General features: G+C 33.8%; 2 protein-coding genes across 3 annotated transcripts; both read right to left on the minus strand.

Moving 5' to 3' along the window:
* Nucleotides 1–17,526: 17,526 nt before the first annotated feature.
* On the minus strand, nt 17,527–95,596 carry LOC145694696 (ATP-binding cassette sub-family C member 5-like). Of its 2 annotated transcripts, none has more exons than XM_081771212.1 (28): nt 95,473–95,596; nt 71,855–71,962; nt 49,575–49,698; nt 46,042–46,221; nt 45,235–45,382; nt 43,858–44,013; nt 43,138–43,241; nt 42,428–42,575; nt 40,763–40,880; nt 40,019–40,157; nt 38,682–38,817; nt 37,849–38,003; nt 37,071–37,195; nt 35,543–35,641; nt 34,748–34,925; nt 32,441–32,642; nt 31,649–31,845; nt 29,962–30,277; nt 28,966–29,088; nt 28,551–28,710; nt 27,461–27,647; nt 26,259–26,348; nt 25,558–25,744; nt 24,881–25,040; nt 24,296–24,374; nt 23,610–23,723; nt 21,335–21,499; nt 17,527–20,527 (listed from the first exon to the last, which is right to left on the minus strand). In XM_081771212.1, the coding sequence occupies exons 1-28, from the start codon at nt 95,538–95,540 to the stop codon at nt 20,417–20,419; spliced, it is 4,077 nt and encodes a 1,358-aa protein (XP_081627338.1). In that variant the 5' UTR covers nt 95,541–95,596; the 3' UTR covers nt 17,527–20,416. The 2 variants fall into 2 exon arrangements, with proteins under 2 accessions (XP_081627338.1, XP_081627339.1); XM_081771213.1 differs by lacking the exon at nt 95,473–95,596 and adding an exon at nt 73,347–73,503.
* LOC145694695 (uncharacterized) lies at nt 59,096–61,298 on the minus strand. Its single transcript, XM_081771210.1, has one exon. It carries the CDS (start codon nt 61,038–61,040, stop codon nt 60,168–60,170), a length of 873 nt encoding a protein of 290 aa, XP_081627336.1. The 5' UTR covers nt 61,041–61,298; the 3' UTR covers nt 59,096–60,167.
* Nucleotides 95,597–144,179: the final 48,583 nt, after the last annotated feature.

A 144,179-nucleotide genomic window follows, 5' to 3' on the forward strand; every position in this document is an offset into this window, starting at 1 on the left:
TCCTATTCACCTCACTAGTTGTCTCTGCAAAATCTTGGAAAAAATCCTTGTCCGTCGCATGCACGACCATCTTCAGTCACATAATCTTCTTCCAATACACCAAGCTGGATTTCGACCAAATTGTAGTACTCAAGATCAATTATTCCGTCTCACCACAGCTATTTACAATCAATATAATACATGTTTTCCTTCTTGCCTTGTAACATTTGATTTGGAAAAGGCTTTTGACAAAGTTTGGCACCCTGGCTTACTATATAAACTTCGTAACTATCTCCTGCCAACTTCGTACATCCGCTTCATACACTCCTTCTTAATAGGACGACTAGCTTACATCTCAATCAATGGAACACTATCTCATCCTATCTTGCTGCAATCTGGTGTACCACAAGGCTCATCATTGTCTCCTTTATTATACTTACTGTACGTCGCTGATCTTGTTATTCCTAATAACACCACAATATTTCAGTTTGCTGACGACACTGCTTTTTTCACATCTGGCCGCACCGTACAATCACTTAATAAAACCATGCAAGTAGCCATTGATGCATTTGTCCGATGGTGTCATGTTTGGGGGTTAAATATTAACTCGTCCAAAACACAAACCATAGTTTTGTTACCACGTCGACGCCGTTCACGAGTGCATCGAAACCCGAATTTACTTCGCCTTCAGGTTGATCTTACGCCTATTCCAGTTTCAAGTACTATTACGTATCTCGGTGTCATTTTTGACACTCATCTTACCTGGACTCCACATCTCACCAAACTCATAGGTCAAGCGCAAAATCGACTTAATCTTCTCAAACGATTAGTGAGCACAACCTGGGGATTAAAGGCACATACCGTTCTCAATACATATAAAACCTTCATGCGGAGTACATTAACCTATGGACATACAGCCTGGGCATCTGCGCCCCTAAAATTCTATCAAAAACTTGCTATACTAGAACGACATGCTATACGCCTAGCATACCGCATAAGCCTACCGCATCCAACACGTTTACTTTATGAGATGATAGATTTTCCGCCATTATTAACGCACCTCGAACAACTTCGTATACGTTACATCAGCAAACGTATGGCACAGCCCCATCCTATGATACTTGATATACTCCGCTACGACCGTGACAACGATGCACCACCAACTTTCATTGACACCCCTCTCCAATACTTCATGATATTATATCATTTGCAGATAATGATGACATATTGGACCCAGAAATCTATACAATATACCGACCGCATGAACTTTCATCTCATATCTATCCATCATATGCACAGTAATACCTATTAACAAGGGCCTCCTCCGTCTTCATCAGTTCCTGAATCGCCCCAGGAACAGAAGATAACTTCATTTGTCTAAATTAACATAACCTTGTGATGTGACGTCCAAAGCACTGCATTTCATTCTTCCATTCATTACATTTGTTCATTTCTCTTACTGCAGCCATCAACATTCGTTTCCTCTCATAATTTGTGTTTATGTAATAACTGCCAATATTCACTTCCAGCCATTAACCTATTATTGCTTATGTCGTATATATATATATATATTCTCCTGGAATCATTTCAATCCATGTATGTTTAATATAAATATGATGAATAAAGAAGGTGAGGTGATTTTGAGTTTTACGTCCCGTTCAGCAGCGAGGCTATATGAGACGTGGGCCTACTGATTAATGTGGAATAGGAACCACATGAGCTCCCGCCGGGAATCGAACCCGGGTCTCCCACGCCAAAGGCGCGTACGCTAACCGCTTAGCCACGAAGGAGCTCTAAATGAATAAAGAAATAATAAACCTGACAACCCTTAGACCACCTACATTTCCATGGAGACAATTGATCTACATTACAGCACTTACCCGAAGAAAGGGCACAACCCTTTAAACGGGACGACGAACAAAAAAAATTGGTGTTATAGGCAATATACGAATGCACCGAAGCCATAGATCAGTATAATCCTGACCGCCGTATCTACCACCGAAATCCACATATATATTGCTCATAACCTCCGCACATGTACCCAAAAAACATTTTAACCAATAGCCACCTCTTACACATCCTCGTCAACTTGATTTGCTATTAGTTCCTTACTTCAATCCACATTATTCTATAGCCTGAAATCATTCTCCATGTCATATAATTCAAAAAGTTGAAAATATCTCTGGCCACAGAGAAGGTGTTGCCTTCTACGGCCAACCCATCCATTGGATGGGAATGAAACTCTTGTTAAAAAAATTTTTAAAAAATGGTGTTATAGATGGTGTTACTGCATAAGCCACCAAATAAATAAACTCGTCGTTGCATCTCGAATATGCTTTTATATCACCTCTGCATTACGAGGAAATCACTTGTGTCCTACATGTAAGTCATATGGGTACTGCGTGTAAATAATCTCTGTCCTACATGTGAATCACCTGAGTACTGCGTGTAAATCATCTTTGTCCTACATGTAAATCACCTGGGTACTACGTGCAAATCACCTCTGTCGTACATGTAAATCATCTGGGTACTGCAGGTAAATCACCTGTGTGTTACGTGTAAATCACCGCTGTCCTAAATGTAAATCACCTGTGCACTACATGTAAATCGAATACGTGCTACTTGTAAATCACCTGCGCAGTAGGTGCAAATCACTTGTGCAGGACGTGTAAGTGTGCATTGCACATGTCCTGTGCACGTGAAGATGTTGAATAGGACTTGTGAAGTATATGTGCATCACATGTACAGGTGTGCATTTATACAGATGATGCTCATGTTGCATCCGTGCAATTGTACATGTACTATACGGGTGCTGTACGTGCATTGTGCTGTCTGGGTTCCGTAAGTCTCCCTAATTTGCGAAGGATCTTCCAGGGAGGCAATTGTCGAGGAAATAAAACAGATGACGTTCTATTGGCGCAAGGTCCGGCGAATATGGCCCATGACAGTGTCTCCCAGCCAAGTTGATGAAGAGTTCCAAGCGTTCTTTTACCAAATGTGGGGTGGCATTGTCGTACAGGAATACCACACTCTTGCAATTCACCATCGGTCCTTCTGCCGCAATACACGGTGCACCTTTTGCAGCTGCTGGGAGTAGAAGTCAGTAGTGTGGTCGTAATGCACCATTTGCCGACAATTTTACCATATAGAGATCATAACTTTTCATGGGTGCAGAGGTGGTCTTAAGGTGTGGGGAACAGGATTACGTGGCGACAACCAATGTCTAGTACGCTTGGGAGTGTCAGAAGATTCTTTTTTCGTCACCATGAACAAGTGATCAAATACAGGTATATTCAGGTGCCGAGTGAGCAAAGACAAACAGACTGTCACTCCTTGTTCTTTGTTGGCTGCCGACAATGGCTGGACCACAATGACATCCATCGGAGATGGCATTTTCCAGGAAGACAATGCACAGTGACACCGTGCCAGGACTGTAGTTGCTTGGTTTGAGGTACCTTCCATGGAGCTTGCAGCATATGGATTGGGCCCCTAACTCACCGAATATTAATCCTATAGAACATATGGTATACTGTGAAACGAGCTCTTTGCGCCGTGACTCCTACACTAACATCTGTGGGCTCATGCTGGAATGCCATCAGGAATACATGGTGTCAAATTCTCGTGAATACATATCAGCAACTTGCAGACTATATGCCACGCCGTCCTTCGAGCAAAAGATGTATCAACAAAGTATTAGGTATATGGTCGCAATTCAGTGAGCACTCAATGTATTAGACACAACTGAAGATATAAGTTTTAGGGCCATATGCTAGTCGACCACGTAGGGGTTCCCTAGACGAACCGTACCTGTGGGATACCTCAACTTTCCCCTTGACTGTGCAATGCATAAAGCTTAAAGGTGATCCCTCAGGTACAGTTAACACTGAGGACTAAATGAGGAGCTAATGCATAAACCACGATAATATTACGCTCTTTATCGCACAATTCTTTGTTATAGAATCGTATATTGCATTGCATGCATCGCAAACGTCCATTGCTAACACGAGCAGAATATTCCCGCCGTTTATTTCCACCTGTTTCGCTCCCTTGTACTCTTCCGCCTTCCGCTTCAGTAAATAGTTACACTTAGAATACGTTCATTACCATTCAAAATATATTTCAATATGATATCCACTGACTGAAATTACTTATATTCACACTCCTCTTCTTTTACGAAAAGTGTTTGACATCGTATTTTACCTATAAATTTTGTTTTTGGTAGAGCCGTCTGCTCGAGTGAACCCTTTCTTTGTTGTGGTCATAAATTGTGATACAAATCAGGTTTAAGTAGGGGAATAGGCAAGGAGGGAGGGTTTTGGGATTTGGACTCTATCAAAATTGCCGACTTTTTTTGTACATTTCGTTTAATTTGAGGGAGAATCTTACATATTTTATACATAATTTAATATCTTAATATGTAATCTTCCAAAATTTTGGACCCTTTGATTTGGAAAAGATTCGCATCCTATTGATTTCTTACAAATGTTTTTGAGTACAGATCTGATCGAAGAATTTGTTAAATATGGAGTTACATATGCTGCTCAAAAAACAGTGCTAACTTTGAACTCTGCCTGGAAGTGATATATTGTTTTTTTGGGGGGGAGGGGGAATATTATGTGCCATTTAAGCGTAGAAGACTCTATTGGAAAACAAGTGAAGACGTTCGAAATGTATTGGTATATAAATCAATGAGACGAAATCGATTAGAAGAAATCTTTCATTGTATTCATGCCTATGATAATTAAGAGATTGATGCTAGTGATCGAATTGTGAAAATTCGTCCGCTTCTAAATTTATGAATGATCTGTTTCTGTAAAACGCACCAGATGAGAAAAATATTTCTATTGACGAATCAATGATACTGTATTTTGGAAAACACGGATGCAAGCAATTTATCCGCGATGAGCCAATTAGGTTAGGGACCAGGGTTCAAAGCGTGAGCTGCAGCTCAACGAAATCGATATTGTCTACAAGCAGATTTATATCAATGCCGACGTGGAGACGAAGAAAGACCATCTAACATTGAATGACCACTGGGAGAATTTGTGGTTTTGAAGTTTGTGGATGTTCTCAAATGTGAATTTCCAGGAGTAAGATTTAATTTCCTTTTCGATAACTTTTTACCAATGGTTAATTATTGAATATTTTCACACATCGTGACATGGATGAAACTGGGACTGTTAGGGGTCAAACATACAGAACATTGTTCAATTCCCACATAAAAAGAAATGAAGAAGCATAGAAGATGTGAATTTGAATCCATGGTTGACAAATCTGCCAGGCTTCTTGTGGTTACTTGCAAAGATAATAGTGTAATAAGTATTATGTCAAATCACACTGGTGTGGATCCTTTACACAAAGTGAGTAGATGCTCTCTGCAAGATAAACAAAGAATCACAGTGCAACAACTCCATGCCTTTCACGAGTATAACCGCAACATGGGGTGTAGACTTGATGGACCAGGATATATCAAACCTTTGTATAGCAATTCGAGGGGGGAATGCAATGAAATCTGTAAGTTTTACGTCCCACGGGTATGCTGGATAGGCTAACAGAGACAAAAAGGGGAAAATGGCACGTACCTATTTTGTTATGGCTATTCGATGTTACAATGAATAACACGTGGATACTCAGCCGAACTCATGGGCAAAATCTTGATGCTCTGGGTTTCAGACGGCTGTGCACTAATGCTCTTCTGCAGAGATATGGAACAGCGCCAAAATCTGCAGGTACATGAAGAGGACTTGATCAAGATGCAAACCCAACTCGACTTCACCACATGGAATATCTGATCGTTATAGGTCACAACCGCAATCATCGCAAAATTTGTTGTAACAAGACAGTGAAGGAATGCAGAAGATGTAAAGTTCCATTGCATAATGGGTGCTTCGACAGTTATCACAAATGGTAAAAGAAGCGAGAATAGTAATGGGTTAAAACAAAAGCATTTATGCTATTCTGTTCTATAGCATTTATATTACTATGTTAAAGAATATTCTCTTTTGGCTTAGTAGATAATATAAATTTCAGTTTGTAACATCCATATTTTAGTATTGAATACAAAAATGTTTATGAATAGTGCCAAGCTTATATATACTAACAGAGTACCCTAATATTCATATGTTCTAATTTATTTGGAAATTTAAACTATTTTATGTAGCTAGTGCTAAACTATTTTATGTAGCTATAGGTTTTTAAAAATTCGTGACAAAAAAGATTCTGGGCATAAATGGGTTAATAGGATCAGATTGACTTCAGGAGGGCTGAGTATAAATATAGCGTGTGCACATATGGCATAAAAACTGCAGTGCATAAGACACACATGAACTATAAAATACAAACCAACTTGTGGTAGGTAAAATGTAGTAAAACTCATGAATGCTAGAGGCGGGACAGGAGCGCAGTAGAAGTTCTTGAGATAAGCAAGTGGGTGTGTCCGTAGGATGCGCGTCAGTGATGATACGTATACACACAAACGATGATAGTGAGAAAACACTTTATATCATGAACAGCGGCGCAAATCTGTCTTCAACATTAGGGGTGGACGGGTAAGAACGTTCACACACACACACACACACACACACACACACACACACACATATATATATATATATATATATATATATATATATATATATATATATATATACTCACCCACTTAAAACAGGATTTCAGGTAGACATATCAAAATGATACTTTGTGAAAATCTTTTCTAGATCAAGTTTGAGTTTAAAAGAAAATATAGATGTATGTGCACGTGTTATAGACAGTGGATATCACGGAGAAGTTATGGTAGTAATTAAGTAAAGAACATCGATAATATTGTATATCTGTAAACTATTTGGAGTTAACGTGATGCTTAGATATTTTAACTTCCTTCCTTATGGAGAGACTGTTCTTCAAAGATTTCAGAGGATTGCATAGTTAGTTTTAATAAAACATGAATCATTACCAATCGAAGTAGTTACAGAATTTGACAACGAAAGCGAAAACGGTTCTGGAGGTTTCGGATCATCAGGTACACTCTAATCAAAATAGTGTCTATATTGAAATAGAAGCTCGTTAGGTATATTATCTTTAAATTCTAAAACAAAAGCTTTTGATAAACGTTGTCTCGTTGAAATCCCTGTTTAACATACTCTATCAGCAAACTCTACTCTATAGCAAATAAGGGAAAACATGATCTGATAGACGTTTAAGAAAAGATGATCTGATAGAAAAAGTAGATGCTTAGAATATAAATCACAACTCAGTGAAGAAAACAAAAAACTACAAATCTATGGTAAATAAGCTGTTTGAGGAAGTTCCAATGCATGAGTTGATTAAAATGTATGGAGATGAAGATTTGAGACAAGATATTACAAGACTTTTGCATGTTAAGAAGGTGAATTTGGATAACGTAAGCAAATACCAAAAGTTATCAGAAGACTTTATAAGAGAATTCAAAGATAAGGTGAATTGGAAAGAAATCTCATGTAATCAAAAATTATCAGAAGACTTCATGAGAGAATTCGAAAACAAAGTTGGTTGGATGGAAGTTTCATCTAGACAAAAGTTAACAGAAGACTTTATAAGAGAATTTAAGGACAACGTACCTTGGCGTTACATTGCAAGTGAACAAAAATTATCAGAAGACTTTATAAGAGAATTTGAATACAAGTTTAATGATGATCTTTGGGTACAGTTGATGGTTTTTTAGAAATTATCAGGCTTCATTAGCGAATTTTGTAATAAATTTAAAGACAGTGAGTGAATGTTGGAACATCTTGGCAGTTAAACGTAAGTTGAGTGAACAGTTCATTAGAGATTTCAGACAACCTTTCTTGGTTCATCATATCATGTGATCAAGTGTTTTCTGAAGATTTCATTCTACAGTTTTATGATCATGTCTATTGGTGTGAGATTGTAAGATATAAAAAACTAACTTCTGATTTTAAATTTAAACTTAGCAATGGATTTTATGATGAGATAGAGCTAGCTGATGATACCAATTGTCCTATTTGTCTTCGAAACAATATTTACAAAGTTAAAACCGTATGCAATATATTTTGTAAGAGATGTTTAAGAAAGTGGTTGTGTTTAAATGTTAACTGTCCATTATGTAAAAGAGGTCTTAGAATGTATCCTGAAATCGTTGAACATACTTTATAATGATATAGAATGTTATGACGCAGTCAAAACTTTTACGGCAATGTGTAACATCATAGAAATGGAAGGAGAAGATGAGGCTGAAAGTGAAAGTGAGTAAGTAGAGAATCAGAAAACCATTACAAATAGACGAAGAAGGAGACGACGACATAGACGAAGAACTAGAAGAATATGAAAAAAATGAAATTGTGGAAAACAAATCTTATAAGAGGTGAGGTATATAGCTAAAACATGTCGACCTGTTACCTTACTGAAAAATCTAAACACAAAGAGCTGCAGCCTGTTAAATTTGCAGATCTAGATGAGTCTAAGTTCTATGAAATCACAGCTTGGAATCTTATCCAAACGAAAAATCTTTGAGTTTTACGTCCCACGGTTATGCCGGTTAGGCTAAAGGAGACGGTGATGATGAATAATGAATGATATGGTGGAATGAAGAAAGTGGGAGGAAACGGGAGAACCCCGAGAAAACCCACGCACACGGTGTTTGTCCACCACAAAGTTCACTTGGCGGGGGCTGGGATCGAACCCGGGACCCCAAGCACCAGAGGTGAACGCTCTACCACTGAGCCACCGCGGCCCCTCTTATCCAAACGAGGAATGGTTCAAAGATATAAGTACATTTAGATGATACCCTTAAAACTATATTACCAGATAGATACAACGAAGACACTGAGAGAGTACAGAGTGATTTGATGGTAAAAATATTTATGCAGGACGAAGGTTTAAAGAAGTTTAGTAATGGATTTACAAAACATATACTTAACTTCGAATCAAAACCCATAAACTAGATTAAGTATTGTTAGAGCTAGTTCAACTGAATAACAGTGTGTCGCTCATCAAACATTATAAAGGATAGTTCAACTGAATGACAGTGTGTCACAAGATTCATGATAGTATCATCTATGTAATGTGGGTTCCTGTCACTACAGCATGGCGCGTCCTCAGGTTGCGGATAGAAGGAAGGCCTCTAGATATAGGGGTTAGCTGCGAATATACTGAATAAACAGTCGCGGACAGACGACAAGGATGGATCACAAAAATGAAATTTGGGAAAAAAATTACTTGTTCTAAGAAACAAGATAAGTTATAATAGACGCACTGTCATTCAGTTGAAGCAGCTCTGCAGAGGAAGGGATCCTAAAGGTTACTCTCGACTGCGGAAAGCTCAACTTATTTATTTACCTGAGAAAGATGATCTTAAAACATTTAAAGAAAACCTAAGAAGACAGAAGGTATTCCCATTTGAGGAAGACAAAGAAAGCTTTAACACTATTCCTATTTGAAGAAAAAGTAATTGAACTAACGAAACCTAAAAGACTAGATAGAAAGAAAGCTCTAGAACTATTCCCATTTGAGAAGTAATTGAAGAACCAAGAGTGAAATCCGAATCACTACCAATTGATGTAAAGTTCGAAGACTCAGCATTTAAATCAAGATTAGAGACATGAAGATTCAAAACAGATTATAAAGAACATGATCTTCTAGAACAATATATCACTTCAACATCTAAGGCTTTAATAAATAGACTGAACCTCAGCTTGGAGAAACATAGTTCGTTAAAGGCTAATCTCTTGATAGGGTGTCAATATAATAAAGTTAAAGAAATTTAAAAGTTTTACTTCAACACTAATAACAAAGAGATATTCCAATTAACCAATCTAAGAGTTCATAACTGATGCTAAAGAAATATTACGAGCAAGAATGAATGAGTTCCAAGCTAGAAGTTCCGGATGGGCGCTCATGAATATAAATAAATATGCTCCGTATAGAAGATCATCATACATAGAACTACCAATGAAATTAAAAAGAAAAAGGCTGTTATTAATGTAAAGGACAAAGATGAAAAATGTTTCTTGTAATCAATTGTCTGCATTACATCCTGTTGAAGAACATCTACAACGACCATCAAAGTACAAGCATGTTGTTAAAGACTTGGAAGAAAAATTAAAAGGTATTGGTTGTCCTCTAAAACTAAGTGACATCCCAAAGATTGAAAGAAGACTCGATATATCGTTTAACGTTCATACATACAACGAAAAATATATGATGTACATTTTATATCATACTAAAAACAATTAAGACACCCATGTGAATCTATTATATGTAAAAGAAACTAAAACACATTATTGTTGGATTAAAGACCTAACTAGGTTAGTCAGTAGCCAAATAACTAAATGGGGAGCTCGAAAATACTTATGTGATAGATGCTTGTTATACTTTTACTCCCAAAATGCATTAGATAAACATGAGAGAGATTGTTCTACTCACGAAGCTGCTAAAATAGAAATGCCGCCAGAAGATACATACATTGAATTTCAGAACTATCAATATACGATTAAGATGCCATTTGTGATTTACACTGATTTCGAATGTCTACTGCATAAGGTTATGGGATGTGGAGAATGTTAACCAGAAGACGAATCATATACCAAAAATATGAACAGCATAAGCCATCTGGGTTCTGTTATTATGTTGTAAGTGATGGAAGTAAAACAGATCCTCTTGTGCATAAAGGTAAAGATGCAGCTAAGAAGTTCATAAGAATGTTAAAGAAAGAAGCCAAACAAATATCAAACATATATAGACAACATGCCGAGTTGTCTTTAACACATGAGCAGATAGAAGAGTTCAACAAATCTGAATCCTGCTCTTACTGTAAAGTAGAATATAATCCAGAGAACCATAAAGTTAAACATCACGATCATATAACTGGAGAGTTTGTAGTTGCATTATATAACAATTGTAATCTAAACGTTAGAATACCTAAGTTTGTACCAGTGATTATACATAACTTATCAGGATATGACTCCTACTTGTTTATAAAAGTGCTAGGATGTAATAAGGAGCAAATAGAATTAATACCTAATAACGAACGATATATATCATTCAGTAAAAAGGTTGGAACTATCAAATTAAAATTCGTAGATTCAATTAGGATTATGGCATCGTAGTTTAGACAAATTATCATCATCCAACCTAACGAGAGAACAAATGACTCACACACAACACTTCTACTTGACGAAGAGGAATTCAAACTTGTAATAAGGAAAGCTGTTTACCCGTATGATTATGTTAGTGACTGGGGTAAGTTTAGACAAAGACAATTACCACCAAAGGAAGCATTCTTCAACAAGTTTATGAACACATATATAAGTGATAAGGATTATGCGCATGCTAAGAAAGTATGGGAAACATTTAGAGTTAATAATCTCTGGGAATACCATGACCTATATCTAAAAACTGATGTGTTATTATTAGCAGAAGTGTTTGAAGACTTTAGAGAGACATGTCTTAAAGCTTATAGTCTTGACCCAGCTTGGTATATGACAGCACCAGGTTTAGTTTGGGATGCAGTTAAAGATGACGGATATAAAACTAGAGTTACTAACAGATTACAATATGGTCTTGATGATAGAGAAAGGTATAAGAGGTGGTATTAGTCAATGCTCGAGAAGATATGTAAAAGCAAACAATAAATACATGGAAGATTAGATGAGAATAAAGAAGTCTTACATTATGTACCTAGATGCCAATAACCTTTACGGCTGAGCTATGAATCAATATCTATTGTATAAGGGATTTAGATGGTTAAGCGAAGACGAGATAAGAGAAATAGACTTCACAAGTATACTTGATAATTCAGATACTGGTTATATATTAGAAGTAGATCTTGAGTATCCAAAAGAAATACATGACTATCCATTAGCTCCTCAAAATATGTGTCCACCTAGTTCAAAACAATCAATGCTAATAACAAACCTATATGAAAAAGAAAAATATATGATTCACTATCGGAACCTAAAACAATGTCTATCACTTGGATTGAAACTTAAGAAAATGCATAGAGTAATAGAGTTTGAACAGTCAGACTGGTTAAAAAATTACATAGATTTAAACACACAGATGAGAACAAGTGCCACAAATGATTTTGAGAAAGACTTCTGCAAATTCTGAACAACTCAGTATTCGGGAAGACAATAGAAAATATTAGAAAGAGATGTAAACCTATAAAAATAGAATGTGACCCAGCAAGAGTAGAAAAAATAATTGCTAAACCCAATTTTAAAGATAGAATTATTTATACAGAGAATCTATGTGCAATCATAATGAATAAAACCAAGTTGGCTTTCATCAAACCGATATATGTTGGAATGAGTATCTTAGATCTATCAAAGTATTTAATGTACGACTTCCATTATAATGTGATGAAGCCAAAATACCAAGACAAAATAGAAGTATGTTATACATATACTGATAACTATATATACCATATTCAAACAGAAGATGTGTACGAGGACATGAAAAATTATATTGATTACTTCGACTCAAGTGATTACCCTAAAGATAACAGATACAAGATACCACAGATCAATAAGGAAATACTTGGTAAGATGAAGGATGAGGTTAAAGGTACCATTATAGAAGAGCTTGTAGGTATAAGATCTAAGATGTACTCAATAAAAGCACCTCAAATGGATCTAACAGACAAAGACTTTAAAGGTAAGTTCGATAAGGAAAAGTGTTGTAAGAAAGCCAAAGCTGTAAAAAAAAGAGTGCTGTAGACAAAGAACTTACGTTTGATGAGTATAAAGACATTTTGTTCAACCAAAGGGACTACTATAAGAAGATGAATTAGATTAGAAGTTATAGGCACGATTTATATAGTATAGAAGTAAATAAGTTAGTTTTAAGTTGTATAGATGATAAAAGATGTGTTTTAAAAAATGGAATACATACCCTACCATGGGGTCATTATAAGATAGAAGAGTTGTAAATATAAGTTAGCTATAAGTTAGTTGTAGGTTTACATATATAAGTTAAATATAAGTTAGTTGTAGTTTTAGATATAAGTTAGATATAAGTTAGTTGTAATTTTAGATATAAGTATACTTTATAGATGTAACTATAAAGTACGATGGTCAGTGATAGACTATCTGTTAATGCATTAGAAAAATCTTAGCTCAATCTTTCATTCAATAGCGTTTGAATTTTTGTTCTAGCTTAATAATTAACGATCTTACGACGAACTAAAAATTTCAGGATTTTTTTGCGGGTAATTTTTTGAGAAATTGAAAAAATGTTATTCTTTAAAAATGTCTTAAAATTGATGTAGTTTATGGTGTTTTTTATTTTTCGAATAGGGTAATAAATAGTAAGATTTTAAAGATTTGACATTTATCCTTTAGATTATGCAGTTGGTTATTCATACCAAAAAATCTCTAAGTTATTGGTATCTCTAACCTTCCGTTTGAATTTTTGAAATCCCGTAGCCAGGAGCTGATATATTTAAGCTTATACTGTATTACATATTTTATCACGTGAACGATTTTTACATAAGGTTATGGCTAAAGAAATTGTCGTTTTTGGATCTTCATGTTATAGGTAACGTTATGAATAAAACCTTTACATGATAGAAATTCCACATTGAGACCACATACATTAACCATGAATAAAAGAAAGAAAAAGAAAACTCTTTCCTAATTTGTATTCACAGCTGAGTCTTTGTCTTCTCCAACTGAAATCATGTACCTATTGTATGCAACATTCAATCTAAAAATAATGAGATTCAAGTCTAAGGCGGTGCAGCTGTTAAATGCTGTCGCCAAAAATTTGTTTCTTTTTATTGTAGGTTAGTTATATCTATCTATCTATCTATCTATCTATCTATCTATCTATCTATCTATCTATCTATCTATCTATCTATCTATCTATCTATCTATCTATCGAAATCTTCCTCATGTAGGTTTTTAAATACAATGGAATCCTTGGCTTTAAAACAATTATGCGGACTGCAAACATCTGAGTTGTAAACAGAGATTAAATGTATTCTTAGGATCTTTAGTTAATGTATCTAACAATGATGCGATCGAAGAAAGAGACGTTTAAATGATAGGATGTTATTCCCTCTGTAAAATAATTTTCAGTGTTCGTATGGAGCAGTTTATTTTTGGATTAGCGTATCAGGGGCGTATTGGGCAATATCACTATGTACAACTTAATTAAAGTATTGTGGTAAATAATATTAGCAAGTGACGGGTGGAATTGTAATTATGTAAATATTTTCCTTCTGTGTTGGTCAAAGTACTGCGGTCAGTGGCGTATTGAGCAATGTCACTAGTGTGCTATGGTCAGTCAGGGGTGTGCTAAAAGTTATAGGCAGTCAGGGGTGGTGGGGTTTTGTGGCTCAGAACTTAGGTTTTGATACTACTTTCGATTAAAATCTTATTTTTATTTGTTTTGGACAGTCAGACAAAAGGTAATACAAATAATGTTTGACGGGGTATTAGCACTGTGTGTTGAAATGTATTGTTCATTCTTCTTCGTAGTAGTAGTAGTATTTGAGGTCTTCTCACTAAGTTGCTTTTGATTGGTATATAGTAAATATTTCCTCATTCACACGACTATTGCAAGTTGAAACTATAACCATCGAAATAATAACTGTTACAATAGCATGTCTCTGTAGTGGTCTGGAGTATCTACCACATATAACAACTCCAGATACAACTTTTCAATGTGTGAGCAAATTCTAGTTGTCTATAAATACGTAGTTTTCCACTCACGAATCATGTCAAGAGAATAAATCTGTTCTCTTCAAACTATGTGCACATTCAGCATTGCAATTACATATGTTATATATAATCTTTTCCGATTGTATTTTTTTAGAAAGAGAGGGGACGCCATAGATAGTTTTTAGAAGTGGGTGGACGACGTCTATCTGCGTTCCCACTCGCTTTTACCCCCTGCTTTGAGGTAGAAAATTGTTCAAAAATCGATATTATGAAGCAATTTTTGAATAAAATGTACTAATACTTTTGAATAAAATGTCAAAAGAGTCTAAGTATATAAAAAAATTGCAATGAAAAGCATTTTCTTAGAAATAATAGACTTTTGTACACTGTAAGTGGCTACCCTCACAAATGTGAGAGTAAGGTTTCTTACGAAAAATGTAAAATTTTCAGGATATGTTTTGCACATTATGTTAATATAACAAACAATCCAGAAACAACAAGAAATATTTTGGCCCCGAAAACAGATTTAGCAGTGAAAGGATCAGGCCTAAGGGAAAATATAATTAAAAATGTGTATGACAAACAATGAGCTTTTGTAAAAACACTGACTTCACACAACACCGACAGAGAACCCTATTGTTTGTTTGTCGCTTGCACTAAGACAAAATGTAAAAAGCTTCTAGAGACCGCGTTAAGATTTTTGACGTTCGGATTATCAACGTCCTATTGTATGTAAGTAGTGGATCGTAGATTGTTTGTTTATGTTATATATAGCGAATCGTAGATTGTTTATTGGTTTATGCGTTATATATGTAGATAGTGGATCGTAGATTATTTATTTTATGTATTATTTATGTGAGTAACGGATCGTAGATTGTTTATTTGTTTATGTATTCGTATATGTCAGTAGTGGATCGTAGATTGTTTATTTGTGTATGTATTATATGTGAAAGTAGTGGGTCGTATCTAAAGTGTTGCTGTTGTTGTTAATTCAAGTGTAAACTAAAGTGTTAACAAAAGTGTTCTTATTTATTGTTGTTTATTGATACAGATACCACAACAGTAATGATCGTACTACTTGCAACATTGACTGAGACAGCAGTTTTCAATATCACGGTTTGTAAAGTCAAAAATGAAAATAGCTGTAGACAAACTGTTTTCAGATTCGAAATTAACATTTTTGATAAATCTGGGTAGTTTCAATGTTATGAATTCTGTCAATCGTATCTACAGAAAATAATATCTATGTTTGTAGTAATGCCTGATTGGATATTAGAGAACGGGAAGCTATCGCCTAAGCGCGATACTTTAAATTGTGAATCAACGTTTAAGGTTTTAAAAAGATCACGTTTTTCTATAAAAAAAGTGATTCAAAAAAATAAATATATTCTTTGGGTTTATTTCATTATTATGTTTTTAATACTACCATTTTGCAAGCTGCGAGAATTTAGATCCACTGCTAAACGACTAAGGCCATTTTTACACGTCATGTTTGTGGATTGAATAAATTACTTATATACTCCGTTTATCAAAATTTTCTGACCATATTTTCTTTCCCTTGAAAATTAAAATAGTATTCAAGATAAACTTGCATATCAGCATGTACTTGCATATGAATATAAATATTTGATTTCAAGTAAACTGCACTGGGTGCGAACAAGATAATAGCACAGTATGTAATGTTTTGGTAGTTAGTACTTATGGTAGAAATAAGTTGTACTCAATAAATAATCAATATGAAGGGAAGTATTTGATTTTAAGTTACCTGTACTATGATAATACAACAATACGTTGGTAGTGTTATGAACGAATAGCTTCTATTTGTTAATCATGAATAAAATTTTCCAAAGATATATTGTTCAATTTTCTTTTTACTCGTATTTATTAAGAATTAGATGAAACGACTGTCCTTCACACGGAAAAAATAGATTTATGGATAAATTTTGAAATTTATATTCAAAGCCCTTCTCCCCTTCTTGTTAACCGAAAAGAAACAATAAAAACTCATCTCGACCAAAGTGCTACTTTCAAAGATTTATTTCAAACAGTGCCACCGTTATTCTTTGTAAAATATTTAAATACATTTTTTCGTTTGCATAAGCGTTTCAATCAATGTGGTGTAATTTAAAAAAAAAAGCTGTTTAACTGTTCTCTTAATGGGAAATTAAAATATTATAGGAAATACTCCCTTCCGCCTTTAAAAGCAGAAATTTCGAAAAAGCTTGGAAATGTGTCAGCTTATTTTTAACAAGAAGTTTCATCTGAGTAACGTGAGGAGATCGTGAGATAATCTATTATTAGCACACATTTTAACTTAATTCTCCACGTTTAGGATATGCATTTTAATTAAAGTGACATGACAGAATCCTGGCTCGAGCCAAGTGGTAACTAGCTCCAAAATTCAATTCAGCCATTTCCCGTGACGATGAGACAGACATTGATTTCAATGTGAATAAAACACAAAAATTGTCCTCTTCCCTTTCCCTATAGAAGCGTAGTTATGTGTGTCCTAGATACAGTAAAAAGACTATAATATATACAGTTCTGAACTAAAAATTGTAAGTATTGAATGTAAAACGGAATCAGACTTTCTCCTTAAGTCTCCTGTATAATATGATTTATCTTAATTTAACATCCCACGATTATGTTACGAGGCTAACGGAGACAGTGATGATAATAATAAACGAAACAGTGGAATAACGAAAGTGGGAGGAAACAGGAGAATAAGTACAGATCTCGCTCGCTAAAATAAGTATACTTCAGGTCAATTTAATTAATCTTAAAGCCTCAAGAAAAGGTGTTAATTTCGATTTCAAATAGTTTTGCAAGAAGAATCTTTAGAATTAGTTGATTTCAATTAATTAATAAATCAAATTGTTATGAAATTTTAAAATTATTTATTACATGGCAAGAAATCTACATCAACGTACATAAACGAAAATATACTACTATTTTAGAAAATATTCATAAAATAATACAATATTGATGTATAAAAATATATAGTTAAGATAGTAAAGAAAAATACTTTCTTTGGTTGTATGTACAATAGCTAACTCTTTTCTACGAAAAGAATAATAAAAGTATACACTTTGTTAATATCCTAACCGTTATAAAATTTCTAAATCTACTTCTAGCTCTACAAAATCTTATTCTTTAAATACTGTATTTGCTTACTTTCTTATATTACAATGCTAAATGATAATTTTAAATACAGATATAACTTTATGAAGATATGCTATTTATGAAATACAAAGAAATATACACATTACAAATACAACAATATATACAATATACATTAAATCTATATTCTACAGAATACAAGTACTCTTCCAATGAAAATAGAAAATCTACATATATATACATAAAGGAACTTAAGTAGATTGCTTTATTAACTTGAGCGAAAGAAATGTTGATTTTAATGTTAATTGTAAATCAATGCAACATAATATTGTGTCCAATAATTCTTGGTAAATATTTTACCTCTTAAAAGTAATCAGAGAATTGTCATTAATGGAGTAATAGAATTATCTTGGCGTTTTTATAGTTTCATCAAATATATCGACGCAATAGAAATGCAATTCGAGGAGTTTACTTCAAGAGTCATCTGCTATCGAACCGAATAATTTATCTTTAGTATCATTGTACAGTGAACTCTTTCTAAAATTCTCATATGGCAGGCAAGTTTTTTCAATTACAAATACCACTACTGAACATTTATCATGATTTATGTTTAAAAAAACATCTAGTTACATATAACATCTTAATAAAGAACAAAACATTGTGTTCAGTCTTTTGAAGGCATGTCAACTTATATTAAAATACTATTGTTATGCTTAGCTTCTCTCTGTAATTGTTTCAAATTAAGAAGAATGCTGGAAATGAACACATACTCCTTATTTTAAAACATACAAAAATAATATTTAATAGATTAAGTAACAATATTAAACAATTTCAAAACAGACACTGTCCGTTTGTAATGTGAAAAAAAAAAAAAAAACACTCTCTACAAGGCACATGGATTCTTCCTCAAGATCCATGGATTGACACAATGGTTCAATGAACATTATTATACGATATAAAGGCTTTTTTGTATATTGTTGAAAAATCTTAATTAGGGCCATGTACTGAAACTCTGTTACATTTACATATCTCGATACAAAATAAAGAAGCACATAAATTGAGTTGATTAGATTTATATCATGGATAAAGAAGTGAATGAAATATGTATTTATTACAGTAATATAATTTTTAAAAAATAATTGAATCGTTGAGTTCGTAAACCGGTCATCTCCATCTAAGCTAATTTGAGAGGAGTGACAAACAAAACTAAATTAGTCAATATGCATCTGACATATAGGGCTGTTTTCATTTTCGGACAATAGAATTGACATTTTTCTACTTTCTAAAAATGGAAATAACCCTATATATCAGATACATATTGATTAATTTAGTTTTGTTTGTCACTCCTCTCAAATTAGTTTCGATGGAGATGACCGGTTTTCGAACTCAACGATTCAATTATTTTATTTATTACTTGCAGAATTCCTACTTTTTCACATAAGATAAATAGTTATTGTCCTCTAAAAATATATAAACCGTTAATTTTAATAATATTCTGAATTTATACTTATTAAATACAGGAACCAAACAAAACCAAAAGATTTAGGATGTTAAGTTGGCAGAAACCACAGAAGTTTATGTTGATGAGGGTGTAGGTAAATTTGGCTTTCCATTCGTTTCTAACAATTACGTATTGATGTATTTCATCGAGGTTCTATTTTGTAATGGAAAGATTCTATTATTTCATTTGATTGCTGGCATAGAGAGACGGAATAGGAACTTCGAATACTAGAACAATTGCTAAACTTTTCTCCTCATAAAGAAAAATGTGTAAAACAATAAGCCTAATTCGTAATTAAAATGTCTTTAGCTTAAATTTCACAAGACTAGAAGTATACACTAAGAATCAACTAAACAAATCAAAACAATTACAAATCATTGTTTTTAAAATAGTGACATTTACAAGTATGAAAGATCTTATTGGAAAATTACTGGAGATAAAGAAAGAAGAATAAAATATTAGATTAAGTAGTATTATTTCATTTATTTATAAAAATATAAGTAAGAAAATTATAAGTAAATCGGCGTATCTTAATATTTAACTTTAACCTGAAACAGGTACAAAGAAAGAAATCGTAAGGAACTAGAACCGATGTACATGAAAATAATTGCTAAATAATACTGTTATCGGTAGCTAACATAAAACTAAGTTGCAATCCAAGAAATGTTGTAATACGAAATAGGTTCAACAATTACTTCGTTGAAAATCACTTGCACAGTAATACTTCCGATTCTTATATTTACATATGGCAGTCATATAATATGAATGATGGTAATGTGGATTGACAATGGGATATAAAACATTCGAACAGTGTCTGCAGTGTAATAATAAATGCCGTTTATAATAGTTAATCAAAACATAATACTATACTAGGTTCTAAAGTTCGCATGCATACATATTTTAAATTGAACTTGTGAAAATCATAAACAATCTTCTTTGCAACTAAATGTAACGAAACATTCTAACTTCATGGTAAGTAACACCGTCTGTCATGCTGTGTATGCATTATTATACATACTACGTTCGTCAGACTTATTTTTGTGGCACCTGAGTGAAACACGTATAATCTGCACAAAACAGATTCCTTGTTTTGCTTATGAGTACAACAAATTTGTAAGCAAATGTTGCACTTCTAAAATTCTTTTCCTAGATTTTCTCATGAATTAACATTTTCTGGCATCGACGTTATTCCTAGAGAATGCAACATCTTCCTGAATAACGAATTTTCGTTCTTCATCAAATTGGCTGGAGTATCGAGTTCAACAACCTGGAAAATAAACAATATTTTATATTCATTGAAAGAATCAAATAGTGTGAAAAATGTTAAATAGCTTTAAGAATATGGCGGATCAATTAGCTATTAATCTAATAAATATCAAATATGCAACGTTAAGTCAAAAGCCAGCTTATTTTTCTTTGACAGAATCAATATTATAAGTAAATATCAAGTTTGCTATTATTTATATCGCGAAGATAATTTCTATTTTGACTCACTAATAAGGTTACAGCAATGCATTTATGTGTAAATTTTAACATAAATATGATCGATTCTTCTGAGAACAAGCCAAATGAAGATAATATTTTCAGTAGCACCTATTTTGCCTATAAATTTGACTGTAACTAGATAGAAGACCTGATCTGTTGCAAACAGCTATACTTAAAAATAGAAGAAATATCTACATTTCATATATTTTACATGCTTTTGTTTTGAAAGAAATGTAAAATGACCATCACAATTGTATTCTTTATATTTTATAACATGGAGTGTAATTTTTAGCAAGGAAATGATGGGCAAGGAAATTTAAAATAGTAGATTCTTCAAATATATATTACATTAAAATTAATGCAATACACCATTACGTTACAATTTGTGATCAATAACACTAAAATGTATTCAGAAATAAACGTTGTCATTTACATAGATTAATAAAACTGATTTGTTTTCTTTTAAAATTCTGTGTAGTGTGTTCAATATGATTTTTTTTTCTTACTACTGGAACATGAAGCTATACTATTGAAATTCGAGGATATTCAAAGTTTTTAAGTTTATTTTTCACTGATGTTTCGAACTCACCTTGCCTGCAGCTAACACAAGTATTCGGTCGTATCCCAGTACTGTGTCAAGACGGTGAGCTATCGTTAATACAGTGCAGTTGGAAAAGGATTCTCGAATTGTGAGCTGTATAAGCTTATCTGTTACCAAATCCACGCTTGCTGTTGCTTCATCCAAAAGAAGTATCTAAAAATAACAAATCAGGTTAATTACATGTTTTTTGAAACATTTCTACGGGCATGATTCTTTTGATGAGTAACTTACAAGGGTAGGTGTTATAACAATGACACAGTGTCATTTTTATATGTATGTGTCACTATTAGAGGAACACAAACAACAATATACACAATCTAATATTGAACGGCATATCTTTATACAAAACAATGTACAAATTACATAAATAAATAAACATTTCTTTCAAATAGAATAAAAATTTCCATGTATTATTCTGCAATGAAAGACATTCACCTTTCAAAGCCATAAAAATAGTTTTTCTCGATTCTCTTAAAAACCACGAATAGAAATTTACTCCCTAGTATGTCATTTTGTTTAGCTCGGTGTCATGTATTGATGTATAGATACCAATTTTCGACACAGAAGTCTCTTTGATACTCTTTATCCTCAATTTATTTCCACAAACGGACTGAATAAAAGTCCCACGTTTATGCACTTTAAGGTAAAGGAGATTGATGATTAATGAAAATGAATGATTATGAAAAAAATGGTGGAATGAGAATATAGGAGGAAAAGGAAGAACCCTGAAGAAAACGCACAAACGTGATTTTTTTCACCGTAAATTTCTATGGTCTGGGAACAAACCAGGGACCCCGCGCATCAGAAGAAAGCATTTTATTACTAAACCATTGTGCCCCTCAAACAGAATGAACAAGGAACAAGTGAATTTCTCTTAGCAGATAGATTCAGTGATTCCCTGTGTGTAATTACTATCCTGAACAAGAGCTTCTATATCCTCTTTTATACACGTCACCTGTTGACATCTTAAATGAAAAAATAAAAAGGGAATTGATTGGGAAAATGTACAATTATCTCTGCAGTTACATATTCACTTTTGATGTGATTTTGAATTTTTACATTTCTATGAAGACATAGGAAAACAGAGGTCTAATAGATACATTAAAGGAATATGTATATTTGTTTCAATAGTTTTCTTTCCTAATAACCTATCCTAGTAAATTTTGACCTTCTTTATCACCATAAGTGTTCAGGATAACACATGGAAACCTGTATCTGAGATAGTAGTTAAAAGTACATGAATTGCCTAACAAGTAATTTTTATGTTACTGTACGTATACTGACATGGATCAATACTAACTAACTAACTAACTCTATGGCCTATGGAACCCGGAGGTTCAATGCCGCGTTCACAAAAGCTCTCCACTGACTTCTATCCTTAGCTAACTGCATCCAGTTTCTACTTTGTATTCCAATCTCTTCGAGATCTATCTTAATATTGTCCCCCCATCTGCGCCTAGGTCTTCCTAATGGTCGTTTCCCGATTGGTCTTCCAGTCAAGACTTTGAAAGCGTTTCTACTTCCTTCCATCCTAGCTACATGACCCGCCCACCTAAGCCTCCTAGACTTGACGACCCTAACAATGTTGGGTAAAACATATAAATTATGTAGTTCCTCGTTATGAAGTTTCCGCCATTCCCCATTCCCGTTCCTCTTGGGTCCGAATATTCGTCTCAGGATCTTGTTCTCAAATACTTTCAGTCTATGTTCTTCCCTCAGAGTAAGTAACCATGTTTCGCAACCATACAGAACAACAGGCATGATTATCGTTTTGTATATTTTAAGCTTCAAATTCCTCGACAGAATTCGCGACGACAAGAGATTTTGAACCGAATAGTAACACGAATTCCCTGCTTTGAGTCGACATTTAATTTCTCCGTGAATATAATTTTCCTCTGTTAATATTGATCCTAGATATTTGAAACTATCCACTTTATCAAAAGTATTATTTAATATTTTAACGCATCCATAATTTGCTATATTCCGGTCCCGACGCACTTCCATGTGTTTAGTTTTCTCTGCATTTACTTCTAAACTCATGTCCCTGCAAAACATGGATCAATACTAAAATCATTTATTTATTTTGATTGATACAAAACAGAATCTGCTTTCGGAGATTTGTAAGATTTCATAATGATTATGAATATTAGGTGTTCCAATTGTTTTAATAATCTTGTTACGGCAACAGTATGTAAAATAAACAAATAAAATCAGTTGTTTCTATTTGCACTCGACAAATGTTCTTTATTTATTAATTTCTCACCTTATTTTTCCTCAACAAAGCTCGAGCTAAACAGATGAGTTGTTTCTCGCCTACAGAGAAATTATCACCATCTGCTTCAACTGCCGTTAGAAGTTGTTTCTCCTCACGAGCAATCTGAAAAAAAAAGGCCACAGTTTAGTTTATTATTAATTGTTAATATAAATACATATCCGTGGCTATCTCTCGAGTAATGCGGAAATGAACAATAAAATTGTGATGTATACAGATTATAAAGATCCATATTCCGTTATCTGGGCCTTTCAAAATTAGTTTACCTCTATTAAAACGCTAACAATATTTTTCAAGCAGCCAGACCAATATAGCATCTGGTCTATCATAGGTATGATCAGTCCTAATATGATTTACTTCTCTTAGGTGATGTCCACCACTTTCATGAGATATAATTTATTAATATTTATTCTCTTAAGTAAAAATTAAATCTCTATGTACCATATTATTAAGTTGCTTTCAATAGTAACTGAAATATAACAATTCATAAAGAGGAACAATTCGTTAAGAGACAAAGTTTGTAAAATTTTAGTTTTCTTGTTTGTTTGAAAGTTGATTTCTTTTCTCTACAAAGTTTCACTCTTTGGACTTTCATTATTTTTTTTCTGTACGCTGCATTTATATACAAAGATATTCTCTGTTAAAAGTTAATATTAAAATAAATCTTCCTTCCTTACCGTTTCTTTTAGATGTGATTTTTCCAGTACTTCCCATAATTTTTCGTCAGAGTGCTCATCGAATGGATCAAGATTAAACCTAAAATAAATTTAATATTAGACTTATATTGTATAAGTTTATATTCTTTAAAAATAATTAGTTTCTAACCGAAGTTCAAATGCTTTGATCAACTTATGTTATATGAAGAAATGCATTTCAATATGTATATCATAAAGTATTCATCAAAAACTATTATAAAACTCTGTAGAGTTTAACACGATAAAATTTATGATTAAACTTTTAAAAGATAATAAACTGACTATACAGCACTCAAATTTAACTACAAAAATTACTTTAAAATTTTATCTGGAACCAATGGAGAGTAAATTAAAATATTTTAGCATTTAAGTCTTTAGGCATTACACTGATTTAAATTATTATGACTTTAAGTGATAACCGTGCTTAAAGTAAATGAATATCCTGATAGTATGTTTGTCGCTATTTATACATATTTTATAATATAATATAATGTAAAAGTCATATTTTGTAATAGTTTTTAAACTGGAAATGAAACGTTGTTTTTACTACATAAATTAGTATTTTACCTAATTGTTCCCTCAAACAGCACAGGATCTTGAGGAATTACAGCTACAGCAGATCTAAGTTGTCGCAATCCAATTTTGCCAATGTCCACATCATCAATTAACACACGACCGGAGTCCAATTCCACAAGCCGAAGAAGAGTAGAAATAAGTGATGTTTTACCTGCAAATTAGTGAATGTAATACTCTTAGAATAACAAAACAAATATATTTTTGAAAGAAATAAAGAAAAAAGTTTATAATCATATGTCGTTGATATTTTATGAAATCGTTTAATCCAATATCTGAATCAGAAATTAAAAATAAGTTTGTAAATAATGGCGTTATTATATAAAGTAATAAGTAAAAAAAAAAAAAAAAAAAAAAAAAAAAAAAAAAAAAAAACTGTTACTACACTACATAATAGAGCTTGCGAGGATTTTATTGTACTAGCTAGAGAAAGTCACTAACTGGAAATATGACTGAAATTTTATATTTTTAAAAATGTGAAACTAGAATGAAAAGATATTATTATTTTAATTGAGTATTAAAATCAGTTTTCTGTGTCAGAATATAAATTTATTTCAATTTTAACATACAAAGAAATGTAACTAAAAAGTCAGAATGAAAAGAAACATTAAAAATTTGTTATGAACTTCTCTAACATATTTCAAGTGACCTGTTTATTTTGTAAAACTTACCTGCACCTGTCCTACCGACAATTCCAATCTTTTCTCCAGGCCTTATATCAACGCTAACTTCTCGAAGTACAAGTGGTAATTCTGGTTTGTATCGAAGGCAAATTTTATCAAGAGTAATAGCTCCTTTTGAAGGCCAGTTAGGAGATAGTTTAATAGATCCTTCATCCAAAGCTTCTTCCACAGGTCCCTGCATGAAAAAAATAACATAAGAAATTACTTTGTAAAATCAAATTTAATAAAACAAGATTATACGATGTAGAAAAATATTTTTCCCTTGTATAATTCACTGTTTATTTCTGTATCTAATTTTTTAGAATCTTGTTCACAATGTAAATTTTTAAAATAGCTCGTGTTCATTTTTTGTCATGTCTGTTGCATCTGAAGGTTTGTATTTAAACCTAATCTTTATTTAACGTATATAGATAAAAAAATATTCTTCTAAAATATAAAAGCATGTGTACAATGGCAAAAAATATTATCAGCGTTTAATAAACAATCCAAGACACTTCTAAATCTTTTAATCAGTGTTTTTTGTTTTAGAAAGAATTTCTCATATCTGCCTCAGTTTTTAAAAAATAGATATGGTAACTAAAAAATTAGTAATTCATGTAAAGTTTTAAAGTACTACAACTATTACGTGGTAGTGTAGTGTTAAATTTCGCTTAATCAATAATATGACAGTAATAAAAAAAATCACCTACCTTTGTATATTCTAGAATTTTTTGTACTGCAGTATAACGAGCTTGCATTTCAGATTTCAACCTCATGAACGTGGATACAAAGGCTCCAACCTAAAAAGAACAATATTGAAAGATCATGTGATCATATATTCTTTCACGAATCAGAAAAGATACTGTATGTTTCTTGGGACATATTGTTTAGTTATTATTTTTTCACTAAGTCTTCTCCATATTTGTTCTACTATAAATATTTCCTTTCGGTGTAGATAATCATGTAGAGTTCATTTAATTGGTTAAATCTCTAATATAAGAGGAGGAAAATATGACTTAATAAGTTTCTATAAAAAGGAAGGACGTTAATTAAGGTCTGACACAAGTAAAAAGAATATTAAAAAATGTTGTCTTTCTTGGAATAAATATACTTTTTATGTCTCAAAGAACCATATTTGATGAGCAGCTTTATATTTTGTGACTCAGATTTAGTTTATATACTTAAAGAAATTTACTATAAAAGGTACTTTTCTTGAATCGACTATTAATTTAGCTTGGTAATGTAAGTTAGACTTATATTAGTGAAATTTAGTTTACGTTAGCTTTGATTAGTTAGATCCAATTAGGTTAGCTTTGATCAGTTAAGTCCAACTTGAATTAGGTTAGCTTCGTTTAGCGTAAGTTAGTTTTTAGTTTAGGTAAGTGTAGTTTAGGTTAGTTTCAGTTAAAGTTCGCCTCAGTTGAGTTTAGGATAAATTAGTTCATCTTCTGTTAGTTAGGATTAAGTTAGATTAGCTTGTAATATTGTTTAGAAAAGCACTACTAGTGATTTCCTTCATGCATGCTTTAACCCACAGCTATACTAAACTAAAATATATCAGGTCGCCACTCGAATATGATACTTAAGACATTGCCAATATATTTATTTTCTTTTTCTATTTTCTTTCTTTCTTTTTCTTTTCTTTAACCAAGAAAGAGCTGATTTAGGTCATTATCTTAATGCATGCTTAAGGCAAATTTTAATGACTACAAATTTAAGAAAGTCATAAATTATTTTATTTCTCAGCAGTAGCAAATTCTACCCTCCAAAACTACCATTTTTTAACAGATCTAAAATAATTCTTCACACTTGCAGCAAACTTCTTTCAGGAAATGTGATTAGGAAAGAAACATAAAAATATTGTAACGCATACCCATTTATCTATAAGCGTACATTATTTTTTTATTCTTACCGTAAATACACAAGACAAGGCGTTGCCTGAGGCCGCTGCGGAGACAGAACCTCGAGTAAGAACAGTAATAAGAGCAGTTGCAACCACAATTACCATGGCAAGCAAATCCATTCTAAAAGTAAACCAACAGGTCGCTAGTCGAAATACGATTTCACCTGCTAGATAACGATTAAGTCGGTTGCAGAATCTGAAATAAAGAAATGTATAGTTATTTACGCGTACGAGATATTTATATACAAAATAATGAAATCTAATATTTGATATTACAGTTTAGTAGGTAACTAAAAGTGTAATTATTATTTTTAAATCGAAGTTTAACAATTATTCTTAACAAAATTGGGAATTGTCATTTTAGGTATCTTCTTCAATGAAATATATATTTTTTTTTAATGTGAATCAACTCTGATATTTGTGATGATATTTTCTTTGTAGAATGAGAGAAAAACCCAGAAGTTGGCTATGGACTATAAATTAAATTGACTTAAAAGGTATCACATGATTATGTAGAAATTTCTTATTAATTACTAATACTAATAAACATCTTATAGTAGTAATTGGAATAAAGAATTTTCGTCAATGAAAAGCATCTACAAACAATAAATATCATTCGTTATTTATTTACTTTACACTTTATATGAACACTTTAAATGCTAACTTTATACAAATATTTTATATATTTAGAAAACTTTTCTGTAAAAGTTTCAGCTTTCAGCAGATGTAAATACCATTTCGTCTGCACTCAATTTATATCGTATCGATATTTATACAAAATAATGAAATCTAATATTTGATATTACAGTTTAGTATGTAACTAAAAGTGTAATCATTTTTTTAAAATCAAAGTTTAACAATTATACTTAACGAAATTGGAAATTGTTATTGTAGGTATCTTCTTCAATGAATTTTTTTTTTTTTTTAAATGTGAATCAACTCTGATGCCATTTCCATTTTACTACAACGCGATTTTCAAACCAAATCACTACACTATCAATCAAACTTTGAAACAATCTATCAAATGCTTCAGCAGTTTTCATAAAATTTCTTTAAATAATAGTGTAATCATATATTTTTTTAAAAAAAGAGTATTTACCTTTCTTCAAAAACAGCTTCCCTTTGGTATGTTCTGATGAATGGAAGCCCAGCCATTGTAGAAGAAAGGAAGTGAACAACAGGATTTTGTAGTTCATTGCTTATCTTCTTTGTCTGGTGAACTGCCGCATTAAGCCACATATCCAATAATACAAAGATTGCTGAAAGGAAAAGGTAGTTAAAAATAGGTTAACAAGAGATGAAACTAAACTTTACAAATTAGATTTTTATTAAAGAGAGAATATTATAACTGAGCCACAGTATAAAACGTTAAAGACGTTCTGACATCTCAGTTGCTATGTAGTACCAATAATGCTCAATAACTTTATATCCAAATGTCTAAAATAATGAAATTGTTGTTCCATTCATATTAAAAATTGGGAAAGAAGAAGATAAATAATTCATGCAACACTTACCTGCAACAACAACCATAGCTATTGTAAAATATGGAAAAATGACGCAAACTAGAAGTAGCTGGGTTACGATGAGAACTAGCCCTTGCCAAACGACGTCCAGGAAATAAGGGAAACGAACATCCACTGAAAATATTCAAATTCATTTTAGATAAATGAAAACTAACTTCTCAAAACTGTTTAAAAAGTTCGTTCAAAATGAGAAATCTCTATTTTCTGATTAAGTAACATATACTGTAGATGTGGCTAAAGTCAAAATTGTGGAATAAATGATTTACTTACTTTGAAAAACAAAGTGAAAGCTTTGACAACAAGTACTTTAAAAATATCTCTATTAACTAGATGTGAATGTATTATGTACCACTTAATGTTACCTTTTAATTTTAATCTATTAATGTGTGAATAGTGCCTTATGAATACAATTTATTAACGAAATACAATATTATATAATTTCAAATAAATGATTTAAATAGTCGATTATATTCAAATGTGTATAAATGTTGAAAATCATCAATCTTCATAAAATATATTCTATGGCACACTTTTAACATTTCATAGATAATAGTTGTGCAAAGACACTAATATATCTATTACTGTTTACACATAAAATGATATACCTTAGTAGGAAAAATAAATTTACTAGTAAGTACCATATGTTGATTTGGATTTATTTGGTTTGTGATTAATAGTAATTAACGATATTTTGTAATGTAATGTTTTTTTAAATTTGCAATTCATGAACTCTATATAAGCGATTGCATGATATTTGCTCCAAAAAAAATACTTCCGAGGAAAGCTATGGATAATGTCTCATCCATTTTTCAATGTTTTATCGTGTACTTATAAATTCTTAATAATATTTTTCTCAAAACCAAGTTAAATAAAGTGACAACATTATTGCTTATTGCAAAATATACTTATACTTCTGTACTGGTATTTTTATTGAAACAATGTATGTAAATTAAATATATAAAATAATGAATATAAAATTCTACTTACCTTCGTCCATATCCTTCGTAAATCTGCTAAGTATTTGTCCACCTTGTGCACTATCAAAAAAGTGAACAGGTTTTCTTATCACTCTATCCAGTAACAAGTTGTGCAGATTTTTGGCTCCTTTGAGAAGTTGATATGAAATGCTCTTAGCTTTAAGAAAGCATGTAAACATCAGGACAGCAGCTGATACTCCATAAACTAATTGGTATATCCAAAGATTGGGATTGTCATTTACGGAACCCATGTCTTCATTGTCCTGTTTTATTATTGATGAATTTAATTTTGGTCCCCATCCTATAGATTTGCTCAACCAACCTGCCTGTAAGCAGCAATCACAAGAAATTTCAATTATGAATTACATGTCATAAGATTATAGTTACTTATTTAGAACTACACATGAATAATTCTTTTGCACTTTAGAATGACATTAGAAGCTCTTTTACTTAAAGACACTGTTATACCCCGTTAATTTTTGACCCGAGGTTGAAAAGTATTTATATTTTATGTCTTCCTGAGCTCCCTCATGGTTATATGATTAGAGTACATAAATTCCGGGTCCGATTCCCTACGGGAGTCCGTGTGGTTCGGCTTTCACGTTAACTTGTAGGTCCCTGTCTCATATAAGCTCGGTATTGAAAAGGACGCAAAACTCTAATGAAAGTAACCAATGATATCCCCTTATATGTATGCTAATTTCTAGTGGTTTTCAGCACAGCTTTAATCTTTTTCGACCAATAAATCATACGTAAACCAGAATAAAGAGAAGAAACATGAAACACACAGAGAATTCAATTTATTAGTACGCCACATTTTATGAAAATGGAGCTCAATATTGGAAATAGATGTAAAAGAAAGAAACAAAAATAGAAAGGACACAATCAGCAGAGAGTATGTGTTGAAAAAAACAAGTTGGAGCAATACAAGGCGTAACAAAATAAAAGTAATAAAATTCAAATTATTGGTGTTAAAATATGTGCAAATGACCTATAAGAAAAAGTTACCGGAAAAATTAAAACAAGTAGACGAAAAAGTTTTTATCCCATTAAAGCTTGAAACCAGCATCAATGCTCCTAAAAGTAATTATTTTCTCCAGTGTATTCTCTCTTATCATTGAATATGATAACAGATTTAAAATTCTTGAGAATTTTAAGTCTTCTCATATTACAAAGGGCTTGGATCACAAGTTTTCTATTGTATACAGTATATGTATTAATGACATGAATATCCTAATAATAACTACTGTATTATATTAAAATTCTTTTCGAGCTTCCTGTTTATTTGCTTGGTAAATCTGTATATTTTCTCTAAACTTTTAATTCATAATTCTATTCAAATTCATATTCACATGAAATATAAGTTAATTTCTCTTAATTGTTATATTCAGCTTATCTACTATTATTCTTTAGATTTTTTTCTTTTATATTTCTTCAGTTTCTGTCATTACATTCTCCACAGTTATGAAGTCAAAATTATCAATATTCTGAAATATTTCTCTCTTTGCATCTAATTATCGGTTAAATGTTTGTAAATTTCTTTTTCTCTTGACGTGATCAGTTGAAAATTATTGTCGTTTATGGTTTACGCTTATATTTCTGAATTTAATTTCTTTACTTCAAACTATGTATAGTCATAGAATATGGTCATATATATATATTAATAGAAATCACAAAATTCAATAAAATCTACTCACCTCATTCTTTCCGTCACCCGTTTCAAGCCAATCTTGGAGCCACACACTGTTGAATAAGCGAACAATTCCAAAGAGAAGCATTGTACTAGCTGCCATAAAACATATGCAATATCCACCACACAATTGCAGATAGTCACCGAAAGTACTCTGTGTTACTTTTTGTTTCTCTTGTTCAACATCTTTCGACTCTAGAGGCACTGAAACAATAAAAGCTTCTTTAATATTTGAAGTTATACACTATTGTATATTTACTCCAATTTAGAGTGACACATTTGAGTTGAGGGAATCTTTTCAAATGTTCGTTGGAGGTTCAAGTTGTACTTATGATTGTGTAAACCTTAAAATACGCTGGCAGTGTTAACACTCTCGTTAGTTATGTTTTAATGTAATCTCGTACTACATAATTTTGAGTTTATTATTAAGTAAATAGCGTACAGATTTTCTCTTAATATCTTCCACGTATTTCTGCAATAATACATTTTACATCATTTATAGGACTAGAAAGCTTACACTTGAAACTAAAGGTAAGCATTTACGCAAATTATAAGAACATAATATAAATAGTAGTATCATAAATAGAAATAGACTATCAATAGCAGAAAGAATAAACTGCATTTTGGAAAACATTGAAATCTTCAGAAGTAAGAATCATACTTATTCATCAACTAAGCAAAATATTTTAAACACACATCACCTAAAGCTGTTAAAGTTCTGAGTTAATTAAGTTCTAACTTCTTTTCATGTCTTAAACTAAAATAGAATTCCCTCAATTGTAGAATAAAAGCAATTTACCTTCTTCTGTCTCGGTCTTCACTTTCTCCAACTCCACTGCTTGAAATGAACTATGTCTTCGATTTCTTCCTTGGTTAGTAGCAACGGTATGCTTCCTTAGTTCCTTGAACTCGCCATCGGCCTCAATTAATGCTGAAGGAGATCCTGCCTCAACTATTTTGCCATCCTTTAAAACTAATACTTTGTCACAACTTTCTAGAATCTATAATAAAAACAGAAGAGAAAGAGAGATTAAAATTCATGCAGTAATTTAAATAGATCGAACGAGAGAGAGACATAACTGTGTCGTAAATGGATTAATACGTGAAGATACGTAGTACAGAGTGTTCAATACTTCCGTCATAACTGTTCTCAAACCCGTTGAATCTGGTGTATTCGATTTTTTTTTTTTTAAATGAACAATGATTTTAATGGTTTGACTTTTCTTCCCGTTGTATGTCCTTTGCTTTGATAAAATGTATTTTCATTACATATTAATTTAATATCAATTAAAATGAATTTGCTTTATAAATACTAAAATTATACACAACAGACTTTAATTTGCACAAAGCAAGAGGCATTTACATAGGCTTAAAGGAGAAATCAGTAGAATGTTACTATTAAAATTTTAGCCCATTTCATGAAAACCAATATACCTCCCCATATAAACAAAGGGACCGAAAACCAAAGATGGCAAAAGTACTTAACACTCTTAATCTAAACACGCTAGTACGAAATAAACCAAAGCACTTTCTTCCATTAAATTTACATGCTGCCATTTTTAGTAGCACATTTCTATGTTCTAGTATACTAATTTTTCTTTTTATGGAATGAAAATTCCATTATAAAACAAGCTGGATTATAAAATACGGTGAACAATTCTAGTTATAAGAAAACTGGAAATTAAGGAGCTGGAGTGGAGGAAGGGATTAAAATTATGAACAGGATTGAAGATACTACTATGCAAGAATTTAGTAAATAAGTAAGGCTCCGTTACATACAAAAATAATTTGGAAACAACGACTACTGTTCCCTAGATATAAAGTTACTCTTCTTATGGATCAAAAAGCCCAGATCCTTGATCTCCTTCAGTTAGGTCACAAAAAGAACATTCCAATTCCTTTTTAATTATTTAAATATTATAGTATAGTACAATTGCAGCACATTGGTGTCTTAATAGTTCAGTCAATACTACAGTAATGGTTTCATCATATTAATGATCTATATTTATTTATTTTCTTTACTATTGTTTATTTAAGTTACTCATTAACATGTTTTTTGAATGTATTTCAAATTTGAAAATTTCCAATTTCGTAGATTGTATTATGTGAGATTACAAGAAACCTAAACTCCTAAAAAAAATTTAACATCCTTCTAAATAAATATATGAACAGAAAATATTGATTACCTACTTTAAGAATAACATTATGTGATGACAATATGCTTTATTGTTCAATGGGGGGGAAAATATACAAGAAAAATTCGAATTTCAATTTCAAGCACTGAAGATATCTGTAATTACTAAGAAAATAATTAATCTTTAATTTGAAATTCTAATTTCTAGTTTTTGCAGAGAATCGAACATTAAAAGACGCTCACTTCTTAATTATTCCATTGGAAAGATTGATTGTGTCGCACATTTTAAAATATAATGGAAATTTCTAAGGGAAATTGATTAATAGCACGGTCATTGCGGAGGATGAAATTAGAACTAAGGGTTAAGATCTACACACATTTGGGATAAATCTAGAAAACCTTGTCACATAAAATAGAATTTACTACACTATATAATCCAGTATCAGTGTGTTTCTATATGAAACCTAATTTTTGAAGATTTTATTCAGTAAATACTTAATCAATTGATAGGATATATATATTGAATTTAAAATACTGATTTTGAACTCATATAAGTACCCTTATTATTAACTTGTCCGTACACGTTTCAACGACTGTTTGTGTCATCTTCAGTGCGTATACTTTAAGGAATTCTTATGTTTACTTGTGGGCTCACATTACCGGTAATATTCATGTACCGTAGAAAAATTATTATTGCACATCGTTGACACCCTTCAATTGGGTTTTTGAAAGTAAATTCAGGGTTGCGTTTGGTGTCGAACGGACAGGTTAACGTACAACATATACGGACAAGTTAAAAAACAGGGGTGCTTAAGTGAATTTAAGATAAATGTTTTAGTCAATTCCTGAAATTGGTTGGAAGATGGTGCCGTTGGCACACACAGATACATGTACATTGACAAAATTTTATTTAATATCCCACTCTCTAGTGCATCAGATTGTATCAGATCAGCATCAGATAATATCTTTTACCTGTAAACTATGTGTAGCAACTACGATTGTTTTGTCACTTAATCTGCCTCGAATACATTGATAGAAGATATGAGAAGCCACTCTGCCGTCGACTGCACTTAAAGGATCGTCCAGGAGATAGATATCTCTGTCAGCGTATACTGCTCGTGCAAGGTTTACTCGTTGTTTCTGGCCTCCACTAGAATGATAAAGTAGCCTCTAATCTCTAATATATTTCTGGGTACATCTTAGAACAGAACATATTAAAATTACAATAAATAAATAAATAAATAAAATATAATTTTAATGTTAATATTAATTAAGAAATGTGTACTGATTTTAGAAACATGTATGTATTTATATTTACAATGTCAAACTAAGGATTTAGTATTTTTATGATTTTTTAAGGACCCTAGAGTAATTTGTGTAATGTAAACCTCTCATTATACATAGGCCTGTTTATTTATTAAAAAAATTTTCTGCAATATTATCTCCATATATTGCAGATACACAGATGCAAATGATACACAAATAAATAGTACAACCAATCATAATCATTAAATAAAGCGAAAGAAAACAACGAAAGAGTGTCTTGCAACATGAAACCCTTGTAGTCGTTTCCTCTGGTCTAGTGGCTAGCATGTATGTCTTTAGTTCATGAGATTTGCATTTGACTCTCAGTGGGAGAGGATACGATACATGGATCCAGACCCTTGGTCTCGCTCCGTATACCCTTACTGCTAACAAAGGACGTAAATATAAATCAATCAATCAAGTTATTGAACAACGATGTATATATATTTATTTGTTTCTTACCTTAGATTGAAGCCATTTTCTCCCACTTCTGTTAAATCTCCATTTACAAGTAACTCCATATCTTGTTCCAGTCCACAAACTTCTAATACAGTATTGTATCTGTAAATATTACAATCAGTTTAAATGTGTTACTTTTTTGCACGTAAGTGAAGAGGTATAGTCTGCTATCGAATTTGACAAACCTAGTGAAAACTTACCATTAACAAAAGCACAGTGTATAAAAATTGAATTAACCATTAGTCAATGTCAGAATAAATCTTTCATATCTCAGAACGCTTTTTAGTTTAGAGCTGAAGAATATCTTCTTTTAGAAGTTTCGGTGAACTAGAACTCTAGAATGCATAGACTCGCAAAGAAGTTTTATTAATAAATATTTCTGGCAACAATAAATGACACCGTAAAAACGTGCAAAGTTTACTAAGGAGACATTATTAACCCTACGTGGTGCCATTAAAATAAAAAAACCAATGGAAATATCAGGATTTGATTTATCTACATCATGAATGAAACACTAGTCTATGAGAATAAAAGCAATATGTTATTGTTTCAATAGCATTTTACAACACATCGATGTGTGTGTTTCTGATTATTATTTAAAAAAAAAAAAAAAAAAAGAAAAGAAAAGAAAGGAAAAAAAGTATTGAAATATTTACGAACTAGCATAACTTTTTTCCCCATAAACTTTAGATTAAAAGAAAGTCTGATCAAATAACCCAATGTCGTGCCAGAATTAAGCACATAATTCATTATTAAAGTGCAAGAAAAAGAAAGAAATAATTTAATCCATGATTTAGAAAATAAAAAGCTGTTTCAATTGCTTTCTGTATTTGAGGTTTGCTTTTAATGATTTATTTTTAAATTGATATTTTAAGTGGAAAGAAAGATTTTTTAATAAATGAAACGAAATATGATACATAAAATATGTGTCAGCATCAATATATTTAGCATGCATTCAATGTTTTAAGAAATATTTAAAAGAATAAACTAATAATAATGTAACTAACAGAGAAACAATATTCTTCAAAATGTCTCTGTCATTTCATGGATAATAACATAATTATCGTCACCCTAATACCTGAACTGAAATCTACAATCATTCGTGACAATAACTTATATTCATTTTATAACATTGATTTGGATCTACTTTTTAAATAAATAAATAAAAATTAAACTTCTGGTCCAACAGCTCTTACAGGCCAGAATCTAGCAGTTGACTTGTGGTATGTACGCCTTTGTCATGTGTGATCAGCACAATGACACTCTTCGCCATCAATGCTACATTGAATAGTGGTGAATAATACTCCAAATCTACTCCCTAACCACTAAAACCTTCAAGAATCAATTAGTAACAGTATCTATACTCATTTTACAATATTAATCTTAATCTATTCCGTAAGTACTGACAGTTTATTCAAATATAGTTCAAATAAATGTTAAAAACTTTTATTATTATCACCTATATATTTTATTTGGATGGAAAATTAAAAAAAAACCCTACTATTAATTTTAATATAAAAAATGAACTTACTTGTTTTGGTCAAATGGAAGCCCAAATACAATATTTTCCCTCACTGTTTCGTTAAATATCCATGCTTGTTGAGATACATAAGCTATTGATCCATCAATCTCCATTGTGCCCTTTTCTATACGAAGCTGAAAGTAAACAAATATATAATTTGACAACCTCGTAATAAAATTATGTATTACAGAAATAAAGTCAGTTTCAAGAGGACATGAAAGGACACGATGACATCAAAAAGAAAACTTGCAAAAGTCACTCAATGCAAAATAGATTGAAAACCTTATTCAGAGAAAAATACAAGTTGCAACAGCGCTGTCATCTTACAATGAGATGAAAACTCTTATTCTTATAGCCTATGTATCTTGTTGGAAGTATTGATTTCTCATAAAGAATCTGATTTTTTTAAAATCTAAACAATTAGCTAACTACAGTACATATTACATTTGACAGTCAAAATTCATAGGGTATTGAAATATTTACGAACTAGCATAACTTTTTTTCTCATAAACTTTAGATTAAAAGAAAGTCTGATCAAATAACCCAATGTCGTGCCAGAATTAAGCACATAATTCATTATTAAAGTGCAAGAAAAAGAAAGAAATAATTTAATCCATGATTTAGAAAATAAAAAGCTGTTTCAATTGCTTTCTGTATTTGAAGTTTGCTTTTACTGATTTATTTTTAAATTGATATTTAAAGTAGAAAGAAAGATTTCGTAATGAATACTCTATACGGACACTGTACGATATTTCATCAGTGTTTGGAAATCAATATGGTTCCTTACCTCGCCTATAATAGCTTGAAGCAACGAACTCTTTCCACTGCCAACACTTCCACATATTCCAACCAAGGATCTCCATGGTACTTCCATATTTATATCATGTAAAACTCTTATTAACGGCGTGTCACTTGGACCAAGAGAAATAACACTTTGCCTGCCTGGAATGACATGTTACGTATTAGACCTAACATTTCTAATACAAGTAAAGATTAATTATAAATTTATAGTACAATTTTCAATTTTTAATGAAATTGAATAAATTTATGTTCTTAGCTGTAAGATTTTTATAATAGCACATTTATATTTCCACTTATGTATGTTCGAAACCTCGTACCCATAAATCTACCCAACTTACGACTCTAAGTATAAAGACATATGTAACTTCAATAATTCTCGAACATAAATGTATGTGTGTGAAAGATGTTACACAAGATTATTTTTATTGAATATTTGCATTGCTCCCTTTGTCAATAAATCGCAGTTTTGATACTATTATTGAAGCCAGAATAAAGCAAGGAACTGGCCATATTATCTCTGTGATTCTGAATTAGTGGGCCAAACTAACTCTGACAGAACACTCAGCAAAGACAATTAAAAGTATTGAAGTGGAAATTTTGCTTTAGGTAACATTCACTCTTAGCCTTCAAATGAAATTATTATTATTCATTAAAACTATTAGCCTTTTAAAGTAGTGTCACTTGCTAATTTAATTTAAGTGTAATATTGGGAATCAGTAAAGGCTTGGATTCTTTCTCGTATACTAAAAGAGTAAAGAACAAAATATTTAAGTTTCACATTTTATACCTAAAAACGAAATAAATCAGAATAGAATTTACCTTTCCTCTTTTTCTTCTGTAACTCTGTTTTAGAAACTTCCCAAGCTAAAGAGCAATTCTTAATATCAATAGCTAATTTAGAAGCAGGCCTCAAGTGTTGACAATCAAAATCAAATTCTGGAAGTGTAAGGTATTCCTGTGAACAGACAATTGCATTTTATGAAATAAAAAATCCAAGTGTATTATTTAATGTTTTTATTACTATACTCTCTAATTTTGCTTTATTCTTGTTAAAAGAATATACAATAAAGAATATACATTGATAATAACACTTATAGCTATTATGTAAACTGAGTCAATGTTAGATCATGGTCCACTATTTTACTTCTAGTAAAAAGTACAGCTACATAATATATATGTATGTTTGGAATTATATGTAATATGTTTTGAAAATATTTTATAGAAAGGGATCAATCTCAGAAAGATTGCAATAAGATGTTCCTAAATAAAAATAGAATCTGATCAAATCCAGCACTTTGGGAATATATCATTTCTTCGTCAGACATGTTCATGCATATTTTAAAAGCTACTGCATTTTAAAAGAAATATCTACGAATTGACAGAACTTTTCTTTCACAAACTTTTGATTTAAAAAATGTGGGATCAAATAGATTAAATGACATCACACCAGGATTGAACATATAACTCATTATTAAAGTGCAAGAGGAAAAAAAAGATCTCATTTAACCCATGTTTTAGGAAATAACAAGCTATTCCTATTGCTTTCTGTATTTGAGGTTTGTTGACATTATCTGTGTCTGACAAAGACAGTGATATCCTGTCGAAACTGTAACACATGTTACTTATAATAAGTGCTTTGACCGGACTTTACTTTTACTTAAGATACGTAGTTCCAAAACTAGAATGAGCGCTACCCAAAACTAGAGTGCACTGATATACATATAAAATAAACATTAGCACTGGTAATTAACAAAAAATTGGCTACTTACCAATGAATCCTCCCTTGAAAAATTTAAAGATTTTTGATGTTTCGGAACTCTCAGCTGGTTCCTTCCTCAGTGGCAGGGTAAAAAGGATTAATACGGAAAGGAGAAAAAAGGAGTAAAACCAGGAATACATACTACTATACACATAAAAAAGATCCTGAGATGAATAGAGCAGAATGAAAAAGAAAATGAACTGAATAAAAAAGAACGTGGTGTCTATGTTAGGCCACTATTGCCAGATCCAAAGTATGCATCAAAGGTAGGTACCCAAGTTCGATCAATGTTGCCAGTATCAAGGTTCATTGGTAAGTAGCCAATTTTTTGTTAATTTTGAATATCCCCCCATGCGCCCATGTAATTATAATTAGCGCTGGTACTTTTCGATCTTACCTTTATTCTTTTCAAGCAGACTTTCGCTTCTCCAACACATCTCACTGCGTATGGCAGCCTTCCCATAGAGAAGAGAACAGCATTATAGATAGAAAACACAGCAAAGATGTCCGTTGCGTGCATTTCGTTGCCACTCAAGCTAGATAGAAACAAGGCTCATTAGTTTTCTTCACAGATTATTTCACTTGCGGAATTTTGTGTTTTAGTTTTAATGATTACTTCCATTGTTTTAACCATGCTATTAAATTATTCCATATTCACTTAAACTAAATGTGCCTTATTTTATTTCTTCTTGCAGCTATACTGCCTCCCTTATGAATTTAGTATGCTATGCTGATTTATTGTTAACGTTGGATGCAAGAAATACATGATATCATTCATTGCCTTCACAAATTGTAGCCTACTGTAAGCACATCAAGTATAACTTCATATTCTTAACTTTTTCTATAATAGTTATTTTAACTAATACTATATGCAAAATAATATTGTAATATTATGTAGACTTGTAATTATTCAATCATTAAATTTGCTTATTAACAAGTTTCTTTTTGTTGTTGTTACCGTATTTTGTTACCGAGTTAACTGTTGTTACCGTATTTTGAAAAAAAAAATATTTCTAAATTGTACTACTGCATGAGATCATTACTGAATAATAATAATAATAATAATAATAATAATAATAATAATAATAATAATAATAATAATAATAATAATAATAATAATAATAATAATAATAAATCTTACCTGTAAGCAAGAAACGTGGCTGCGCTAGCAAGAGTCGCACTAGATGGCGTTAAGGTAGAACCCAATGACTGCCAAAATGATGCCCGAGTTAACTGTTTATGTTCCTTGTTACGTATATCTGTAAATAAATCAGAAATAACTGACAAAACTTGCCAAAATAAACATTTTCTAAATCTAGATAAGAAATTTTGACTTTAAAAGGCTAATGCAAATTCTTAAGAAAAGAAAACTTAACCTGTAATTATAAGTAACTAAGTTTCGTTGAACTTATTTTTCCTACAGTACTTTTTGAAAAAGTATTAGTTTTAGAAATGTATTAATTCTGAGACTACGCATGTACAAAATGTTGTTAACGGGCTGTACTAAATTTCGTACATATTTTCTTACGATAAATGTTTACTTTGCATGAATATAAGTTCACATACATTATAATGCTGTAACAGAGTTAAACTAGATAATATGTTTTGCACTGATTACGTAATTAAAATCAGAAAAATAGAGTCGTAATTTCAATTATCTAATCAATGTAAAATATATACATAACTAGCCCTTTTTTCATAGCATACAATGAAATTTCCACAAAGTACAAAAACTATCACTACTTGTTTTGTTTAGGTATGAGGAAATATAAAATAAAGCCAATCATAGTATATAAGAATTTTTAAGTTCCGTAACTTTAAATTATCATTAATGCATTATTTGAATTAGTATTTCCTGGTTACTTCATCTGACATCTAAAACGAAAAAACATAGCAACTTCGATTGCATATGGGTAGTATTTGAACAGTCAACTATGTCACTAGAATTAAAGTTTCGAAATAATTCAGTTTTACCTGCTTCTCTGATTTCATATTTACCGCAAGAAATATTGCAAAAGTAAATTCCCTTTGATGAATTTACTTTTCTTAATAATTGTGAGGTTGATATACGTATAGAGCGACTAATTATAGAGATACAATCATTTAATGCTATTAGTTAAGAATAATTTTCTAAATTTAACTTGACATTTGTAAGAGGCTATATATTTTACAGATCAATTCCTGCTAATCAGTCCTGTGAAGGATCTTGACACTATAAAGAATAGGAGTGCCCTTAATCAGTGGGATATTAGCTGCCTGATTAAGTGAATATCTGAGCAATCAAGCCATAATTGTTCATTTCTTTTATTCTCATTCTCATTCTACCCTTTTACTTGAGCTCTTCAACTTTTAGTCGTCAGAATTTTCAACCACGGAAGAAATAACTGGTCGTCCTAAACACACTCTATTGATTAGGTGATCTTTTCTAATCATTTTAGGTGAATGACCTAAAACCTGTCTTCCAGTAGGACATTCAAAAAAGAAAATACAAGAGAGTTGATTCAAGAAACTACTAATCTTCTGTAATGTGTTCCCAGTTATTATACCTAGGTATACTGGTAACTTCTTGTCTAATTAAATGACTATAAGAAATTATATAGGTAATTATATATCTTACTAGTATTCTACTTATTAAAATATCTTAAAATGGTTAACTCTTACTACTTTCTCTTATGAAGAAATAGAGATTAATCACATAATTAAAATTAAAGTTCTCTTTAATCACATAAGAGAGATAAAAGTTCTCTTTAAAGAAATACAAGAAAAGACTTTAATTCATGACTATATTAGTTTACGGTGCGCTTACCTAATATTTTGTGAAAGAAACTGTTTTCCCAAGCGTACATTTTAATAAGACGAATGTTGTTGAGCACATTAGATGTCAATGTCACTCGTTGATCAGTCAAACTTACAGTTTTCACACGAATTCTATTGGTCATTTTCCCTATGGCCATCTGCAAAGACATATCGAAAATATCATCAGTTAATTATCACCGCTTCAGATATAGCCTTGAAAGATCAGTTTACACTAAAATCATCAACATTCAACGACCAGGAACAGAATTCGAATTCAGGATCTCCCGATTTCCAAGCGTGAATGCTAACCATCAACCCACGCCTGCTTATACTATTTATATATTTAAGTCTTACCGCTAAAAGTTTAAGAAAATAACTTTTTCCACTTTCTGTTGCAAATATATGTCAGCTATAATATCATTTCTTTGAATTACTAGTTTTACAGTGCTACTTAACTGTTAATTTCTTAATTTTGAAAATCAAAATGGATAGAAAAAATACAACTAATTTCTATATTAGTACTAAGATACGTTTTGTTTGTATTAGTATAGTAGTTTCGATTTTCTAAAGTTCTGAAATTCTGTTACTTATTTGACAACAATAATTCAGTGCAACCAAGGCTCCAGAATCACATTTACTAAAGGCACAAACGCTAACAATTTAAATACAGAAGGCTATTTTGTACGTATGTTGATAATGAAATTAAATGTCTGCACTTACAGTTAAAGGTGTAAATCCAATGATGATGAAATTTCCGAGCAACGCCCACGGTCCCAGAACGTAATATGTATATGCCATTGCCATCAAAGCCATTGCAGGAGCACCTGGAATAGGCAAAGTATTGTAAAGAAACTTACATATAGATACTCCTGTTGGTTAGTTCATGTGTAAATTATTGACAGACTAATAGAGGTAATGCACTTTTGAATGCATTTGTACATCAATATAATGCAACGAGCTTCTTTACATTAATATAATGTATACAGAGCAACTTTACTACAGTTAGTCGCAAAATAATTCTTTATGTTGGATCTAACAGTCTAAGAAATTTAACAGCGATTTCCAAATTGAGAAACAAGACCACTTGTAAAGTACGTATATTATTAAGCAAAAATGAAAAAAGTCTATAAATTCATATTATTTTTATACGTAGACAAATATAAGAAAAAACAATTGTCACCTGTACAGTTATAAAATAATTATCCATGTGTTTAAAATAGATTGACAGAAGGATTTCTATGACGGTAGTCCTAGAAATTTACTTATATTTGCATATGATATATTGGTATGTTTACAGTGATTGAATTGTACTGAATTGATCTGGTACTATTCCTTACTATAAATAGTATGTTAACAAATTATTTTATTTAATTTTTATTTCCACTTTTTATTTTATTTATTTATTTTTGGAAAATGGAAGAAAGATAATCTTTTCTTTACCAATAAGAAGAGGACCAGCTGCCACTGCTTCACATATTCGTTCCTGATCGTTTGTGCACAAGGTTACCACTTGTCCCAGCAGTCTGTCACTGGCTGACTTAAGACGAAGTAACTTCCTGTAGATAAGCAACTGCAATGCTCCTTGCACTCGGATGGCTAGAAATTATAAAAAAGAAAAAAAAAGTTATATGCACACGAAAGTCATAAAAAGTTCTAGTTCTACAAATAAGAACAAAGTATTCCAAGTTAGATGAATCTAAAATGATCTGCAAATCTCTTCTGGTGTCTATTTAAAGCAATGATAGATTGTCAATCTTAATCACAACTGAAAGTTAAGTGTATTGGTTTTGGACTTTTTTTTACGCGATTTATGTATGTTAAAGTTTATTCCATGTTTTCAAATGAGTTTAAGGTTGTTCATAATATTTCCAATCGCGTGCACTGATCTTTTATCAATTTCTCCTCATTATATTGTAGTAATTGTAAATGTAATTGTTTCAAAGTACAATATGAGTGTTAAATATTAAAATTGCTTTAAATTGTGATGAAAGAATTTTATAGAAAACAATGCTAACCGTTTCACAAATAAATAATATCGTTTCTTGATTGTATGAATAGGCCTTCATTGTAGATTAGAATAGAAAATATACCGCTATAAAAATTTTATCTAATACAAGTATGACTTCAAAACTAAATCGTGGAAAGCTTCTCTTCTGCACAAACAACATCTATTCACCGATCGTCCATCTTGTCAACTCTCCAGTTGTCGAGTCGAAATTTTCCCTATTAGATGATATAAACTGATCACAAACCTATTTTCGTTAAGATATTTTTGTACAATCTTAGACAAGAAGAAACTAGTTTTCATTTGACGACATACATAAATTCTCCTCTCAATAGCTTCAATTGCAGTTATCTATAACTTAAAAAGAAAATGATCTGATTTGAGATCATTATTCCCATTTTCAAATTATTGATAGGCAAATGGAGGTGTTGCACTTCTGAATGCTTTTATGCATTAATTCAATTATTATTCTTATGCGTACGGCTTACTGCAAAACACTTCTTTATGTTAAGTTTAATATTCTAAAATGTGTAACTATAATTTCTAATCTGTAAATCTTGCTCATATGTAAAATATACGCTCAAACAAGAATACAAAAGAAGGTCCTATTTGGTTTGTCTTAATAATGACCAAAATTACCAATGCTTAAATGATATTATTTACGAATATTACTAGGTTCATTTCTTCAATAGTGTATATATAACCTTTAAAAAAACATAAAATAACTGGCAAGTGATTAAAATGGTCCAGTCCAGCAACATTGTCTTCTCTTTTCCAAACACGATTATTATATAAAATGCTATTTTACTCACCTGAGTGATAACCAATAATCCACATGGAATTGAAACAAACATTTCTGAGTATCTGACTAGCAAATAAAATGGCCACCAAAGTAAAACCCCAAGATTGAGGATCATCTGAGGTTTTCACAAATATCAGCATTTGATTCTGGATCCATGCCTAAAATTCATAATAAAAGTATTGTAAATTCTCATGTGTAGCACAGATTTGATTTGATAGAAGATGAATTCTAATACAATTAAAGAATCTTCGAATGTATTTTATACTGCAAATAAGTTTTTAATCGACATGACGCGAGAATTGTTTGTGTTCAATATTCTGTAAAGCTCTATTGTTATACATCATTTACTTTTAAAAATCAAATAATCTATGAACTACGAGGACCAAAACTCATTAAATATATGGAATTTCTACAATATTACTATCTGTAGCAAAGTCAAATCTCTACCACTGTATTAATTGCGTCACGTACTCTGAGAAGATTCTGGTTTCAATAAAATAATTACTTGTACAGTATATTCACCAAAATCCTCATGGAGATATCATAATGTATGAAATTTTGTTTTCCATCCACAAACTTGTGTATTTTGTTTCTGATATTTCAACAATAGCGTAATGTTTTCATTCTCAACGCCAGTTCAACTTTGAGAGTTAATATAGCTAATTATTTTTGAAAGGTCTTTAATACAATAAACATCAGCGATGGAAAACTAAAAGCTTTATTTCTTACACGACAAGTAATTTCTTTAATTTAAATGTTATCAAAATGTATTTGGCTTATGGATTAATATTTGGAGTAAGGTGATTAAAGTACTTACAGGGCCCAAAAACTGGAAGAAATTTGTCATGATAACTAGGAATATTGCAACGAAAACTCGTGTTCGGAGAAACTTCCACACTGCTGCCGTCAGTGAAGCTTTGTCTGGCCTATTGTCTGACACTTCCTTTTTCCAAATGTACTCCAATCGAGCGGAATTTCCTTCTGTTTTATCAACATTCTGGAAAGAAAATTAGAGTAATATTTAGAATTATTTATTTAGTCTTTGATAATTTTATAAGACGTTATTACAGTTTTGCTTGTTATGTATGAAAATAAAATATATTCAGTATTATATTGGCTACATAAGGTTGTTCGAAAGATTGGCCAACTACCCACCTCTCTATAAATGGTTATATATTATCGTAGGCAGGAAGTTTTAAAACTTTGATTTGAAATAAATACTTAAATTAGCCAAAAGAAGAACCATATTTGTTTTTAATTGAATTCCATCTATGTATAAGAACACTGGGTTTATCAAAGAGACTACTGACTAATCGTATTAAAAGAAACTGATCACCTACGTATCGTCCTATAAAAGTTGTTAATCTCATAATTGTATGTGAAACAGCTGAATATTTTGGTCTCGAATAATGATATTAGAGCCAAAAAAGTTCACATTAGCTGGCTTTAATCCAACTACGGATAAAAGTTTACTCCAGTTATGAAAGTCCTTTTAAACAGAGATGTCTATTAAGATTTTTTTTTTTAATAGCACTGTAGCTTAATGCAATGCTTCATAATTTTTCGTTAGAAATCTTTATAGTTCATGATAAGTTTATTATTTATTTATTTATTGTCAACACAACAAACTATAGCCCAATCACAGTGTTGAAAATTACTTAATTACATATTCATAACTCTTGATAACTGTATTTCTAAATTTTTTAGGCGACATATCACATATATCCAATTCATTGTCATTTACACATGTTATACAAAGCTGTTGTTCTCCATATTGGTGATTTCATCAATATATTAGTTTTTGATTTTTGCAGTAATAGAGACCAGTATTTTTACGTGTTTTTAATGAAGGAACATGCAAATGCAATGAAGAAACTAAGTTAGGACAGTGTAAAATATTTTGAGTTACTTTCTGAATGAATAGAAAATCAATGATATGACGTCTTTGTTCTAGTGTTGGAAGATGAAAGTTCTCAAGGATGGTTTTATAGTTGTTGTAAATAGGATAAATGTAAGTTTCTTTGTAGGTTAGAAATTTTAAAAAAATTACCTGTGTTCTTTCTAATTGCTTATGATTTTTTAATTGAGACGGATTCCAAATAATAGAAGCTTACTCTAACTTTGAACGAACATATGCATTGTACAACTTCTGTAATGTTGAACACTTCTGAAATTCTTTTCCTATTCTAATTACGGATGCTAATAGCTTGAATGCTTCACTTGCCATATTTACAATGTGATTTTCAAACGTCAATGTAATAGTATCAAACGTTTCACCGCAAAACTCTTAACTGAATCATGTCTGTTTACTACATATTTACTAATTACATAATCAAAGTGACGAGGTGATTTGCTCCTAGTGAATGATAACACTTTGCGCTTGTTTGCATTGACTCCAAGTCGATTAGAAGTAGACCAGTTACCAACATGATCTAAACTTTGCTGCAGTTTAATGTTATCGTTCAAAGAATTGATTTTAGTATATATTTTTAGATCATCCGCATACAGTAATTTTTCATGGTCAGGAATGCAGTCAGGTAAGTCATTAAGAAACAAGAGAAATAACAATGGTTCTAAGTTTGAACCCTGAAGGACTTCTGAGGATGAAATACTGTATATTCTTTAGATTTGTATACATTAAAAAGAACGGATTGTCTAGGATTGGATAGGTAAAACAAGAAGAATTTAATCAAGGGCAGAGAAAAGCTTTAATTTTTCTAGTAATGTGTTGTCATTAAAAGGTCCACGTCTCATATAGCCTCGCTGCTGAACGGGACGCTAAACGAAAATCAACTCAACTCAATGTTTCAAAAACCTTTTCGAAGTCAATATAAATCACATCGACTTAGCTACCTACATCTAATGAATTCGCTATAAAATCTGCAATAATTGCAAGATTCGTTACTGTGAATATATTCCATGAAACTACTAGTTAATGATGTTCAATACCTATGGTATCTTTTTTTTTCTTTTCTTTTTTTTTTAGTCAATTGATTTATCTGGAGCATTATCTTTTGCTTTCCTTGAAATGAACTGGAATGTGAGTTGTTTACTTCTTTCTTCTTTAAGTTTAGTTAAATGTTTCTTGCTTTTGCAAAACGAATTTGCATTATATATGAATTTATTATTACTTATATTAAATTTGGTTATTAAATATTAAGATTATACACAATGAAACTTAATTTTCACGAATTAAGGGACATTTAAGTAGATTTTGAAGAAAAAATCAGTAAAATCATATCAACACTGTTAATGTGTATATTTACAAGAAATAATTTAATATTATGAAGCATTTCATTGGATATAGTGGAATATCAGTAGCCAGGGGCGGCTCTACCATATATGCAACACATGCATTTCCACAGGGCGGCAAAAATCTGTCATAACTATATTATTTAAAATAAATATTTCTTATTGGAAACAGACTTCGTAATGATGGTAGTTACATTTACAAGCTCACCTTCTATTTGAATACTACATTCATAAATAATTTTTAGGTCGCATTAGTTTAAGGTCACGTAGACAGTGCTAAAACAAATGGTTAAACAAATCCCAGCATGAATTACTTGATTGTTGTCAAATTTAAGAACTCAATTCTCGAACAGTAGCGAACACCTGTCCCATTTAGTTAGTTAACACAGTTCTGATATGAAAACTAATCTTGTCTTTGTTACAAACAAGTTACTTATCATTGAAGGTGGAAACCTTTTTTAAAATATATTAACAAATGTACAAGGAAAATCAGGAAATAAAGATAAATGAGCTAGTTGTACTGGAATTGCAAACTGATATATTGAGATAGAAGCTCGATATTGAATTCTATAAAAAAGGATTACCATATTTTCTCTTCAAGTGTGTTTGCTTTCATTAACATAATAGATTATTACTTAAAGAAAAAATCAGACACAACAAGATTGTATTTATAGTTTTTAGGCCTTTCTGAGTGCGAGTGCTCTTTCCCCCTTCATTATTCAAGATAGGGTAGCTTATTTAAAATTGGCTTTTAAGATGTCTTCTTTTGGATAAAGGAGGGAGGGCGGCAAATGATGCCATTGCATGGGGCGGCAAATTGAATAAGGCCGGCCCTGTCAGTAACGTAAAGAATATTATTTACATCTGTATCACATTATAAGCATATTAAGAAGTATTAGTATTAGTATTTATAATTACAATATTAATTTTCACTGAGAGGAATCCCCGAATAAAATACAAAGCGGAAATCAATATATTCATGATATCGTAATATTTCTTTAAACAAAACGTAAAGTGCTGTACTACGTGAGGAGTTAATGAATGATTTAACTACCTAAATAGAAGAAATTACTTTTTTTTTTTTTTAGTTAATAATACCTGTAAATTCCAAACATCATCGCTCGAGATGCCATGTCTATAAGCTTTCCACATAAGAGGCGTAAGCCACTGAGAGGATACGAAGGAAGCACAACCTGCTTCATTGCCCGGCAATGATCCATTTCTAGAAAGAAAAAAAGAACATACAAATGTTTATACTCCTGTTAATTAACTTATTCTTTCATGTAGCCATATAATAGCTTATGCAGTAATACTTTCTATACGTAGAAAACACATCTCGGCATGAAAACACGAATTTGAACATAAATAATATGGAAAATACAAACTGCAAACTCTCCTTCGAAAATAGAGTAGAAGCAAATATTGGGCCAATCAAAGATAGACCCCCTACGTATATGCCAGTATTCATTTGGCTTTACAAGAAAGTTCTCTAGGAAATATCAGCTAATGCAGAGAATCTGATCAGTATTCGCACTAAGTCAAACCTTCTTATAATGACATACAAGTAGTCACGAAAATGGAATCAGGTACAATACAGGCATTATGATCTGTATTAAACCATATCGGGTTAAATCGAATGTGAGGGTTAAGCTAAAGTCTTGCAAACATTTTTGCGAAATTCGAAAATAAAGTTCAGAGCATTTTCGAATTATTTAGCTATTATTATTATTATAGAACAAGGATGTTATAAAATAGAGGATCTGCCTATACAACTAAATCGTGAAGCCATACGTCACAGTTTCACTACCCTCACTCCGCTCGCTCCGCCCACTAAGATCGCACTATTTGAGCCAACATTCATGGCGGAAATGAGAGTAGCCAATCAGACGTGCCGATACTCGGTTATTTTTTGGCTTTATTGAGTTAATAGAATGAAGGTACATATGGATAGATCCTCTCTTTTATAACATCCTTGATATAGAACCTGTTTAACAAGTACATAATATTTAAAAAAGGAAAAGAAGAAATAAGAACACACACACACACACACACACACATATATATATATATATATATATATATATATATATATATATATATATATATGGCAGGGGGGACGCGTCTCCCTCAATATTTTGAAATACAAAACATTTAATATTTTATTCTAAATTAATTTATTTACTAACGACAGAATAACATAGTTTATAAATAATAATTATTATATTTATTTGGAATATAATATTCAGGCTATGAAACGATTATAACAGAGTTTTTGATATACCTTAAGGGGGTTCGTGAAGGAAAGCAGAAAAGTAAGAAATGAAATCGAAGATGTATAATAAACGGTTGGACTGGGTAGTACCATTTAAATCATTTGATGTCCCTCCAAATTTTACATGCCAGAGATGCCCATATATATATATATATATATATATATATATATATATATAGTATGTGTGTGTTTGTGTGCTGTACAGCATAATAAATATGATAGATGATGGTCAATACATGATAGATGAAACCAGAAAGTGACAACAAGGTCTTTCTCTCTTTTTTTTTAATAATTACGTTTCTTCAATTAAGCGGAAACAATGAAAGTGCAGATAAAAATAATCAAAATACTGACCTTCAACTGGAAATTTACAAATGATGATGTATCATTCAAGTTAATTGACCCAATCACAAAAATGGAAAAAGGGGGACTGTTAAGTGTAAGGTCATATCTAATCGAAAACTTCCACTAAATTCTAGGGTTACTTTATAGAACTGCATATTTAACTCACAGTCAGTTTTATATTAGGGTTACCAATTGGCCTGTATTTTACTGGCAGAGTTTTTTTTTTTTTTTTTGTCAGGCTTAATTATATGGATGGGCTAAAGTTACATTAGTGTAAATCACATATTCTTTACTTTCCAGAAATCAACACAAAATATACCGTAATAAAATCGTAAACAAAACAATTGTTTCCTTTATCACTAGAACTTTCACTCCCCTTTGTTAGCAATTGAGTGAAGCTCTTACTAACCTTGTCTGTTAACAGACTGATTTATCTAGGTGTGGATAAGGTATCTGGCCGTGTGCAGTAACGAAGTTCAACAGTTGGACGATGTTCAACGGTAAGTGTCGATCAAGTGGTGGGTGAACTACGTTTAACCTTGAACGGCCAATTTTCGGGGTTTAACTTCGTAGAACTTAGTCTACAGCAGTGGTTCTCAAACTTTCCGATAACACGGACCCCTTGTCCATTTGGAAAGTGATCTGTCGCCCCCTTGCAATTCTATCTGAAATTTCACATGTTATTAAAAAACTATTCTAATTAGAATTACCACTGACAAGAAAAAGATCAAGAAAAATAATGCAACAGGGTCTAAGTAATTTATTCTAAAGATACATGATTGTTTCCTAGTGAACGAAATTTCAATTGAAAATACAGTAATTTTCAACATTGAAAATCAATGCCTTTCTTTTTTAAAGGAAATACACTTGATAAACAATATTCTGAAATGTGGGGTCACTAATGTGAGGAATAAAATTCTTCATGTTTTCTTCCATAATTATATTGAAATCTGGAATAAGTTTTGTCACCATCAATCTTAGATCCGAATCCACATTCAGACGATTTCGCTTTAAGGTTTTAGTACCGCAAAGAGCAGAAAAGGTCTGCTCACATAAGTAAGGAAGAGAGCTCGTTCGCGGCTAAGCGGTTAACGTACGCGCCTTTGGTGTGGAAGACTCGGATTCGATTTCCGGACTCATGTGGTTCGGACTCCACGTGAATCAGTAGGTCCACGTCTCATATTGCCTCACTGCTGAAAGGGACGTTCAACTCAAAGTCAACTCTCATAAGAAAGGCATTAAATGTTTCAATGCCTTTTTAGACAACACTTCACACTGACAACGCTCACGCAACCAAAAGCTACAAAGTTCATTAAAAAAAAAAAAAAAAAACGTTTTTCCATTAAGTATCGCAGGATAGTTCCAATAGCTGTTCTTGTTCTATGTTAGAGAGATTCATACCTTGTATGTAATGGATTTCTACATTAGTGAAAGAATTTTCAATCCAACCATTACTAGGTTGTGGGACAGGAAAATATTCTCGAAAGCATTAGCTGTGTTCTACAATGTTATGTACACTCATGTCCAAAATGAATGTCGCATATCTATAACTGTATTCGTGTAAGAATATAATTTGATAATGATTTTGCAGGGTACTTTTAATAATGATACTATGTGTATAATCGGGAAATGTATATTTGTGGTAAATTTCACAGGAAAAGACTTATAAATACGAAAATTAGAATGAGTAAAACAAAATGTTCCTAAATGGACAAGAAAGTTTTATTTTTGTTTTATCGTTCTTATTTACTGCTCTTTTGCCATAAAATTTGCCACATACATGTCTTTGCCGATTATACATATACTAACATTATAAGAAATACCGGGCGAATTCGTTATCAAATTATATTCCTACAACAACATATTTATAGACACGCGACAATAATTTTGGACATGAGTGTACATATCAGCAGAGACTTTTCACCTGAAAAATCAATGAAATCCTTGAACACTGGAAATTAGTTAGTGTTTTATACTCGTACTGCCCACAACTGCAGTTTCTTCATCTTAAAAATGCATCTTGCATAACAGCTATAAGTTCCATTTTGTTACAACACACTTCAACTTTTAGGCGTCGCGGACCCCCAGGGGTCCGCGTACCCCACTCTGAGAACCACTGGTCTACAGTACTGAGCCAAATGTACTAAGCTTAGATATTCAATGATGCAAGAAAATCCTAAACTCGTTTACACGAACGCTCATTTGAACTTCGTTGATACATATGGCTCTAAATCTTTCTTTTTGAAAGAACGAGTCAGTCCACTGTAACTTTCACCCGTCCATATATTTTAAGGTTTAAAATAATAATATTTAATTATTCTTCTGAAAGGAATATTCTCTCTTTTTCTTAGATAATATCTCATATTTTCTAGTATGGTATTGCTTAAAAGAGATACTATATAGTGATATATCACTCCTTCCTAAGAGTTGCGTTTTCTATTTATACATTTAAAATTAAATTACTGTAATTTCAAGCTAGAATCCTTTGAGAACGAAACGAATTCCAAAATAGTGGAGGAATTAAAATGTATAGACTAATTATTAAACATTTAATATATATAAATCACGATGGTCCTGAAAGAATATGAGATTGAGTGTGTGAAATTCTGCATACGCCACTGATTACAAGTAATATTTTAATACGGTAGTGTTTTTTCGTGGCCAAATAGTTAATGCGCGTGCTTTCTGTGTGCATAGTCTCAAGTTAGATTTCCGGTGAAGGCCCTTGCTTCGATCTCACAAACCCAAATAGTGGTAAGGATCCTATATATATATATATATATATATATATATATATATATATATATATATATATATATATATATATATATATATATATATATATATATCTGAAATAGCCATTGTTTGGAAAAGTTCCTCATTGTTGAACAACACGAACCAACTTGCACGACGCCATAATTGATCGATATACTACTCAGGGGCGGATCCAGGACGGACTTCTGGGGGGAAGGTCTGTAATACTGCCATATAGAGCTACTTTTAAGAGCTCCAAACTCTGGGATGGGTTTTATTTATATATAAATTTTTTTAAAAACTTTGCTCTTCTGGGGGGGGGGGCGATTTCCCCGATTCCCCCCCTGGATCAGTCACTAATACTACTCAGCAATGAGGAATGAAGATCCTACTTCTTAGAAACAATGGTTTACGGGGCTCAAAACAAAGTAGCGGTAACATATCTATAAATAACAAATAATTTATACAACCTGCATATTTTTACACTCCTTCCGCGTCATATTTATCATCCTTTGCCTCACTTCTGGAACGCCAGACACTATGTGTCATATTCATTCATTGATGTTCGCGAGAACGTCTCACGCCTTGAAAAATCGTGTCTCCGTTGTGGAAGCATTGTCGTTTACGCGGATTTCTTAAGACAGTGGCTACCAAACGGTATGTCGCGCAGTCCCATATTATGTGCCACGAAATTTTAAAATCGTGAAGCATTTAATAATTAGTTAAAATCAATTTTGAGACACAGTGTACCAATGAACGCCTCCAGCAGCAGCAGCAATGCTCACAAGGAAGGGTCACGCAGTGGCTCCGCTGAGATCCGAACGAGACAATTGTGTTTGCATTTAGTATGTTATAACTAGACAAATCCCAAAGTTATACGTGCCACCGGGCGGAATGTCGTGAGTTACAACATATTTTGTAATATAAAAGCTACAAAGCTGGCAGAATAGTTTGAACCAAGTCATTTGTTCGGAAACGGTTGAGTAAATAAAAAACTTGGACAATACGTATCCCATCATTTTCAAGGACACACTTTTTCGGATAAAAAAGTTTGCCTCAGGGTCCTCGCAGGGTCCCAGACGGGGTCCATCTCAAATTTTTTAAATGGCAAGGAGGGATAAGTAGCACATCGTTTGAAAGCTCTTGTAAAATGAAAGAAATGCAGCAAGTCTCGACTCTTTACGACAACCCTGTGCAAAATTGCGGTGGGTCAAAATGTAAACAAAAGCTTAATTGAAAACCTATGGCTACCTTGAATCCAATATGGCCGCTTAAAACCTGTCATTCGTAACAGTACAAATCTAAATCTTTATTTTTCTCTATTGTGTATTTAGAAATAATAGGAAGACTAGAGAACAATTGAATTTCGATTTACTTCAACTATTATTTCATTCGGTAACAGCACATATATATTTTGTTCTTAATGCACGTTCGTCACGGTTCTCTCGACATTATTTACTTGAATATAACGAATATGCGATGAACACACAACTCTCACTTCCTACACATAATGCTAAACAAAAGTTGAATACCTTCGGGTATTTTTCTAATTTTGTCATATGTACTTCATACAGAAAGAACTTGCCGCACCAGTAGGTTGGAGACTCTATTGTAACGTATTCGTGTTGGTTACATTTGTATGTCATTTGTTGGTTTGATCGCAATACTTCAAGAAATACCAAATATACATCATCAACAACAACAAAATTCATTTGCAAGATTGGCGAATAGCACCAAACATGTGTAAGTCATTTCAGTACATCGAGCTGCGTCAAACTTTTTTGGTTTGGTCACAATATTCCAAGAAATGACATATTTATATACAAACTCATTTTTCACGCTGGCAGCCATATTGGATTACATATTATATTCTTTGATATTTTGCGGATATCTACTATTAACGATAAACAATCGCTTCTCCAACACCAGTGGTGTGAGCTGGATATGCGTTCGATACATAGTGCGGCATGATGAACTCAAGATATCGCGTTTTTGAACATTTTGCATATTTTAGTCACTTACTAATCAACATTAATACCAAATTTGTTTTCCTAGCTTCAGCAGTTTGGTATGCTTATCCTTTCGATATAGGTTTTAAGCGGCCATCTTGGATTCCAGGTGGCCACAGATTTTCAATTATGTTTTTGTTTACCTTTTGACCCACCGCAATTTTGGACAGGGTTGTCGTAGAAAGTCGAGACGTGCTCCATCTTCTTTCACTTAACAAGAGCTTTCAAACGATGTCCTACCTCTCTTGCCATTTGAAACTTTTTAGTTGGACCCCACCTGGGACCATGTGGGGACCCTGGGACAAGACGTTTTCACTTAAATCTTTGTACTTTGAAAATAATGTCATTCCTTTCCTGTTTTCACACGTGTCTCACCGTTTCCGATTTATAGGGGTGACCATGGACTTTTCAATTAAGTTTTTGTTTACATTTTGACCCGTCGCCATTTTGCACAGGGTTGTTGTAGAGAGTCGAAACTTGCTGCATTTTCTTTCATTTTACAACAGCTTTCAAATGATGTGCCACTTATCCCCCTTATCATTTGAAAATTTTGAGTTGGACCCCGTCTGGGACTCTTCGGGGACCCTGGGACAAAGTTTTTTTTTGCCACAAAAAGTTTGTCGTTCAAAATGATGGGATACGTGTTGGCCGAGTTTTCCACTTACCTAACCGTTTCCGAACAAATGACTCGTTTCAAACTAATCTGCCAGGTATTTTTTTTGTAGTTCTTACATTACAAAATATGTTGTAACTCACGATATTCCGCCCGGTGGCACGTATAACTTTGGGATTCATCTACTTATAATATATCAAATGCTAACACAATTGTCTCGTTCGGATCTCAGCGGAGCCACTGCGTGACCCTTCCTTGTCAGTACTGCATAGTCACTTCTTTATAAAAACTTATAATTAGAGGTCTGCGCGGATATCCACGGATGTATTTGCGGATATCCGCAACAATATAGATTTTTTCGGATGTAGCTTTAGTTTCTTTGTGGATGCCGGATACAATTGCGGATACTTGTGAAAAGACGAGTATTGACGTCGTGGATTAGTGTATTCACTTTCAAGGAGAAAAAAAAAAATTAAAAAAATAAAAAAAATAAAAAAAAATCAAAGGAAAATTGTGATTCGCTGGATTTTCTTTGCTCTCAAAAACAGATTAGAACTTGCTGATAATGTGATTGTATGTGAGCGTTTGGAGCGACTTATTCTTGTTTCTGAAGGATGTTTTATCTCCACTTCACTTTTGCGTTCTAAACAAAGACGCTCATGTCTTATAAATAATAAGAGAAAGAGATACAAAAAAAAAAAAAAAAAAAAAAGAACGATTTGCTCCGAAATTGACTGACAGATAGGGTATTACCAACTTGACAATCTACTTATCATCAAACTGCTTTCGAAGGGACCTTAAGTATGCATGTTTTCAATCGATTTCGTAATTTGTTTCTGCATGAATTCCACTCCATTTTATCTCGAGTACTTGACTTATAAAAAGGGAGAACTGTATTTAACGTTTAGTTTTAATTTTATTAATATCATATCACGAAGCACAAAGGAGATACTTAAAATTATTACGTTAGAAACTGTTTATGAAATCACAATTGTAATAGAAGTTGTGCGTATTTGTTATCCCATTATCTGCAGATGTGTATGTGGGTACAGATGTTGGGGATGCGGGTGGGGATTGAGATGTAGTACGGATGTAGTTACGCTATTATATATCCCCGCAGACCTCTATTTATTGTCTTACACTATATCAAAATAAGTATATCGTGATATCTTAGGTGTTCAGTAAAATGTGTGGTAAGTCAAGAATGGTTGGACCACTGCCTTAAGGTAATTAGTTCACAATAAATTTTACTCACAGCCTAATATTACTTGCATACAAACATCCTAGTTTGCAGCAAGTTTACAATACTCTCTGGATTGAATTTAGTGGACAAATGGAAGTTGCATGCATTCATCTCAAGGAACGTGAGAATGTTCGAATGTTTCTCTTCCGTACCGTTCGAATAACTCTTCACAGAACCAACATTGCGACAAATAGCATTGCCATTAATGACAATTTAGGCTTGTAGATAGACTGTCTTGTCGAAAGATACTCAAGGAGATGAAATCTCAAGGCTTCATTATCAGCTTCCCGGAAACCCACTTGGCATTTCTTCACCTTGTTGCTACGCCCCATTTAAGTTTTAGTTAGGGCCATGAAAAGCAGGTTTGGAAGTTGAAAATTGAACAGTAATTTTTTAATGTGGTCTTAACATGTAGCATTGCAAGAACCTATATTTGGGCTATGGGGTTAACAAGGAAACTTCTTTAACATTTACCATTGAATTATTTTGTTATTTAGTATAATATTATCTCTTAAGCGTGAAGATGTATGTATGGTAGGAGAACTTAAGCACTCATTTTTATTCAGTTGGGAATTCAATGACGGTGCTAGCTTTCATCGTTAAATGTACAGCTAAGACTGATTTGAAGACTTTGTATGACACAAAACTGAAAAGACAATGATAGATTAATCACAGAACAAAGAATTGAAGCTAAGAAATAATAAAAACCTATACTGAAGCTGTATGCTCCTATATGCCATATAAGAGAACGACAAAAGAAAAAAAACCCACCAAATCTAGTGATATAAAAATGACTCAAACTCGTCAAGCTTTCATTTTGAATTTATGCCAATGAAAGTGTCATTATACTACTTAGTCCGAGTTTGAATTTTGACTTTTATGATCCTCTACTTAAAAATACAAAAAAAAAAAAAAAAAAAAAGTATAAAGAAACTTTCAGTTTATTTTTTTTTCTCAGACAATAAAAATCTCTGGTGGCCGAGCTCGGCCAAGGATAGGCTCAGCTCGCCTTGTATGTGTTATATTTCCTAGTAACTACTGGACGAATCTGGCCAAAATATGGTGAGCAAATAGCCCATGGTCTAAGGCATAAAGTTCGCTATACATGGTGGCCGAGCTCGGCCAGGGCTCAGTAATAGAGGCTGTGTTCCACAGCTTTGCTCGCCGGGAGTTTTTGAGCAACCGTTGCTTGTTACACATTGCATTTCAACAGATGTAATTAACTGCGTAATTTTAACCTTTTACTTTTACAAAAAGTAGTCAGCGTTATCTTCAGAATTGACATTATATTTCAATTCCAATTGATTTAGAATAATCTGAGATGAAGCACTCCGAAATTCCTGATATATGTAAGTGATAAACAAACAACCTTTAATTAATTAATTTAATTTCTTGTACACATTACAGATTTATTTTTAGGTAAATATATAATTTGGTGTATTACAAAACATTAGATTATTAGGCAAATTGTCAATTTTAGATCCATTTTAATTGGTATTATGCTATATCCCACAATTAAAGCTTCTCCTTAAACAAAATAAAAGTATACTTTTATCATATAAACAAAAATTAAAGCATATAATAAAGTAAATAAAAATTAAAGCCCATTAACGTTTAGAAAAATATGAAAATTTCCTTTATATTATGAAATATTACACAACCTAAATAAATTATATAACCTGAATTTGCTTATTCGATCCAAAAATGTTAAGAATAAGCATACTGTCATAGCAATCTTCAAACATTTGGATATGTTATAACACATCAGGTGTATCTTAATTTACACATAAAATGCATTTTTGCTCTTTGTAAAGAAAATTTAATGACTAATGTATGATTTGCCTTTGGTATTCTCTATACAATAACACACTCAATCGCAAAATTTACCAACATTCTTTTATAGTATCAAATTTCATTCTTTAAACTATAATGATCTTATATACTTACCGTTAGTGTATGATATAAAGGTCACATTTACAACTTTTGATTTGGTGTGTGTTTAACACTGAAAGCAATGCAAACTATTGACTGGCCATTTGCTTCGTCATTTTAATTACCGATATGTGTTTTCTCAATATAAAACAACACACTTTTGTAGTACAGAACCTACAATAACTACTGTTTTCGATTTGCTTTCTCAGGGAAGACCCCATCTTAATATTGTAACGATATTTTTAAATATATGTTTCTCAATCTTTGTACAGTCTAATTGACATATTAGGATGCACTACAAAATACCCTGAGAAGAAATTATGAATGCGACAATGCGAGAAATATGTACATTATACAGAAGTCTTTAAATTATATAAGTCAAAACATACTAATTATTGCCATCAAGCAAATAATCTAAAAGATGTGCTTTCACTAATTCAGTCAATAACTTACAGTATTTTTGAAACAATGAAAAATATTTAATTGAATTCTTTTAATGTTTTGTCTCATTTTAAAGAAAAGTTCAAACATTGGACCTTAAGCGTTTCTTCCTAAAATTTTCTAATATAGGATATATTTCTTCAAACGCTTTGTACATATCTTGTCTAACTTTCGCACCAGTAAATATAATTTTTCCTGATATAAATACCATCGAAACAACTCGCCGACCTTTCTTTCTAAACAAAAGTGCAGGAAAGAGTTCTGGTTCATATTTACAATGAGGCGCATGAACTATTGCAAGAGCTTCCAGTCGAACCTGAAACTTAAGATCACAAAGTCCAACTATATTCAATATTTTGAATTTTCTGAATGCAACATCGTAACCCAACTTTTGAATAATACGTGCATGTTTTCTTAGAGCAAGCTTAGCATTTTCTTCAGTCGTAGCTCCTGTGCATATCAACTTCCCACTGTGGAACACAAGAGAAGTTGTCCTGGGTTCTCGTATTCTCATGATGACAGCCGGAAATTTGTGCTGGTAATACTCTGCATTCGTTGCTTTTTGAGCAATATGCTTCAAATCTAGTTTGCACATTAAGTTTACCATTGCCACGACGTTAGTTACATGAGGTTTAGATGCCATGATGGATTGATGTGTCTTTGTCGATTGTGAATATCCTATTATTTTATTTTCTGTTGCTTGTCTGATCGTTGTATCTTGAGCGCATATAGAATTTGATGCCTTCAGGAACCAGTTTGGAACCTTAGAACTTGAGGTTTCCATGGGTTCATCATCTGTACTGTCAACAATTGGCATAGAAAGAGGTGTGAAACACAATTGGTTGATTTCTTCTTCGTTTAACATAGGAGAATAAAGCAATTCTTCGTTTGATTGATCTAATGATGAAATATCTAGATCATCCAGATTGAAATTTAGTGACAATGAATCCATCATCAAAAGTTCTCCTTTAGGTTAAGTAATAAAATTGAACTTGTTCACTTTCACATAGTGATCACATGAACTTGAATCTGCTAATTTAATGCGATCTAGCGTTCTAAAATTCAAAACCTATTTGATTTTCCTTCTATTGTATTTGCTACTCTAACTATTGAAGAATTATATCGACTAAAATGTAGTTGTTAAACTACTGTCCACTCTTCACACTATCTAAAAAGACCAGATTCATATATTCTTTACCATTCATTTTCTTCTTTTTCTAACTCACTGACATGTGCTTGTTTTTGTTAAAGCATCTTTCACCCAGTTGCACATTGTTTAACACGGAGAAAAGAAATTATAACAACTCTTTTCTATTTTCAATTTGTTTTTACAAGTTAGCTTTATAATTAATATACAATTGTGATAAGTTTTCGCTGTAGACAGGGGCGTACGCAGGGGGTGGATCCTGGGGGTCCGGACCCCCCCGAAATCCCGACTTTTTGTAAATGTAGTCTACTTTTAGGGGCAATTTTAGAAATTTTCATAAAATTTAGCCTTAAATTGTATTTGGACCCCCCCAAAACGTTTTAGACCCCTCCCGAAATAAATTCCTGTGTACGTCTCTGGGTGTAGATTTAAAATCTTGGTACCAAGATAGCAAAATTTCTGAGTGAAATATATTAATTTACTAAGAAAAAGTAATATCTAAGAAACACAACTATACAGGCCCCATGCTTCTAACAAAAGTAATATGGTAGAAACAACCAAAAAACGCAAGCGTCATTGGTAAATATGAGCCAGTGAGGCCGGATTTGTATGTGCTAGAAGGTCTGAAAATATGCATACAAATATGAACTAAAATGTTAGAAAATATGCATTATAAATAAAATAAGCTTAAGAAAATGAAGATAACAGATTTTTTTTTAAATCAAAAGATCCAATACTTTTCAATTAAAAATTTTCTTGTACGCCTTATATCTGGAGAAGTACATATAATGTAACCAAACACAAACTATCACTTAACTCAGTATGATGTGCTTATTCCATAGAAAATACGAAAATGCGATTCAGGGGCCGTTCAAAAAGTAGCCCCTGATTCAAAAACTAATTGTTTGCCAAGATTGCAATCTTTTGATGTTTTTTTTTTTTTTTTTTTTTTTTTGCGATCATTTCTAAAATTCTTGGCCAAGATCGCAAACTTTTGATCCATTTTTTGATCATTCCTAAAATTCTCGTTTTAGATTCTTATTTACAGTGTTTACTGTGTGCAGTGCAAAATGAAATTCGACAGGACTCCACTAGGAATTTTTCAAGTTTTCTGGTATCAAATTTCATTTATTGTCTGCTAGAATAAAAGAAGGACTTGTCAACATCAACTGACGTGATTGTACATTATTAGCACAATAACAGAAATCATCTGGCAAAGACTTACTGATTCTACATAGTAACTAAACGATGTAAATATTCCTTTGCTATAATAACTAAAGTCCTGTTATGTTGATATCCGTGCAAGTTTTTGTGGAACACCAGTTTCGCATATCAGTTCCTCTTAGTTTCGGTGTTACTTACGACAGCTGACTTCAATTTTAACTAACAACGGTCGAAAGTATGATACGAGAAACGAAAGAAAGTAACAACTAAGAAAAAGAAACAGATGAGTAGAATGGACGAAAGATAGAAAAAAAACATAGTTTTTACATGGAATGAAATTTGACAAATACAGTATTACTTCTGAACAAAAAGCATAAGAAAATGGACAGTCAATGAAATTATTAGAAATGGTAAGAAGGATTGTTGTACGTGGATTGCGAAAAACTAACAAATTTATTTCGGGGTGGGGGGAGGGTTTGAGCCCCATAGTTACCCCTAAATACGGCACTACCCTATTACAACATGTGAGAAATTCCTGGAAATCCTATGTTTTATCCTTTCCAACATCCAATAATTCAAGCTGCTGCTTCAATTTATCTGATATTTGAATGTCACTACTAAGTTCCGCCACTTCGATACACTGTTTTCGGACACTATCACTATTGCCTGTATTTTACTTCACACCGCTAACCAGAACAGCTCGGACACCTTTCGAATACTTCGATCATTATGGATCACGACTTACAGTTTATTACAGTTCCACGTTTAACAGTATGTTCTCATGTGCTTACAAGTGCAGCTTTTGTATTATATATTCTCACGTTTTACGCATGTTACAGGTAAGAAGATCCACATATATTCCGATTTCTTCCATGTTTCTCTTTCGAAATCAGAATTCATATTTCTTCCGCAGATTTTACAAAACTGTACCCCATAAAATGGAATAAGACCAAAAATTTATTTATGAATTTGGTCGGAAACGTCTTCAATGTCTTATTCAGTGTAAAAACCCTAGAACAATTCCACTAAAAACTTTAAATTGGCCCCATCTATGCAATTAGATATTTCCAATCAAAGTTGCAGATAAACTTGTTTCTTGCATTGAGATTCTAACATGTATGTGAAGTTTGTCGGTTTATTCCTGAACACACTGTATACTAAAATTAACCTATGGTTTGTTGTGGAAGGTTAGTTAGATATTTTAGAAAAACGGCGATATATAATATGATTTTCACGTGTCTTTTTTATTTTTTCCTTTCCAGAAACTATATATATGTAATATAAAAACTTGAAGCAAATAAATGTCTTTGTACATTAAATTTATTTAAATTCTCATGTATTTGTTGTGGAAGGTTAGATATTTTAAAAATAATCAATGTTCCATATGGCTTTCACGTGTATTTTTAATATTTTTTTCCTTTTTTTTTAATAGAAAAGAAAAAACTTGAAGCAAATGTCTTTGTACATTAAATTAATGGAAATTCCCAGCCATTGTCCAATTCTTGAGAAGGAAATTGCAGACAATGTGACTTGACAAAGAAGAAATAATGATGATCTTTTTAACTTGTAGCTGGTTATTACAAATCAATCAAGAGTTACAAGTTCTAACATTATTACACTCTTTCCTCTTCTTCTTCTTCTTCTTTTTCAAGTTGCTTATGCGTCAAGGGTTGAAACACTTCAAAAGATCATCCAGCATAAAAGCGCACTTGAAGAATCAGAGGCACGGAAGAAAGACTTACGGGTCAATTGTGTTCATGAAGGTCATACTGGAATATTAAAGAACATCAACAGCAAGACTCGAGAACGAAACTAAAATGGAATTTTTCATTATGGTTTGCTCAGTAACGAATTTTTTCACCTTACATAAAAGGTGTTATGCAACGTTGACAATGAAAATGGGCAGCTCAGAGAGTCAAAGCGCTAAAATAGAAAAAAAATAATAAATAGCTAAAGAATGAAGATGAGTGTGATTACCCATCTGTCACTCATACACGTGTTCTTTTGTTTGATTTTGAACATCCCTGAGCTTAAACTGAAATTGCTAAATTTGAAACAAATGACTGCGTAGGCTCGTTTTTGTCATCTTAGTAATTAGGCTGTTCATTTTTATCGAATTCCACAGGCATAACTTTGGTTATCCTATTCTGTTGGTTGCCTTCAGGAATTTGAACGATAACTTTGAATTAAGAAATTGTAATAAATGAGATGCCAATTTCTTAAGATTGCAGGATGTAGATTTATAGGTATTATTAAAAAGTTTAAGAGTGAAGAAAGGTCTAGGTTGCCTAATACTAAACCTTTGAAAAAGGATACGGTATTTGCGTAATAACTCTGTTGGAAACTTGCAGGCATCAAATAGTACTTCATTATAATGAATTCCTGATGTATGACTTAAACTAGAAATACAAATCACTGAGCAAAACAACACTTATTTAAAAATAAATGTGTAAACAGTTTCGCCAACTAACTGAACATATTGGCTTCATTAGACATTTCAGTTGGATATTTTGCAATCTCTTAAATTGATGTGAATTAAATGAAAACACAAAAAGCTGGAACTAAAATTAACTTTGCGGACTCTTTTGGCTGCAAAGGATTTTACAATATTCTCAAAGATAGCTTTGAAGCTAGCATGGGCGTCTCTGGCGGGGGGACGGGCTCCCAATATTATGAACTACAAAATGTTCAATATTCTATTTAATTTAATTTATTTACTAACGGCAGAATAACATATAAACAATAATTATTATATTTATTTGGAACATAATATTCAGGCTATGAAACGATTATAACAGAGTCCGTGAAGGTAAGCAAAAAGGTTACAAATGGAATCACAGATAAATAAACAAGTTGGGCTAGGTACTACTATTTAAATCACTTTCTTTGATGTTCCCCCCAAAGTTTACATGCCAGAGACGCCAGTGGAAGCTAGCTTATGCTCTATGGATATGATCCTAAGGTTGATGAGTTTTTGTTGTCCTGTTAAGTTTCTGAGATAACTTGTTATTTTCTTTAGTTTGCTAAACTCCTTTCCTTGCCTTATGGTGAAAATACATATTTACCCAGTTTTGAGCCCCGCAATTCAGTGCCCGGGGCACAAGCCCCGTTTGAACCCCTTAGTTACGTTATTGCTACCTTGGAAGTCGAATCCTCTAGATTTAGGAAGCCCCCCCCCCCCCTCCTTTCGAAAAAAATAATGACAATACTGTTCAACTGTAAATGAAATATAAAATCATTTATTGAAAGATGCACCAGAAAAGTTAAGTGATCTGATCATTACCAGCTAGATTCGAACCATAAAGTGAAACGCACAATTTGTAAAGAATATTTATATTTGTATTCTCAGTGATGTAAGTAAAATCTCATAAATTATGTTGAAAATCATAAGTAATATTCAAGATACTGAAACACGTATCAAAGCTACTCTAAGGAATTTGTTTTCTACTTGGTGTGTATGTATACACATATTAAGTAAATAAATAACATATTGTAATACAATAAATATTTATCATATAAATAGTAATGTGTATAGGATTTAAGAGTTGAGTTGTCTTATGCTGGGCAGAAGTATTTGACATGTTGGCCTTCGCATTTTTTTTTTTTTTTAAGAAGGACATTAAACTAAATAATTTAAAGATTCTCAAATATTATTATTGACGTTTAAAGCGGGAAAATATTCAAAGATGAGACAGAAACCAATCGACAGATTTTGTTCAGTCGAACAAAATGATATGAGTAACTGCAAATTCTCATGGGTCGTTTTTGAAAATTTCGAGAAAAAGTAATATTTTCATAAACCTAAAAAATATGTACGATTACCACGCCATTTATTAGAAAGAAGCTGGTACTGAAGTATAATACAGTGCCGTGCCGTGAAAAATTAATGCCCGAGACGAGAGTATACGACGGCGGCCCCGTATATATGAGTGAGGTCGACAAATCAGCCGCGAAGCGCCACCATGGTTGGAGCGAAGCATAAGAAAATTTTCAAAAATAAACCCTGCTTTTCCTTGATTTTGAGCACTTTTTATTACTTTTCACTTCCATTTTATATATGCGCATTCTTTCCATTTTGCGACCCCTTACTTCGGCGCCCGGGGACGTCACTCCGCTTGCCCCCTAAAGCACGGCACTAGTAGCTATAATATATCTTTATAATTCTTTTCCATTATGATAGTAGCAGACGATCGTACATAATATTCTATGCTTAATTAGATATAGTCAAAAATTGTGATTAACTCTTAAATTGAACTTTTTAAAACTATAAAACAGTTGGATCTCGATAACTCGAATTCCTTGATAACTCGAAATTTTTCACATTCCGTTGAACTGTCGATAGCGCTCAATGTTAAAATAAACCACTATAAGTCGAATGTCGAAAAATTATACAACCTCGAAAAGTCGAATTTTAAGGGTTTTATAATTATATTTAGAAACGTCGCTAACTCAAACTTTTGTATCTGCAAACTTCAACAAGTTGCAGTTTATCTCTATAATTCGAATTTCATTTGACACGACCTCGATGACTCGTAGCTATAACTCTATGTTTTACGTAGTTGTGATTGTTGCTAGTCCTATCATTGTTGCCAATGTGTACTCTAATTGTGTTTTACTATATTTAGACATGAAAGAAAGTCCTTTCTCCAAAACAATACATGGACACAAGGGCGCCCATGTTTTGGTTTCCAAGGGGGGGGGGAGTATAAGCGACATTTCAAATATAGTTTCAAATTTTGCTGTAACTAATGTAAAAATTCTATTGGGTTTTCGATATTCCCAAGAACAATTTCCTCTACGAGGGGGCGAGCGCCCCACCTTGCTCCCCCTGATGGGCGCCCTTGCATGGACTGTATTTTATTTTTACTAATCATCTTGTTTTATTTAAGGAAATTTCACAACTTTGAGTTCTAGAGATTGAATGAATAAAACTTTGAGTTACAGAGGATATAAAGTCACTTTTAATGAGGAAAGCGAAACCTCGGTATCTCAAATTTGTGTTGTGGCCATATTGATAGCTTCGAACCTTGATTACTCGAAAAATTCGATAACTCGAATTTTTGTCTATTCCCTTCAGTTTCAAGTTATCGAGGTCTCACTGTATGATATAAACAAGAGACATGTGTATGAATTGATAAAAGACATTAACTTGAAAAAATTTACATGTTTTGAGGATAAATTCTTAAGCGTACTTTCAAAAAGATAGAGAAAACAAATTTTCATGGCGCTAAAAGAATATACCATTTGATGTCAACAATAACTCCTGTTGGAGCAGGTTATTTATTCATGTGTATGTTTTTTTTTCTTTTTTTAAAAAAAAACTTTTAATTAGTAAATTGTATTTATCGTTATTTGTCTTTTTATAACGGTGATACAGATTATCCTAATAGTAACGTAAACACTAACTGTAACATAATAAGAAATTAAGTGTTTTCCCTCTTCATTACGATATTTACCAATTTACAATATACCAAGGGGGAGCTTTGAGGGAAGTCACATTGGTAAAGATAACAATTTTATAGCTACAAACTAAGAGAAGGAAACTTAAAACACGTACTAATTCTAGTATGCAGCTGGTAGCGATGTGTACTAATTCCCTTAGCTTATAGCAATAAACTATTAAATACAAATTCCCTTAACTTACAGCAATAAAATGAAGTACCGTACTAATTCTCTTAGTTTGTAGCAATAAAATTTTAAGTACTAAGTCCCTAGTTTAAAGCAATAAAATGTTAAGTGCTAATTTTCTTAGCTTATAGCAATAAAATGTCAAGTACTAATTCCCTTAGCTCATAGAACAAAATGTTAAGTACTAATTTTCTTAGTTTGTAGCAATAAAATGTTAAGTAGGTACAGTGGCGTATTTAGGAGGGGCTTCCGGGCTTAAGCCCCCCGAAATCTTACTTACTATAGTCAAGTATATGAAATATCTTGCAGAATTTTCACATTTTCAGGCAAAGCCCCTTTCTCGAAAGTTAGCAAAGCCCCTCCCGAAACAAAATCGTAAATACGCCACTGAGTAGGTACTAATTCTCTTAATTTGTAGCAATAAAATGTTATGCATTAATTCCCTTAGTAAAAGCAAAAATAAGGTTAAGTAGTAATGCCTTTAGCTTGTAGTAATAAAATATTAATTTTTAGCATTGAAACTTCCCTCAAGAACCGCCACTACATATATCAGAAACGGAAGCATGCTGTATTTCTCACAACATCTCAATATTTTTGCACATTAGTATTACAACTTGGCAACATCTACGTTACAAATAAGACGAACATTTACTTCCTGTGAGAACATCATATTGTCACACTATGTAACGAGTAATTACAGGTGGCAACACTTCTAGTTGAAGGACGCGCAAAAAGTAACTATATAATTACATAATCACGCATTGGTTGATGAACCTGGGCAGAGAAAGATAACCTGTACATCTTAGACATTCTGATTTTCCTTAACATTTTTTATCACAATAGATCCGGTATGAATGAGGAAAAGTCTACGGCGACTTAAAGATCCACAACTTCAAATTACTTTTTAAGGAATGTAAGTGAACTCAAGTAAACATAATCGGTATCCCTAGAATTAAGTACATTATTTTTTCTACATTACTTATGTACCTTCATAAAGCTAATATATTTCTACTTCTAATTATTATTTGAGATTTCACCAATAGAGCCAGGATAGAGGAATGGAATTAAAGTAATTTGAAATATCTTCTCGTTTGTTGAAAATCAATTGAGGCAACATAAATAGTTTATTACGTATGTTCATTAACCCGTCAACGTATTTTGCCTAGAGATCTTCACTATGTCAAGATATATTTCAATAACTCTTTCTTTTCAAAGTTGTACTCTAGCTATTGTGCTTAGGTAAACAGCCAATAATACTGTCTTGTTGATTATCCGTCCCGGTTATGCTTTTTTTAAATTCTTGGACCTATCAAAGACAACTGGATGTTTTCACACTCAGAGTTACATACACTGCAGAGCAGCTGCAATGTTGCCATACATTTTATTTCAATTTCCATTTAAATAGATTTGAATTTCTCTTCCTGGTTCATTCTTGAAATTTAGTACCTGATTGTACGTTCATCATTAATCTACCAATCAAGCGTATTCAATCGTTCATTTAAAATTAAAAAAAAAATACATTATACTCAAAACGTACATGAAAGTTGTAAGCATATAGTTGAAAGATAATTTAAACCAACCAAATTATTCCCAGTCAAGTAAATAGAACTGCAAACTTTAAATTTTCAGCGAAATTTCCCTTTTCCCTTTCATGCCTTTCCATTGATCAAATTTCTCTTTCCCGAGGGAAGTTTCGACGTAAACAGCAACACTAAAAACTATTAAGACATTATAATTTTACATTGAGTAGTATAACAACTAGAAAATATAATTCTATGTTCTAATTAGATGAAAGAAATAACAAGAATTTGCTTTTCAGATTTTACAAACTCTTAAACTACTTTTACCAAAAAACAAAAAAAACTATTCAAATATACGTATCAAGAAATTTTGGAAATAACATGAAAATTAACTTATCCCTTCTTAACTTCGGAAATCCTGTACATTTTCTGTAGCGTATTATAAAAAGCTAAAAGTAATTTTCACAACAGGAAAATAAACAAATTCTGAATTTTGAATATGTTTATAACACAATCTACATATAAATGATTTAGTGACATTAATATATATATATATATATATATATATATATATATATATATATATATATATATATATATATATAACCGCGCTTTGTAATGCCGTCGTTTGCTGACAAAGCAAATATAGTCGTGCTAGTATTATTGTGAATAAACTACAGGAAATGACATAACTTTATTTAATAGTTTTATAATTTTCCCCTTTTAATCTTTAGGAGACGGTTATCCCGTGATGAAATAATTTTTAATTATAATTACTGGAGAAAGTATTGCTTAGTGAAAAATATTGGTTAGGGATAATGGTCTTGCTATTAATCTTAAACTCACAACAATACAAATTGACTCTTATTAGGTTGGTTCTGTAAGTAGATATGGAACACCTATATTTTCCCCATAAATAATTGTAGAATAGTATGAACTTATTGGTACTTATCGGATTTATTGCACCTACAAATATCCACAGAATAATTAATTACGTCTATAAATGCTTAAAAACTATTGAATTATCTCCATAAATGATGCGGATATGGAAGGTTGTTTTCAACGATATACTAGATAGAAGATTATATTTCTACAAATACGCACAGGACATTAAATTTTCTTAACATCTATAGAACAATCTATTGCTTCTATACGTATCTACAGAATAGTGGATTCTACGAATACTCGAAGAATAGTGGATTATTTTTACAAATGTCAACAAAATAATGGGCTGAAACATAGTGGATTGCCTCTTCAAAGAAATGTCGAACATTACAAGTAATCGTGATTCCAGTACTCTCCAGAAATTGATATCTCAGAGGTGATACGTTCATGTGGTAAGCAAAAGGATTAATATATAGTTTTGTTCCATATACATTGGTAATCTGTGTCTAACTAAAATAGTAAATGCACTAACTCATTTTCGATTTACTGCTCACAGCTTCCGTACAATTGAGCCTAGGAACCTAAAATGTTGTGCCAATGATTTTCTGCTCAAGGAGTGGACAACTGTTTTGGGGGACGCGTAACCAGGACACATGCCCCCCTTACGACTCGGGCTATTTTGTTATTTGTCAGACATATGGCATCTTTCCGAAAGTTTCTTAAAATAATCATACATTAACATGTATAGAATTTTTACCTATTTATTTTGATTATTAATAAAGAACTCCCTATCTCTATCCTCTTTATTTCTCAAATTTAAAAATACGTAATAAAATATTTTCTTTATAGTGTGCTGTAGGCAATGCAAATTTAGCCTATGATTGCCGTCCCCATTTGTTATTATGGGATCAGGCAACGCTTGAATTTTAAATTTTCGTAGGACAATACGAAAAATGAATAAAAGACTAGTTCAAGATACTTTGGAAATTTTCGTAAAGAAAATATCACGTGGTACCATATGACGCGCTAGCTGATAAAATAGGTACTGATGAAAAAGACCATCTCATCACCCACCCATTATAGAAGGACCAATTCGCGCGGGACCTAGTTCTTTCTGCTCTTCGGAGGTAAATAGTGATGTACCACTGGATATAAGTTTCCCGAGCGGAGTGTAATGTGGAAAGAAACGTAGGTTCAATATGAATTGGTTAGGAAATGGAGACTATCAATAGCTTACAGAAATGTGAAACGAGGTGCGTTCTGTAAGTACTGTGTTCTATTTGCAAAACCACAAGCTAGAAAAGGTGATTAGAAATTTGACTCGATAGTTCTCATTACCTTCGATAAGTACAAACAAGCAACAGAATAATTCCTAGTTTCATCTCTGAGACTCTTAAAAATTAAAGAAACAATTACAGTACTTACCTTTTGGAAGAACTTCTGTAGGGAATAAGGTTCTTGAGAGCATAGTTGTATTTCTTATTAAACGTATTCTTCTTCTTGTAGAGTTCTGGATATGACAAATTTGTGTCACTGAAACAAAGATATTTCCTTACATTAGATAGTTCCGTTTTTTTCTTTATATTTGGTCTAGGAATTAATTCGTGCGGGTGGACAAGAGATGGCGCAACGAACGGAGCGTCCCACAGTTCCGTGTATCCACACATGTGTTGCAAACCCCTGTCATCGCGTATCGTTCGTAGTATAGGGCAGTGGATTAAAGCGTCAACAACACCAGTTTGTAGTTAAGTGAACATGGCGCAATTTGTGCCTGATAAAGTGTTTTTGCGGGGTGTCCTGCTGCATTACTTTAACATGCAGAAAAGTGCGACTGAAAGTCATCGTGTTTTGGTGGAAGTGTATGGTGACCATGCTCTAGCTGAGCGAACGTGTCAGAAGTGGTTTGCACGGTTTAGAAGTGGTGATTTCGGCTTGGCAGACCAAGAGCGAGCTGGACAGCCAAAAAAATTTCAAGACGAAGAATTGACAGCATTGCTCGAGCAGGATTCGTGTCAAACGCAGGAACAACTTGCAGCAGCATTAGGCGTTGATCAAACAACAGTCTCCAAACGCTTGAAAGCCATGGGAATGATTCAAAAGATGTCACATTGGGTTCCACATGAATTGAAAGACAGAGACGTTGAAAGACGAAAAAACATTTGCGAATTGTTGCTTCAACGAGAGAGCAGAAAGGGGTTTCTGCATCGAATTATTACGGGTGATGAGAAGTGGATCCATTACGAGAACCCTAAACGAAAAAAGGCCTGGGTGAAACCGGGTGAACCAGGTCCATCACAACCAAAACGAGATATTCACTGTGCAAAGGTTATGCTGTGCATATGGTGGGATATGAAAGGTGTGGTGTACTATGAGCTGCTGCAACCGGGTGAAACTATGAATGGAGAACGTTATCGACGACAATTAGTGCGTTTGAAGCAAGCTCTGGCCAGAACACGACCAGAATGGGAGAACAGACATGATAAACTTATTGTTCAACATGATAACGCTCGCCCACATGTCGCAAAACCGGTCAAAACCTATTTAGAAAATGTCGGATGGGAAGTTTTACCCCACCCGCCGTATTCACCAGACGCTGCTCCTTCGGACTACTACTTGTTCGATTGCATGAACAACGATTTGATTGGACAGCGGTTTACTTCTTCAGAAGATATCGAAACATGGGTCTCTGACTCGATCGCTTCCAAGGATGAGGAGTTCTTTCGCCACGGAATCCGTACATTGCCTGACAGATGGGCGAAAGTGGTGGCTAGCGATGGACAATATTTTTCTTCAGGTATTTATGTATTTTGTGTTTGTACTACAGCTTCAATGTGTGCGTACCAACCGCACGAATTAATTCCTAGACCAAATAGTATTATTTTTTACTTTAAATATCTATAAATAAAATCAAACTTACTGTCTGTGACAGCCGTGCATATTAATCAAAGCAACCTTCACAAAATAGTTAATCGATCATTTCGTCATTCTTCGACTTCGTTCAAGCATCTCCTCCTTTCAAATAATTCAATAACAAAAAATCCTATTCACAAGATTTCACTGACAGTCACACAATTCATCTTAACACCTTACTGCACTTGAATCCTCAACAAAGACAAACTGTTGTTCTAGAAAGTTTGACCATGCTTCCAGTACGTGGTTATACTCGTTTATTCACTTTTTCATTTTTATTTACAAACAAAATTCCTGATACAGCCAAAAGGTCAATTGATACTGGAATGTGTAACACAAATTAACCACAACAATAACTGCAATAGAAATAAAAACAACAAGAAACAAGTTGACAGAAGTTTCTGGAAGAAAGTGACATTGCATGAAGATGCTTAGGGAGTTAAATATGAACATATTTTAAAAGTAAGTCATTATATAGTTTGGAAAATCTGTTGTAGAGAAAAGAATCGTTGATTGTGATAGCATTACTACATATTGAACCGTTGGGTGTTTCAGGTTAGTCTATAAAGCACTTTAAAGTACAGTTCTGGCAATAATCTCTCGGTTTTTAGTCTTTTTTAAACAAATACAAATATAAAATTAAACTCAATGGGCCTTATGCAGAAACGTTTTGACGTATGATTAGCGTCATACTAAAGGCCTGAATACTGCAGGAAACGTGTTAGCAGTTCTCTTTAGTATGGAACTAATCACATATCAGAACGACTCTGTATAAGGCCCAATGAATTTAAAACAGCCATTCGTCGATTGAATGTCAATTTTTTTTTTAATTTTTATTATTTAGTTTTTATTCCACTCCTGTTGAGTGCAGTGTTTCTTCCACACATGTTTTTTGGGTGCGCTGCACCCCCTGAAGCTCTGAGAGTGCCTCCCAGAGGAGATTAAGATAATACGTATATAATATAATAATAAATAGAATAGTATCAGAAGTGATCCCGGAATACTAAGTATGCCCTCTCGGAACATTGTTTCTGAAAGAAACACTGATTGAGTGTATGTGGTATTTTACATACTTTGAACCGTACGTGTTAATGGTACAAAGAAATTTAAAATTAAATTCAATCCAACAGTGACGGCTCTTGAGGGAAGTCACATCGATAAAAAAAAAAAGGGGCTTTTATCGGTACATGCTGAAGGTGCTTCATACAGCCACAGACAACTTAATAGAATAATTAATATATTAGGTAAGCTTTCTTTTCTTTTCTTGCAGGTTTTTTTTTTTTTTTTTTTTTTTTAACTGATGTGAATTACCTCAAGAATCATCACTACAACCCATAGAGGTTAAAAGGAAATGTTATATCGACAAGATTAGTGACTGTTTCGGAGAAAGTATTGGTTTAAAGACGAAAATTTTTGAATTTCTGTTAATCTGTACGAAAGTTCTAGAATACTGAAATTAGCGTCCTGAAATACAATCTTATTTGATTAACAGTTTTTAGGGCACGTAATTTTTCGGTTTAGGGAGAGATAGAAAGAAAGTAACAAACTTTGCTAAAGATAGCATTCCGTATTCTTCATTATATGCAATCAACTTTTCTTTGCTACTATACAGGTTGCACAGAAACTAGAGAGTGTTAAAAGGTTTTAAACGGTATACGGCCAACCATAGTTAATGTCACCGTTACCTACGAAGATGTTACCGGAATGACTGTATTAACAAACTTGGTCGAGATAAGAGCGCTCTAGCTACCTCTTGAAAAAATAATAGAATTTAAAAATTTGCTTTCATTTAAGAGCTATAGTGTGGTCTAAGGACGTACGGACGTACTAAAGTTCAATCTTGTAAATCTCATTCTGTGATTCTAATAAGCTGTTCGATCTCTAGTTCAATCTTTCGTGTTTGCTTGATCAGTTATCTTACAGATAACATATTTTTTTTAATATAACCAAAATTCAAATAACAGTATATTAAATAAAGATACCATACACTATAATTTACCAGAACTTGGGACAAGTGCTATGTTTGAATAGGTAGAGATATGCGACACTCATGTCCAAAATGATTGTCGCATATCTATAACTGTCTTTTTGTAAGAATATAATTTAATTATGATTTTGCAGGATACTTTTAATATTGATACTATGTGTATAATCGGGAAATGTATACTATATTTGTGGTAAATTTCATAGGAAAAGAATTATAAATACAAAAAATTAGAATGGGTAAAACAAAATGTTGCTAAATGAAAAAGGAAGTTTTATTTTCATTTTATCGTTCTTATTTACTGCTCTTTTGACATGAAATTTGCCACATACATCTCTTTGTCGATTATACATATACTAACATTATAAGAAATACCGGGCATATTCGTTATCAAATTATATTCCTAGCACAACATATTTATCGACATGCGATAATAATTTTGGACATGTGTACGTTGTATTGAAGTTAAACTTTCAACCTATTGCGTGTCTCACTTGTCTCGCCATGAAAATTGACTAAACTACAAGTACAAAGACTACGAGCAATAATAAATAAATACATTCTGATGACATTGATTACCCATGTTGTATATTCTTGCGTCATATCAATGGTTGTTTCATAAGGGTTTTACAAGTATTTTTCTTATTATAGACAGCATATTTTAATGGCCGTCTGAAATCTTGTCTAGTACTTCCGTTTCTTTTCCCATAACATTTCAGTGTACTTGACGCATTAGGTAAAGACTTTATAATAACTGTGAAAACAACTTCGCGTGTGGTGAATCACTCTAGCTCAGTGTTAGAGTTCTCGCTTCTGTTGTGCAGAATTCTACATATTTGCTCGTTCCATTCCATGTCTTATCAGGAACGCAACCAGAGGGGGAGGCCTAGGGGGCCTGCCCCCCTAGACTTTTCGTGACCCCTCCAGATCTCAGTACAAATGCTATAATTAATACCAAAAAAAATTAGATATTTGGAAGGGGATTTTTAATGACTTGGCATCCCTAACATATTCATGCCCCCCCCCCCCAACCTCTGTGGCTGGTTTCGGCCCTGTGTCTTGCCGGTTTCTATAGTGACGAAATAGGCCTAAATAGTCTAACATATGAAACGTTCCAGTACTTTGAAATAGTAGTTGAGGCTTTCCTGATACAAATAGGGCTTTACATATTCTGGCGACATGGAAAATACGTAGTGACAGTAATTTTCTTTAAATTTGTTTGCGATATTAATTTACATTGATTTGAAGACTGGAACAAGAGTATATTATATACATTTTAAAGGTTATACGATCAATGGATGACCATAACCACTAATTTATTCCACTTGGTTATATTGAGGCTTACCTTCGGAGGCAATTAGAATGCTTAGAATAACATATCCATTGGAGTCAGGGCCGTGCCATGGGGGGGCGAGCGGGGCGACAGCCTCGGGCGCCGAAGTAAGAGGGGCGAAAAATTCGGGAGAAAAAAGGAATTGGAATATATGTATGGAGGTGCCGTCGTATACTCTCGCCCCGGGCGCTGATTTTCCACGGCACAGCCCTGAATGGAGTACCGGCACCATTCTTAACAGAAAAAAAAAACGGTACAAATGCCGTATTTTACGGATAATAAGACGCTACGGACTATAAGACGCACCTTAATTTTTGAGCACTTTTTAAAATACCGTAACATTTTTACCATTTTTACTATTGGTAATGCTAAGCTTAGCAAAATTACAGTGTTAGCAAGCTTGTGAATCCCCACAATTCATGTACGTCGCATCAGTGCACTGCTGCTGCCAATTGAATCCAACGTTGCCAGATATTGATAGGTTTCCCGGGGCATCGAATATATGGCCATTTTTAAGACTGGCGGGAATTTTGAATCAAGCATTGGACATTTTTATATTAATTTCGAGTATAATACGCTCCTGAATTTTGGAGGCAATTTTTCGAAGAAAAAAAAAGTCCGTGTTATAGTCCGTAAAATACGGTAGCTTATCTCGGAATATCAATTTGTTAACACAACATTTGTTCTCAAAAACGGTACAACTCGATATCAACTGTATGCGTACATCTATTCCATTAACTAGTTTTTCATTAAGCATTTCTATTCATCATCTTCTTATCTAAACTAATTTCGCTTTTTGGTCAGCGTACTCGCATTCGACGCGGGAGATCTGGGTTCTATTCCTGGTGGAAGCTCATGTAGTTCCGATTCCACGTTAAGTTGCAGATCACGTCTCATCTAACCTCAGTGCTGAAAAGGTTGTTAAACTCTAAATCAGTCAATCAGTCTCATCTGTCATAGCTCTCAACATCTAGACATTGAACTGTACATTACAATACTCTAAGTTTTCATCATAGTTTTCAACATTGTGCGAATAGTTTTATTCCCTTATAAAATTCGAGAACTTTCAATAGAATTCACCTACCCAGCTTTTCCATTATTGCACCGCCCCTGGTCACGACATGACAAGTTCAAGTATTGCTTACAGCAGAAATTTAGTTGATGTAAACCGCCGTGGGAGAAAAAATGCTTTTGAATCTCTGACGTCATAATTCTCGTTAGTACTTCTAAATATTTGCTGCGAAACTTCGCGTTTCTCTCACATGACGTAGTACGGAAAGCACAGGTGTATTATCAGCCCGTGAATGTATGTGCTGTACCAGCTGGTAACGATTACATTCTTAATAATGTCGTTGTTGTCGTGACTAATTATCGGTATTTAAAAACAGCTAAGCCGCGTAGGCAGGTAGCTGATAGGCTACTGTGCTGTAATAAGTTCCAATTATTATTATCTCAAAATAACATGCTGGAAATGTTCTAAATCAATTCTAAAGAAACACTGTGACTGCATAGTGTATATCAGTGATGGGGAATTCATAACGGTCTGAAGGTCAGGACAAAGTAGGAATTTACGTACTATGGAGCCATTTTATTCATGCGTCCCCGAAGTGAACAATTTCTAAATCTTTGTTCTGTTCTGCGTATCTTGCTCCTTTAGCCTAGCCGGCATAATCGTAGGACGTAAAACTTAAAAATTTTATTTTTAAAAATATACTTTACTGAAATAGCGGTGTCGATTAAATTTGTGTGTTATCAAATTCATTACACACCCAGCAAATAGGCTGGGATACTTAGACGGTCAGCTCAACAGGGTCGTACGAAAATACATCATGAGAACACACATGCAGATGAGTTGCAAGTGATTTTTCTTTACAAATTCAAACTGGTACTTTCTGCAGAAGCCAAAAAAAAAAAAAAAAAAAAAGCACATTTAGTCCAGAATTAGTGAATGAACGCATCAGCCGTTGTTGATTTGTCAAATTTCGTTCTAGTGACAAAACATTGTAAACCGAGCCCCGGAGAACCAACCAACATCATTTTTGGATGAACTCGTCAGGACACCATGGAAGCAGACTCTGGGAAAGTGTTCGTACCATTCCGACGAGTTATTCATACACCATACCTCTGTCACTGTTATGCATATACCATACCGCTCCATGAACTAAGGCGAAAAAGTTGAATACAAGAGTGTTCCACGAGTTTACACCGATCAACAAGAATCGCGATCTGAAGGTGTGAAGTTCCGTGAGTGTAAAGGCACGTTGTCACTTTAGAAGAACTTGTAACTGTCATAAAAAAATCTTGAAACCCGATCTTTCTATTTACTGTTTACATGTTACAACTTCTTGAAAGCAAGAAAGGTATTTCCACCCATGCAGCACTGCACTCTAGTGGACAAACAGTGAACCTCGTAATTAAAAACGTGTATTTTGGCGCACTCCCCCTCCCTGTCCAAAAGAATCCGTTGTTTCGGAAGCGGCGAAATTGGTTTTTCCTTTATGTCAGCGGGAGGGCGATAGCAGGTAGCAAGCAAGACGTCCCAGAAAGTTGCACATTGTTCAACTCCTTGCAAGATGAAAAAAAAAAATGTTGTGTGTCCCTTTCAAGACTATGTTTACATGGTGAAATATGGTAGGGTTTCAAGACTTTTTTTTTTTTTTTTTTTTTTTGTGAGAGCTACAAGTTCTTGTAACGTGACAATGCTCTTTAAACAATAACTGGGAAAGTTTCCTTAATCGGATTGTCATTTCAGACGAAAAATGAAATTGCTACGACAATCATAAACAATTAGGAGAATAATTGCATTGTGATCAACGTCCCGCACGATTTTTTAAATCACCTCTCTACCCACAGGATATGATGCTACTGGTATTGTGGTCTATGATAGAGTGATTTATCATGTTTTTCGCAGACAAGGTGAAACCATGAATGCAAACTGTTACAGTGTTGAACTCCACGAAATGCACCGCAAACTTGCCCGCAATGATCCAGCAATGTTCAACAGACATGCTGTCCTTAGGTTGCACAATCATATGTCGATTGATTACTTCTTAGGACGGAAGACCATCCCTCATGATTGGGCAGTGCAAGTGGCGGTATAGGACTTCCTATCACAGGCTCCAGACTTGCTTCGTCATGAAATCCAATCGTTGGGTGAGGGTGACAAAAAAAAAAAAAAAAAAGCATGCAGTTGCAGACAGCGACTATTTTGATTAACTAGCAATTAATAGTTTTCTTCTTTTCTTTTTTGTTTCTTTTGAAGATCATTTTGTACCTAGAACATATATTTGAGTCACACTAACGTAATAAGTTTGTGTCTAGTCGTCTTCAAGCTTGTTTACTTTTATAAACAGACACACTGGGCACGTGCCCTGGGATGTAACGCCCGTGTAAGGAAAAATTAGAAAAATTAGAGAATAAATGTATAACATCTTTAGGAACATTTTTATTATTATTATTATTATTATTATTATTATTATTATTATTATTATTATTATTATTATTATTTACGATTGCCGGTTGCCAGTTGCCAGTCCGAGACATGGCGGGTCCATAGTTGGTGGATAATTCAAATGAAATGAAATAAAATAAAATAGTTGTTTAACGTTCCACGTTAGGTCCTTCAGGCTAAGGGAGACGATGATTAAGGCAAGTGAATGACAATGGAAGAATTGGTGGAATGAGAAAGTGGAAGGAAACGGGAAAAACCCGAGAAAACCCACTGACACTATGCTATCCACTACAAGCTTACTTAGGCTTGGATCGAACGAGGGATCCAACGCACCAAAATGAAGCACTCTACCACTAAGCCACCGTTCCCCCTGGATAATTCAAAGGCTCTCTGAAGATGGGTTAAATGGAAAATCTCTTCCACACCAAATGTGCCATGACATTGGTGTTGCTCTAAGGACTGTCAGGTCATGGTAGGAGAGAGTGCTTATTCTTACTGTCCCCAGGATGCTGCTTATGTTAAAGGCAGAATAGTATTCAAGTACTCTCTTATAGCCGAATTGTTAGCGAGCCTGTCGTTGGCAAACGTGGTCGTGGATTGTTTCCCTGTGGGTGGCATTGACCTATTGTGAAGCAATTTATGAGTTATATATTTGAATTCGGAACAAGAGAATTCTGATGTAGTAAGCTAAAAATAGCGACTGCAGGAGCAAACAGACGTCACTCAACTGAAAAAGCCGTGTGGATAACCATAGCCTTTCTTAGGTTGTAACGTCAGGAATTTTAAATCTATATTATTTACCTATATTCAAACTTGAGTCATATTTATGTAAAAAGAGAAACGTCGGGGTAACTATCTTGCCTTGGCCTTTAAAAATAGAAGTAATTTTTAAATGAAATATTGCGCAATAAATCAACTCACTCACAGCTAGTTATTAACGGGGGGAAATATGGAGAAAAAACAGTAAATACTTTAAGTGCAGTTTAATATTCACGTTCTCTGATACGAGTAACAGTTTTATGCATATACATATAAAGAAAAGACATTATCTGTAGCGTAACAGTAGCCTCAAAACATATTTTGTTAACGGATTTTAAGCTGATCTATCTTTTTTATTTATGAAGCACGAAAGAAAATAGCATTTAAAAAATATTTCTTGCATTTAAAAGAGCGAAAGGAAGAAAATTTAGGTCGTTTCCTATAAATAATTTTGGAATGCTATTTTCACGTAATTTTTGCAAACATACTAAGGATAACGAAGTTTGAGCTTAATCCCTGTTAGAAATGATTAGATACAGCACGTTACTTTGCTCTCGAAATTTCAAGGATTTCCTTTTAAATTTTCTAAAATTGATTCTTTCAACTAGCGGAGAAGCATATTACGACAAATACTCAATAACTATAAAGTATTGCGTTTTTTGTTAACATTTTATATGACTATATGGGAATCTTCGTTACTGTTACTTTCAACTGTTACGTTCCTTTCTTCATGACCAGACGTCATATTCTCATGTAACTTCCACTTGTCGACAAACTGGGGTAGAAAATGTAGTGTCACAGTGTTTGTGTTTTCGGTCTGGATGCAAGTTTTTTCTAGTTTACTTAACTACTTAGCTAAGTAGACAGGTCCACTACACTAGTAAAGCAATGGTAGGGTAACCAGTTCTTTTCCTGTATGATTCAAGAGGCATATTAAAACTTGAATATCGAAATTGCGGGATAAATTGTAATTTGCAATTATGAAAACTATGTATTAAATAACTGAATAATTATAGGTTCATTACATAAATATTCACTTGTACAAGTTAATTAAATCTGTTCCAAAGACATTCCGTCCCTTATAACGTCAAGAAGCCAGATTATTGACAGTCAAAACTATATTTTACTAATTTGTCAAAATAATAGGCCTATAAATTAAAATTCTTAGTAGCCTATGCTAACTTCATATTGTGAATATTGATGACGAAGTATCAGTGCAAACAGTATGGACCGTTTCCCACCATACTATTTCGTCTTCACGAGAAATGGCTTATAGAACCCTGCTTTATAGGTCACTGGCCTCGTCTCAATTCCACGTATTTTCCATTTTCTGACTATAATTAAGGAAGCTTCAGTTCAAAACAAATTGATAGAAATCTTTTTAATGTCAAAGCTATCGTTGATGAGCAAGCATACATATATTAATATACATGTATTAAAAATAAATTTTTGTCATTCAGTGCTGTTTACTTAATTTTTCCGCCTTTTAGATCTGTTTAAATTTGTTTTAGAGATTCATTGCTAATTGTTTCTAATTAACTAAAAGAAACCTTCTGAATACACGCGCTCAGAAAATAAACATGCGTAAGTCTTTTCATCATATATACTAACAAGCATTAAGTACGTACTGTCTTAAAACGAAAGGTCGTAGTTTTTGTGGTTCCTCAATAGCAGGTATTAATAATCAAATATTTATTATTTCTTTAATTTAATAATAGAATTTTAATCTTCTAAAACAACATTTTAAAGCTTTACCGAAGTTTACGTTTATGACATTTGGCTTGAGAAGGCAACAACACTGTTTATTACGTGTAATAGGGAGTTTAACGTCTTTATATCGAGCTTACAATAGACAAGTCACCTATAGATAGCTTAACATAGGATCCGAATTATGTGAGCTTCCGATGGCAACGCGTTTATGTATCTATAGTAGTAAGGTACAGGGTGTGAAATTTTCCTATAAAGCAACAATGAGTTATCCTAGCAAATACGGCTCGTGGCAACAGTGACGTACGCAGAATTTCGTCAAGGGCAGACAAGCACTCAATTTAACGCAAATTAAATCTCTCCCCCCTCTCTCTCTCCCTGCCATAGATATCAGTGGATTCTGAAGCAAAATTTACTGAAATTTTTCGTTCGGATTTCAAGTTGGAGTTCTGAGTTGTTCGGATTATGGAGGTAGTTTAAAAACCATTTTTTTTTAAAAAAACTGAAAAAGACTCAAGATACGTATTAGAAAACCATGACACTTTATATAATCATTTATATAGCAGCTTACCACGTGAGACTTTACTAAGAATAATCATTGTTTCCGAAATGTCTCATTCATTGTAAATGGATAATCTATTGTTAACTTCTGATGTTACAACACAACTGCAGATTGAAGACACGTCGAAGCAATTAGAATTTTCTCTACTATTATCTCATTATATTCGTATATGAATTATCTCTGAACACGGAAGTATATAAGTGTGAATAATCTTGATAATGTGTCTACGAGATGATTGTTGTAATACTCAATTACTATAATCTCAAACTACTTCAGTTCATATCAGTTATCCTAGGCTGCGTGTCTCAATTTGCAACAAAAGTGTTATCAGTTTAGTACTTATTCTGACATCATAATAACGAGCAAATACTTTTTTTTTTTAAATTGGAATTTTACAAAAGAAAAAATCCCTAGGCTATATGATTAACCCATGGGGTATACAGAATTTCATCAACGGGGAGTTTTATCTTTCTCTCTCTCTCCATATATATATATATATATATATATATATATATATATATATATATATACATATATATATATATATATATATATATATATATATATATATATATATATATATATATATATATATATATATATATATATATATATATATATATATATGCCGGGACAGTCTCGATTTCAGAGTGTAATCCCGGTGTCCCGCCCGGTTGCCGAAATGTCCCAGTCAGTGCAGGAAAGTTTTTACCCATGGAGAGAAACAAATCAAGTGCCATTGAAGTTGCATGTGCATTCCAAAAATTGAAAGAAAATTTGGAAGAAAAAAGAAAATGTAATTTTGTTGCTGTTAGTGCAAATGTCTTCCATACAAAATGACTTCAAGGCATTCTATGATCGGTGTATATTAAAAAAAATCTTACATATAACTTTGGGAGAACAATTTTGGTGATGCCAATGACTTTGCCAAGATAAATAAAAATATTATCTGTTGGGATAATATAGATAAAGCGCAGAAAAGATAAATAAAAAATATTGGTAAAGCTATGATAAATATAGATCAACTTTTTGACAAAGTTGTCGTTGCCAAAAAAAAAAAAAAAAAGACCTAAAGTGGGAACCTGGAAAAAAAAGAGAAAGAAAGAAAACGACAAAAAGCTATCAAGTGAAGAAAAATGGATGCAACATTTCAGCCATACTAAGCAAAATGACATCCCAATGTGCAATCTTCAGCTGATAGCAGTGTTCGTATTTTGAGGGAAAGTTCCCTAATCTAGGGAAATTTCATAGGCAAATTTAGCAAAAAGGGAAAAAGGGAATTTTCTCGATAAAACGCGAAAATGCAGGGAAATTCTCGCGCTGACTAATTGACCAATACAAATGCCCAAATTTTTATTTGTTTTTCAGAAATAAACCAATACAATATCAATAGTTCATGTGTGTGTGTATGTGTGTGTGTGTCTGTGTCTGTGTGTGTCTGTTCAAGGTAATATAATTTACAGCCATTGTTGGCTGAACGTGTTGGAGTGCATTTTTTGTAAATAAAAAAGTGAAGGAAAAAGCAAAATAGAAGCAAAAACCAAAGGAACAAAACAAGTGAGTCGTTCAGATGCCAAACCGATTAACTCCATCAAACGAGATTTTTCAGTAGAGGACATTTTAGTAACTTAGATACAATGTATTTAAATAAGAGTGATCAGAACGTTTACGCGTTCTAGGGACAAATTATTACGCTATGGTGTTAATCGATTTTGCCTCTAGAAAGAATGTATCCTTTCCAAGTCCAAAATGTGTAGAACTAGAAAACAACCAAAAATGGAGTTAATCGATTTGGCTTCTGAACGTCTCAAATGTGGTTAGCATTTCCTTGAATAGCTAAATCAATCTTACCACAAAATTTCTGTCATAAAAATTGGACACTCAATAAACTAGGGAAAATTTAGTGAGAAAAGGGAAAATTTTGTCTGTCGAGGGAAATTTTCTTAAGGAAACCTACAAACACTGGCTGATAGTTGAGTACATCTTTTGCCTTCCCGGAACATCAGCTCCAGTAGAGAGAGTTTTCTCGTTGATGAATAACGCTTGGACAGATGACAGAGGTTTGATACATGAGTCAACAGTACTTGCATTGATGCTTGTAAAGTAAATTTTGGACTTTTTTGCAGTGAATTTTATAACAAAATAAAAACAAAAAGGACATATTCAGAAAGGTGCAGTCAATTGAAAACTATCAGTGGTTTAAAAAACAATCTTTATAGCACTGCTCTATTGCACGTCTGTAGCCGACAGACACGATAGTCTACTGAAAGCTTGCTTGAATTTACCCAAATGGCTGGCAAGTTTTCTGGAATTAGCTTTAATTGGAAAACATATTATATAGACGTATCAAGTACTGTAATAGAAAAAAAGTAGCAATGTAATAAATATTGTGGTGTATTTTAATCCCCCCTTTTAGTGTCCCGGTTAGTGAACAAAAAATATGGCAACGGGGGATTTAAACCCCAAAATCCGCTTGCATACTCCACTATGATTAACTAAAATATAATATATAATATTGATAACATTTCTATATGTATATTGGAAACATAGGAAACGTACACTCTCTTTGATTTCGGAAATATAACATGCATTTAAAATTATCCAATCTCATGCATCTATTCGAATAATTATTTAAACATTTATCCATTATTTGAATAATTATTTGAACACTTATTCATTACTCGAATCATTATTTGAACACATATTCGTACTTGAATACTTATTCGTTATTTGAATAACTATTTGAACACTCACTCATTATTTGAATAATTATTTGAACACATTCGTTATTTGAATAATTATTTGAACACATTAATTATTTGAATAATTATTTGAACATTTATTCATTATTTGAATAATTATTTGAATACATTCGTTATTTGAATAAGTATTTAAACACTTATTCATTATTTTAATAATTATTTGAACACTTATCCCTTATTTGAATAATTATTTGAACACTTAGCCGTTATTTGAGTAATTATTCTGACCTAACACTATTCGCTATTTGAGTAATTATTTGAACAATTTTCCATTATTTGAATTCGATCAACTATTCCTTATTATTCGAACATTTAATTAGACACGTATTTATTACTCGATTAGTATAAATTAGTTATCGAATATTTATATCGAACAACTGTTCACTACTCGAGTAATTGTTTGGTTAATCTGTTAGAACTTTAATCAAAATAGGCGAAAATTCGATTAGATCAGCTGAAAATTCGATTAGATCATAAAATTTAAAAACTGAAACTATTGTACTCTACTGTCAAAGTTCCTCAGACAACTGGATAAAGTAATTAGTAAACTTTCCTGCAAAACGTGACGCTGCAGATATAAATAATGATTTTTGTTTTTAATTTACTATCATGAAAGAAAATTCTCTGCTTAGCACCACGTGGCTTCCCTCATCCTAGAACGATACAATGTAAGTTCTTGACACAATAACAGGTAGAAACAAAGAATATAAAACCGCAATTGACTAAGGAGATTTACTTTACCAGCCTCTAGTCTCTTTCTCTTATTTTGCTAGCGCACTGTGGTCAGACTTATCATCTATAATAATTCGTACTATATGTACAAATAAATATAAACAAACAAATAAACAAATAAATAGAAGCATAAGTTGACACCTTCATTGCAACTGAAAGTTTACGGCTTCGAATTTTTCAACACATTTAAAATAAGTCGGAACACCGCCATTGCAAATTTACGAACGACGAAAATGTGCGACGAACGACGAAAGATTTTCTCAAAATTTATTTGCAGCTAGGACCTACAGTTATAATGTTATATTAACTGATTGTACTGGCTGTTACAATGTACTGTAATTAGACATTGTAGTAGAATGTTCAGTTATGATTAGCATAGGGTATTTTCATATAGTTATTAGTCTACATGCATAAAATGAGATAGCACTCAAAAAAAGGTACTTGGAAAGAGCTGACTTTTTCAAATTATCAATCATAACAAAGTTTTCGAACTCTTATTTTTGTACAGGTGGAATATAATTTTGCCTAAATTGCCAAGTTTACACTATTTTGTGATATGTATGGAATTGCATCTTAAACGATTGATAAAACAACAAACTGATGCACAGAAGTGTATCTAACAGCAAATCTACTTAGGTAAGTAAAGCATTATATTTCTTTTGTGAATACATTTGATTTTGTTTATTTAATAATTCCTTATAGCAATCACCACTCCTAACTAGGATTATTATGCGAGTACATCACGGTTTGAAGATTATTATCCTGATGTTTCGCCAGCTTACTTTATGTCCCTGTTTTCAATTATAACAATATTTTCACCCCTATTTTGTGTGCCCTTATCTTCATTGCAGTATATTTATTCTGAAACATTATTTTTGATATTACACTTTTACATTAATAGCTACAAACGTAAGCTTAATTTATAGTACGCTTGAACATTAATAGAGTGTACCCTTTCACTGAATACAGTTTACATAAGTTATAATCTTTGGATCTAAGATGTTTGTTATCTCCCTATGATCACTGATACTTTGAACAGAAATAAAATGTTGGTTAGATCATTTTTACCGATGGAAGAAGTGAAAGGGGACCTCTCAACAAAGTGTGCTGGCTTGGAGGATCTATCTTTCACCAAAGTGTCCCGGCTTAGAATATCAGGAAAATGGTAACCTTATTCTTAAGTAAAACACTAACTACATCTTAGGAGAGGAATCTAATATTCAATCATTGAACTACACCCGAACCGGAAATCGAACACGTGATTACGCACCTCAAGGACACGCGTGTTGTCCATTAGACCAACAAGGAGGGTGACGTACCATGTTCACTTATTAGGTCTTTAGATTATATATTCTTAGACAAAGGAACAGGAGGCAGTCGCGTAATGAAAGTTACACATGGATCAGAAAGAAATTCAGATGAAACACGTTCAGAGCCCAGGGAACGTGACAATCCCGCAAACAGTAGACTTTTACATAAGTATGTTATCAGTATAGGAAAAGTTCTTGGGTATGTAATTCGTTAATACGCACAAGAAGGGAAATCATATCGCAGGATGCATCAATGGCTCTCAGAAACTTCTGCACTTTCTGTCCTATTATATGATTAACGTTTATATGAATAATCGATATGGTCCAATTCCATTTCGCCTACAACTTTATCTACCACTGATTTCTCCAATATAGAATTTTCCGCCATTTTAGGTAAGATCAGTGGTGTCATTTCATTTTTTAACAATCGGTTCTCTCTATATCTATCTATCTATATATCTCTATCTATCTATCTATCTATCTATCTATCTATCTATCTATCTATCTATCTATATATATATATATATATATATATATATATATATATATATATATATATATATATATATATATATATATATATATATATATATATATGAGAGAGAGAGAGAGAGAGAGGAGATGAATAGATATAACTCTCTTACGAAACAAAGCATATAAAGTAGACAAAAGCAAATCTTTTACTGGATACTACAAGGAACAAGTAGGAACCTACACAGCATCCTAATACAAAGTGGTGTGACGAAATTAGGTAGCATTGCAAATATCTTGGAAACGTATTACCCAAGATTAGATGTTTGTTAGAACGTATTAGAAAGACCTTAATCCAGCAATGGATTGACAATTGCTGATAATGATATGTGTGCGTTTCAAATATAAATAACCCTCACCACTACACTCATGTGATCCCAGTTTTCATTCTTGATATCTGACCATTTGAGATCCAGAAATCAAAGCTTATACCTTGTTCCAGGAGATCATATGTTTAACCCTGTAGCTGTAAGAATTTCTAAAAATAAAGATAGTTAAACTAAAATTTACTGTTCCTGGGAATAACTGGGTAAAATTTGCTGTTAGGTCTGGGCATAACAAACAGTTCCGCGAATTCAAAATATTTTAACAACCGGTTCTAGCGAACCGGCGCGAACCGGCTAAATAGCACCACTGGGTGAGATGGAACTTCCCATCTTGCCTAATCCCATCTCGCCATGATGACGAGGGAATGTATGCAGTAAAGAGGGAATTTCTGTACTATATTATTAACAATCAATACTACGAAATTGTGAAGTTATAAACACATTTGAAGTTAAAGAATCTAAACTATTTATTAACTTGTATCAGAGACGATATATTCGTATGAAAATCAATAACATAATATCAATATTGGCGCAGTCTCTGCCAGCTGCACCATCAATATATATAAGAACGACAAGAATAAAGCACATTAATGCGCATACCAAACTGAAGCATCGTATATAAAACAGTACGCAACTTCCTTCTCCTTAAATAAAATAAAATAAAATAAAAACTTATATGACTATTATAAGACGCGGCACAACGTGCGGGATTATATCGATATTTCCACTCCCTAGTCTATCTTTGAAGTTTTTGATACATTCATTTAATGTCCTTTAATGCCTTATTTTGCTAGACAGAAAGATTTTCACGATTTAATGTTTTTGGCAATTCATTGGAAGATTGTTCTTCTTGCAAAGTCTGGATGAAAGAAAATGCATTCGGGTTGTGTCTGCGAAATTTTCTATATTTCGTGTTGCCATGAGACAAGACTTAAAGCTGTCACGTTTCGTCTCGTGAAAACACTCCCGTCTTGTACAGATAAGTCTGTCTGATCTCAAAGAGTTCTGTCTCATCTTATTTCCGAGATAGGCTTGACGAGACGCGTCATTTTGTCGCGTCTCGGAAAATTAATGCAAGGCAAAACTCGTTAAGAACAGAAGTAAATAAATGTAGGTCACCGTACTAAACTTTCTCGCTTCCAATTGAAAGATATACTACTGTAGGATTACTAGTAATATACGCTTTTTCAATGAAATATGAAAACAAGAGATTAGACGTTTTCGAAAAATCTCATCCCAAAAACCTTACCGGTACCATATCAGTAAACTATCATTTCTTTATTTGATTTTATTACAAATCGTCAATAAATGGTTTATGCCATATTTTAGGGTTTGCAATGAAATATTTGTGAAATATGAACAAGCTCGTTGTAGAGACCTGCACGGGCCGAATTTTTCGGCCCGAGCCAAATACTGCCCGAATGTACCTAGGCCCGACCCAGCCCGGGCCCAAAAAGTTTTGGAGATTTTCGGCCCGAGCCCGGCCCAGCCCGATAAGTTTTTTAAAATTCTTGGCCCAAGCCCGGCCCGGCCCCGATGAATTTTAAAAGATTCATATTGTAATATTTTTTCACGGGCACACTTCTTCAACGTTTGCCTTTATTCTAATTATCGTTTGGGGCCGCGGTGGCTCATTGGTAGAGCGTTCACCTCTGGTGCTTGGGGTCCCGGGTTCGATCCCAGCTCCCGCCAAGTGAACTTTGTGGTGGACAAACACCGTGTGCGTGGGTTTTCTCGGGGTTCTCCCGTTTCCTCCCACTTTCTTCATTCCACCATTTCATTCATTACTCATCATCACCGTCTCCTTTAGCCTAACCGGCATAACCGTGGGACGTAAAACTCAAAGATTTCATTTCATTTCTAATTATCGTTTAACGAAAATCAATAATTATTAAAGAATTGCAATTAATCGGCCCCAGCCAGTCCCGACCTGAAGAGAAATCAGTGTCGGCCCGCCCAAGCCCGGCCCGGCCCAAAGAAATAACAGAGTCTGCCCGCCCAAGCCTGGCCCGTGCAGGTCTCTAGCTCGTTGTAAGCTCTTCATAAAATGTCAATCAGAAAAAAACAAATTCAACAGTTAAAGTAAGTTTTCTGAGAGAAGTGTTGAAAATGACTCGCTATAAGATAGTTGATAAAACATGTAGAATATTACTGTGAAATAAATATCATTGGAGCTTCTTTTTAGAAAAAGTAATACGAACAAAATTCATCCCTATTTGTAATTAGTCCTTCTAGAATTTTGTGGGGGAAATGATTGTGCTCTATTATAGACTAATTAGTTCTAATTATATGGCAAATTGTGAACTCAAAGTAAAGCCTCCATAGCTGTTTTCCGGAAAAGCGTTCGTGTAAACTCGGTAAATTATCATTTAAGAGTCATTCTTTCAAAACTAGATTAACTTCAATTATATTATTTTTCAATTAAACATTCCTCATATATGAACAAAATGATCATAAGAGTTGTTTAAAACATCTTCAAAAATAATTTTTAAGAAAAACTAATTACTCTTTCATAATATTTACTCAAGGGAAATTAATTATATCGAATTGTAAGTTTGTTAATGAATCACTAGAGTTGTGTTCAAGAAAAGGCTATTTTGTGAATGAATATTACTACATTAGTAACGTTTCTTCCGAATTTTTCCTACGAAAACGGAATACGTTGCAGGACTTTGAATCATTTGTGATATATCAAGATCACAATAATAGTCTTCCAAGACCATGGTATCAAAAGAATTAACACCTATCAATCTTCCTTGAGGTTTTGTGAAAAATGAGTTACATTACTCTATAGAGCTGTAAATGAAGGATTTATTGATGAAATACGAAGAAAAGTATCAGAAGTGTTTTCTGTAGAAAGTTGATCTTACAAAGCACATTGCTGTCAGCACTTTATAGCACACAAAGGGAAAAGAAGGAATTATGCAACGTTGTAGGGTTCTGAACGAAATACTTATTTCTGGAACATGAATAAAATTGTTTAAATGGTTTCTGCAAAAAAAAATTTTTTTAAAAAAATCATCCTATCAGTGGACAATACCTTCTAAATTTTTCCACGACAAATGGTTGATGCCATATCATATCATTAATAGGGACATATTTGTTTGATTTTTATTATAAGAATACAAATTATAGTAGTATAATAGTGGCTCTGTGTATTACTGAGTACAGTTTCTGCCGCTGGAGTTGTTGGCTGCTACAGTGTGTCTCAAAATTGAATACTTCATGATTTTTAAATTCTAAAATTTCGCTACATATAGGACTGCACGACATACCAATGTGTTGCGACACACAGGTTGGAAACCACTTTTAGCTTATTCACTTCGTAATCTGTAAACCTTAGGTTCGAAACCCGAAACTGATGACACTGGCTGAGGTTTGTTCGGGAATTTTTTGATCCCATCACTGGGGCACTTTATTATATAGACCGCGGCATGGAATGTGTATGAGACGAGAATCGATCTGCCTCGTCTCGAAAAATGTGCAAATTTGTTTCTATTGGAAGCGGTTTGTCTCGTCTCGAATATCGTCATTAAAATTATGTCTTACTTCGTCTTGTGCATAAGTACTTCCCGTAAGTAGAAAATCACTGCTTGACAACTGCATTTGGAACAGTGTTAAATATATATATATATATATATATATATATATATATATATATATATATATATATATATATATATAAGTGAATAACCTAGAACTTGTTTCCACAAGTAAACCAATCTGAAATGTGTCAAAAATGATAATAAATAGATTATTTGAATGACTTCGGGTTTACGTATCAACTCCGTGCATACAAACAAGTGTGAATAGCAAACAGAAATGAAGACTTTTTGGTTTGGGTAATTTAATTTTTGTCGTGAGAATATTACCTCGGTATTTCACAAAAGCATTAGACCTAAGGGAAACTGCCAGGAAATCTCAACATAGATGAGGTCTACAATAGCGCGAGTTAACTTTATTTTCTTTATTACTCTTCTACCATGCCAGCGATATTTGTTACGAGTTTAACATCACTTTCCAGTGCCGAAACTATATGAGACGTGGACCCATTATTCAATGTAAGATATGAGCATATGTGCTCTCTCCGGATTGGATCTAAATCTACGCGCTTCAGAAGATTTTTTTGCTAATCACTAGAGTCAGATCAATGAATTTACTGCATACAGTATATTAATATTTACGAAACAGATGAAAAGTCATTAATACATCGCATACTCGACAACGGAATATGGATTCCATTTTTAAAGGAAACCGTCTGAACAGAGGCTAAATATTAAAGAAATTATTCTGGTAATCACTTCGATGGTGCACATTCTTACATTTTCATTCTCGAAATTATACATTATCATGCACTTCCATTGCATTTATCTTGAGTTTCCAGTCTATGTCCGCCCCTAGGCACATGCCTGACATGTACGTGGGGAATGTGCCTAGTATGGTCTAGGTATGTTCCCCATGCCGTAAGCGTCAATGAAGCACAAAATTACTTTCCCAAAATATGTTAAATCGCCTATATGCGTAATGTGTTTACTTAAGGTGAGTATAAAAACACTTTAAACAATTAAAAATTGTACTCCAGGGTGGGCGCAAACCATCAAGCTTTGGATTACTGGCCGCTTGCTCCACTGACTTAGCCACGGAGACGATGAAGACAATGTCGCTTGTAAAGGGATAAATTGTTGAGTTCTTTTGAATTTGACTAAGCAGAGTACTCCTTTAACCGCGTATATTCGACGACAACCGTTTGGGATCAGATAAAATCTACTCGCCATGTAATTTTATAACACAATGACGAGTGTCTATTTACTTTATTTCATGGTTCTTCCATATTCACTTTCAAATGATCGATTTGGCGTGGGAGACCCGGGTTCGATTCCCGGCGGGAGCTCATGTGGTTCGGATTTCACGTTAATTAGTAGGTCCACGTCTCATATAACCTCGCTGCTGAACGGGACGTTAAACTCAAAATCAACCCAACTCAACTCAAATGATCGGCGACAGTTGCCATCTAATAAAGTTGATTCGTTTGTTGCTTCCAGTACACAACCGCTTAGAAAAAGAAGCAACAAATGCATCAAATATGGGAGATGAATTTAGAACACCTAAATGTAGCATGCCTAGCATAACTTGTGCTGTTAGAGTATCTGAAACAGTATGTACCTAAAGGACGTACCTAAAACATGACAGATATATGTCTCAAGTGACGACATAAAAGCAAATGACTGTTAGAGTGCGAAAGTGAGCCAGGTATATAAATGCTATATTTGTGATACATAGTTGCAAATATCAATTAGGTGTAACAAGTACCTAAAACTGTAGGTAGCTGAAGTACATACTTAGCACATGAATATCATATGTACCAAGTGTCGGGTACCTAAAAAGTAGCTGGGACACCTAAATGGCACATACCTAGCATATCCTGTGCTGTTAGGGTTAAAGGAGACGGTGATGATGATATTGAACGAAACAGTGGAATGAAGGATGTGGGAGAAAACGGGAGATCCCAAGAAATGCCACGCACACAGTCTTTTCCCCCATAAAGCCCAATTGACACGATCGGGAATCGAACGAAGGAAGCTACACACCCGACCTGAGTGCTTTACAACTGAGCCACTGCAGCACTTGGTTCCATATTTCTTACCATCTACAAGACAGGGTTGGAAGCCTACACATTATTTTCCTTTTAGAAGAGGCAAGTATCTATATATGTGTACTATGCAAATATGTATATATATAATAAAATGCCCACTTTGTGGGTGCCTAAAAAAATCGAACGTTTCTGCTCAATTCTAGGGCTATACGGTACGGGATCTATTGTATAATATGCACCGCTTAGATCCTATTGGGAATAGTATCCAGGATTATGTGCACAAAAATAATACACAGCAGTCACTCAGGTACTTGCAAACACCATGCCTCATATTACTTAATTTCGGAGTGTAAAATCTTTGTCAGTGCTGAAGTTATGGTCTCAATGGCTGTATGAGAAATAGAAATAAGTTTGTTTAACTTGGAAAGAGAATAAATAAAATCTTTCAGTTTAACGTCCTATGATTATACCCTTTAGGCTAAGGGAGATGATAATTAAGTCAAGCGAATGATGATGGAAGAATAGGTGGAATGATAATATTATAGGAAACGGGTGTAACCCGAGAAAACCCATGGACACGATGTTGTCCACCACGAACTTGCTTGGATGGGAATCGAACCAGGGACCCCACGCAACAAAGGTATGCTCTCTACCACTGAGTCACCATCCCTTCTAATGTTGATCCTGCATGATGGTCGGTGCACTTACCAACTGTGCCGGATTAAATCCCCGGTTGCAATTTGAAGCCCACATTAATAGTAGGACTGTCCTTCATTACCTCGGTGATGTATATCTCAAACTCAAACGAGGGACCTCATATATTTCAGACTGAATATCACCTCTCTGTAATAGTTAATTTCTATATTTCGCAAAGATGTTTTGAAGAAACTGGTTTTAACTTTCGGCAATAAGTGTCCTGAAGGTAATAGCATGTTAATACAAGTAACCGCTGGGAATCGAACTCAGGACATCTTGAATTACAAGACGGCATATGTACTATACTTATTTGACATCCAAGAAATCAAATATTAAATATTGGACAATAAATTAACACATGGTCATTATGTGGATATATGTACTTACTCTTGAGTTAAAGCTATTTTGCTAGACGCGAGATTTAAACCCGGGTCGATACTTCTGATCCTTTCCATTCCGATAACTGTCAGGTGTTCACACTTGTTCCACACCACACGTGAATCTGTGTATGCTCACTCGGACTCTGGGGATATGAACTAAAAGTCTGTCAATTACGTCACAGCAACTTCGCTTCTGATTGGTCGCGACTGACCTTTCTTAAAGAAGACTTTGCCGACAAAATGAATCATGTATGATTGTCACTTGTTTGTGCGTTTTCTATTTTTCCTTGTTTATAATTCTTTCTTTAAAAGAAGAAGAAGAAAAGGCATTTACGGTGGCACAGAACAACAGGTGGAAGTGGGTAATCGGAAGAGTTCGCGGGGAGAAGAACTATTCCTATCTTCAAAGAAGGGCGAGAGGAGATATCATTTTTTACTGTATTTTTTCGTACCTGAGATATCATCCCAAAATTCAATTGTTTCACAAATCTTATCAAATATATTTTTTTGGCAGTTAACGTCAGAGATTACAAAAAAAATAGTGTCTGTCTTTCTGACCATGAACAGATTTTTAAAAAAGAAAAAAGAAACTGAAATCAAAAATTAATTTTTATCTATCCCCTTTTGAAGTGTTTTTGACCTAAAACAATTATTAATTGCATGTTATATTATTTTAGAATAACTTATGATAATAAATTATTGTTTTACTCCAATAATAAGATAATATTATATATATTTTTATGATAATAAATTTATTATTCCAGATAAGATATTTTGTAATATTATGATACTAATTTCCGGCAAAAATATATTTTCCTCTTTATATAACACATATCCGTTTCAGAAATCACGTAGCATTTACGGAACAAATTCAATTAAAATTCCACATGAGCTATTCCTGTTAACTACGTCTCTCTTCTTTCTTTCCTTCTTCTTCTTGGGGGGCACGATGGCTCAGTGGGGTGCGCTTACCTCTGGTGCGTGAGGTACCCGCCTAAGTAAATTTATGGTAGACAACATAGGTTGGTTTTCTTGGGGTATTCCGTTTCCTTCCACTTTGTCATTCCACCAATTCTTCCAGCATCATTCACTTGCTTTAATCATCGTCTCCCTTAACCACAAGACCATAATCGTGAGACAAACTGAAATATTTCATTCATTCATTCATTTCTTCTTCTTGGGGCCGCAATGGCTCAAGAGCGTTCACCTCTTGTTCTCGGGATCCTTGGTTCGATCACAGCTAGTGCTAAGTGAACTTTGGGGTGGACAAATACCATGTGCGTGGGTTTTTTCGGGGCTTTCCCGTTTCTTCCCATTTTCTTCATTCCACCATTTCATTCACTTCTCATCATCACCGTCTCCTGTAGCCTACATAGCATACCATGAGACGTAAAACTTAAAGATTTCATTTCATTTTTTCATTTCTTCCTCTCTCCTCTTCTTTTTACATGGACATACGGCTGATATGCCATCAGCCATGGCTTTTAAAACTGTGTGAATCATGTTTATCATGTACAGAGAATTGCAAACATCTGAAAGTCACACAATGGAACTTATATTAATCTTTAGTGCCACGTTAGTGCTACAAACACAAAGTTAGTGCTCCTATAGGAAATTATTTAAACAAATTAGTTGTTTCTTCTTGTTTTAAGGGGCTGTGGTCGCTCAGTGGTAAAGCGTTCACCTTGGAGCGTGGGGTCCCTGTGGTTCTATCTCCGCTCACACCAAGTGAACTTTGTTATGGACAAACACCAAGTGCATGGGTTTTCTCGAGGTTTTCCCCGATTGCTCCTACTTTTCTCATTCCATCATTTCCTTCATTTCTCATCACAGTCTCCTTTAGCCTAGCTGGCATAACCGTGGGAGTAAATCTCAAAAATTTCATTTCATTATTTTCTACTTGTTTTATACTTAAAAATCAAATGTAGAACAAGATCAACCTCCAATGCAACTTTGGTCAAGAAGGAATGAATTCTATCGATTGCTTCGCATACCATATACACACACTGTCCTTGTAATTGGTTTTATCAAGTAGGAGTGTCACAGTGTACACTACGTGAAGAAGTTTAGTTTGTCACAGTGTGTGCAACCTGAAAATTGAATTTTTGCATTTCCCCTCACAATAAATTTTCAGCTTAAAAATTTCCGTAAGATGAATGAGTATTTGAAAAATAAAATGGTGAGTCCTAATTAAGTCTTGCAGTATCTTACATTTATTTGTACATCACATATCTTTATTTATGACAGTGCAATGAGAACAGATTAAGATTCAACGTGTAGCCCCTTCGTTGGACTATCTGTAGCCACATTTCTGCCAGTTTCTCGATTCCATGTTGATACTGCGTCTTAAGGCCAAAGAAGTCAGTCACTGCTGTTTTGCACTTTCTATTAGTATAGAGAACCATCAGGATTTGAGAAAGCGCGTCATGGACCAAATTATGCAATAATTTGAACGGGTGAGGTGAGGACTATATCCGGGTGTGGTATCAGGACGATATCATCAAGTTCCTGCATTTCTTGTAGCATTTCTGGAGCCGAATGTGGTTTTTCGTTATCGTGTTGCAGCAACGCGCTCTTTCGGTATACCAATGCAAGATATTTTAAGCATAGTGCACCACATATCCGCTCCGAGTGTTGGGAATAAAGGTTGACATTGATGACACGACCATTGATCACAACGAGTGATTGCCCCATCGTAGTTTCAACACATACAGAGCATAACTTTATTCTCGAAATGGTCTTTGGCGATTGGTTCTAGATGTTGGTCCCTACCCAACCACTGTTTTTGCGTATTTGGATTTCGGAAAAACAACCACTTTTCACAGTATGCGATAATCTGTTTCAGGAAACGCGGATTTTGCAAGTTGTCGGTACACATCCACTTTCGCCTAGACCTAAGCTAAGGTCAACTTATGCGTTACAATGCGGCAGTTCCTGATGGTTTTTCTCTAGTTTGTGAAAATGACGCACTACAGTAGACTGCGATATGCCACGTTGGTTTGACAATTGTCGTATACTGGTGGATGAATTTTCTTCAATGACGTGTCGTATGACTTCAGAATCTGTTACCCTGGGACGGCCGGACCTTCGATATTTTTACAACCCTACGAAATTTCTAGAACCAAAGATACTGCTTTGTTATGGTTCACTGCACTTTTACGTTTCACATGACAAATGTCTTGGATTTCCATCGCAGCCGAGTTTGGACTCAATTAAGACAGTAAACAGTTCAGATATCAAATGTTGTTGAGCACTCATCGTCACTGCTACTAAAACTGACTGAAGATACTGATTAAGTGGCGGCCTCTGTGTTAAATAGCCCGCTTACCGAAATACCTCTTGGACTAGTTTGACCTTGTACTTACGATCGATCACGGCATACAGATGAGCCTGCTGTTTGGGTTGTGGAAGTATCACAAGACTTATGACTTATCGTTATAATAAATTTGAAAACAAGAAATATTCAAGTTTTTAGAGTTGTCGAGTAGGGTATTTCGCTTCATTTTAGCGTTGTATGCCACAAAGAGCACTGCGGGCAGTCTATCAAGAAGGATAATATCCATTTTTACTCGCACTGGGGACCAGTTTTTGATTGTCTATATCTTAGGATCAACTTGATGATCACCTCCATCAATTAAGTTGATTACTAACTTTTTGATCTTCTACACCCCGGCCAAAATTGTTATTGATTCATCAAGTGGTTCTTAAGACTTTGTGTTTCCCGGATAGACAGACCGAATATACGTATATAGGGCTACGTATATATGAAATAATTTTTGGTAAACTAAACTTCCTAAAAGTCAAATTGAAGACGAGAATTCATGTATATACATGTCTAAAAAAAAGAAAGTAAGTAAGAAAAGAAAAACGAAAACCACGTGTAAAATTTTTCAATGTTAAGGAGCTTCAATAGTGATTCATCACTACATGCTTATATGCACTCTGATGTATGTCTCGACATGAACACGTAACAGATCCAAGACAACTGAATCATTATTAACATGTAGAAACATGCTTCAATGTCACTATCACCGATAAAAAATCCATCAGTTGTAATGAAATACATGTTGATTGATGGATTTGCAAATCGGAATTTTTGTTTACAATTGCCTTACAAATCGTACTACATAACCTATTGCAACACTAGAACGTACGTTAATCATATACTGCAAGCAATTGTGAATTGTAATTGTAATTAGAATACTTTTTATAACTTGAAATCAATAACACCATCCACAAAGTATTGTATGTCGTAGTGTGAGGGGTGATCAGAAAGTAAGGTTGCAAAGCCTGCAGTGAAACGTGTATATGTTATTTCATGCAATCAATACAGCCAACAAATAATACATACATTAGGTTATTTTTGGAGATAGTCTTCATATTGCTTGAGGCAATTGTCGCATCGTGGAATGAGTTTGAAGATTCCCTTCTTGTAAAAAAAAATATTCTCCTTGCGTGTTCATCCACGTTGTCAGGAAGTGCTTCACCTCCTCGTCTGAAGCGACAGCCTCCTAGGTGCCCCTTCAAGTGCAGGAATAGGTGAAAGTCACTTGGAGTGAGGTCCAGGATGTATGAAGGGTGGTCGATGATGTCCCAGCTTCAACAGCGTGGTGGTCTGTTAATGCCACGCTAGGTCGGCCACTGCGGTCCTCGTTGGTAGCGTTTTCTCTTATCAGCCGCAAACTTTCGACAGCATTCTGGGACATGTTGACGAGACATTAGTCTCTCCGTGAATTATACGAGCTGCCGGTGAATATCAGCCGTGGTTACATGTTTCGTGCACAGAAATCGAATAACTGAGCTGATTTCTCCGCGAGACCAGTTTTCCAAAAGAGTCGCCATTTGTGTTTACCTATAACTAATGCCGTAGGTAGTGGGTGGCTGAAACTCTGCACAGTTACCAACTCCATGTATTACAATTACCACATACTCCTCATTCCTTTATAAAAGACGAAACTCCAGATATATCGGTCTTGTAACCTTAGTTTCTGATTCTCCTTCGTAATTGATGAACAGTCGAAAATTACGAAGTGATAAATAATATGTCAAACGCAATGACCAGTATGTTCAATAGTTCAATGAATTTCCTTTTATTTTTTTTAAAAAAATGTTGTCCTTTGTTTTTACTTATTTCCAAAAAGGGTGATTTCAAAGAGATCTTTCCTTAAGTTAACTTTGATTGTGCCGTGAACTGTCTATTCACCTCTAGTATAAGCAATAGACACGAAGTGTACATTAGGTTATATTTATAGACATAACTAGAGTGGTGTCAGGTCCCCCAGGAGCACTGTTGTCTGCCGAGAATACCGTTCGACTACAGGCTGAAACTGGTATGGCCAGAAGTAGGGGACCCATTCCACCAACAAATATTCTACCTACGCCAATGGTCATATTTTCTTTAAAAAAAAAAAAAAAAAAAAAAAAACTTGAATTTTGTTGATACTAGGAAAAGCTACAATGTAATTGTGAACCATGACGCATGCAACTAAAGTGATTCATCTAGTTATAACTATTTCTCCTTTTTTTCCTGCAACTTTATAGCAAAAATTGTCTCTCTATTAATATCACAAATTACTATCATGTTTGAAGAAATGCATTGAATTTTATATTGTGAACAATTTTACAAAATTGGAAGATTCGCCTTCTCGATCCTAAACAATTTGATGTTGTAACTTCTGTCTCAGGTCAATAATGAATATAGAAATGAAGTATAAAATGCAGTAATTATCATTTTACGAGAACAACTGTAAATGCAACTTTAGGCAATATTAGATTTCTTTTAAATTTGCAACACATAATAGACGAAACCTAGAAATATATATATATATATATATATATATATATATATATATATATATATATATATATATATATATAAACATATTTAAAATTATCTGAACTTCGGAGTTACTTAAATTGATATTTAACCATTGTATAACTTTTGCTTAAGCCTCTAAATTTATACTGTCAGCAAAATACTGTTGGTAGTTAATAATAATAATAATAATAATAATAATAATAATAATAATAATAATAATAATAATAATAATAATAATAATAATAATAAATTATTTATTAGTAACGGTGAATTTAGTAATAATGATCTTATTTATAATAGCAAAACTTGTCAGTTCATTCCCAATAGTAGAGTCTAAACAGTGAAGTTAACAGATGTCGCTAGCGTGCAGATAATTTGCACATTTAAGGGGATCTTCTACCATCTCCGCTTAGGTTTCTAACTCTCCATTTGATAACATGTAAAATTTAATATGGTAATTTCTAACAAAGTATTGCAGGTAATAACTTGAAATTTTTAATACAAATACACAAGACCCATATAAATCCAACCACGGTCTCCAATTTACGTTACATGCGTTAGATTAATTGCAATATATTCTTCAGTAAGTTTGGCAACAGAGAATAAAAAGTATGCTGCAGAGGGGAGAGGGCTGACCATCTGTTTGCTTGTTAGCTGCTTTTAAAAGAACGCTCTTACCAGAAAAATCACGTTGTGATTCTCACTTCTCAGTGGTTAGAATGGTCTGGACTGGAAGAGCCCAAAACCTCTTCTTTCTTCCTTTCACGGTTTGTTTGTTTCTTCCACCCCCTGCTGTCACTGAAGACAACTTGTTTCGGAAAGCACTTTGAATTAGTAGCGAAAAGCCAAAACTGAATGACACCACGGACGGATTAAAGGGAGGGGCGGTCACTCCCTCCGAGAACATTTGAATACTTTGAATAATCGGAGTAAGAAACTAGAAATTGCGTAATCTAATAAGAAAAGTTCGTTGAAGTATACAAATCAAGACGCATTTTAAGTGTCACAGCATTGTACTCTCATCCCCTCCCAATTCCCTTCTGAAGAAGTTCTCTTTTGTTTCTCTGTTCCATATTAGCCTTTATACTTACACTTTCATTATCCAGTATTGATTTTTACCATACCATCTGCACAGAAGGCGAATAAGGTTTACGAGTCCTTCCTGCCCCCTTTTTTAAAAATTGCTAATTATAATAAAATTTATCGAAAACAATTCATCTCAACGATAAAGACTTATACACATTCATTATTGCAATTTTAAAATAAACTCGCCGCCTGTCGCGTATGCTAGCGATCTAATATATACGAATAGATGAAAAGTTAGTTTGATGTGTATTGTTTTTCTGTAATTAAGTCCGAATTCATATTTGTTTCTATTGTTGCATCGACAAAAGTGAGTGCTAAATCGATTTAGGCTCGTTGGTCTTTGCGAGGTCCCTCAAGATGCAAGGCCGTGGGCAGTCGCCCACCACTTGAAACGCCTCTGCACTAGAGGTCTGCACGTGCTCGAGCCTACAAAGAATGTATCACTTCGGGCCCGGGAGGGGTTCGGGCAGTAGCGTCATTTCAGATTTGGCTTGGGGGGCCAAGATCCCTTGATATATGTAAAATTTCGCGTTTTTCACTGATTTACTACTATGCTATTGATAAAATTATATAAATCTCAAACTCGGGAGGGGGGCAAATGCCTCTCCCTGTCCTTCTAAATGACGCCCCTGGGTTCGGGCTGTGAATTTTTAAATATACAGCCATATTTCTCAGACTTTTTCGGGCCTAACTTTGTAAATATAGTGTAAAACGATACAAATTGCACCGTTCTTTCTGGAGGACTTTTAAAACACAACTGCAAAATCAAACCTCGAATTGCTGTAAATAAAAATACAATTTTGCATTAATAATTAAGTTTCTGCAATTCGGGCTTATTTCGGGCTCATTTGATTATCACAGAGCTCAGTCCGGGCTAGGGCCTAAATGCTAAGACATATTTTGGACTCGGGTCGGGCCTCACATTGTAAATTCACAGGCCGGGCCCGGGCTGAAAAATCCGGCCCGTGCAGACCTCTGCTCTGCACCCGCACACATTCCTTCCTAGTCCAGAAAATCTCCTCCCCTCCGCATCGTCAATAATGGTAAATTTGTTCCTCGTATATTTGCTTATTATTGTAAGAGAAGTTCAAACCAGAACTCTAAAATTTGTTCGTTCTCTGGGGTAATGTGAGTAATGCAAATTAAGAAAGATATGCGTAATATACAAATGTCATAAAAACTTGATATCAATTTGAATAACCTTTTACGTAATGTTTATTTTAGAAATAATAAACTTATGCAAGTATATCGAGGCATCTGAAATTTAATGTTAAATAGTGGCGAGTGAGCCAGAAGGGGCGTGCCCTATTCAGTTAGTCAAAGAACTCATATATGTAGCTTGAAAACTAATACTATTTAAACCAATATTGAATTAGACAAATTTGATCACTCTGGCCACAGAAAAGGCGTCACCTTCTATGGCCCACCCATCGCATGATGGGAATGAAAGACAGAGGGAAAAAAAGACAAATTTGTAAAAAGTAGGATAACCATAATTGGAAATAGTGTGTGTATTTTTTAAGGAGGAAACCCAGAAATACATTCTCGATATAATAATAATAATAATAATAATAATAATAATAATAATAATAATAATAATAATAATAATAATAATAATAATAATAATAATAATATTAATATTAATATTATTATTAATAATAATAATAATAATAATAATCTTTCTCACTTCAATCATAGGTTGATGCGCAAGAAGGAAATTTTAAAACTTTTCTCTCCCCTGGGAGAGCTGTTTTATAATTTGATAAGATCTCTTCTTCGTAACTGCATCTATCCCTGATCGGGCCGCGGTGGGTCAGTGGTAGAGCGTTCACCTCTAATGCATGGCGTCCTTAGTTCGATCTCAGCTCGCACCAAGTGAACTTTGTGGAGGACGCTCCAGATTCCCTACCCAAATTGTCACGCGGTTCGTATGTCAGTCTTCGAGTTTCTTCAAAGAATGTTACATTATCTGCTATGAGATCTGCAAACGATCTCCATTGTATAACTGCTATCTCGATAGAGGCAGTGGACAAAACTGAGGACAAAGCTGCCCAAAACAAGTTTTTGACAAAAAAAAAAAAAAAGGAAGAAACAGAGACAACATTTGTTTTTAGCCAGAAGCGCTCATAAATCACTACCACGTGACGCGAAGACTATTAGGGCTAGAGGTTCAGCAGAGAGCTCTCAATTCCTGGAGAAATTCTATCCTCTACGTTGCCAAGTGTAAACGGAAGTATACATTATAATTAATCTAAATTGATCTGGGGCATTAAATCAAAAACAGAAACCATGAACATATAGGTATTGCTGTTGGAAAATATCATGGAAAATTTTGAGACGGTAAGTGCAATATCTTGTTAAATATTCACATAGAAATATCTACGTGTTATCTTATAGGGATCCTGAAACACTTGCAAGTGGGTAGACATCCCCTTAAAACTATTGTGACAATATAACGCAACAAACGCTTAAACGTATCAACTAGTGATAACAAGTTGGAAATTAAGTTTCCTTGATTAGTGATCGTAATAGAAGGTCCCTATTGTCGTTTCAGCAGCGGTGCCACTCCTTCTATCCAAGTAAGTGAGCGCAATTCTCCGTAATTTACAATTACCCCCAAAATAGTGTAGGAGATCGGGGCTGGTTCTTACAAAACGGAGATAACGTGCTTTGGAGAATAATTTTCATTCAATTTTGGAACTTTTCGCTGTTCTTAAAAGCATCATGATGTTAGGCCTATAATTAAAGTTCAATTGTGCCAAATTCAATGCAAAAGTATGTCCCGCCCAAAATATCTTATAGGGCAACCTGTGTCCTAAAATCCATCTGTAGATACGCCTGGGTTCCAGCCACTACCTCATTTTTGCTTCTCGTGAATGGGCCTGTGTTTATGTGTAGAATAGCTCTTTTTAGAAACGTTGAAAGTTTTTAATATTTGAAATTGAACTGTTTCAGACATCCATCCACGAAAGCTCAATGACAACATTTAATAAGGCATGTTGTAGTTAAAATTATTAATTATACATTAGGGATTAACACCTAATTGCAGTAGTTCCCTCACTTAGACTCCGTACCGCATTTGTTGTTATGTCTATTTACAATCTATTCAACGACAAACAATTTGAAAAATGCTAGAAGTGAGCCAATTAATAATATTATAGAATGCTATTAAATACAGGGCATGGTGACTCAGTGGTTGAGTGCTCATCTTTGGAGGGATGAATCCATAGGCGGAGCTAGGAATTGTCTGCTGGTGGAGGCAGTGGGGGCAGACCTTTTGATCGGTCTCGGACGTCTTGGTAGGTGGCCATCTTATAGGTGGAATTATTATTTTTTGTCAAAACGTTGGGGGCAATGCATCCCATGCCCCCCATAACTCCGCCCATGGATGAGTCCCTGGTACGAACGCAGCCCATAAGAGTTTGTATTGGCTAACATAATAATGTTCGTGGATTTTTCTCGGGATTCTTTTGTTGCCTCTCACATTCTCATTTCCACCAATTGTTTTAAAATTATCCACTTGCATTACTGATCCGTTTCCTTCATTACCACATTTTGTAGTCTGACTTACTGTTAAATTTTTGATAATTTTGATTGTCTTAAAATTATTTACTGAAAATTTTTAAAGAAATGATTACAAGTATTAAGAAGACGAGAACATGGGCGGAGTTAGGAATAGTCTGCGGGGGGGGGGGGGGGCAGATCTTGGTAAATTTTGACAGGTCTTGGTAGGTGGTCATCTTATGGATGGTATATTTTATATTTTTTGTCAAAAAATATGATGCAATGCCTCGCATGCCACCCCATAGCTCCGCCCATGGACGAGAGACTTAGAATAGAAAAATATTTGTTTTTAAGATTTAAGGATCACCTATTACAGGAATTATGTACCTTCCTCCTGATAGTTTAGTATTCTGTATAATTTTACTGCTTTTCCTCATAATAATAATAATAATAATAATAATAATAATAATAATAATAATAATAATAATAATAATAATAATAATAATAATAATAATAATAATAATAATAATACGGGTAACAAACAATATCTAAACGAGATTTTAAATGAGAAAAAAATGTAATCATGTAGGTCAATAATTTCCAAAAAATATCACTTTATGTAGTTCAAGTACTGAACGTTCTTTTTACTGATCGTAATCAAAAATATTATCAATTATCACTCGACTCTCTCTTTCGATTAACCTTGGTATTGGGTTTATCTTTTCAGGAGGCCGGTGTGATTTCCGGTTCAAGGTTCTTTCAAATTTTTGTCTCTTTTTTTTAATTAACAGTCTTTTACGGTTCAAAGTCTTCCTAACTGTGGGAAGGGGGAATATTGATATGTGAGAAATCTCGAATATCATATATTGTATCACTTTAAGTCATGATATAAAAATATGTAAAAATATTGACCTTCAATCAAACACATGATGGAATTAGCAGAAGGACATTAACGATTATAAATCCGCCTTTATTACTTCAAAAACTTATGATATTCGCAAACTGAACAATAGATGTTAAATATTACTCATTAGCAATTCTTAACCTACGCCAAGTGAACAAAAGTATTTTAACATTCTTTGATGAAACTTACAAGCATGTTTTGGTTATGTGATAAAAAGTACTAAATATTTGTTCTTGTTGTCCTTGACAAACTGACTCACTCGAATCTGTTGATAAAAATGTTCTGTAGCTATATAATTAAAAAAATATATTAAAGGGTGTGATTACCGTCGAGTGCCACTTCTTCACATATGAACAAGTACCGTTTGTTACACTTGTTTTTTATCAAAATGTTACAGATAATACTTAGAATATTATAGGACACTGACAGACATATATGCATGTTATACCTATAATGTCACTCCAACGTACATTTTCATGCATTGTGATAAGTTAAACTGCAGTTATACAGGGTGAGCACAGAAACAGTCCCAGGTTTCAAATTAGTGTAAATTTAATATGCGAAGGAATATTTTGCTGAAATTTTGAACAGTGATACATAAACTCAAAAAGTTTTTGTAGCAATAATTGAAATCACAAACATTCGATGTGCGCGCCACCTGTAACGCGGGAAATATAGAGGCGGTAATCTAGCATCAACCACACGTTGTGAAGCATATCCGGTGTAATGGAGTTGACAGCTTCACTGATGTGTTCTTGGAGATTGTTCAGAGTTGCGGGTAGTGGAGGTGCATACACTTTGTCCTTCACAAATCCCCACAGAAAGAAGTCACAATCAGTGAAGTCAGGTGATCTTGGAGGCCACTTGCAAAGAACTTGATCATTGACTCCAGAGCGCCCTATCCATCGGTTTGGGAGGTTCTCGTTTAGAAACCTGCGTATAGCACGATGCCAGTGTGGCGGCGCTCCATCTTGTTGTAGAACGAAGTCGTCTATCTTTGCATTACTAAGTTGCGGAATCAACCAGTTACGTAGCAATGCTAAGTAACTTTCACATGTAATTGTTTGTTCCTGAAAGAAGAACGGACCGTGCACCCGACGCTCTGATACTGCACAAAAAACATTGATTTTCGGTAAGTCACGTTCCACATTTACAGTTGCATGAGGATTCTGGGTTCCCCATATCTTTACATTGTGTCTATTCACCTTTCCACTTAAGTGAAATGTCGCCTCATCGTTGAAAATGATCTTCGTCAGAAAGTTTTCGTCGTCCTCCATGAAATTTTGCATAGTCTCACAGAACTCACGGCGCTTAACCTTGTCTTGTGGGTATAACTTCTGAACCAACTGCAGTCGGTACGGTTACGCAGATCAAACGCTTGCGTAAGATCTTGCTCACTGTTGTTTGTGGCATCTGCAACTCTCTGCTAGCTTTACGTGTAGACTTCTGTGGGCTGTGTACGAAGGCTGCTCTTACGAGCTGCACAGTTTCCTCGGAGACTGGATGTCGCCCTGAATGTCCTTTTCTTTGATCACAAATGCACCCCGTCTCAATAAACGTTCTATGCCACTTCACAATGGATTTGTGTGTGGGTGGATCAGCATTAAATTGTCGTTTGAAATCACGCCGCACTCTCACAAAACTGCTTGTTTTTGCAAATTGTAAAACGCACCAGCTTCGTTGCTGTGGGGTGAACGCCATTTTCGATGTTACTGCCCTCTAGCTTCCCTGGTCAGAACTAGGATTCTGAAAAGATAGACGGGAAAATACTTTGAGTTTACTGAGTTCTGTACAAAATTTCATGTAAATATTCAATTAAATGTTAATTATATGGCACTTTAAAATCAGGTACTGTTTCTGTGCTCACGCTGTACATATACATATACTGTATACTGAAAAGAGAAAAAAATCAATTATACTATTACAATTACACTACTTTATTTAGAAACATAATATTAGCTATTTCTGTCTCATTAGTTTCTTACATTCTGAAGTAATTATTGGAATTTAGGAACTTCACAAAATAAATTATATTAGGCGACGGCATAACGTCGTTGAAGATGTGATACCTCATATTATGTCCAGTTTGTTAGTTTATCAGGAGACCAAAAAAATCATCACTATTTCTATTCACAATATTAACATTTCAGACCTTCTAAAAGGTGTTTTATCCTTTAAAAACACGCTGATACAGCTGCTCTCATCACAACACATATGGCCATAATACATTGAACTCTGTGGCATACGAGGTATCACCTGAAGTTGCCAACAATCGAAATGCAACCAAACGCTGTCATCGATTGTTTCTCACCAATCGATGTCTTGTGACGCACCTGAGTTGGCTAGAGCATGAATTATTGTTTTTTCATCATGCTAAAAACTGAAAATTTTAAAAATTGGACATACGAGAGTTCACATCTTCAACAACAATAATAGATTACTATTAATAACATAGGAAGAAAATAAGATTTATAAAACTAAATTTTTTCAATAACGGTTACGGAAATATTAAGCTTCTTTTCTCAGTACTTAAAGTTGTATTTCCTTGGAAATTTAACATAGCAGTAACATTAACATTTACCGGTATAGGATAGCCTATTTCATGCACCACCCTTTTGAGCAGTTTTCTCTGTTTGAGCTGGTTAATAAGCTTCAGTAGTCCCGCGAGCAAGGTCATTGAACATCTGCAAGTTAGATCGATCACGTGCAAGGAAGTTGCTAACTATCCAACGAGAAATAAGTTATATTACAAATAGTGTCTGCACAACATACGGAAAGACGTGCTTTATATAATTATTTTATATTATAATATTAATCTTAGCAACTGGAACGTAACCATCCCGTGTGCAGTGTATCACTGAGTACCGTGAGAGAAGATGAAGAAGGAAAGCTGTGCTGGAAACGTGTCTTCAAAACGGACCACAGATGGATGGTCCAAGGGAAGGATTCACGTTCAGGGATTTGCCGGTCCAAGGGAAGAGAGAAGAACTTTATGCTGATGTTCCTCAAACCATGCCGCAACATATGCCAGCTGTTGCGCTACCGCTTTGAAATATGGCGTCATTGTCCGGAAACAATATTTCGATCATAAGATGCATATGGGCCTCTAAAATGGCGATATAATGACAGGTAGTGACACTACCTGAAAGTCACTCCAGAATCTAGCGAAAACTAGAATATTGGACTCACAGTATCACAGAGCCGACACCATCTTTCACAGGTGGGCGGAGACACCATATGGGAGACACCCCTGGGCCCACTAGGAACGACAAATAGGTTATCGAACTTTCATTTCCCAAATTCCTCCCGAATTTTCAATCCAGGAGACATGCATGTAGTATCATTCTACAGTATAATTTGATGCATTTCAAAGATAGTGATGCACAAACCATCATCAATGGTAATTAAGATAAGAACAGCAGCCTTATAAGTGCAAGTCTATAATTAGCTTTCAAAACTTGTGATTTCGTCTGATTTTAAGAGTGCTGTTAGGTATATTGGAATATTACTTTTAACAAACCAGAACTCTTTCTCCTCAAACAAGTATAAATAGAAAAAGTGTGTGAACTAGGTTATTGGTGTTGAGGAAGGCGGCAAAGATAAAATGAGGTCCAACAGAACACAGAGGCTATTTGTCTCAATTTGAAAGGGCAATAATTCAAATTGAGACAATCACACCCCCACTTCCTACATACACAAATATGATTATCTGACAAAGTAAAAAACCGAAAATTTATTAAATCAAACAATGCCAATTAATAGATCAACAGACTAAAAGTGAGTAGTTTAATTAAAATTTCTAAATTCCATTTTGGAATATAGCAAATAGATAAAAATTACGTAAAAGAAGAAAAAGAAGTGTAATGAAATGTTCATCACGTGAGGAAACAAGCATCTTCAAGCAGGGACACTTTAGTTTGTTTCTTTGCGGAAGATCAAGTAATTATTGAAATCCCCGGTAATTAGTACCCTGGGAAGAAAAGAAAAACTTTATTTTCATAACGATAGAACATCATTATTCTATAATCACAGAAGTAGTAGATATAGACACTGAGATGTACGTCAATTTATAATACATTTGTAAACGTACTTCATTTAGTTTAGTTTGAGGAACTATTATAATAAATGTTAGATAACACCTGCTTATAGTTGTTAATACAACATGAAAAGTATCAAATTTATTATCTAGGAGAGAATTGATTAAAATTTGGTCCATAATCTTGAACATCCATCTTTCTCTGTATGCACGTGCTTTATATTTCCTTCACGTCATTTTTAACACGTGGAAGCCATGAGGTACGCCATAAAAGTATCACATATCGAATCTTGTCAGTTAATGATTTTAACAAGTTTTTGATAAGCAGCGGTATCTTAATTTTTTTGGTGTTATTGTAAAGCAGGGAACAGTTTGTTAACAATAAAAGGAAAAGTTAGATAACTTTAATTTTGAAGAGGTTAATTAAATAGACAGATAATACTATATCAATGTCTATTATCAGCAATATGCAAAACATCATAGATGCTTGTTTCTTCTTTCACTTACGTTAAGTACTTTGATATACGACAGACTACTAGCATTTCAAAGTACTGTTGTGCAAAAATGATTAAGTATCTTATCTTAAATTTATTCACACTACACCCAAATGATGTACTCTTAAGAATATACTCTAAAGTGCATCAAACTTGAGTCTCATTCGATAGTACACAAAGAAAACAAAGTGCATCGAAGACAAATTTCAAGCACTAATATGTTTCATTTGATAGCAAACAAACGACAAATTACATCAAAAGAAACTTGCAAGAACCTACCTAAGTATATGTGTCATTTGATATACTTGGCTGGGTGCCAAAACATGTAGCTTTGATCTTTTGCTTTTGGCTCCAAAAACTCAGTTTAACTTTACACAATGAAGTAAACAACGCCCTGAAATGTCAATTATTAAAAGATGTCGAGGATAAAATAAATCAAGTGAAGCATTTTAATTGCATAAGATACAACAATATTAAGTTGTCCCTAGTTGAATCCACGTATAATAGTGATCAACTTTGGGAGTAGTGATAGTACATGGCATAGGCTGCACAGTTTCATTGATATAGGGCAAATGAGGCGGGAAGTCAACTTGGGAGAATGGACAAGTTAATAGTGCAGCATAGTTTGTCATTTAAAATACTCGTAATTTCGACCGTAATGTGATTCTAAATAAATATCGAAACTCAATTGATCCATCAAAATATCGAAAATATTAAAAGCCCTAAACTAAGAATTGATTTTATTAAAAAGTCTAAACTAAGAATTGATTTATCACACCCAGCCCTAGGTTACGCAAATAAATGTGTTACTGAAGAAAAAAGTCTAGTCAATTTTTTCAGTCTAGTTTTGTAGTAAAATTAGGATGCAAGGAACATATTTCGCTTGCCCACGGTATAAGCAATACATTTTCCAATATAGTGTATTACATGCAAAAGATGTTGAAGAAAAAACAAAGAAAACAAAGAATATTAAATGGTCAAAAGCAGATCGATATTTTCATGCTCTTCCGGTCCAAATCTTTTAACTATTGACAAATATCAGGATTAGAAATGATGTGTATTAGAGGGAGAAGTATGATACTTCTCTGCAAGAAACAAAACTGAATCAGATTCTAGCCGTTCATTGTTGAACCAAATAATAATAATAATGTCCAGTGGTGTTATTCTAATTTTTTAACAACCGGTTATATATATATATATATATATATATATATATATATATATATATATATATATATATATATATATATATAGAGAGAGAGAGAGAGAGAGAGAGAGAGAGAGAGAGAGAGCAGATGGATAGGTAGATAGATAAATATAAGTCTCTTATGAAACAAACCATACGAGGTAGAGAAAAGCATTTTTTTTCCTTATTTATTGGATACCACAAGTAACAAGTAGAGACCTACAAAGATCCTAATACAAGGGGATGTGACGAAATTAGGTACCGTAACACTGCGAATATCTTGGAAACGAATTATCTAACACAGATTGTTGTCAAAAAGTATTGGAAAGATCTTAATCCAACAATGGATCAAGAATTAAATAACCATTCCCAATACACTTATGTGATCCCAGTTCTCATTCTTCATATTTGAGCATTTGAGACTAAGAAATAAGCGCTTATACTTTGTTCTGAGAGATCATATGTGTAACCCTGTAGTTGTAAGAATTTCTAAAAACAAAGATAGTTAAATTAAAATTTACTGTTCCTGGATATAAGTGGGTAAAATTTACTGTTATGTCTGGGTATAAAAGACGGTTCTGCGAACTGAAAATATTTTAACAACCGGTTCTGGAGAACCGATGCGAACCGGCTGAATAGCATCACTGATAATATCCCCATTTAACATTATGGCCAATTTTTTCGCTCTAGACATCCTCTGAAATTATATTCATTGTATTCTACGACTCCTGGATTTCCCCTAAATGATATTAGCAAATAGGGGAATCAATTAGATAATGCTAGTGAGTCCTGTAAGAAGTAAGTTGTTTTTGATACAACCCCTTCACTGACCATTTGGTGTTTAAAGTATAATCTTAAACCTAATCTCCAAATTTGTGATCCAGAATTTTTGAGAAATTGTTCTTTTATCAGAATCAACTTCAACATATTTTACTACTATACTTTGAACTTCAACATCTCATGTTCACTCTCTGGTTCTCTTTCTCTTTCATACTGATCAACGTTGAAACCGGAAATAGTTGATTTGAACAACTTCTGATTTGAAAAGGTAAAATCATCAGCAGTCGGAGAAGCATACTACCTGATAGCCATTTGCAATATTCTCAATCTTTAGAACGCACAGCTCGTAAAAATTAAAAACACATATACACTTTAATAGATGGTATGTCCTAAGTTATGAAACAAACTGTGTTTTCTTGGAAGCATTGTCCTGTTTGTGTATGAATGTTTTCTAAGTTTTGGTCTATCTTACTTCGTGGAATTCTTGTAGCCCAGACGTCATCTTTGCCCTCTTTATCTAAAAGGCAAGTGAATGATGATGGAAGGCATTAAATTAAAAGTTTTTCTGGTTTATTATTATTATTATTATTATTATTATTATTATTATTATTATTATTATTATTATTATTATTATTATTATTATTATTATTATTATTATTATTATTATTATATGTTGGAAGTTTTCATCACTTTACTCTTGACACTAACCAGTATAAGTAATTCTTAAGCTTCCAAGAAAATGCAAACCGTGTTTCATGAAATTCGGATTTCGTTTTTAATTCCGAACGACGACAGGAAAACAAGAAACTATGATGATCATGAGACAAAAATAAATGAATTCTAGATTTCAACAGATTTACGCGTTTCGTGGTCTAATCATGCTGAAAACAAGTGTTTGAATTTCCGTCCATCTGTCCGCCCTATGTTCGTCCGTCTGTCCCGATGTAAATACCATATATTCACACACCTAGAGGCCATACTGTTCATGTATTAGAATCAAATTTTAAATTTAAGATTTTAATAAGATTCTCTAGTTTCTCGTTTTTTTCGAATTTTCTTTCTATTCCTGAATTAGTTAAGGGTAAAAGTCAAAATTAGCAATTTACTCAAAAACGGATCGAAATGTTTGGTTCATATTTCATAAATTAATATCCCATTAAAACCGTATGTTGTAATGTGTCATTTCTCTTAGGAAAATCCAGAAGAGATAGTTTACTCTTGAGGGTGAGGATTTTTTTTTTTTTTTTAGATAATTATATCAAAAACACTCAGGTGATTGCGCTCACATTTCATAAACACAAGATTCATTGACAAGTCAATATATTATGACTCATCTATCCTTAAAATAAATCACAAAGGACAGTTTATTCTAGGTTTTTTTTCGGACGATTTTCTCAAAAACGACTCAGGAGATTTTGTACATATATCTAAATACATATTTAATTACTAACATTGCAAAGTAGTGTAAATTATTTTCCATCAATAGATCCGCAAGAGGTAAGTTTATTTACTCTTAAAAATAGGATTTTTACGGGCAATCTTCTCAAATACATCCCAGGTAATTTTGTTCAAATTTCATAACTAAATACTTCACCAAGTACCTAATAAGGTGGCACATGTCATTTGTCCTGAAAAGATCATTAAGTGCTATTTTTTCTGGAAGTGTTTGTTTTTCGGACGATTTTCTCAAAAACTACTGAAGTGTTTTGTTCATAAATAAATATTTCCATAAGCACCTTACAATATGGTATAAGCAATTTCTGACGAAAAACACCACAAGGAGTACTTTAACCTTAGAATGGGTTTCATTCAAAGTTATCCGAAAACACTTTCTATTATAATTTTGTTCATATTATTTTATAAACATGCTTCAGTATAACTCCAGTATGACTTGATTTAATTTAAGAAAATGGGAGCGAAAACGTTTAGTGCGGTAGTCCGTACTGTTCATTTGAAACTTACCGCGTCATACGCTGTTAAAATTAAGGAATTAGTATTCACTTTCTTGCGCCTGACTGGCGTAAATCACAAGGAAAATTCCTCACTGGGAAATCCTCTCAAAAAGCACGATATTCTTCATTAAAATCAGTGATGCAAAGTTAAAAAAAAAAAAAAAAAAGTGAAATGACTCCGTTCCTGTCGATTGAATTCAATGTCAACCCGAAACAATAAGCAAGCGTAGTGGTTCCCAATCTTTCGTGACTGACAACACATTTTACTGAATGACCATGAAATCACTTGTTTGATTTTTTTTATTATTAAAAATAATATAAATTATTAATATGTAAGATTATAAGTCTCTATGAAGTAGTCACTCTATGTAGTACTGAACATTAACTACAATTATGGAGCATTAATTTCAAATCTTAAGTCGGGAGAGACTTTCTCTCTCTCCCTAAACCTTTTGCCACCTTAAAATGAAATAATTTGAAATATAAAATATGATTAATTCTTCAAAATTTTATGTTTACATCAAATTTTGAAATTTCTAAAACTCATGTATATTCAACAGCCGTCAACACAAAATGAATTTCTAATATGATATAACACTGAACATTGAGTTGGGGGAATAGTTGGTATTGTTTTAGAATATCAGCCAAGTCGTCAATAAAAATTTTAAGATCTCATCAAATAAGTTATTTAGAAGTTTTATGTTACACACGTACGTTGTTTTCATCCAAAAATATCACTAATTAATGTAGTGGAAGACATCTGACTTACAAATAAACAAAAGGATATATTAATTAATATAATACAAAAAGAATATATATATATTTCTTTTTTACTTGTGGACCTCAGAAAACACAAAACGAAATGCTTTCTTGACATAATCTTTTGCAAATGTGCCACCATATACCAAACATTAATCACCTCAGAGCTGACGAAGGAAAAATTATACATAAACTTACGTTCGTATACTTAGAACACTATTTCTTCTGAAGTTATTGAAAAGAAAAATTTCAAAGCGACAACACCAACGAATTTCTGTCAATATTCCTCTTGTTCGGGCTCGAAAAATGCTGGACGTCAGGTAGTCAAGGCGATTGGAAATACGAGTGTCGCTCCTAAATAAGTTAAATCCGAAATAAAATTATGTAGGCCTAGGTTTGAGACCGGCGTCTAGGTCACAAGAAAAAATTGAACACTTATCTTGTTTATGATGTTCTTTCGGTAGAATAACCATCTGTCTGCCTCTAATCGCTACAACTTTCTTCAGCTTCAAACCTCCGCGGTGATCACAAAAGCAGTTCCCTTATAGAAATATAATAGAAAAGTAAAGCGATATATAATACAATTCTTATAGTATTAAGATAAGGATAGTTGTAGCAGTAGTGGGGGTGAAAAAATTGTTAATATGTACAGTAAATAGTAGAAAATGTAAGGATGTAGGGATACTAGTTTTTAAAAAGAGATTAGTACCTTTTTGGTCCAGAAAGTGCTTATTTGTAACCGTAGTATAATAGCATAAAGATTCACGACACGACAAATCTTCAAAATAAAGAAAAGCTATAATATGGGGGCTTAGATATTCTCAATCTGCGAGTGACTTAATTTGAACTAATATAGCAATTAGACTCCTAGGGCCTTATGCAGAGACGTTTTGAAGCGTGATTAGTGTCATACTAAAGAGTTCGACTAACATATATTTCATGCAGTAGTCAAGTCTTTAGTATGAGGCTAATAATACGTCAAAACGACTCTGCATAAGACAGCTAATGTTTTTAGTGTAATACAACAAAATAGTAATTCTGCTTAAATGTACAGGTATCTAAAAAAAACTTGTAATGATAGAACATTACAAATGATCTTTAATGTATTTTAAACTAAGAAAATAAGTCTTATTAATACGTTACATTTATACACAGTAAGTATATTACTTATTTTGCCACGTTTCCTTTCACTATTCCACTAAAGTTTGTAGTTTGCAATAAAAAAAACTGCAATATAAAAAGATTCCCTGGAGTTTCCAAGGCCACTTACAGACACATACCAATCTGTGACGTCACGCCAAAACCCCTGTTTTTGTTGCCGTGACGTAAGCAGCTGATTTTTGTATTGTTTGAAGCGTTGTATCTCCGTAACGAAGAAATATTTTTTCTGAGATTTTTGGTAGGTATGTGGTATATTGAGGACTAGTTCTAAATGTCTTCAAATTACAACCTTTGGTCAAAAAGGAAATGTCCATTATAGATTTTTCTCAAATTTTATTTCAAACATGTGACAAAATGGAACATGGGCCTATTCAACTAAATTTGCGTTAAGATTTTGTGAGGTATGATTCCTACTTTAGGGTGTGATCGTATACCCCCAAAATGTTACTTCACATTTAACCACGGACTTTTTTCTTCTTCTTTTGTTTGATTTTCCCATTCCATTATGCATGGGGATGGCAATTCGTTTGTGTAGGGCCAAAAGATCTGTTCAGTTCTTTACAAGGTTGATAATGTTATTTAGGAGGACTGCACTATTTGTTATCTTCAGCATTTTCAGATTTCTAATATTTTTAAGGATTCTTCATTCCGAACAGTTGGTAAATAGTTTGATGTGTTTGTGAATGCTGTTAATAATCTAATCAGTATGAAGAGGAATTACTAAATAACATCAGATTACGGTAAGTCACTTTTATCTTATTTAAGATCAAAATAATTTATTCATTTATATCCATATTATGTGTCATGAAGAAGATAGTTAAGAGTTCGTTTATACTGATGCCACTAACATAAGATACAAATATAAAGTGTATACATTTAAGGGTATTCGCTACAGCGAAATTAAACTACCGCTAATTTTTAGTTTTTCTGTAATATCTTCAAAACAAATAAAAATATTCGAGAAGTAGAAACGCAGTGACCTAGACAATACGATTTTGCATGTGATACCTTTACCACAATCCACCTCTCTATTTTTGGTATGCCGCTATTTACAGAACCCGCAAAAAATGCTAAATCTATCTTCAGTTGCAAATCAAAAGCAGATAGATGAGTTGTGATAGAGGTATCAACGATCTAGTTCACTATGTTTCTGCTTTACGAATATTTGTTTTATTTGTTTTGAAGATATTACAGAAAAACTCTAAAATTAGCGTAGTTTAATTTCGCTGTAGTGAAGACCCTTAAACAGGGAGAGCTCAACCGATTTCAACCGCATGCACTGAAAACCGTACGAAAGAAAATGAAATGAAATCTTTGAGTTTTACGTCCCACGGTTATGCCAAAGGAGACGGCTATGATCAGTAGTGAATGAAATGGTGGAATGAATAAAGTGGGAGGACCCCGAGAAAACCCACGCACACGGTGTTTGTCCACCAGAAAGTTCACTTGGCGGGGGCTGGGATCGAACCCAGGACCCCAAGCACCAAAGGTGAACGCTCTACCACTGAGCCACCGCGGCCCACCGTACGAAAGAATATGTAATACTGCAACAAAAGCAAATATAATTTTCCAGAAAATTATCGTGGGAAATCGTTTTCTTAACGTAATATTATTTTCACAAAGAATATGGGCAAATCTCAAATCAATGATCCCCTCGATTAATACCCCTTGTTCTTGACAGATTTGAATACAAAATAATACGCTTATTTTCCACGTACAAATCATACGCTCCAAGTTTCATTAAATTCTTATTTTTTAAAAGTTATTATGGAATACACAGACAAACAGACAACAAATTAATGTGAGTCGAAGTTTAGAAGCTTATTTACGGTCGCTTCAATTAAAATTAGATACGTTAAATGAAACAAATACAAATTTGCCCTTAAATCTAGTTATTAATACTTTTAGCAAGATAAGAGCAGATGTCTAAAAAAATATGTGTGTGTAATGAAATTACAATGAATGATTTGTAAAAGTTGTGCGTCACAATAGAGTTTAAACCACTAAAATGTTTAGTTTATTACTATCGAGACAAGTTGTAACATCATTACGTTGGAGAACATCAATTAGCTTCTGTTCGCTTTATCTGATATGATTTCGTAAGTAGAATGACTAGAATATATTTACAGACATGGTTAGAAAATGAAATTTCCATAGTTACAAATCATGTTTTACGACAAACAATATCTTGACCAAGTCATTGCAAATAACACCTGACTATGTAGTATTATTTAAAGCGATATGTGAAGATTAGTTGGATCTACTCATTCTTTGTAACAAAAAAGAAAAAGAAAAAAAGAAAGAAAAAATGACGACGGTGACTGTGATGTTCCAAACTTGTAACAAGATATTAATAATTACTTAATGTTGTGAAGCAATTCTAAATTCTAATGTGTAAAACAACATCAAATAGCATCCTTAATGATCTGTTAGTGTATTAGAAACAATTTAATATCGTTACTGGGAGTGACATAAAACGCAAAAGTTGGGAAGTACCTTCGTGGCTAAGCGGTTAGCATACAGCGTTCGCGTGGGAGACCCGGCTTCGATTCCCGGCGGGAACTCATGTGGTTCGGCTTCCGCATTAATCAGTAGGTTCTGTCTCATATAGCCTCGCTGCTGAAAGGGATGTTAAACTCAAAATCAACTCAACTCAACTCAACGTGAAAGTTGGGGTTCGTTGTTTCAACCTCTCTTAAGTAATATATTATAGAGTCCGTGCGTACAGGATAGACTCCTCATACCCTCTAGGTTTGGTAATCGCCGACACAGTGTGGTTGAATGCGCAACGTAGGATTGCAAGAGAACAACAGAAAAAGTAAAATTGGCTGTGCTTGCTTGTTGTTACACATTGTGCGACGTACTGTAAAAAAACAATACAAGTTTGATATTTTACCTTCGAATTTTTTTCATGTTAATTGACGGTAAATTTCTACATTATTATGAGTGGTTGAGATTTTGAAGTAACAGTAAGCTCTGCTCGGAGTGTTATCAGTTTAGTTTAACCATCTTGCTTCTCAAGGTCAATGAGCTGTGCGGTGCGGCGTCTCTCCCGTAGAGAATGGAAGAGACGCGGCCATGAAATCGGATACGTATGCAGCATGTTTCACATTGGGCATGCGCCGTACGGAATGAATTTAGGCCTATGATTTGAGATGAATTACGAAGCATTGTTAGTAACAAAACATATACATATATATATATATATATATATATATATATATATATATATATATATATATATATATATATATATATATATATATATATATATATATATATATATATATATATATATATACAGGGTTTTCATAAAGTCTGGACGGATTTAATTTGCTTATAATTTTCATAAAAATGCTCATAATGAAATCAAATAAAGTGCAAACGGTAGCGGAAGAATTAAATTTTTAGTTGGCAACACTGTTAGATAAGCGGCAACTCTGAACACGTTGAGAGAGGGAGAGGGAGGGCAAGGGTCAGTTTCTTACCAAATTCCATCCATTGTTGTTTTCATTGTTGTTTCAATGTTGACTGTTAAAAGTAAGTTGTAAGCTGTATTGGTGTGTGTGTCTTTTAAATAAATAAATAAATGAAAAACTCCTCTGAGAAGACTATTTTTTTTTACCGTATCAAAGATGGCGTCGGTGAAAGAGAAAGCGCAATGTGTTCTGTGGTACGCAGAGCTAAAATCACCAATTCTGGTGTGTCGAAAGTTCACCAAAGAGTTCAAAAAGCCGGCACCGACTGAGAGTGCAATCCGAAAGTGGCATGCTAAGTTCTTGGAGACAGGAAGCGTCCTGGACCGTCCTCGAAGTGGGAGGCCGCCAACATCGCCTGCAACAGTGAGCAGGGTAAGGGAAAGCATCATCAACAGCCCACAGAAGTCGATTCCTAGACGGTCCATGGAACTCGGAATTCCACAGACAACCGTGTTTAAGATAGCCAAGAAGACGATCAAGGCCAAAGGTTACAAAATCAAGATAGTCCAGAATCTGCATGATGAAGATTTGGACATCCGGTTCAACTTCTGTGACGCCATGCTCAAGCAGTTGGAACATGGCGACGTTCTCCTTTCAGCCATCATGTTCTCAGATGAGGCAACCTTCCATGTCTCCGGGAAGGTTAACCGACACAACTGTCGCGTTTGGGGCACGGAAAACCCAAAGGAATTTGAGACACATGAGAGAGATAGCCCTAAAGTGAACGTTTGGTGCGCTGTGTCCTATGATCATCTGATTGGACCGTTCTGTTTTGAAGAGGAGATCGTGAATGGAGATTCGTACCTGGATATGTTGCAGAAATACCTTATTTCGGAACTGGAGGCACGTGGAATCCAGAACGACATCGTGTTCCAACAGGACGGGGCACACCCTCACTACGCAATCAAGGTGAGACAGTTCTTTGACGAGAAATTCCCTAACCGATGGATTGGCCGCGGTGGCCCGACCGCTTGGCCGCCAAGATCACCCGACCTTACCCCCTGCGACTTCTGGCTTTGGGGTCATGTGAAAACGGAAGTTTATGCAAAGAACCCAAGTGGTTTGGAGAACTTAAAGGACAAAATCAGGGCGTCTGTGGCTGGCATTTCGGATCAAACACGGCGGAACGCTGTGAGTGGATTCCAGCGCCGCCTACGCGAATGTGTGGACGTAAATGGCGCCCAGTTTGAGGTGTGGCGGTGAATGAACTGAGCTGGTGCAGATTACAGGTAAAAATTTAATCCTTCCGCTACCGTTTGCACTTTATTTGATTTCAATATGAACATTTTTATGTAAATTATAAGCGAATTAAATCCGTCCATACTTTATGAAAACCCCGTATATATATATATTTCGATTACCACTAAAATGAAATGTTGCATCAGAGACAAAATACAGATAATTATGAAAATAATAATACATTTCATTTTTACCTTTATGTTTTTACCTGTATGATTTTGTATCTAAAACGATGACGACTTTATTTCTCACAATAATAGGTTGATTTAACTCAAGTGTAAAACCTAAGTCCTGTGAAGTCAAGAAGACTAGCCATGACAAAGAAGCAGATAACTGCAAGGAGTGTGGTAAAATTTACCAAGAAACCTAGAAAATATATGGTTAGTTATGCTGTGCTACATGCAAATCATGGTTGCACGATGTATGCTCAATTTTTGATATATTTTGTATCGATTGTGGTCGCAAAAACAGGAAACACAAAAACAAATAAATTTTGTATTTAAACCATTACCATAATATGTTTTGTAGGCCTATATGTTTGAGTATTACTTTCCTACTTCTGTAGGCTACAATAATCAGGGCCGTACTGACCAGGCGGGAAATTTACCGGTGGGCCCTAAATGATGATTTTTTTAAGTGGGTCTACCGCCTCGTATTGTAAGTAGCAGTATATGTGCCAAAAAATCACACGTCACGCACTCCTCGTATATGGAGTAAGGAAACGAAGGACGATAACACGTCGAGTACCGGCAATACAGTCAGCTAATCCCAGACCAGCATTGTTAGCCCACGATGTTGCGAAAACAGCCTTTCACATTTTTCGTAATTCAACCCCTGAAAGGTTCCTGATTCCCTACTCTGTTTATAATTTTGCTAATTTACATTTTACAGCACCGTTGTTTTCCGCATAGAAAATATACAAGGTCGGATTAAGACCATTGGGGGCCCTGCAGCGGGAAAAAATAAGGGAGGCACATTAAAAAAATTTATGATTGGTCCTCACTCAACATGTTCAAAAGAGTCCTGAAGATTCCTGAAAATGTTTTCAGTAATTTTTAAAATTTTTGGGGCCCCATTGGTCACTGTTAATACAGGACAATGGAGAAGTGTTGCATTTGTATAAATTATAAATTGCTTCTGATGCTTCATATAGGGGTTTACGTGTTTGTATATGCACCAGGCGCGCCTATGAGGGGTTCATGGCACAGGTGCGCCATTGTTATTTTAGGAGGAGATATGAAGCAATGAAGCTTGTGCAGATGATAGTATAGTTGCAAGAGAAGAATGAGGGATTGGTCATTACGTCAGATCAATGTCATTGGAGAAATTACTGCTTTAAAAGCATTTTAAGACTTTTCAACATACTTGATCCGAGTAACACTCCAGGACTCCCTTTTGTTGTCAGGGAAGGGGGCAGTACCTATATTTTGTATGTAAGTGGTCCCCTGGGAAGTACTTTCCAGGTGGGTCCCTGGGTCGCAGTACGGCCCTGACAATAATATTCAAATAGGTAGCTTAAGTTCATTGACTTCCATTGTTTTTCGGTTTTTAGTAAACTATCCATTATGAGATATTTTCGTAAGAAGTCATTTATGAGTATTATAGGGTTGTTAGTGAAATATTTATTTATGAAATATGAACAAATCACCTGAGTCGTTTTTGAAGAACTTGTTCAAAAACAAACAAACAAACAAAACTTTGCCTCCAAGAATAAACTACCCCTTCTATATTTTTTGGAACAAATAAGTTATGCCATGTTTTATGGTTATTAATGAAATATTTATTTATGAAATATAACCAAAATTGCTTTAATTGTTTCTGAGAAAATTTTCTGGAGAGAAAACTCATCCCTAAGAATAAACTACCCTCCGTATATATTTTCAGGGCAAATGAGTTATGCCATATTATCAGGTTATTAATGAATATTTATTTATATACAAAATCGTCTGAGAAGTTTTAGAGGAAATCCCCCTCTCCTCCCCCCCAAAAAAAACTCGTCCCCAAGAATAAACTATTCCTCGTAGATTTTTCAGGATGAGTAAGTTACGGTATACCATATGTTCAGGTTATATGATGAAATATTTATTTATAAAATAAGAACAAAATCGTCTCAGTCATTTCTGAGAAAATTGTTAAAAAAAAAAAAAAAAAACTCACCTCTAAGATGAAATTTGGTCTCGTATATTTTTTCAAGGCAAATGAATTAGGTGATATATATGATCATGTTACTAACGAAATGTTTATTTCTGAAATATGAACAAAATCGATTGAGATGTTTTAGAGAAAATTTCCCGAACAAAAATCCAGGAAGAATAAACTACTTCGCGTATATTTTTTCATCAGAAAGGATTCATGCTATATTGTCAGGTTGCTAATGAAATATTTATTTATGAAATATGAGCTAAATTGTCCGAGTCGTTTTTGAGAAAATCTTCCGGAAAGAAATTTATACGCAGAGAAATGATTTATGCTACAGTATACGGTTGTTAATGAAATATTCATATATGAAATATATTTTTTAAAAATGTTAAAAGCCGTTTTCAGGAAAATCGCACCTTTTTATTTTCAATCTTCTGTAAACTACTATTAATTTTAGGGATTGGAAGAAAATTCGAACTCCCCCGGGGAATCCTTTAAAACCCTTAAGTTTAAAATTTGGTGCGGATATGTTGAACGATACGGCTTCTAGGCGAATGAACACATTTAACCCGGGACGAACTGACGGACAGATCCAAGAAACAGTTTTGGACTTATAAGGGGCATGAAACGTGTAAATCATTTGAAATCTGAAATTCAATTTCTCACGATCATAATATTTTTTTTTCTCCTCTCGTTGCTCGAAAGTAAAAATACATAAAAGGTAAAATATATTACTTCACTTTCTCCAAACTTTATTAATAAACAGGATGTTTTAAAAAGTAGAAATGTGACATAGGTCTAGGCGTAGGAGTCAGTTTTGGTTTGTTTTTTCTGATATGTGGCATATCAGATTGGTAGATGCAGTGTAGAGACCTGCACGGGCCGAATTTTTCGGCCCGAGCCCAATCCAGCCCGGATGTACCTAGGCCCGGCCCAGCCCGGGCCCGAAAAATTTTGGAGATTTTCGGCCCGAGCCCGGCCCGACCCGATAAGTTTCTTTATTCTTGGCCCAAGGCCGGCCCGGGCCCGATAAATTTTAAAAGTTTTTGCCCCGACCCCGGCCCGATAATTTTTTTTTAAATTTAGCTCGAGCCCCAATCTTTCTCAAAATTTACTACTGTATTAACCTTGACCTAACCCTCAGAAACATTTTCTAAACTCTGGTTCACAACCTGACGCTTGCCTCCCGAATGGTACCATTGCCTCCTAGAACTTTGCCTGTCATCGAGAGAACAAAAACTCCAGTTCCTGTAACAAAAATCTAACTTAATAGATTTTTAGCATAAAGTGAAGATAGCAATATTGTTTAGCGTCAGGCAAAACTTTCCCAGCCCTTCTTGTTATATTTTGGGTTCAGTAAAGGTTAAGGTCAGAGCTCAATTTACCGCACAATGCCTGCAATCCTCTATAGTGAAAGTGGAGCCGCTAAGCAACACAAACTGTAAATAGCTATTGCATTCTTTGTAACATTTTTCACGGGCACACTTCTTCAATGTTTGGCTTTTTTCCAATTATCGTTTAACGAAAGTCAATAATTATTAAATAAATGTAATTAATCGGCCCCAGCCCGGCCCGACCTAAAGAGAAATCAGTGTCGGCCCGCCTAAGCCCGGCCCGGCCCAAAGAAATAACAGAGTCGGCCCATGATGTAACGTTATAAAAAAAAAAACTCTAACACCTGAGTGATAGACGAACAGAATATAACTTTTGATGTGTTTGTCAAACACATGACTGTTTACCATTTAATTACGTATTTTTATTTTACCTAATCATGGGACAGAATATTTCTTTTTAAAAATATTCGCCATGTCTTCCTGTTCTACCCTATATACAAATTCATGCATGATCTGAAAGGATATAAAATTGAGTGCTTAAACCCGTCTTGATGACATTTTGTGTACGCCATTGGATCCTTTTCAATCGCTGTAGCCCATGTACAATTGCAAATTTACACCTCACACAATGTTTATATCTTGTGGTTTGCTTTATAAACGCAAATAATAAATATCCTTTATATTTATTATTTGCTTCTTTTGATAAATATCCTTTATATTTCTATTGTGTCAGAGTACAAGTTTAATAAAAAGTTCAAGCCACTGCATTAAACTCGCTCACACTTCTTAAGCGGAATCATCAGTGGCGTATTTAAGGAGGTGGGTTTCCGGGCTTAAGCACCACAGAAAATGTATTTTCTATATTAAAGTAAATGAAATATCTTGTAGGATTTTCACATTTCATGGAATAAAGTTGGCAAAGCCCCCCCAAAACAAAATCTTAAATACGCCACTGGGAAACATATTACGCTGTAATTATTATGAAAGCGTTTATTTGCAAAATATCTATATAAACAATACTACGAATAATGGGTATTTTCGCAAAACTGTATCGATAAAACATCTCCAAGAACAAACTACCTCTTATGGATCTTTTCATGAAAAATTATTGATGTTATACTGTAGGTTTATGACCTGTAGGTTTATGATATGTATTTTATGAAAGACATGTAAACAATTATGAAATATACAAGCTTTTTTACATGAATAAATCATGAATAAGATTTCCGTTAAGAAATGTATATACAATATGATACAAATAATTTTTCATTTTTTTAAAATCGTAAGGTGTAGTTTACTTTTGGGGTGAAATTTTCCCGGACGATTTCCTCAAAAACGAGTCAGGAAATCATGTTCATATTTCAGAAATAATACTGTATTAAGAAAACTATAATATGATATAAATTGTTTTTCATTTCTAAAAAAAATCATAAGGTATAGTTTACTTTAGGAGTGAGAGTTTCCCGAAGGATTTTCTCGATAACAACTCAGGCAAGTGTATATATATAATGACTTTGACATGATAATATCACTTTTTATTATTATAACAAAATTTTTCTCGGATGCAGTTCGTTTTTTTTTTTTTCATTTTTTTAACGTTCTAAACTGAACACTACTTGCTGTTTGACCATTTAAATGAAAAACAAAATGATGGAGAAAAACATTATTTCTAGACCGATGTTATGAAACAACTAAATATGCCACTTCTGAACCCCTTACCAAAGCTTCAAATAAATGGCGAATACATAGAGGGGCAGAAAAGTGGCTTTTGCAAATAATTTTGTTCTCCCAAAGTGGTTACTGCTAAATTCTTCAATTTGGAGAGTCATTCTGATGCTTTGTTTCCATATCACATATCGAGATGCTCTTTTTCTCTTCATCAAGTGTAAAGTCAGTTTCCAGCAATATAGTGTATAGTCTGCAGTGCACTGGTATGTGTATCGAGAATGTAGTTTATGGGGGTTTCGAGAAGATTTTTTTATCACTCAACTTGTTATGTGAGAGACAAACAAACCTTCTGTAATCAAGGGAAGACAGTGATGTTGTTTTTCGTCGCATAATGAAATGAATTGTTATCATAGATGTATCGCATTTTGTTATCCAATTTTCAACGAACTTACAAAAGTTCGTTAATGAATTATTTATGTCTCTCTGTGTGTATGGTTGTTATTTGCGATTCTTTTCAATTTTGAGCTTACCGTTCAATAGAGCATCAAAAACTATTTGAGAAACTGATGGAAACTTTCGCGTCACTCTTAGAGTTCCCGAGATATTGGCCAAGAAATGTCCAATTTCCAGAGATTTAAGGAGCCATATCTCGGGAACCATAAGTTATAGAGTTGGCCAGTTGACCGGTGGTCACCAGTTAATATCGGTACCAAAATGTTTACCATCCTCTTAGGTATTGATTAATACCAATATCATCGTTCTATGGCTTACCGTTCCCGAGATATTGGCCAAGAAATAGTTGCGATTTCGGGAAATTTAAAGAGCCATATCTCGGGAATTGTAAGCCATAGATAGATGGTAGTTTACAAATTTTTACGAGACACTGAACAAGGCGCGGATAAAAAGGTTTACTTTTACATGTAGGAACAATCACAGTTATCCTTCCTGCTTCATCTCTCTATTCTTTTAAAATTCGTTCTGGTAATCCTCTTGCAGCATTCTCAACTGGTTCTATGTGGTATATAATATTTCCTACTCGATCAAATATACAATGTGAAAATAATTTTAATTTTTTGTTGTTGTCAATAGGTTGTAAAATCCGTAAGTAAACAAGCCATATGTTTTGATTAGTTAAAGCAGTGATCGAAATTAATTATACATTATTCAATGTCACAGTCAACGTCAAGATCATGAGGAGGAAGAAAATAACATTGTATAACCAGAAATATCCTAACACTGTTGTTATTTCTAATCAGAGCTTGTTTTTGTATGGTCCTTTTATTGTTTACTTATTCCAGGAAAGAAGAAAATTTAAATCAAATTGTAATTTTATACATTGGGTTTAGTTTATCCAGCCTAAACTGCTTTAAATTTGTCTGTTACTGATACAGAAATGTCAAAGTTACGTAACTTTGTGATTGGTATAAATGAGATACTTCTAATTACAATGTGGAATATTTTCTATGATACTTAGAACTATCCATGATATAATATGTATGATACAAGAATTTTATAAATATACTAGCAGAAACTCCCATCATTCGCACGGGAAGAATAAAATTTCATAAATATAAAGCAGGAAATCTCGATATTATAGAAATTGTGCCTTTCCCATTTAGCAGAAACACATATTCTCTTATCTTTAATGAAAAGTTTATTATCTAACTTCACGCCTTCAACTTAAGAGAATCATCACGTTGGACATTTTCTGAATAAAATAAGAAAATCGGAAAATTGAATATTGTAGGAGTTGCTCGTCCCCCCGCCCCTACCCGTGGAACTATATTTTCGAAAAGATTAAAACTCGTATTCCGTTATTTGTAACGAGTGTCAATTACCCGCTTCGCTGGGTTAAAATAAGAAAAAAATAGTAACATGTTCAGTTATTCAGTCACTTTTTACTATTACTAAAGCGCTCTCTGATATTGGTTATTTTCGATCAGTTTTTTATATATCTACCCCTCTCCCTCCCTCAAGTTGCGGAGCTAAATTCGAATTTAAAAGGCATCGAAAGTGTCACTGTTCATCTCAGCGACCCCGAAAACTATGAATTCGGCACTAATATCGGTCATTTTCGATCATTTTAAAAATATCTCCCTGTCCCCTTCTCCCCCTCCTAAATCGCACCGACAAAGTGAAATGATAAAAAAAAAAAAAAAAAAAACATCCCAGGTCCGAACCTCACCTATGTTGAAAATTTGATCGAGATCGGTAGGGTAGTTCAAGAATTATTAAGTCACAAACATAGTAACTTTCATTTTTTATTTATTTAGCTTTAAAGTTTAAATACTGAATTTGAGAACCTCAAACTTAAGCGAATCCTTACATCAGGCATTATAATCGGAATTTTTTTTTGCCTTTTCCTGTTTTAGGTCCAAAAGTTCCTAAAACTTTGAAACATGCTTCCAAGTATTTTCAATGGGAAGTTTATGTGCCAAATTTCATTTTTCTAATTTCAGACATTCCTGAGACATTTTATTCTTGAAAAATAATGAACCTCCTTTACTTCCCTTAGGATACATACTTCAAAAATCCCTTTAGGATTTCGTGGTAAAATAAGTATTTTTTGAATTAAAGATTTCTACCTATAGTAAGTAGTATAGCCTAAGTGTTGATAAATGAGTCTGTTCTACTCTTTTATAAAGGGAGTATCAAAAGTTTAGGATCATAGGTTAACTCCATTATGAGTAGAGTTATGAGAAAGTGGAAAGAGAGGAAAGTTCCGTTATGAGTAGAGCTATGAGAAAGTGGAAAGAGAGGAAAGTTCCGTTATGAGTAGAGTTATGAGAAAGTGGAGAGAGAGGAAAGTTGTTGGAAATAGGTGCTTTTCAATCTGAAATGCGTTTTTTTAATTGCACCAGCTATTTGAGTTGTATGTTAAATGAAAAAGTAACATTTCCAGTTCAGCAGGTTGTTCGAACAGGACGTAAAAATGAAATGAAATGAAATCTTTCAGTTTAACTTTCCACGATTATATGTCCTTTAGGCTAAGGGAGACGATGTTTAAGACAAGTGAATGATGATGGAAGAATAGGTGGAATAAAAAAGTGAGAGGAACCGGGAGTACCCCGAGAAAACCCACGGATACAATTTGTTCTATCTTATCTTATTTCTTAATTTTTATAAAGCATGGTTTAAAAAAATATTTATTTTATTTTATTTTTCACTTTTTAGTACGATTTGTCTTGTTTTGTTTATTATTTTTCTTAAGAAAACATGTTTTTTTTTTTAAATAGCTTTATTGTATTTGTTTTCAAATGTACCATGAGAAGTCATAAAAATCTTAAATTTTGTTCGAACTTATAAATGTATAAATAGATAATCCCTGTATACTAGATAATCCTGTTTTACACAAGAGTAAACCTGGTTGCATACGAAAAGGGCTGAATACCGACCTTTAGAATCAAACAACCGATTTGATATCTCGGTTGAACCCTTGTGAGTTAAAGAAACGAATAAAAGCAGGGATGATAAACGATGCCTAGTTTAAGAACTCCTCAAAAATTATATATAGCTGTACCAAATGTAAAGATATTATCATTATCGGTATACTAAAAAAAATAGCATAGAGGATGCCAGTAATGATGTATTTTTTTTTTAATTCGACCAAGGGATAAATGGAACCATATTTGTCAGTGGTTTTTGGTAATTTTACGACAAAAATCTTCCAATGTTTCCATTGGAAAATCCTAGAGATGCAAGGGCTCGAAAAAAACCGGCTTTTTTGAAAAAAAAAACTCGGTTTTTTCTGCTTCGCTTTTTTGCTTGGGAAATTTTGGGCTTTTTTGAAAATTTTGCTTTAAACTGATAGAGCAGACTTTGTTTCGCTTCTCTACAACAAAAAACTCATTTAAATAGTGGCTGATGCAGATAATAATATGAAACCTCGAAAATAAACCATGAATTTCAAAAAGATGATAAAGACGACTTCGCATGCAACTGAAGAAGTAGAGGAAAATTATGAGAAAATAGAATAAATTATAGATAGGGAGAAAAAGGGTGCATGCATAATTCTAATGGGAGATTTCAATGTAGTTGTGGGAGAAAAACAGGAAGGTAGTATCGTAGGCAAATATGGTTTAGGCGAAAGAAATGAAAGGGGAAAGGGACTGGTGAATTTCTGTAGACAGAATTCACTAGTAATTGGGAACACTTGGTTCAGTCAGCACAAGAGAAGATGATATACATGGAAATCACGAATCAATAGACGGCGAAAGATATCAGATAAACTATGTTATGATTTAGGACAGGTATCGGAATAACTTAAAGAACGCGAAGACCCTTCCCGGGGCTGATATTTTCTCTGATCATAATCTTGTGCTGGCCGAAGTAGATATTCAACTGAAAAATGTAGGCAGAAGAAAAGTAGGTAACAAAGTGTTGAATATTGAAAAGTTGAAAAACGAGGGAATAAGAAATCTTTTCGTTAAAAAATTCGAAGAAAAATGTTCAAACGAGGAAAGAATAGGTGCAGGTAGTAACGCACGGTGGGAACATATTAAACGTTGCTTACAGCAGGCTGCAGAAGAAGCAGTAGCTTACCGCGAACACAAAACTGCTAAGAAACCATGGGTTACAGAGCAGATGTTGCAGAAAATGAGGGAGAGGAAGATGTGGAAACAGGTTGAAACAGAAGAGGGCAGAAAGATGTACAGAAAGTTAAATAATTAATTACGAAGAGAAACAGACAGAGCGAGGGAAGAGTTTTACAAAAGAAAATGCGAGGACATAGAAGAATTAGAAAGAGTTGGGAAATATGAGGAAATGTACAAGGAGGTGAAATCTATGGAATTTCGGAGGAAACAAGGGGGTATTATGATGGCAGTAGAAAATAAGAATGGGAAGGTAGTCAGCGAGAGAAATGAGGTCATAGGAAGGTGGAAAGAATACGTTGAAGACTTATATGAGAGTAGGGATAGACCGTACAGCCTAAATGTTGAAGTAGAAAATGAAGTAGGCGAGGATGATAAAGGATTTAGTATTCTTAGGGATGAGTTTGAAAAGGCTATATCTGAGATTGGAATGGAAAGGCAACCGGAATAGATAACATACCAATCGAATTCATTAAAAATATAGGAGACAAGGGAAAGGAAGAATTGTTCCGACTATGCAATGAAATATATGAAACAGGAGAATGGCCAAAAGACTTTCTGAAAACGATCATGATACCGATGGCTAAGAAATCGAACCCAAAGAGATGTGAGGATTATAGAACTATTAGTCTCATATCTCATGCAGCTAAAATTCTGCTCCGAATACTGAACAGAAGGTTATATGAAAGAACAAATAAAGAAGTTGAGGAGGAGCAGTTCGGGTTCAGAAGAGGCAAGGGCACAAGAGATGCAATTGGATTATTAAGGGCGATCGGTGAAAGATTTATAGAAAGAGGTGTATGTTATATTTATTGATCTAGAAAAGGCTTTTGACCGCGTGAATTGGAAATTGTTGTTGGGAGTTCTAACGAATATAGGGTTGGAATGGAAAGATAGAAGACTCATAAGAAACTTATACATGAACGAACAAGTAAGTGTTATTATAGGGGAAGAACTGACGGAAGAGAGTGCAATTGGAAGGGGAGTTCGACAAGGATGCTGCCTCTCGCCAACACTATTTAATTTAATGTCTATCTAGAAGAGATAGTGAAAAAGAGTTTACATGATGATGATGGCATTTCGGTAGGAGGTAGAATGATTAGATGCATAAGATTTGCAGACGACATGGCGCTTGTTGCAGAATCTGAAAAGAAAATCAATAAAATGTTAGAAAAAATGAGGAAGGGCTTTGAAGAATATGGGATGAAAATAAATGTTAAAAAGACAAAATCCATGGTGATTGGAACGAAGAGGTCTGTGTCAAATATAAAAGAAGGAGAGGAGAAAATAGAACAAGTGAATAGTTTTCGATATCTGGGTAGTATTCTTAGTAATAACATGAAGTGCGAACGTGAAATAAAAGCAAGGATAGGAATGGCGAAAGAAGCCTTTAGGAGGAAGAAAAGTCTGTTTTCTGGGACCTTGAATAAAGAGTTGAGAAAAAGACTCATAAAATGCTTCGTGTGGAGTGTTGTACTGTATAGGGCAGAAACGTGGACATTACGTAAAGGTGGTGAAAATCGACTGGAAGCCTTCGAAATGTGGGTGTGGAGAAGAATGGAAAGAATTAGTTGGGTCGAGCGGAAAACGAATGAGAGAGTGTTAGAAATGGTGGGTGAGAAAATAACACTTTTAGATATTATTAGGAAGAGGAAGAGAAACTGGTTGGGACATTGCCTAAGAAGAGGTTGTATCATGAGGAACGTCCTAGAGGGTATGGTGGCGGGAAAGAGAGGGAGGGGGTTCGAAGGAGACTACAATTAATGGATGATATAAAAACAGAACGATCATACGCGAAGACGGAGAAGTTAGCGGAGGACTGTGGAGCATGGAAGCTTCTCAGCTGCGGCAAGTGACCTGCCAATAAAGGCAGAATGCCTATGATGATGATGATGATGAAAATTCTTAACATATTTACATTATGAATTCCAAGGGATTAACCAATATATGTGATAATATTTTAACCTCGTATATACAATAAGTACTTTAAAAAATGATACACAAATAACTAGCAAAATTGTAATGTAGTATTTTTACTTCAAAATATCACACACCCTCTTTTTGAAGCAAAATAAAGAAAAACATGAGAGAAATTTGCACATCAAGAGCTTCGTTTCGGGTGGTTCTATACATTCTTGAAATTTTTCAGTTAAGTTTTAACTTTCATATACATTGTATGAATATTTCGAACAAATTTTTCACTGATTGATCACATACGTAATAATCTGTTACCACCTATCAGTACTTTCGGATCTGCAAAATCGGTAAAGCTCCAAATTCTGTAATGCACTGACTGCTCCTTAAGCTTGTTCAGAATTGGGAAAGTATCGAATTTTCTGTTCATGGATGATATACGTAATACACGGTTCATCTGAGCGTATGGTTTCCTAGGTTGTAGAATATATAACCACCATCACGGTTTACCCAATGCTGAAGGTTTCTAAATTTTTAAATGCTGAAGGTTTCTAAATTTTTAACAAGAAAATTCAACATATAGTTGCGATTTTTTTTTTCACAAAAAGAAAAACTATGGAATACATTTAAAAGGAGTGGAAGAATCAATCACTGTTCCAATTCACAAGAAAGACGACAAAATTGATTGTAATAATTATCGAGGCATTTCACTTAACATTCTATTAATAAGATTGACCCCATACGCAGATGAAATTATTGGAGATTATCAGTGTGAATTTAGTCGAAATCGACCAGATATTTACCATTTAACAAATACTCGAAAAGAAATGGGCATATATTACCCAGTACATCAACTGTTTATTGATTTCAGAAAGGCTTACAACTCGGTAAGGAGGGAAACATTGTACATTCTTACAGAATTTGGAATACCGAAAGAGCTAGATTTAATAAGTGATTAAATCAATTCCAGAGTAAAGTCCGAATAGAAAAATGCGAGCTTCCACGTCTAGATTGGCCTGAAACAAGGATATGCGTTATCGCCGTTATTATTCAGCTTTGTTCCGGAGTACGCTATAAGAAAAATCAAAGATAGGAAGCAGGGCTTAGAGTTGAATGGTATTCACCAGGTTATGGTGTATGCTGATTATGTAAATCTGATAGAACGATCGAAAGAAATGCAGAGGCCTTATTAAACGCTTGCAGGGACATGAGTAAATGCAGAGAAATCCAAACACAAGGAAGTTACGGCAAATTATGAATGCGTTAAAATGTCAATTAATACTTTCGACACAGTGGATACTTTCAAATATCTTGGATCAGTATTACCAGACCAAAATCGTACCCACAAAGAAATTAAATGAAAATCAGGAAATTCTTATTATTATTCAGTTCAAAATATTTTGTCGTCGCGAATTCTGTCAAGGAATTTAAAGCTTAAAATATATAAAATGATAATCATGCCTGTTATGCTTTATGGTTGTGAAACATGGTCGCTTACGCTGAAGGAAGAACGCAGACTGTAATTATTTGAGAATGAAATTCTGAGACGAATATTTGGACCCAAGAGGAACGGGAATGGGGAATGGTAGAAACTTCATAAGGAAGAACTACATAATTTATACGGTTTACCAAACATCGTTCGAGTCATCAAGTCTAGGAAGCTCAGGTGAGCAGGTCATGTAGCCATAATGGAAAAAAGTAGGAACGCTTTCAAAGTTTTAACTGGAAACCCAATCGGGAAATGTCTATTAGGAAATTCTAGGCGCTAGCAGAAATAGGAATACAGAGTAGAAACTGGATTGAATTGGATAAGGACAGAAGTCAATGGAGAGCTTTTGTGGCCATAGAGAAAGAGAGAGAGAGAATACATTTAAATTAAGCACAAGTGCACAACAAACATGAGTGAGTGGTTATCTTTCGCGCTTCTATCGTGAAGTCCGGGATTCAACTCCACATTCGACCATTTTGACAAAAGTTTTTGTTAATTCCATCTGTGAATGTAGAGATAGTGCGTGTACTGTGAGTCCTGGCCGACTTACTTTCTAATCGTTTTTAAATCTTTGTTATTATTAATTACCAGTAGTGATGGATTTGCGAAGAGGGTTAGGGTGGGGATGTCTTTCGGATTGAAGCCTCTACCCCGAAATTACGGAATTTCTAAAACAAACTAAATATTTGTTTTGCCTTTATTCATAAACTTCAAGCTGTACTCAAATAAAAAATTGAGAATTTTTAGAAAAACTAATCATTAAAAAGAAACCCTCCCAAAATACTTTTCTAAATCCGCCACTGCTTATCAGTATAAAATGGTCTTCAAGGTTGTATCTGGAAAATTATAGTTGAATATACAAACGAAACGAAATATTTGTTATGCCTGTACTCATAAACTTAAGCTCCTCTTAAATAAAAGTTAGAAATTTTTAGAAAAAACAAACATTATTCAGAAAAAAAACCCTCCCAAATATTTTTCTAAATCCGATACTGATTATTTCTATCAAACGGTATTCAAGGTTGTGTCCGGAAGATTATTATTAAATCATTGCACAGCTACAGTATAACGGAAATGTGGAAGTACGCTCTGACAGATATATTGAAAAACGCACGCTCTGATGGATATATTGAAAACCATAAGTTTAATTATGTGATAGAAGCTACAGTACTAAACTCTAAGAAGTGAAACACGGATGACTAAAAAGAAATGATCTAGAGAAGAAAAATGTCGATAATTCAGAAGTTAAAATCAAGTTAAATAGCTTCTAAAATTGCCCTCAAATACTACGTACTGTATTTTTACTTTAGTTCATAAACCATGTGCTTTATCCATCATGATGGTGAATTACAGAGCGAAATATGGCATTCAGGTCATGAAATCTTATTTAACTTTAGAGTATACTATAAGAAAGCTATTTAAACAGAAAAATCATGAAAATGAAAAAAGCCAAAATTTCCAAAATTCTCGTTTTTTTTCCCAAAAAAGCCGGCTTTTTATGTGCAAAAAACCATTGATTCAAAAAAGCCGGCTTTTTTGCATCTCTAGAAAATCCTGATTCATCATGCCTTTTCTAGCTACTAATTCACAGTAGACATTATCTCAAATTCCACGAAGTTATTTCCCAAATCAGTAAACTGAAAATTAGTTCGATTCCGTTGAATATTCTAATGTTGTTAAACAGCATACAGTGCATCATTGTGTATACTTAAACTCGTAGAGTAAATCGTGTCATTCTTGTTAGTTTATGAGACATTTGAAAGACGCGTGGGAAGTTTCAAAGACGAAGCTAATAGAAGGTTGTAAATATTTGTTTTGAGTCTTCCAGTTCTGTTAGCTAAAAGTTACTGTTTGCTTTTCGGTTGGACAAAGGTAGAAACACTTCAGTAAAATAACTTTAAAAAAATGAGAACTATTTGTGGATAGAGAGGATCAATTGGAAATACATAATCCATGTCTGTACACATAGACAAAATATTTGATAAGTGAAACAATATGCCGTATTTGATTTTAATCCGTAATTAAAGTATTATGCGGTTATTGACCTTTTACGATATCAGACGAACAAAGGCATGTGTTTATTTGTTTGTCTGTTATAGAAGAAAGAGAGACAGTGGGGAATACTTGAAAGTATAAATACTGTACCATCTCCATGCTCTTCATTCTCAACCGGTTTGAACTGGATTTTAATTGAATATAAAATAGAGCACTTTTTATATTAAATGCGTATAAAAGCCTTCTTTCTTCGTGATTCTGCACAAATAAAGATCTTATAGTACCAATTGAGGTCCAAATATACACTAGACAAGGTAGCACATGGCTCTTGACCGTACTTACAATGGTGTCTACTCTCTCCTCCATTTCGATGAAATCTTGGATCCGTTGTGTCAGGGGTGCCCACAAGGGGGGGCTATGACGCAAACTGCGTCATTGAAATATTTGGGGGGTTAAAAATCTATATAAATATGTTTGAGGGGGTGTAAAAATTAATCGAAAAGATTTTTTTTTCATGGAAGAACACCTACGGATAGACGATTGAGGGGGGTGCGTCATGGACATGAAAGGGGTGGGCAGCACTGCGTTGTGTACGTATACTATATGTAGCTCTGCCACCATGATAGGAGTCTAAAATATCATATTTTCTTCTCTTCGCATTTCCTTACAGAATTTTCTTCTGAGTTGGGGGGGGGGAGGATATTTTAATATTCACTACTAGCTTTCTGCGCGTTTGCAAAATCATGCATTGCAAGATTGGAAAATAGTTTCTAACTTTACTTTGAAGCAGTGACGGCTTTTGAGGCAAGTCTTATCGGTAAAAGTTATAAATTTTACCATTACAAACTATGGGAACATTTCCCTCACGAGCCGCCGTCGTTCCCGAGTAAATCATTTTGAAAATTCTGAATATGTTCAAAGAACAATTTCAGAACATTTTGGATTGAAATTAATCAGCACTTTCAAGAAGAAATGGAAACATTTGTAAGAGTAGATGGAGATAGCATGAACTGCAAGTTTTTATTATAATTAGTGAAGAAAATATTTCATGATTATAATTATGCTTTTGACTCTACTTTTAAAAAAAGAGATTGTCTGATAAAAATACAATACACAACATTAAAGTGTGAGATTGTACCTGATAAAAATATATATTCTGAATCGATTTTCTTCTTGGATCAGCAATTTCTCGATTGGTTTGAGACAGATTTCAATTCTTCCCCATCTAGGCTAATCTTTCATTACCTTGTGTGTGTGTTTTTTTCTGTCAACTTGTCTTATTTGGCCCGTATATTTCGATCGTGGCCTTTCTCTGCGTATTTTCCTTCTGCAATTCCTTACATAGCTAATAGCATGGTCTTATAATGTGTCCAATCATTCTATCTCTTCTTCATTATATTCCTATTTTGATCTATTACTTCCAATACTTTTTTTCTTTTGATACCTTATCCACTCATCTAATTTTCAATACTTTTTTATAGTCAGGGACGTACGCAAAGGATGGGTCCTGGAGGTCCAGACCCCCCGAAATTTCGACTTTTGAGTAAATTTAGCTTTGAGTGAATTTTGAATAATTTTAGGGTCAATTTTAGAAATTTTAATATAAAATACCCTTCTATTAACTTCGGACTCCCCCGAAATAAATTCCTGCGTACGCTACTGTCTTGTTCGAGTTTCACTATACGCGTTTCACGTTGTCGTATAGTGAAGAGTGACCGAGCTACTCAGAGCTTCATCCCAAATTTCAGAAAAATCATTCTTTACACAGCAGAAATCGTTAACGTTAATTTAAGAGTTTGGTCTGATACAAATATTCCGTGACCCACAAATAAATTCCTTCAGGACTCACAAATGGGTCGAGTCACAAAGCTTGAAATTCACTGTAATATTAGTTATATATATATTAGTAGTTTTTTCCCCTCAAATATAACCATTACAAGATTACCCTCGACGCAATCCCGTATATCAACTTTAAAACTACACACGCTTATAACATAATTTTACTGTTACACATATAACTAAGTAAACAAGTTTGTTGGGTACTTTTTCAGGAGTGTTAACCGATATATGTATGTGAAGAGTATTATATTCAACACGAACTACATTTAAGAGAATCCATTTTATTCTTGAATTCATTTACAAAACACAAAATAGGCTAGAATGGCTAAATTTATAGTTAGTAACCAAATTACAATCTCATTAGCGATTGTCTTCTGGTGCTATGCGGTTAGCGTACGCGCCTGTGGCGTGGGAGACCCGGCTTCGATTCCCGGCGGGAGCTCATGTGGTTTGGATCCCACGTTAAGCTGTAGGTTCACGTCCCATATAGCCTTGTTGCTGAAAGGTACGCTAAACTGAAAATCAAATCACATTAATCTTCTGGTAATGGCTAGAATTAAACTGGCAACACTGTTTTCAACTAAAGTGCAGAACCTTTTATCACTGTATTCCAGTCTTTCTCAACATGGAGTCCGCGGATCTTCGCTAATCTGAGAAAGGCACACACAGTGGTGAGAAATACCATTTTAAGTAAAATGTTCGAATTAATAATGTCAAGTCAATTTGTGTGAGAAGTAATATTCTACCTACAAGATGCTGAGGCGGGTCTTCGCTCAAAAGTTTCTTCGTTTGATCGTGACATTTCCAAGTTAGTGGCTGAAAGACAACACCAACCATCACATTGACTGAAGTTGTGTACCTCGATGACTCATATACTTATTATCATGTTAACTTGTTAAAGTTAATACATTTATTTTCAGAAAAAAAACTTTCTTTCTATACCTGATGGCTTGGCTATTCTGGTTTAGTTTTGTTTACGTACTGGACTTATTTATATATTTACAACACCTTAGTCAAGGTGTCTGGCTCTAGGTTTAAAATTCAGAACCACCCTATTATGAAGTAGGCATCATACAACACTAACATGACTATACCACTGCAAAGAAAAACAAAAACACCCACACCCATATATATATATATATATATATATATATATATATATATATATATATATATATATATATATATATATATATATATATATATATTTGGTCTAGGAATTAATTCGTGCGGGTGGACAAGAGATGGCGCAACGAACGGAGCGTCCCACAGTTCCGTGTATCCACACATGTGTTGCAAACCCCTGTCATCGCGTATCGTTCGTAGTATAGGGCAGTGGATTAAAGCGTCAACAACACCAGTTTGTAGTTAAGTGAACATGGCGCAATTTGTGCCTGATAAAGTGTTTTTGCGGGGTGTCCTGCTGCATTACTTTAACATGCAGAAAAGTGCGACTGAAAGTCATCGTATTTTGGTGGAAGTGTATGGTGACCATGCTCTAGCTGAGCGAACGTGTCAGAAGTGGTTTGCACGGTTTAGAAGTGGTGATTTCGGCTTGGCAGACCAAGAGCGAGCTGGACAGCCAAAAAAATTTCAAGACGAAGAATTGACAGCATTGCTTGAGCAGGATTCGTGTCAAACGCAGGAACAACTTGCAGCAGCATTAGGCGTTGATCAAACAACAGTCTCCAAACGCTTGAAAGCCATGGGAATGATTCAAAAGATGTCACATTGGGTTCCACATGAATTGAAAGACAGAGACGTTGAAAGACGAAAAACCATTTGCGAATTGCTGCTTCAACGACAGAGCAGAAAGGGGTTTCTGCATCGAATTATTACGGGTGATGAGAAGTGGATCCATTACGAGAACCCTAAACGAAAAAAGGCCTGGGTGAAACCAGGTGAACCAGGTCCATCACAACCAAAACGAGATATTCACTGTGCAAAGGTTATGCTGTGCATATGGTGGGATATGAAAGGTGTGGTGTACTATGAGCTGCTGCAACCGGGTGAAACTATGAATGGAGAACGTTATCGACGACAATTAATGCGTTTGAAGCAAGCTCTGGCCAGAACACGACCAGAATGGGAGAACAGACATGATAAACTTATTGTTCAACATGATAACGCTCGCCCACATGTCGCAAAACCGGTCAAAACCTATTTAGAAAATGTCGGATGGGAAGTTTTACCCCACCCGCCGTATTCACCAGACGTTGCTCCTTCGGACTACTACTTGTTCGATTGCATGAACAACGATTTGATTGGACAGCGGTTTACTTCTTCAGAAGATATCGAAACATGGGTCTCTGACTGGATCGCTTCCAAGGATGAGGACTTATTTCGCCACGGAATCCGTACATTGCCTGACAGATGGGCGAAAGTGGTGGCTAGCGATGGACAATATTTTTCTTAAGATATTTATGTATTTTGTGTTTGTACCACAGCTTCAATGTGTGCGTACCAACCGCACGAATTAATTCCTAGACCAAATATATATATATATATATATATATATACTAACATGGGGAAGAAATATAAATACTAACCTATATATAGCAAGAGGTCCTTCAAATGTATTATAGACTCTAAAGGGGGCCCGCAGTATGAAAAAGGTTGGGAAAATATGCTCTATTTGAACTGCAGAGTCGGTAAAGCTATCTACACTTGAGCAGCGCTTCAACATGGCAGCGGCGCTCTCACTTTCCACTTCCCAATTTCGCGCAACCTCTGATAGGAAGGAAGGAAGACAGCGAGTCACCATTTGCAATCACAGGCTAAGGGAATCAGGGGTGCCAGTTGTTAAGATTTTAACATGAGAATAATTAATTTTATGGAACGAATATTTGATAAGAAATGAATAGCTAAGTAGCAAATTACTTCAATTTTCAAATATTGTAGTGACTCACCGAGTCAATTGCATCGAGGTAAGATCGCCACTGTATTTATACTCTATTATCAGATATTATTAATCGAAACTTGATATCTCAGTCTTTGAATATTATCTTCAGACATGATACTAAAATCTAAATTATCAGGCTGGTGCTGTTTTCTGAATTAATGTTATGTAATATCGGTTATCGGAAGAATAAATTAATGGGTAATAGAAAACAAGTGAATAGAGAACAATTGTATCGCTTTACCTTCTGTTAGAATCCTGCTCGTATCAAAATCACTTTTGTCAATCATATTTAGATTATCTTTTTCACTTAGACAACTGATTAAAGACTTTACAAAATATCAGCAATTGTCGTCATCAGCAGTGGTGATTGAAACCAATGGGCAAGAGTACCAGACAGATATAAATTCATTCAAAATATGATAATGTTCACTACGCAAGGAAGTACTTCAGATAGTAAAATGCAAAACTACAAATAATTACTTTTCCCTAATGTGATTAAAAATGCGAATGCATGGATTAAGAGATATTGTTATGTATTATAAACAAAGCTTATCAAAAAAGGTTAGGTGAATGTGAAAATTAATGCAACTCTAGCTGATTGTGATATAGTTGGGTTGAGTTGATTTTCAGTTTAACGTCCCGTTCAGCAGCGAGGCTATATGAGACGTGGACCTACTGATTAACGTGAAATCCGATCCACATGAGCTCCCGCCGGGAATCGAACCCGGGTCTCCCAAGCCAAAGGCGCGTACGCTTACCGCTTAGCCACGAAGGAGCTCTGATTGTGATATAGATTTTAATTTTACAATAAGTAAACATATAAATAAATATATGTAAATGAAATCTTTCAGTTTAACGTCCCAGGGTTATACCCGTTAGGCTAAGAAAGACGATGATTAAGGCAAGTGAATGATTATGGAAGAATTGGCAGAATGAAATTGTAAGAGGAAACGAGAGAACCCCGAGAAACCCACGGACACAATGTTGTTCACTACTTAGCCGGGGATTGAACCAGAGACCCCACGTACACTGAGAAAAATCTGTTATCCATACAGCGGTATACTGTACAAATATACAGAATCCTTATGTTTACTACAAAAATCAGTACGGAACATACGTTATCCATATGATACATACGCACTGCCCTTAGATATTAATTACATCATGCTGTTGCTGGATGTCTGACATCTAACAGTCTTCCGTGTATTACACACGTATACATACATTACATACATCAGCTACATGTTACTCTACATACGTCCATCTGTATGTGAGATCCTGACTCAGAGCCCTGCAAATCCAGGCCCGAAGACCCCATGCACCAAAGGTGAACTCTTAACCATTGAGCCACTGTTCCAGAAACACCTAATCGACCCTGGCGTCTTGGTGATTTATTTGATCATTATATTTTGTTATCATATTTGTAGCATCATACTATAAACAATACAGGAACATGTAACACCATTTGGTATTTGCCTTGCTAATTGAACATTACTACAAATTGCACTGATCTTATGAACACGCCAGTTCACTTTTGAAGCTCCGCTGTGCCTTGCGTGATAAAGTCCTGGAAAGAAGATATTTTTTTAACAGGATAATGCGTGTTCGCATACTGTACGTACCGCTATGAAGCAGGTCAGCAGATTTGGTGGGAAACACTTCCAAGTCCTCCGTACAGCCCCAATATGGCACCCTCCGACTACCATCTTTTCGGTTTTGTGGAGGAACAGATGCAAGGCCATCGCTACGATACACTGGAGGATGTTCGGCAAGCACTGCATTAGTGTCTACAGGCAGCTGGAACGGGATTCTATCGCAAGGGTATTTTCAAACTTGCAGAAGGATGGGGAAAAAGTGTAAAAAAAAAAAAAAAAAAAAAAAAAAGAGACTATGTGAGAAAGTGAAAGAAAGATATGTAGATCGAGATTATATATTTGGTTTCACTTACAAATAAATATTACGATTGTGAAAATCTCTTGCTCACGTCTTTTAGTATGCTCCTCGATATATATACGAAGGAGGATCAAAAATAATGCCTCCCCCATTATATTTTTTTCTATTACAGCTACTGACTTATCCATGCATGACGTTATAGAGGTAGCCTTCCTCCTCCACTAGTCTTTTCTTTTTCAGAGTTATTAGCCCTAGAACGCAGAACATGGGTCAAAAATGACCCAGCAGTAATTTATGTATAGATTTTTGTCTGCAATATTTGTTGCACAGTAGTTTTACTCCGTGACATCTTCTATTGGTTTGTTTACTACATAAAAATAATGTATTTAAGTTTTTGGTTTTGTATTTATTTTTTACATTTTATTATCTATATTTCTATACGTAGTATACATAACATGGGCCATTTCTGACCCGCGGTATATTTTAGTATTAGATTACTATTATATATTAGTATTAGTATATAATACTAATACTAATCTTTATAGTAGTAT

The sequence above is a fragment of the Thermobia domestica genome, chromosome 9 (genome assembly GCF_964235325.1).
Source record: "Thermobia domestica chromosome 9, izTheDome1.hap1.1, whole genome shotgun sequence".
Taxonomy (NCBI): domain Eukaryota; kingdom Metazoa; phylum Arthropoda; class Insecta; order Zygentoma; family Lepismatidae; genus Thermobia; species Thermobia domestica.

Coding starts and splice junctions, on each gene's coding strand:
- LOC145694695 (XM_081771210.1), bottom strand. CDS start 61,040: ATGATGGATTCATTGTCACTAAATTTCAATCTGGATGATCTAGATATT.
- LOC145694696 (XM_081771212.1), bottom strand. CDS start 95,540: ATGGAAAGGATCAGAAGTATCGACCCGGGTTTAAATCTCGCGTCTAGC. Junction 46,222..49,574: donor ATGATGTTTGGAATTTACAG/GTATTATTAACT, acceptor TTTTCTTTCCAG/AATGTTGATAAAACAGAAGG. Junction 28,711..28,965: donor AGCTATGGTTGTTGTTGCAG/GTAAGTGTTGCA, acceptor TTTTCCTTTCAG/CAATCTTTGTATTATTGGAT.